The sequence below is a fragment of the Cottoperca gobio genome, chromosome 3, assembly GCF_900634415.1.
Source record: "Cottoperca gobio chromosome 3, fCotGob3.1, whole genome shotgun sequence".
Classification (NCBI taxonomy): domain Eukaryota; kingdom Metazoa; phylum Chordata; class Actinopteri; order Perciformes; family Bovichtidae; genus Cottoperca; species Cottoperca gobio.
In genome coordinates, this window is record NC_041357.1 from 1,010,546 (window position 1) to 1,154,724 (window position 144,179).

The 144,179-nt window shown below is 41.7% G+C and overlaps 5 protein-coding genes and 1 long non-coding RNA gene across 8 annotated transcripts in view; 4 read left to right on the plus strand and 2 right to left on the minus strand.

Moving 5' to 3' along the window:
- adamts17 (ADAM metallopeptidase with thrombospondin type 1 motif, 17) overlaps window positions 1-4,746 on the plus strand; it is a 108,464-nt gene extending 103,718 nt beyond the window's left edge. The window contains exons 17-18 of the mRNA XM_029462665.1: window positions 817-994; window positions 2,530-4,746. Of these exons, the coding sequence (XP_029318525.1) occupies window positions 817-994; window positions 2,530-2,681 (330 nt within the window). The 3' untranslated portion in view covers window positions 2,682-4,746. The remainder of the gene's footprint in view (window positions 1-816; window positions 995-2,529) is intronic.
- An 11,045-nt stretch (window positions 4,747-15,791) lies between these two features.
- Window positions 15,792-37,285, plus strand: LOC115004912 (uncharacterized). Of its 2 annotated transcripts, XR_003831895.1 has the most exons (4): window positions 15,792-15,932; window positions 16,015-16,089; window positions 36,578-36,631; window positions 37,099-37,285. It is a non-coding gene; the product is annotated as an uncharacterized LOC115004912 (long non-coding RNA). The 2 variants fall into 2 exon arrangements; XR_003831894.1 differs by lacking the exons at window positions 36,578-36,631; window positions 37,099-37,285 and adding an exon at window positions 16,359-16,535.
- Window positions 37,286-39,866: 2,581 nt separating this feature from the next.
- On the plus strand, window positions 39,867-68,919 carry minar1 (membrane integral NOTCH2 associated receptor 1). 2 transcript variants are annotated; one of them, XM_029428562.1, is made up of 5 exons: window positions 39,867-40,172; window positions 40,484-41,387; window positions 42,905-44,377; window positions 61,806-62,069; window positions 66,675-68,919. In XM_029428562.1, exons 2-5 carry the CDS (start codon window positions 40,545-40,547, stop codon window positions 66,870-66,872), a joined length of 2,778 nt encoding a protein of 925 aa, XP_029284422.1. In that variant the 5' UTR covers window positions 39,867-40,172; window positions 40,484-40,544; the 3' UTR covers window positions 66,873-68,919. The 2 variants fall into 2 exon arrangements, with proteins under 2 accessions (XP_029284422.1, XP_029284423.1); XM_029428563.1 differs by lacking the exons at window positions 61,806-62,069; window positions 66,675-68,919 and adding an exon at window positions 44,645-44,667.
- A 43,854-nt stretch (window positions 68,920-112,773) lies between these two features.
- LOC115024091 (general transcription factor II-I repeat domain-containing protein 2-like) lies at window positions 112,774-115,336 on the plus strand. The gene has a single exon (XM_029455477.1). The coding sequence runs from the start codon at window positions 113,022-113,024 to the stop codon at window positions 114,840-114,842; it is 1,821 nt and encodes a 606-aa protein (XP_029311337.1). The 5' UTR covers window positions 112,774-113,021; the 3' UTR covers window positions 114,843-115,336.
- Window positions 115,337-121,561: 6,225 nt separating this feature from the next.
- Window positions 121,562-130,503, minus strand: tollip (toll interacting protein). The gene is made up of 6 exons (XM_029462152.1): window positions 130,471-130,503; window positions 127,059-127,208; window positions 126,788-126,970; window positions 125,770-125,922; window positions 123,890-123,974; window positions 121,562-123,668 (listed from the first exon to the last, which is right to left on the minus strand). The coding sequence occupies exons 1-6, from the start codon at window positions 130,501-130,503 to the stop codon at window positions 123,445-123,447; spliced, it is 828 nt and encodes a 275-aa protein (XP_029318012.1). The 3' UTR covers window positions 121,562-123,444.
- Window positions 130,504-144,042: 13,539 nt separating this feature from the next.
- Window positions 144,043-144,179, minus strand: part of celf1 (cugbp, Elav-like family member 1) — a 40,341-nt gene continuing 40,204 nt past the window's right edge. The window contains exon 14 of the mRNA XM_029456744.1: window positions 144,043-144,179. This exon is cut by the window's right edge and continues 683 nt beyond it. The gene's annotated coding sequence lies outside the window, so the exon portion shown is untranslated.

Genomic DNA, 144,179 nt, shown 5'->3' on the forward strand with positions numbered 1-144,179 from the left:
ACATGCAGCTACTGGACAGAACCATGATCTGTTTGGACACCAATAACAAGTAAAACAGACGTGCACATTTAGATAAGAATCATTTATTATTATTGTCATTGCATAGTTCTAGTTGGACTTGCTATGCACACCCCATTAACTTCAATAGAAATGGCCCCAAAGTCTGGCACCAATGTAAAATTACAAATGCTTTTCGAGTGACAGTTTTAAGGCTCTTCTTATTCTAAAGTTCTAATCCAGTCCTCATTTCCCTTTCCGGGTTCCATATTTATGTTAATCTGTCAAAATATGTTTTTATGGACAATGTAATGTCATACAGCATATATATTTGTACAATATAAGGAGCTTTGTTGAGTGAATCTACATGCTAGTAGAGCAAAGGTCGGACAATCCACTAGCAAATTGTTTCTATAAACTGACAGTGTGTAGTCACACTGCTCAAATGTCCCAGAATGAACACCATAACCTTTTACTGGATCTATTCTGCTTTGAGGGATTCTGTATTTAATAACTGCCTGAAGGAATAGTTCAACATTGTAAATTATTGGGAAAGATGCTTATTCAGTGTCTTTCTGAGAGATGAATATTGATATTAATCTCATGCATGTGTCCTGAGTTCAGATCTGGAGGCAGGACATTGTTAGCTTACCTTAGCATAAAGACTGAAAGCAGGGTACAGCCAACCTGTACAGAAACAGAAATGTAAAAATGATTTGCATGATTTACAGGAATAAGCTAATTTGAAATGACTACAACTCCCAGCTCACAGTCACACAATGAGCAGTGAGAACTGACACCTTTAATTGGCTGTTTCAGTGCTCGTCATCCTGCGGGAAGGGCCTGCAGTCGCGAGTGGTCCAGTGTATGCACAAAGTTACTGGTCGTCACGGTAACGATTGCCCAGTGATGCTGAGACTGCCAACCTACCGACCCTGTCACCATGGTACCTGCAATGAAAAAGTCAATGTGAACACCATCACCTCCCCCAGGCTAGGTGAGACACAACTCTGTTCTACAGTGAGGCTGAAATGTTAAGGTCAAGAGTACAGATCAACTGAAGACCTCGGACCCAACAGACATGTTGTCATATTAACCAAACTAAGAAATGATCAAATTGAAAATGGTTTCAAAGGTGTGCCTTGAATGCTAATGAAACCTGTTGTTTCATCGGGGTTTATACTGTATGTTATCTTTCTTATACCTTAAAAGCAATGGGCCTCATGCAAACAGATTTTTTCTTAATTGACATACATGTACGAGTGATTTCAAATACTTTTCACTCATTTGAGAAAATTAATGCAATTATAAAAAAATGTTTACTTTAAATGCACAAACAAAATTCACAGGTGATTAGAAAATAGATATTTAAATTGAATCAAAATATAATGGAAATGTAAAGTTGTTCACTGTATGAGTAAAAACAACAACAACTAAACAGTTCAATGGACTGCATTGAGATAGTGCTTTTCCAATCTTTGCGACCACTCAAAGAGGCTACAATACAATGTAGTGCACTCTTCAGAGGTGATGAACATTCACACACACACACACACACACACACTCACTCACTCACTCACTCACTCACTCACTCACTCACTCACTCACTTACTCACTCACTCACTCACTCACTCACTCACTCACTCACTCACTCACTCACTCACTCACTCACTCACTCTCACACACACACACACTCACACACACACCAGTGGCCATGCCTGAAGATGGGGTTCAGTATCTTGCCAAGGACACTTGGACATGTTGGTCCTTGTGTCGACATGTTAACTGCCTCGACTCCTTTCTCCTGAGCTACAGCTGACTTAATTTAACTGAGGAAAACTCAACTCGTAGCAACATACCTTCATGTAATGTCACATGCACGTCGCTACACTGACATCTGTCTCTTAGCAACTGCCTAAATTAGGCCTTGACACCTATCTACAACAGACAGTCAAGGCTGAACCAAGTTTCTTTCAGGGGCATTCGAGACTCCTCTAGAAACAGGTAAGTTATATAAAGATCCCCTTTATCAGTAAACACACATTAAAACCAAGACTTCAAAATTCCTTACTATATTACACACAAACTATGTAACCATACACATCCCATTCAACATTATTCAACACGTTTTCCTCCATACTTAGTATATGATCTTGCTGAAGTCATAGAGGATGTGAGCAAGAGCATAAAAGCATGGTGAGTATAGTAACTCAGGATTAAAATAAAAAATAACTAAACTTAAACGGTACTTGTCTGTTTTTATTCAAAAGTGAAAATGTTGATGTTAACTGTAACAAAATATAATGCTAAACACAAACAAACATAGTGGGGAAGTGTACAGGTAGAAGACGAATACTGGCTAAAACAAACAATTAACAAACACGGTCAGAGCTTTGTAAGGTGCAAATCATCCAGCCTGTCACACAGTAGTAAACCGCTATTATTGGAATAAGATTTTGTCATTTAGTTTGGAGGACTTTGAAATTGTGTTGCAACACATTGACGTGCTGCCTCTCTCCTGTTACCCCCCAGCTGCTCTGACCTACAAATGCATGGGGGACCAGTGGACCGTGTACTGTCGTGTGATCCGAGAGAAGAACCTCTGTCAGGACATGAGGTGGTACCAGCGCTGCTGCGAAACCTGTAGGGACTTCTATGCAAAGAAAATACTGCACAAGAGCTAATGACCAAATGCACCTACTTTTCCTCCACATAATGCTCCTTTTGTAAATGTGTTTAATATTGGTAAGTGGTAAGAAAACAATTTCTATTAATGATGGAACTTTTTGGAATGGCATGTACATGTACATTTTATATGGGCCCATAAGCTTCTATATTTGATGAGACTTGAAAATGTCCAGTTTTTCTTTTGCTATACACCAAACAAAAACAACAGTGAGGAGCTTTTAAGATGACAATCCAGACGGCATAATTGCACAGAATGATTGAAAATAAGTGCTGGATTTTGAATAGACTGTGACAGGTCTTTCTGATAACATGGATTTATGAGTTAGCCAGAGCTTCCCCCTCATTACTTTTTTAATCATGCTGTTGTACTGTATTATAACTAATTGTTGCGATGATTGCAATGAAATGATTATACTTGAGTATTAATTAAGTATACTGTAATGTTTAAGTATTGATCAGGAACCATGGTAAAATACTGTAGGATTATTACATCATTTCTAATGACAGGAGACCCACTGATCCAGGTCTGTTCGAGGGCCGTGGATAGCTCATGTAGCAGAACATGGTGCAAGCATTAACATACACTCTATAATGTTTTCTTTCAGATGCAGTCGGGTTTAACATTTTCTTGCCAACTATATTATTGTCTATTCTAAGATGTATTTAAATTCACCCCTTAGATCAACTGTGCACCTCAGTGCAAAATCTTGTTTTACATTTGAGTTGTTAGACCTGTGAGTGGGCTCAGTATTCACTGCTCGTCATCACCCGTGGACGTGGTAGAGCTTGCTGTGTCGCCCCAAACCATTAGCAGGACCAACCACAACTGTTACACATTTCCATTTCATTTAAAGAATGGGCCTCAAAGTCCAGAGGGGGGTGGTAATGCAACTGAAGCTCATTGGTAACTGACAAGAACAGCAGAAGAAGAACTTCTGCACTTTAGTTACAACACTAACAGTTAAGCTAGCTAACAACTATCCATAAACTAACAAACACATGGATGAAATGTATTTATGAACTACAAGCAGCCTTCATTGACTCCACTCACCCATACAGATGCCGGTCATGATCTACATTTTCTCCCACAGTATACCTGCAGTATAACAGTTTTAGCACATACCACATGGGATATAGACAGTCACATTCCCTTTATTAAAGGTCAATGTGATTATTATGAAAATATTGTTTGTCATTGATTTCAAAGTACAATTAACAATTAATATGCACTGTGTACAGGCAGATTTAATATGCCTGTACATGTGTCCTATAGAGCCAAAGCTGATCAACACGGTGATGCACATAATACATCTATGTAATAACCACTATATACAATGTCATGCTTTTGAAATATTTCAAGAATAAAGCAATGGTATTGCTATCATTGGCTTGATCTTGTCAACCCTTTTCACATAGTCATAGAACTCACAGGCATCTGTGTGTGTTAAAGGTTTCAGTTTCTTCCAGGGGGTTGAATGGTGCTATCTTATGACCCGTTTCACTATTGTGGAATTCAGCTTATTGTCAGTGATGGTCTTATTGTCAATGTTAACAGTTATCTGTTTTAGTATGTTGTAAGATTATTTAATGACATTGCCTTTTATTGTCTGTTGAGTATTTTCTTGTCTTTATTCTGGCCGATGTAGTGCAAATATTAATTATTTCTGTACTGTACTTTCTTTTGTTGCACATACAGTAAGCTTAGTATGGACTGCCACGACATGTATTTTAAGGTGCCGGTCCCGGATAAGTGGATGAAATTGGATGGATGATTTGGAACAGAGTTAATCATTTGTTTTACAGGGATTTCACCATTTGTCTGCTGTCTGTGTAGTCCCACTATATTTGTACTGTCATTCACTTTGTTTCCAATATTCATCACACTATACTGAGCAAGAGCCTGAATGGTAGGATCAAATTGTAGTGTCAATTCAAGTCTACTGTAAACTGATTCTCTTATATTTTGTTACATAATATATGATGTGATTTTAAATGTAAAAAACAAACCTGTATGACACACTATTAAGATGTGGATTTACCATTAAACTACAATACAGACTGCTCTCTTCCTCTTCCTGTCCTTACAGCACACTGCCATACACTGTAGTGCATAGTGTAATGCATAACATTTATTTGCCCATATAAGAATTTTCTTTTATTGATTTCTTTCAATAATACAATAATTGATAATAAATAACTCAATAAATAATAATAATAAACCGTCCAGTGAAGCATCCAAAAATAATTGCAATCAAAATAGTTTATATTGATGAACAATTTATGAATGAAGGCAAAACAAGTGAAATCGGTAAAGGGTATCTTTGACGTTGACCAATACAATTTAATGAATGCATCGTTAAGCAGATGAGAATTTGAGAAGCACTCATTGCATCATTTTTCATCTGCAGTTATATAATGAAGAATGCCAGTTTAAGACGTAATGCTTAATTTAATTGTCGTACTTGTGGTTATGCAAATGTATCTTAACACATGCAAGCTCGTTTCAATAGCCAAAGCTGCCTAAACGATGTTAACACTTTGCAAGTTTTTGTCGCATTGAATAATAATAATAGACGTGCAATGCAATTCCACACGCCAAAGCGTCCGTTTGTTCCTTTATCCAACTTGTGCAATGAAAATTGAACTAAGAAGTCGAGAGCCGGACACAGCGAACGCTGGAATTATTATGTCAAACCTAAAGTGCTGTGATTCATGTATGTATGTCATGACATATTAGCAATTTATTTATTTTATTAGGCTACCTAATATGTTACTTTGGGTGAACATTAAAGTCTATATAGTGTTACGACCTATGATGAGTCTGACTGGTAGAAAGAGTTGATTTAAGTTGAACTTTGACTACATTGCTTCTGTCATGACTATCCGCTGTAAAAAATCTTCAAGTTTATTTAATGTTCTCTCTCTTAACTAGGCTACAAGCATTTAAAGTAAATAATTATATTTTTGGTGGACCTGCATAATAACTTGTAGGCTACTACTTTAAGATGGATGAATTTCATGCTCTGCCCCTGGGCTTCACAGTAGCCTACTTGACCGACTCGCTGGAGCTACATGTGTAAGAGGACAGTGTACAGGTCCTGTTCCGTTTTCTGGTCTCATAAAAAAAATGGAATTTGTTTAACCGCTTTATACACAGACCCTGAACGGACCCATCCATAAATGTACTTATTCATATTTATAACCATTTGTTTGTTATAAGCATAAGATAGAAACTACTACGATAAGACTGTAACTACATTGTGTATGTCCTGCAATACCTCAACACAAGTATGTATATGTACATATATACACATATATATATGTACATATATATATATATATATATATACACACACATATATATGTATATATATATATATACACACACATGTATATGTATATATGTATATATATATATACACACATGTATATGTATATATGTATATATATATATACACACACACATGTATATGTATATATGTATATATATATATATATACACACATGTATATGTATATATATATACACACACATGTATATGTATATATATATATATATATATACACACATGTATATGTATATATATATATATATACACACATGTATATTATATATATATATATATATATATATATATATACACACACACATGTATATGTATATATATATATACACACACATGGTAAGGGGGGAGGGTATATAATATAACACACATTAATAATATCTATATATAGATATATATATATTACACACATGTATATTATATATATATATATATATATATACACCACATGTATATGTATATATGTAATATATATAATATATATATACCCACACACATTATATGTATATATCATATAAACACAACATGTAATATTATATATAGTATACACACACATGGAATATATATATAGAAATAATATAATATTAATATATATAATATATATATATATATATATATATTATTATATATACCACACACATGTATATGTAGCATATATATATATATTATATATATGTACATATATATACATATATATATATATATATACATATATATATATATATATATATATGTATATATATACACACATATATAACACATATAATATACATACCTATATACAACACACATATATATATCATAATATATATAACACACATATATATATACACACATATATATATACACACACATATATATATATATATATATATATATATATATATATATATATATATATATATATATATATATACTATATCTCAAAAGTGAGTACACCCTTTAGATTTTTGCAAATATTCTGTTATATCCTTTCAGGGGATAACATTATCCTATTGAAACTTTGATATAACTTAAAGTAGTCAGTGTGCTGCTTGAATAACAGTATAGATTTATTGTCCTTTGAAAATTACTCAGTACACAGCTGTTAATGTCTAAACAGCTGGCAACAAAAGTGAGTACACCCCATAGTGAACATGTCTAAATTGTGCCCAAAGTGTCAATATTTTGTGTGACCACCATTGTTATCTAGCACTGCTTTAACCCTCCTGGGCATGGAATTCACCAGAGCTGCACAGGTTGCTTCTGGAATCTTCTTCCACTCCTCCACGACGACATCACGGAGCGCACGGATGTTGGACACCTTGCACTCCTCCACCTTCCTCTTGAGGATGCCCCACATGTGCTCAATTGGGTTTAGGTCTGGAGACATACTTGGCCAGTCCATCACCTTAACCTTCAGCTTCTTCAGCAAGGCCGTTGTCATCTTGGAGGTGTGTTTAGGGTCATTATCATGTTGGAAAACTGCCCTACGGCCCAGTTTCCGAAGAGAGGGGATCATGCTCTGCTGCAGGATGTCACAGTATATATTGGAATTCATGTGTCCCTCAATGAAATGCAGCTCCCCAGTGCCGGCAGCACTCATGCAGCCCCAGACCATGATGCTGCCACCACCATGCTTGACTGTAGGCAAAACACATTTGTCTTGGTACTCCTCACCAGGGTGCCGCCACACACGCCGGACACCATCTGACCCAAACAGGTTTATTTTGGTCTCATCAGACCACAGGACATGGTTCCAGTAACTCATGTTCTTGGATTCATTGTCTTCAGCAAACTGTTTGCGGGCTTTCTTATGCATCGGTTTCAGAAGGGGCTTCTGTCTGGGGCGACCGCCATACAAACCGATTTGATGCAGTGTGCGGCGTATGGTCTGGGCACTGACAGGCTGACATCCCACTTCTGCAACCTCTGCAGCAATGCTGGAAGCACTCGCACGTCTATTTTTGGAAACCAACCTCTGGATATGACGCTGAGCACGTGGACTCAACTTCTTTGGTCGACCCTGGCGAGGCCTGTTCCGAGTGGAACCTGTCCTGGAAAACCGCTGTATGATCTTAGCCACTGTGCTGCAACTCATTTTCATGGTGTTGGCAATCTTCTTATAGCCAAGGCCATCTTTGTGAAGCGCAATAATCCTTTTTTTCAGCCGCTCAGAGAGTTCCTTGCCATGAGGTGCCATGTTGTCCAGCATTCAGAGAGAATTGTGCCCAAAACACCAAATTTAACAGCCCTGCTTATCATTTACACCTGAATCCTTGTAACACTAACGAGTCACATGACACCAGGGCGGGAAAACAACATCATTGGGCACAATTAGGACATGTTCACTATGGGGTGTACTCACTTTTGTTGCCAGCTGTTTAGACATTAACAGCTGTGTACTGAGTAATTTTCAAAGGACAATAAATCTATACTGTTATTCAAGCAGCACACTGACTACTTTAAGTTATATCAAAGTTTCAGTAGGATAATGTTATCCCCTGAAAGGATATAACAGAATATTTGCAAAAATCTAAAGGGTGTACTCACTTTTGAGATATACTGTATATATATATATATATATCTATATCTATATATATATATATATATATCTATATATATATATATATATATATATATATATATATATATATATATATATATATATATATATCTACACTACGAATATGTTTCTCTGCAATTATGTATTTTCTGCACTGAGTGTATTACAAACATAATAGGGGCACTTCCCCTTTAAGAAAACGGGTCAACAAACCATTACTTCCTGACTGCTGACGGAGGATCGTGTTGGCGCCAAACTGGGACCAATGAGGAGAAGGTCAACGCCTACTCCATGTATTAGATGCGATGATTTCAAATGTTTCGGGACACACTGGAGCGGAGCCGTGAGACCGCAACGATGGGGCTCTTTGAGCCATGCGGTCTATGGAAACGGCGACGCAAAATGTGTCCTCAGCTGAGAATATTTTCTATGTTTGACTTATCACGTTAAATAAATATATCGATTGAACTAGAGGATTGCTGTTTTGATTCGACATTTAGGCTCCGAGTTCTTCAGCTTTGTCCCAACCCTTTAATTGGCGTCCCTGGGTGGGCTCTCGAAAGGAGAAGTGAAGAACGATCACCGAGTATCGTTGACTGGTATTCATTGCACGTGCAAAAGATCAGGTGAGAGTGAACACCGGTTAAAACAAATATTCACTCCAGGTAGACTGGGAAAACTTATTAATGAATGCCAGCAACAATGTTCGACGGTCATAGCTAATACAACTGCTGTTAAACGATAAAAAGCAATCCTGAATGTTGAAATACAAGTGATAAGAGCAAGCATCGAAAATATTAATTGTGTTAACGATATTTATTAAAAGCCTATGGAGGGTTCCAGCACAGTTCTGGTTAGGGCCTTGTGCTCATATTAATCAAACAAATCCCTGGGGGTGTCCGGTCTGGTACCGGATAAAGCTTATGGTAAGCTTGCATTGAATGTAGTTTAATACGAAAACACCTTTGGAAGGTAGCTAAGAAAGCTTAGTTAGTTTAATGTTAAAAAAGTCCTTTGGAAGGCCGATAGGAATAGTTTAATTGAAAGACTTCTGGGAAGCCTAGCATTAGAAGCTAGTGTTGTTTACCAAAGGAGGATAGTGATTATAATCCTGAATTACGTGAGAACCGATGACGATCGCCTCATAGTCTCAGATGTTGTATATCATCTTCTTTGCGGCAAGCATAGTGTAAAACATGTAAAGATTTGTTGTATTGTTGTGAGTAAAGTGTGTCTAAAGCAGGCCTAAGGCGAGGCTAAGCTAGCGTTGATATTTAGCTAATGCATTGGAGTTTGTAGAACGGGTGAAAACTGTTCAAACTGACTGGGGGACGGTTGTGAAATCAAAGAGAACCGTGGAGTGTATGTGAAGTAGTTTTAAGTTGATAAAACGTGAAAGAACTAGACGTTTTTGTGAAAGGCCTCAGAGATTAGGACCAGCTAACGGTGGCCACGTGATGCTGGGTCGCTAATTCCGCCTACTTGATGTTACGAGGCATGTGAGAGTAAATTGTGATAAACTAAACCTTGAGTCTTATGCTGGAGCATTTTGGGTGGAAATAAAATGCATAAGTGATGCAAAAATGCGAGTTTTCTCCAAACTGGAAGGAGAGAAAATTTAGAACAAAGAAACCTCCATTTTCTATCCTTCTTCATCCGGGGGGAATTTAAAAAACCCACATCCGGTTGATAGCTAAATGCCTCTGGTGGACAAAATTGAGACTACAACTAAAAGTTTATAGAAACTTTACAAAATTTAAACACCTCCACCTATAGGACGGCAATTAAAGCGCACCTAAATTTAAAACCGTGCACCAGCAGACAAATTGGTAAATTACAATTAAAATCCAATTGAATTGAGGAAAGCTAAAGAGAAGAAAAAGGGGAAACCAGAACCCCAGACTGTAGACCGGACGGGAGAAAAAGGACTGACAAGAGAACATGACTCCCCAGCAACGGGGATCCACACTTCCGGAACCAGGTCGTATATCTGCATTCACACACACTATCATAGTCAATTAAAGGAGGCTGAATTGTAAAGTGTAGAAAACTGTCTTATATGTTTTTGGGAAAACATGTTTAATAAGTGTGTGGATGACAGATATGTAGACTTTTTGTGTAATTCTGGAGCAGACAGAAATGATTAGAACAGAACAGAGCCGCAAAATACTCAGAATAAAGAGCGTAAAATAAAAACAATCAGCTAATGATAGATTAGGTTCAGAATAATAAATAATAATAAAAGACTTTAGTATCAGGCCATATTAGAGATGGTATCTGTCTAAGCAAGAAGTGTCAGCATAACCCATTTAACACACACGGTCACGGCTTCTTTGTATCCCTCTGTAAAAGGCCGGCGTGATTCCCTCTTGGATGGCTGTCCGTTCCCACCTCTCCCAAAAATATTAAGCAAACCTCATGACATTTTGTGAAAGACTATAATCGTCGACAGACGAATAGTAGGGAGATAGAATCTTCTGAGAGTTTAGTCTAAACAGTGTAGGGAGCTAGAAGCTCCTGAGGGTCCGATCGTAAATGTCATGAGGAAGAAATATGGTGAAGAGAGTTTGTAAGATAATAGGGAATGAAACAGCTGACAAATTATTTAAGAAAATAAAGTTTTGGTAAACTCATCTGTTTTAGAAATACCAGACTATAAGAAGCCTTTTATTTAAACAGCAGACTTCATGACATTAGTATTAACACAGAACCATGGAGATAAGAGTAGACCAGTGATTCACTACTCTTCACAACTAGACCCAGTAGATAAGGCAATGCCTGACCGCACATGAGCAGTAACTGCAGCTTCAATGGCAGGTCAGGCCTCTGCATCAAGTGTTATTCAGGCCATTGACTTTAACAGTGACACATGCAGTGTCAGTTTTGTTTTCACAACCGCATCTGACTATAGAATAATGTACAACTTTGATCCATCTACATTATTTCCAACAGCTGAGGACGGAGAACCACATGACTAAACGACAGAGACGGACAAGGAACTTCACCAAGACCAGACTTGACTGACGTTCCCTAAGAGGAACCAGAGATAGAAATGTTTGTTAACGGATCATGTAAAGTAACCTAGAGGATCCGAATGTGACAAGATTTCTGTAGTGACACAGACCGACGTATTAAAAGCAGAAGCTCTACCCAATCATCTGTCAGCAGAGCAGCAGAACTGATAGCATTGACAGAGACATGCAGATAAAAGAAAGACAAAGTTGTAAATATCTACACAGACAGTAACTATGCATGTTCAACATGTGTTTGCTCAACAAGTACAGCATAAAGGTATGGTAACATTGACTAACAAACATATTACTCACTCTAATAGAAGACTTATTGAAGGCAGTACAGCTACCAAAGTATATTGCTTTATATAAAGGCACAACACATATGATAAGAACTGATCCAGTTTCAGTAGACAACAATATGTAAATGAGAAGACAAACACGCCAGAACACAAGACAGATATTGAAAGAGATGCAGAATGCAGCTATAAAGTAAGAACAAGCCGTTTGGACTAAGAATAATTACATACAAGACAGAGACGACTGACGAAAGAACACTTGGCCAGAGAAGAACTCAGTACTACCAAGAACATATATAAATGTGTGTATTGAGACACGGTATTTGACTATGTCTCAAAAGGGGGAGTATTATATTGAGTATTATATTAATAGAGTATATTCATAGCATTTGATTCAAAGGCCGAATGCCGACTCCAATAAAATCCATGCAGATGTGCTGAAACGGATATTCTGAACTAAATAAATATGAAGGAAATAAATATAGTTTACGATTATAGACGTGTATAAAATGAGCTGAAGTATTTCCAACACATACAGTAGACGCTATGACAGTAGCTAAAGTGTTTACAGCTAAATGAACTGTAAAATAAGGTAATGTGTGTAAAGGATGATAATAATAATAATGATGATAATAAGCTTTATGTAAGAATTGCAGGTCAAAGTACTTGCACTGCAAAAACATAAAACATTAGACAGAATAAGAGAAAAATATATCCTGGTGACACATAAATATATCACCACTCCTGTGAGAGACACTGACTCCATAAAGCAGAAACTGGACCTCTTCGTGGTGAAGTCTGACTACACAGGGAGGTGGTACCCATAGGGGCGCTTGTCTCACCATCAGTGAAGATTCAACAACCCGAAGTTTTAGAAGGGGACTGTGACATGGGGGTCAGAGTCATCACAGGAGGGTGAGTATAGCCCTGTACACCTGAGACTGCACAACCACATCAAATTTGATTTCTGTGACGTAATAACCTGTCCCTCTTCTCTAACAATATGCAGAACAGATCAGGTGGGCAGAGGAGCACATCTGCCACGGAGAGGAGTGACATGTAAGAAAATAAATGATTGTGATCCATTATTCCTCACCATCGTTTCATCGCATCCCAGAGATTAGAGACTGTCTGTTTTAGGCAGCTGAGGTTTTAGGAGCAGGTCCACAAGGACACTTTAGGATAAAGGTAGAAAACAAGAAGACTGCAATCTCCAAGCAGTCAGTAGGAAAGGATATAAAGTTACTACAGTAAGAAATAGAATAGCAGGGAGACAGGATATGTGGAGAAGAATATGTGGCTGGACTGCAAACTGTATACCACTAGCTCAGTAAATATAGTGTGTGTGTGTGTGTGTGTGTGTGTGTGTGTGTGTGTGTGTGTGTGTGTGTGTGTGTGTGTGTGTGTGTGTGTGTGTGTGTGTGTGTACCAGTCAGGCCCCTCCTTGCTTTAAGCCCAGTCCCAGTACTACTCGGACCAATAACAGAGTAAACCTGTCTGTTAACAATGATGCACAGTGTAACAGAAACACTCAGCCCAATTTGCAAAAATCTCATTAAGAGATTCCCAACTCACAGAACCAATAGCACAAGACTGAAATATGTGCATTGATGACACTGGTCGAGTGTTTCTATGTTTGGCCCACAACAGGTCAAACTCTTGTGAGCTTGAACTCGGCTGAAGAGAAACACAGCACCTGGGGAGAGCTTCAGCTCCACAGCATACAAGAGATGCAGTAGGAGTCCCCCGGGGAGTGCCAGAGATCAAATTGGAGCAGGTTTTGACTCATTGTTTTTATGATGGGCAACTACTAATAAGAATGTGGACTAATTACATTCATTGCATCTAACAGAGGTTTATTAATTATTACAAGGGATGCCGTTAAGGGACAAGCTGAACAACAAGCAGCCACCAGCTTATTGACATGATAGAATGTCTTTAGACATTCTCCGAGCAGAGAAAGGAGGTGTGTGTGTGTGCCATGTTTGGATCATCCTGTTGCACAATTATATCAAATAATACTGTTTCAGAGAGATCAGTTACTATAGCCTTACAAAGATTGACAACATTATATAAAGAATCAGCAGAGAATTCAGGGGTAGAGAATTAGTCTGGTGATGCTATGGAAAGACGGTCCGGGAGATGGAGAGTTCTCATGTCACTGGTATCTTCAGTATTAGAAAGATTATTCTGATTCTGAATACTTACTGTATGTGGATGTTGCTATACCATAAATTAGAAGCCACATGACGAGATTGATTGATTCCACAATAACAAAACAAATGTACACGAGTATCAGCCCCTCGCCATAGATTTATGCAATTTGATAGAACTAGCCTGATTACAGAACGGAATTGCATTAGACATGGTGCTAGCTGAAAAAGGGGGTGTCTGCAAATTGTTTGGCTCTGTGTTGTACTTTCATCCCAAATAACACAGCCCCTGATGGATCCTTTACCAGAGCTTTGAAAGGACTTGACAGACTCAGCAAAGAGCTAGCATCAAACAGTGGGGTACTCATAGACTATGATATAGAGCAGGAACACGACAGCCAGGAGGAAGATGATTTCGTGTGAATAACTCTACAAAGTGTTCTTTGCTGCCATACCGAAGCCACTGACTTTATTGTAGTTAGTCTCTCAGTCGTATACAGATATTACAATCTTATACAGACATTAAAAGTTTACTAATATTTACTGTCTTTTACTGGAAGTGTTTTTTTTATTATACTGAAGCTAATTGTCTTTATGCTGGAATAACAAATGAAGTTCTTTGGTTTTATACAGAAGGTACTTTTTATGACTGGAATAAAAACAAGTGCACTATGAATGTATTCTTGTATACCATATGCTGAATTTGTACACCACTCGGTGCCTTATATTTACTGGAGATTATACACACCATAAATGGTGTGTAAAGGGGGAATTGTCAGGTAAATTAATCCACATTGGAAAGACTATCATATGTATTTGTTTACCTCAATCAATATATATATATATATATATATATATATATATATATATATATATCTACACTACGAATATGTTTCTCTGCAATTATGTATTTTCTGCACTGAGTGTATTACAAACATAATAGGGGCACTTCCCCTTTAAGAAAACGGGTCAACAAACCATTACTTCCTGACTGCTGACGGAGGATCGTGTTGGCGCCAAACTGGGACCAATGAGGAGAAGGTAAACGCCTACTCCATGTATTAGATGCGATGATTTCAAATGTTTCGGGACACACTGGAGCGGAGCCGTGAGACCGCAACGATGGGGCTCTTTGAGCCATGCGGTCTATGGAAACGGCGACGCAAAATGTGTCCTCAGCTGAGAATATTTTCTATAGTTTGACTTATCACGTTAAATAAATATATCGATTGAACTAGAGGATTGCTGTTTTGATTCGACATTTAGGCTCCGAGTTCTTCAGCTTTGTCCCAACCCTTTACTATGCAGGTTTGTGGTGGAACCTGCTCTTATAGTGACCTTCGTTTTGCAGTGAAGGCACTCTGCTTTGTTGTTCCCAATATCTTTAAACTGCAGCCAGATGCTGCTTCGCTTTCTAGTGTCACTCATAGTTAAACTACACGACAATGCAAGACGCACACACGCTCCTCAGTCCTCACCGCTCTGTTTCTCTCTTCACTTGCAGTGGCGTCAAGTGGTGTGTCTGCCCCGCCCCCTCTCTGTTTACACATCCTTAATTCTCACGTGAATGCCGCATGCTGGTCGCCATGCTGGCCAATCATAACAGACCTCTGTCATAACCAGAGCTGGGACTGAGCACTGAAAGTGAAACCTAAGCAGCGAATGGGCAAAAAACTGGGAGCCGGCTCTCACTCGATGCGAGCCGGCTCTTCTGATTCACTACAAAGAGCCGGCTCTCAGAGCCAATGCTTGTGCGCATGACCCATCACTAACGGACACACCCCTCTAAGATGTCACGGCATATTATTTGAGGATAAAAGGCATATTCTTCATCAGTAGATTAACACATTCTCCCTCTTTCTGCAGCCAAGCAAGAACAGACAAACAATACTCCTTGTCAGTAACCTGCTTTCTATTTCAACATACATTTGTTATTTTCAATGCTGTTCTGTGTTTTAGTTCTGTGAACTGTGTTTAGTTTCACAACAGGATGAGAGATCTTGGAGAACATTTGAAGATTTTCAGTTGATATTGGAAACTAGAAGAAAATGAGGTAGGTGATATTTAAAACTTCACACTATGGATCTTGTATAACTGCCGAGGTTACCTGGAGACAAGGACACTGACTTTGTTTTGCAAACCATACAAGAAACAAATAGAATGAGCTTGCCAGTAATAGACTTGTCAAAGTGCCATGAGGAAGTGTGTGTGTGTGTGCGTGCGTGCGTGCGTGCATAACAGAAGGTGAGAGAGGTAGGGAGACCGTTCTGATAACACAAACTAGATTAATGAATATTTTGTTTGTTTTTCCTCTTGCAACAGAAACTTGGTGTGCAATGTTCTCCTAGAAACCAGCTTGAACTGAGTTGTGCAATTAATCATTCCACCCAAACGGCGCAGGAAGGAGTCATTCAGCACTCTCACACAGTGAGCTCACTCCCCAGATGGCTCCTCACAAAATGTGTGTGTGCTTACATCCAAGCCTGTGTACATATTGTGCGTGACGCAAGGACATAAAGACAGATAGAAATCAGGTTGCTAAGGCCTTAATGGCTGCCAGAATGCTTCACTCCAAAAGAGCTTGTTATAATCACCCATACATGTGCTTGTTTACCTTCACCTTCTTAATGCCACTGGTCACACTTGAAACCCAGCTAGACTGCAGTGAGTCAGTGATGGCACCAGGTATGCCATCTTGTGGTCATTTTAAAAAATGCAGCTATTAAATAATCATTGCGATGTACTGTTAAACAGAAACTACGATTAAATAAATGTGCATAGAAGCACAGTACTAAAGTAGCAGGAGCAGATGAACCCAGATGCAGGAGACTGCAGGCTGCAGCAACAGGAAACAACTTTAATTTAACGTTCGGTGCAGGCAAGGCAGAACAGAACTTCACAAAACAAATACAAGGATCCAACAAAGACTAAACAGTAAACTGACTTAAATACAAACTAAACTGATGAGAGGATGAAGGGCAGGTGGAGAGGTCGAGTAGCTCAGGTGAGGGGAAAGAGGTGATTAAACAGGAGACAAGGTAGGGAGCTGATTATCAGGGGGAAACACACTGGGAAAAGGGAAATAGCTGATTGGCTGGGAAGACTAACGAGTCTCAGATGTGTAGATGGGCAAAGGAGGGAAAGGCAGCACAGGAACACAATTGGAAAAACCCAGCAAACAGAAAAAGTCCCCAGTATCAACAACTGTATTAAGTACTATTCAGATTTTTGTGAATGACTTAGTTTATGTACTTACTGTATTTTATTTAGTTAATTGTTTGTCTGCCTAGTAAGTTTAGTTAGAAAAATAATAATGTGTGTGCATAAATTATTGATTGTGCTCTAAAAAGGAATTCCCTTTTTCACCTTCACAGAGCTAGCCAACCACTGCATAAAGTGTTTGTGAATGTCAGAACATCTGTTTTCGGAAAGTTACAGAAATTGGCAGACACAGGACCCCATTTCTGACGTAGGAAGGGTGTGGAGGGAGAGGGTTTCCAAAACTGTTCAACAATCCCAAAAGCAGTTCTGGCAGTTTAGCCATAATCTTTCCCTAACCGTAATCTCACCGTAGTTTCCTTGCACAGAAAAAGGGAGTTTGTACATTGGTATTGGACATAAGCATGACACCTGCGGAGGACATTGAGGGGGTGTCACACTGCATCACTGACTACCTGGACTTCTGTATGGATGTTGTGGTTCCCATAAAAACTGTACGCTGCTTCCCTAACAATAAACCCTGGATTACCAGCAATGTCAAGGACATCCTTAACAGGAAGAAGAGGGCATTCAAGGAGGGAGACCGGGAAGAGCTGAAGCGCGTGCAGGGGGAGCTCAATGAGAGAGGCAAAGGAGGAATATACAAGGAAAGTAAAGCAGAAGCTGCGGGACAACATCATGAGGGAGGTCTGGGACGGCATGAAAACCATCACAGGCTGCAAGAAGAAGGGCAGCAACACAACAGAAGGGGACGCTGTGAGAGCAAATCAGCTCAACCTGTTCTATAACAGGTTTGATAGCCCAGCTGTTGCAGCCAGGAGCTGCCCACCCAGCACCTCCCTAAACGTCCCTACCCCTGTTCTCACTTCCCCCAACACCGACACCCAGGCTGCCTCCCCCCATCATCTCCATGGACAATGTAACACCCCTCCCCCCCACCATCACCAAAGATCAGGTGAGCAGAGAGCTGAAGAGACTGCATCCCAGTAAAGCAGTGTATGTTCAACCTGAGCCTGCGGCTGGGGAGGGTCCCAGTGCTCTGGAAGACTTCATGTCTCATCCCTGTCCCCAAAAAGAAACACCCTAAGGAGCCAGATGACTTTCGGCCGGTTGCACTGACTTCACACATGATGAAGACCATGGAGCGGCTGTTGCTCCATCACCTCAGACCCCAGGTCCACCATGCACAAGATCCTCTGTAGTTCGCATACCAGGCGAGGGTGGGCATGGATGACTCCATCCTCTATCTGCTACATAGGGCTTACTCTCATCTGGACAAGGGAAGTGGCATGGTGAGATTGATGTTTTTTGATTTCTTCATCGCCTTTAACACCAACCAGCCCCTACTCCTGAGAGATAAGCTGACAGAGATGAGGGTGGACTCACATCTTGTGAGATGGATCACAGACTACCTCACAGAGAGACCACAGTACGTCAGGTTGAAAGGCTGCACTCCGATGACACTGTGATCGTCGGCTGTATCAGGAATGGACAAGAGGGGGAGTACAGGAACCTGGTGGAGGACTTTGTGAGGTGGTCCAAGTCGAACCATCTGCAGCTGAACATCTCCAAGACCAAGGAGATGGTGGTGGATTTCCGAAGGATCAGGCCACACCTGCAACCTGTGTCCATTGGGGGGGTTCGACGTGGAGGTGCTCAGGTCCTACAAATATCTGGGCCTGCAGCTGGACGACAAGCTGGACTGGACGGCAAATAAGGACACTCTTCATAAGAAAGGGCAGAGTCGTCTGTACTTCCTGAGAAGGCTGGGGTCCTTCAAAATCTGCAAAAAACTACCATTCTGTGGTGGCCAGCGCTCTCTTCTATGCTGTGGTGTGTTGGGGAAATAGCAGCAAGAAGAGGGACGCTGGGCGGCTGGACAGACTGGTGAGGAGGGCTGGCTCTCTCCCTGCTGACAGTAGCAGAGAGAAGGACCCTTGATAAACTGTCATCCATCCTGGACAATACCCACCACCCTCTTCACAGCACATTCACCCGGCAGAGGAACGTGTTCAACGGCAGACTGCTGTCCCTGTCCTGCTCCACAGACAGGTTCAAGAACTCTTTTGTCCCCCTGGCCATAACAACACCTCTTGGCGATGGGAGGGGGATTCCAACATTCCAACAATTCAAACTTTCTAAACATTTCAAACACTTCTAATTAAACAAAAACAGTGGTCAGTGTTGTAAAATTACTTTTGTAATTATATATAACAGTCTGTATTTTTAGCTTTTGTATTTATAATGTACAGCCTTTATCGCTTATTTTAAATTTTGACTTACTTTTTAATGGAGGGAGGGGGGGGTATTTAATGTTAAAAATTGTATAATGTATAATATCTTTTAAGCTACTGGATGCCTAAATTTCCCTCGGGTTGAATAAAGCATCCATCTATCTATCTTAACCAAAGCAAAGTTATTAAATCAACTAATTTTACGAAATGGTGTATCATTTTGGTATCGTTACACTGCAAAAAAAACTTTAAAGTCACGCAGTCAGCGTGGCAAACAAAACAGGAGTAGGCAGAATTAGGTCACGGGATCAGGATCGACATACATTAGGGAAACCACTGGAACTCCACGGTACGAAGATGAACTGGAGACGAGGGGAACAAAACACACAGACTATATACACCAGGAAGTGGGCGGGGTAACGAGACACAGGTGGAAGCATGAGACAGGAAGTGGAGACACTGAAACTGATGCCAACAACCAATTTCTCACAATCATTCACATTCAAACATCCTTTAAAATCATACTGGCGAAACAACCTAAACTCAATACAACAGATTACACAATACAGCTCAGTCAATAAAAACCAGATCACATGTACATACATTTACAAAAATATAGGAGTTCTATGCTTAGCCGTGCAAAGTTAATGTATACTAAATAATATAGTGGAGGTTCATTTGGTTCATGAATGGAAAGGCTACTTCGCTCTCAGCTTTTAGCTTAGCTAGCAAATCATTTGAGAGTAGATTTTATTCTATTTTACTATTGTGTACTCGCCACTTTACTTCATATGTTCTTTTGCTGTAACAAGGTAAATATCCCCATTGTGGGACTAATAAAGGATTTCTGATTCTGATAAAGAAAAACAGGCTTTCTGTCTTTGTTGATGCGGTTTCAACTTGATCAGTTGTGTGCAGGAGACCGGTCGCTCTGTTATCTTGCACAATACAGCTAGCTCCTTGCTAACTTCTTGTTGCTTCTATTGTAAAGGCTATAGAGAGCCACTGCATGTACTAAACTTGTTTGCTTTGGACAGGTGCTCTCATCCTCTGCCATTAAGAAAATAATTCAGTGATCAGAGAGCTATCCAATGTGACACCAAGGATGTCCTTGGAGCAAGAGAGCGGAGCAGAAAGAGAGAAAACACTTCTATGAGCTTTGGTCTTCTCAGCTGAATTTCACACCTAGGTGCGACAGTTGATATCAGGTTGCAGGAAGTGAGGAAGGGTCTTGACACAAAGGATCATGGGAAGTTGAGTCCTATAGCTCAATATCCATACTGTAAGGGTGTGAGACATTGTGGAAACTCACATCATGGCGATTAAGCTATGGGACCCAATTTCCCAGAATCCTCTATGGGTGTGAAAACCCTACTTCACTTCCTGTGCCTATAATCGGAAGGGCCTTAAACTCTGGTTACTGTAGCCTGTGACCCATGAGGTACCCGGGTCAATAAAACTGCACAGCGATGTGTTTGGCCTCTTTTGCTTCCTGCCCTCTACATCATGCCCACAGCCGGCGGATCGTCAAAACGGTCTGATGGCTTAGACTAGGGATGGGTAACTGCATTTAATCTGCATTATCCCTGGTCCATCCCGGACCAGGGATAATTCTGTCGGAGCTCCGCGAGGGTTCTGTCAGAGCTCCGCGAGGGGGGTGCAAAGTGGGCAGTGAGGACACACTTTTTGTGGCCCTCCTTATCTTCAAAGTTGCCCATCCCTGGCTTAGACCATTGCCGCTCTCCATATCGGATGTGTCTCTTTCCCCTCAGCTCTGCCCTTGGTTCCACGGTCCTGATCCCAACAGCTGGCAGATAGCTGGCCGCGGCCTGGACTTGCTTCTTTGTCGCAGGAGGTTTAGCGATGGCTGGTCCTCGTATGGCAGCATAGGAAAACAGCCAGAGTCGACTTGAGTTGAAAAAGGTGGGGCGGGGAGTGGAATTCCGTGTCTTCCTTTTGTAGGTAGTAAGAAGACCGCTGTTTGCAAGGTCCAAAACAAAAAGGTTCAGTGAACAAAAAGATAAGAACAGTCTGAGTCAATCATCCAGCGAGTTTGGAGACTGTGTCTAGCTAGTTAAAGGTATTTTAAGTCGCGTCACCTCCTGTAGCAACCCCTGTGGTGGTCTCGTCTAATGGGAAACTAGAGTTTAGAGTCAAAACAAATCTCCCACCTAGGTGTGATATGCAGAACCTGGTGGGCTTTTTGGCTTTGTTCTTTTGTTTAAGGCTTTTCTTTCTGCAGTGGGGCTCAGGTCAGGCTTCTGTTTTTACATACAGGCCACTCAATTGTTTCACCACATGGTGAGATCTCCAACATTGCCAATAGAAAAGACACAGTGTCTCGGTGACATGGACATGAAGCATGTGGCAGTGGATCAGGAGTGGTCAATGTCGCTTAGCCTGTTGCCACCATGATCTGGCGCCAGGTAAGCAGTGTACAATTTAATGATTGTATTGACATTCAACACTTAACGCTCATCTATATTCAGTGTATGGTGTGAAGAAAACTGGGAGAACTAGGAAATGCTTTGTGACAAACATCTGACAGTGAGCCATGGTGAGTGCCACCATGCGAGCAGCCTGAGGCTGGCTGACAGTTACTAAGACTCTACACTGATTGTGTCTTTACTCATGTCAGCTTCCTTACTCTCAAACTCTAATTCTATATCTATATTTCCAACAAGATCAGTGTATAGCCATATTTAAAGACAAATCTAAAACTGCAGGATTTCAATATGTAGTTGCATTCATTTGAGTGTGTATCTGTATAAATCTATGTGTTTGCATTCACTCAGCAACAGGAGATTGAGAATCCATCTGGCAAGCTCAACATCCTGTCTTTGTCTGCCATCACAGTACTTCTACATGCTCCATACTGAATAGTGTACTTGCGTAAAGATATACATAAACATACACGCGCACTGTACATTGTGAGGAGATGTACAAGCCATAATTAATTCTGGCCCTCTCTCTTATATATATATTTCTACTTACTTAAAGATATGTATACACTTTACTTTACCACACATACATGTATTTTCACTGTCACTTACATATATTTACACTCACCTTACTTGTCTAGACAACAACAGAGCCTCAAGTGTTTTGACGCTATTCATTAACCCTCTGGAGTCCGGGGCTAATTTGACCATTTTCGCATACTTTTGATTCTGCCTTACTAAACCCCATTAAGAAATGTTTAGCATGTCAATATTTGGTATCGTTTTTCCAGCACAACCTCACCTATATAACCTGATAGTTATTGTTTTCATTTTGACATACTATATGAACATATTGGACCCAAAACCACACAAAAAATGTAAAAACAGATTTTGAAAATTATCTTATTTTTACTATGAGTAACACAAACATGCACAACGAAACATTTTGAAAGCTGGAAATATATACATGGGATGTCACTATGATAATGTGAAAGTTTGATTGAGGTAGCATGAACCTAAATACAAATGTTATGAACAAGTAGCAGGTGTATCCAGAGGCGTTTTCCCTCATTCCCTCAAGTTTTTCTGTTTTTGCTCCCATTTTTCATGAGCTTAAATCAAAGATCTAAGACTTTTTCTATGTACACAAAAGGCCTATTACTCTCAAATATTGGTCACAAATGTATTGAAATCTGTGTTAGTGAGCACTTCTCCTTTGCTGAGATAATCCATCCACCTCACAGGTGTGGCACATCAAGATGCTTATTAGACAGCATGATTATTGAATTACATATCTCCTTATCCTTAGGCTGGTCACAATAAAAGGCCACTCTAACATGTGCAGTTTTACCTTGTATTCGGACCAATACTAAATCTATCTAACTATCTCTCAAGTCTCAATTGTTTGTCTTTTCACATCGCCGTCTCCCGTCGTCTCCTTCCGTCTCTTTTTGTATCTCCTAGTTTCGCTTCATTTTGCTTCGCATCACTCCGTTTACTCGATTACCCCACCCCCTCCCTGGTAAATGCTACCTGTTGAACAGGATCCAGCATTATTTTCCGCTTCGTAAAATGACAAAATACGGCGAAGATTTAAAATGCGTAACGGCCGCCACGAAAAATATATTTTTGCATCAACTTTATATAATCGGATCTCCGTTTTTACTGGGTCGATTTGCATGAAACAAAGACTGGCAGAGAGTTTCAAGCCAGTACTTTCGACAGAAGCAATGTTGGCTGGACTGTTGATGTTATGCGGCGCTGGTTTGAACATCTGGATCTGATCACGCAGATGTGACTGTCGACTCCTAAGGGTTAATGGTGTTCAGAACTTAGAGACCGTCCAGGATGAGATGCAGTCATGAACTAGAAAAAACTAGTGTCATGATTTACAGGGGAGGATTAAACAGACATATTGTCAATACTGGCTTGTCAGTACATAATCAAAGAACTGAGAGATGAAGGGCAGGACTAAATTGAGTAGTGTCATTTCCTTTTGTTAATCTTTTCAACTTTATCTAGAAGAATGGTGTATTAGATTCACTTCCTGAGCTCCACTTATTTTGCGAGCCAGTCTGTTAATTATAAGTGTAAGTTCTGTGTCTCTAGAACTTATACTGTCTTTAAACGTTGAGAAAAGTCTTAATTATTGTGTGTGTGTGTGTGTGTGTGTGTGTGTGTGTGTGTGTGAGTGTGAGTGTGAGAGAGAGAGAGATAGAGAGATAAAGGAGGGGTACTGCCATATAGAATTGAGAGTCAGACACCAGAGACCATCCTTCATAAATGATCAACATTTGCTGGAGTTTCACTACTTAGAAGTTGAACTTAGAAGTTGTTCTGACTATGATCATCTTTGTGATCAAAAGCATAATCAATCATTGAGGGCAAAGGTCATCATACATCCAAAGGAAATTAGAAGCTAATCTGGAAAGGACGTCATACGGTTCACATGACCGCATCAAGGTCAAAGGTCACTATCAATCATTTCGACCATCAATCTGTTACAAATAAAAGTATTGCATTAAAATCTTACTTTGATCTTGTTAAACCTTATTCCTGCTCCACCCACCACTCCAGACCTGAACACAGAGCCTGTGAAGGCCATCTGCTCACAAGTTGAAAAGTGTCAAGCCATGGGCCAGAAGGACCAAACTTGTTGGCAGGTGTGAAACCTACTCCACATGGAAAAGAGGAGTATGACACCTTGGTGGAACAGACCACACACATGCTGGATGATGGGCAGTGTTCTGATATAGTTAAGAAACAGAGAGTATCTGAGAGCCTTAAAGGGCCAGCAGCAGAAATTGTCCAGAGGTTGAGACACACTAATCTCCATGCCACAGCAAATTATCATCTTAAAGCGCTTGAGATAATCAAGAAAAACAACTTTTGGAACCACAGATAATACAGCTCATCTCAAGGTGAGGTTCGGTAAGACATTCCAGCAAGGAGCTGAGAAACTGTCAGCATACTTACTCAGACTAGACAAGCTGTTGCATGCAGTCTATCGTTAAGGTGGAATTGAAGTGGTTGGCATGAACCAAGCACACATTGAACAAGTTGCAAGAGGCGCTCTGTCTCATGACCTTCGCATAAGAATCACTTCACTGAGCTGCTTCGTGATGTAAGAGGAGATGATCCTTAAAAGATTAAGTGTAAAGAATTATGCTTCTTCAGCAATTACTAAGCATGTAGAGTGTACTACAGCCTCTCTGGTGCCAGTACAGCCAGAGCCCACGTCAGTACCTGCTCAAGAACGATGTCAAGAATGATGGTGCATGAGAAAGTGCCCCACAGCTTGTAGCCCAGAAACAAAACCGGAAAGGTAATGGAAACTCATTTGCACATGGGAAGGAGAGAGCTCCCAAACCCCAGTACTGTGCTGATAACTTTTGCTATAGAATCAGAATCAGAATGAGAAATCGTTTATTTGTCCCACGACGGGGAAATTTACATTATTACAGCAAAGAGAGTAACAATTAAATAGAATAAAAATACAGTAACAGTAATACAAGTAATATAAGTAGTAATAATAATAATAATAATAATAATAATACATTTAATTTATATAGCGCTTTTCAAGACTGCAAAGCCGCTTTACAATAGTGGGGGGAGGGGTTAGGACAAGGGGGGAAAGAGAAAAGGAAAAAAGAAAATAATAATACGGTTAACAGTGGTCTAGCAAATGATAGTTGAGAAGAGGTGCATCCTGAGGCGGGACTGAAATATGGAGAGGGACTGAGAGTCACAGATGTCTTGGGGGAGGGAGTTCCAGAGCCTGGGTGCTGCCCTGGAGAAGGCTCTGTCTCCAAAACTGCGCAGCTTGGATTTGGGGGTGGAAAGGAGACCAGCTGAGGTGGATCTGAGGGACCGTGGGGGTTGGTAGGGGGAGATGAGGTCAGTGAGATAGGCGGGGGCTAGGTGGTGGAGGGTTTTGTAAGTGAGGACCAGGAGTTTGTAGTTGATTCGGAGGGAGACAGGTAGCCAGTGGAGTTCTTTGAGGACTGGGGTGATGTGGTGCCAAGATTTGGTGTGTGTGAGGAGTTGGGCGGCGGAGTTCTGGACCAGTTGGAGTCTGTTGATGGAGCTTGCGGTGATGCCATATAGAAGAGAGTTACAGTAGTCAAGGCGGGAGGAAATGAAGGCGTGAATCAGTCTTTCAGCTGCTGGGCGGGTGAGAGACGGTCTGATTTTTGCAATATTGCGGAGGTAGAAAAAGGAAGTTTTGACAATATGGCGGATATGGGGCTCAAGGGAGAGGGTGGGGTCGAAGATCACGCCAAGGTTGCGTGCCTGAGGAGAGGGGGAAACAGTGGTGCCGTCAATGGTGAGTGTAAGGTTAGAGGTTTGCTGAGTGTGGATTTGGAGCCGATGAGGAGGAGTTCAGTTTTGTTGCTGTTAAGTTTGAGGAAGTACATTGTCATTGGAGAAAAAAAAAAGTGTAGGAGTGAATATTGCACATGATAGTGTAATTGCAAAAGTTATAAAAAGTTAATATTGCACAAGGCATTGGTAATTGCACACCTTTTGTTGGTGTGGTGGTCTACCAGGGGCCGTGGTGATTGTACAGTCTGACCGCTGCAGGAAGAAAGGACCTACGGTATCTCTCCATGAGACACCGCGGGTGAAGCAGCCTGTCACTGAAGGAGCTGCACAGTGCGGACAAAGTGTCCCGGAGGGGGTGGGACATGTTGTCCAATAGAGATGACAGCTTGGCTGTCATTCTCCTGTCTCCCACCATCTCCACAGTGTCCAGTGGGCTCCCCAGGACAGAGCTGGCCTTCTTAACCAGTCCGTTCAGTCTCTTCCTGTCAGCAGCCGAGATGCTGCTGCCCCAGCAGAAAACTCCATGTTACGGCCACGGCCTTGTTTATCTGCGGGGGATTACTTTGTGGATGCATGCACCTTGTGTCCCTATTTAGGTATGCAGATTTGGATGTGTGACTGCCGCCCGCTTGATTGGCTGCGGCGACACCTCCTCCTCCCACCTTGATGAAGACCGGCTGTGATTGGTGTGCACCTATTCCGGCTCTCCAATCCGAGGCGCACTGGAGAGAGCGGTGACTACAAATGCCAAGCCAGCTCGACAGTCGGGGCTGCTGGTGTTGTCAGCCATATGCCTCGTACTTGTGTGTGTGGATACTAGAATCTGTATATCGTCGGTTGAAATTCTGTGTTCTGTATCCTAGGTGTTGGAACTAGGTTTATCTTTGGCGTTAATTGATGAGAAGTTTGTAGCGTTTTCTGTTAGACTTTAGGGTGCCCCGGCGCTGTTTTATGTGTTCTTCTGTTATCAAGTTTTCACCCCGAGTTTGTTTTGTTAGTTTGGCTTTGATGCCTTATTTGCTCTTGTGTTAAGAGCCCTCCTTTTGTTCTTTGTGGTGTCGTTAAAAGCAAGTGTAAACAATTTATAAAGAGGATGAATGGGTAGAGGTCTCCCGCCGATTAGCAGACCTTTATTGTCAAATATAGGAGAAAGCGTGTGCCACTCGCAGGAAATCTTACATTGTGATATGTGCTATGCGCCAGATCTGGATGACATGTGAAACTAAAGGGCCAAAGCGTAGTTGACATTGCTTATTTGTTAAATTGGCAAAAAGGATATCTTGCAGGTTCCACGGTCGTATGATATTTTCTTCCACATTAGGGTTACGCCAAAACAGTAACGGTCGAAGCACAAATGACCAAAAATACAACTTAAAATGAGACACTGCCAGACCACCACCCTCCCTCCTCCTCTGTATAGTGGATAATTTCAGTCGCGGATGCATTAAATACCAGATAAAGCGTGAAATATGAGAGTGAATTTTGTTCCAGTAGTCAATAGGGGGTGAGAGGGGGATCATCGAGCTGACAAAATTAATCCTGGGTAAAATGTTCAATTTGACTATAGAGATACGGGCCCGAAGAGAGTTCAGAAGACTAATCCATCTTTCCAGATCTATTTCAATTGTGTTCCATGCTTCTGAGTAATTGTATGTTACAATGTGATTTAAAGATGGGAAAATGTCTATCCCAAGATACTTAAAGTGCTGGACAACTGGGACATTGGGTGGAAATTGAAGCATTCTAGCCGTCTTGTTTAGGGGCAAGAGGGCAGATTTAGACTGATTAATAGCAAAGCCAGAGAGACAACCAAACTCCTCACAAATAGATAATAATTCAGATATAGATTGAGTCGGACTTTCCATGAAAACCAGAATATCATCTGCGCATAGCGCCACCTGGTGGTGAGTGTCATGAACAGAGATCGGATGTACATTAGGAGATTGCCGTATCATTTGGGCTAGAGGTTCAAGGGAGAGTGCAAAAAGTGCTGGGCTCAGTGGACATCCCTGGCGGGAAGATCTAGATACAGGGAATAGTGCGGAGGATAACTACCCAGTGAGCACCAGAGCTGAGGGATTAGAGTACAGCACCTTGACCATATGTATAAAGCCATTATCAAAACCCATTTTCTCCAGCACAGACCACAGAAAGGACCATTCTAGTCTGTCAAAGGCTTTCATTGCATCAAGAGACAGCACTGCTGTTGGGTCTTTTTTGTCTACTGAAGCATCTATTATATGGAGAAGGGTTAGGGTTAGGGTTATATAAATTGGAATAAAAGGTGTGAAAAGTCTCATTTATTTGCTTTGGCTCAGTTGTGACATTACCATTCAAAGATTTAATGGAGGGAATATCTGTGAAGTGCTCACTAGACCTGATTTTTGAAGCCAAGAGGTGATTGGGCCTAGACCCGTGGAAGTAATAACGCTGCCTAACCCTATGTATTAGAAATTCTGATCTTTGCTTCAAAATATCATTTATTTATTTTTTGACAAGTTCACGTTTAGATGCCATTTGTTTAGAGTAATTTTTTTGCAAAATAGAGTCTAGATTAGAAAACTCTGCTTCCAGAGCCCGTAATCTGGCGGATCTATCCTTACATACATTTGAAGAGAACAATATTGTGTTGCTCCTTATAAAGCCTTTGACTGCATCCCATAGTATTCTAGGGTCCTCAACTGAATCTATATTTATGTCAAGAAATTCTTCCAATTGCGTCAGGAATTGTTCTTTATATTTTTCATATCCTAGTAAAGGGAAGTTGAGGCGCCATCTAGTGGCGCGCTTTGATAAATTGCCCAGAGTGGCCTCCCTTCTGGGGAGGGTTGTTGTATTGTTCAGGAGAACGTTCCCTGAACAATACAAAGGCCTAGTTGCTTTCATCAGCAAAAGCCTGTCACCAGCAGAAAGAAACCATCTAACCCAGAAACTGGAATTTTTGGCTTAAATAGGGTTGTCATCGAAGGCTGCATGATTAACTCTATGGAGTCAAGTTTGAGGTCCAAACCGAGTCGTCTCATCCATAAACTGTTGACCATGCTTGGTATAAAGAAATCCAGAACAACCCTCTACTACCCTCAGAGCTATCCACAGCCTGAGCAGTTAAACAGAACTACACTGTGTGCACAATTATTAGTTGTAATTTTGAGGATTAATTTTATTATTGAACTACAGTGCTCTCACTCAATTCAAGATGTTAATAAACCTCAAACCTGAATATTTCTGAAAGTAAAAGTGAGATGTTGGCTTTCTTAGGAGAATATCTATGTGTGCACCATTATTGGGCAACTATTAGTGTGCAGAATTATAAAAGAAAACGAAAGTTGGCTGATCTGAAAATGAAGGAACAAAGCAACGGAGAGATTGTTTTTGTCCATTGGTCACTGGTGACAGGGTATTGATCTAAAACCTCGGACTACAAGGGAATAACAAGCTTGCTGACTACTCCTTAAATTGTGGAAACTGCATGGTTTGCCAGCATTCAAATTGAAGACAGAAAGTGGACATGGCCCTGAAAAAGTACTGCACCAAAATCACATTCTGCCTCTTGAAATGGTATGTGTTTATGAAAAAGGATGAATGGATAAATCAATAAAATGGCGTCTTCAATTTTTTTGTTCTATGTTCTCTCAGAAACAACCACCTAATTTCTTAAAACAATAAGTGAGAAAAGGAAAATAAATACTCTGCTTTAAGGCACACAATAGAGAAGCCATTTAACTATTAAAATTACTTTTAACCTCTTCTTGCAAAACATTGATTAATCACTCCAAGTGCTTCTGGCACTGAGTAATAGTGGTCTGACTATACTGAATTTTAAGAAAATATACTCCGCCTGAAGTTTGTTGTTGAAAAAGATGCCTGAAGACGGGTATAGCTGGTAGGTATGGACTGGAAAACACAATAAAAACATAGCACCAAGTGTTATGAAGTAAAACTTCCAATTTCAGATAAAAAGGGATAAAAACTTAATTTATTAGACATATTCTTCTAAGAATAACACCAGGCGTACACAAACTGTGCATATGTACATATTATAATATTTATTAATTCAATATTATTTGTATTGCTCATAAATAACTATTATGTACCCAATTATCCCTGCCAGTAGTAATGACACAAAGTAAGGTACAAATACATTTCTTGTAATATTTTTGTGTTTTTTTTGTATTTGTAATTAATAAATACAATTATGAAAAAGATTACAACATTTGAAAAAAAAGCATGAGTGTCAGATGTGTAAAGATCGAGCAGTTCATTGGCTACACAATAAAAGCTTCACTGGGAGGCTGAACTGCTGCAGGCTCCGTCAATAAACAGAAGAGGAGGGCTGGCACTTCCTTATCAGGTGGACACTGATTGGCCTTGATGGCTTTAGATATCGAAACGAAGCACCGATTGGCTCAGACCAAGTGTCAATCGAAGAGCTGACGCCCGCGCGCCACGCGGGTATCAGCTGTTCGGCGGCGCATGCAGACAGTCTGCTCCATGTGCTCCATGTGAAGAAAAACATCTCACAAATGATTAGCTGATTTCAAAGATTGCAACAGCTGTTCATGGGCTTTTATCAACGTGACTATGTTCAAGATGGAAATGTTTTGTACTGGAAACAATGTGTGGACATTGACAATATAACCGGAAGTGTTTTTTTTTTTTTATCATTACTGCCAGGACAATAATGATAGTAGAGCGGCTAAGCACCAGAATCGTTCAGTTCTTAAAGAAAGCATGAAACTTTGCACAATGGGTCTATGGTACCTAAGGATCATTAAAAAAAATGGACCCCAAAAATTCGCGCCCCCTAGTGGCCGCCATATTGAATTCAAATATGGCCGCCAAAATCACAATATTTTTGCCCATATCTCCTGTTCTATTGCACCTAAGACCAAAATTCAAGTGTCTATACCAGGGGTGGGCAAACCTTTTGACTTGTGGGCCACAATGGGTTCTAAAATTTGACAGAGGGGCCGGGCCAGGAGCATTTGGACACGCAATGTAATTTATCAAACCTGGAGATTGCGTCTGTTTTTTATACATTTCAATTGAAGGTGCAAAGTTAAAGAAATCAACATTTACTGGAAAAAGATCATGGAAAAAGATCACTTTCAACATTCAAAACATATTATTACCCAATGAAATACTCAAGCTCAATAATTTCTAATTGTTTTAAACCCCGCAAAATAATGGACGGATTGTCCTGAGAGATAGACTGTATTAAATATCCTGCCTGCAGCAGAAACTAGAAAGGGGTCTTTAAATTGAGAGCGATGTGCGGCGTGTTAATTAAGCTACTGTACCGCTGCTGTGCGTAAATGCGCACATTGCTCTTAATTAAAAGACGGTCCTCCAAACTTTCCATATGCATTTTTTTCATAACACAGTAGAGAAACTCACATTTCAGTGGGAACAGTGTTGTTGGTCTCCCTTTTTTGCCAGTGCATCAAAGTCTGGAGTTAGTTTTGTTGTGGCAATTCTCAGGATAGATCTGAGGTGTTGGTCAGTTAACCGGGATCTGTGACGAGCTTTGTTGATGTTCATGACGCTGAAAGTCTTCTCACACACGTAGGTCGAGCCAAACAATGCCAGCATCTTCTGTGCCGTCCTCCGGAGGTTTGGAAACGTGGCTTCGTTAAGTGAAGCGTAAAAGTCATTCAGTTTAAGAGACTTGAACTTCTCCTGTGAGACGGAGTCAGACTGAAGATCGATCAGCTCCAATTGCAGCTCATGCGGTGCTGTTTCGGGGTCTTGTGACAAGGGACAGGACACCAGCTGAAGTGACTTGTCAATTTTTTCAAAATCAGAGAACCGACGGCAGAATTCTCTGTGCATGTCATCCAGTGATTTGCAGTATTTCTTCACGTTTCGGATGGCCTCTTTCTACATGGCCAGTGTGGGAAAATGAGCGAAAGATTTGTTTGACATTTGCCTGGAGAATAAAATCAGCTTGGATTTGAAGGCTCTCACATTTGTGTACATGTTGTGCACAAACTGATCTTTCCCCTGCAGCTTAACGTTCAGCTCATTCATGTGTGACAATATGTCCACAGCAAACGCAAAGTCACAAAGCCAGTCCGTGTCGGTTAGCTCAGGGAATTCGTCGGATTTCCCCATTAGCTCCAAAAACGAGCGAATCTCCTCTTTGAGCTCCCACAATCGTTGACACACTTTCCCCCAAACTTAACCAGCGGACACGAGAGTGGTAAAGTAAGTCCTGGTTTCGGTTTCCTCTAGGAACGTAATGAACTGACGGTGATTAAGTCCCCTTGCTCATATGAAGTTAACGAGTTTTACAACTGGATCCACGACATGATTAAGCTGCAATACAGACTTACACAGAGATTCTTGATGAATGATGCAGTGAAGAAAAGTAACATCCTGGTCAGGGTTTTCTTCTTTCACTTTATCCTGGATTCTTTTCAGCAGCCCGACATTTTTTCCAGTTAAATTTGGCGATCCATCCGTGGTGACACTGGCAAGTTTACTCCAAGGCAGCTTCATTCTCTCGATGACAGCAGACACCTGTTCATATAAGTCCTCTCCTCGCGTTTTCCCCTTCAGCGATTCCATGCTCAAAAGCTCCTCCGTTATCTCAAAACTGTCATTAATCCCTCGGATAAAAATTAGGAGCTGAGCAGTGTCTTTTATGTCGTTACTTTCATCCAGTGCTAGTGAATATAACTTAAAGGACTTCGCCTTTTTGTTTAACTCGCTGACTATATCTTCGTCAAGCAGTTCCACACGGCGAGTCGGCGGGCCGGATTAAAAAGCCTAACGGGCCGTATATGGCCCGCGGGCCGTAGTTTGCCCATGTCTGGTCTATACCTATGTTTTCCATGTCTGGGGACATTTTAGCAGTGTCAGAATTTATGTCAGAGGCCAGCCATATTGGATTTCAAGATGGCCGCCATATGTTTTACACTACTTCGTATTTCACTTGCTATAGCACTTAGGAAGAAAAATAAACACTCTATAGTCTATACCCATGTTCTTGATACCTGGGAACATTTCTAATATGTGAACAGAGCACAACTAGGCAAAAAGCATTTGCCGATGATGTGCGTTCCCTCGTTGCAGTGATGGATGAGTTAGGGAATCCATTCATTGATCGCACTAAGGACTTGTTAACAATTGATTTGCAGGATATCATGCCACAGAGCGTGCTGGAAAGTCTGGAGCAAATTCACACTCTAGGAGAGAGCAAGTACCAAACCTTCATCAAGGAACGCCTTCTGAAAAACGATACACCAATCAGTGCAACGATTCCACGGAATTCACTTCCGCTTTTCAGGAAACCAAAGCATGTGGATCCATCCAAGGATAAGCAGAAAATCATGGATCTGAAGAGTGACTGTGCATTGTTTTCCAGACTCTACATTGCTAGCCAGATCAGAGAAGGTGACATCCAGGAGTTCTTCAAGCACGAAAACCAGAAATATCCTCCATCATTGTCTTCATCTGGAAAACTGAGACAGGGAAATAAATCAGATCTAGTTCGATGCCTCAAGACTAAGAATAATTCAGCTGTCGTGAATACCCCATCTGTAGAAGTAACAGTCCTGGATGGTGCAGCTCTTGTGCATTTTATTCCAATTGGGGAATCGAAGACCTTCGCCGAATATGCAAAGGACATATTCATCCCACGTGTGTTTTTGCAACTGGAAAAAACCCAACGCGTGGATCTCGTTTGGGATGTATACCTAAAGGACAGTCTGAAACTTTCAACGAGGGCAAACAGAGGGACAGGAACACCCAAGCGAGTGTCTAGCCATGCCAAGCTTCCAGGGAACTGGAAAAACTTCTTACGGAATGATGACAATAAGGATGAACTCTTCCAGTTCCTGGGGCAGGAGTGTGTTTCCAAGGACACAGGAGACAAGGTCATCATATCTACCCTATTGGACTTTGTCGTTAGCTCTAGAGATGATCAGAACACAGACGGACTTCAACCATGCTCACATGAAGAGGCAGTTACGCGGATGCTTCTTCATGTCAAAGACGCCATGAACTGCGGTTTCAAGTCGGTGATGATAAGAACAGTTGATACTGATGTCGTTATTCTGGCTGTTGCTCATTTCCAGAGTTTACCAAACATTTACCAACTCTGGATAGCATTCGGAACTGGTAAGGATTTCAGATAAGATCCCGATCCATGAGATTGCCTCTGCACTATGTCCTCGTGTGTGGACAATCACTAGAATTACAACCTGTAATTCCAGATGTTACTGATTGGGGATGGGAGTCAGCCCAAACTGCCGGTTATATTCCGAAGTGGACCATCTTGCCTATCGCTGAGGAAGTTTGCCTTGAACTGATATCATGCAAATGCGCTAAGTCTTGCAAGGGGAATTGCAAGTGCTTCAAGGCAACCCTGGACTGCACCCCACTTTGCAAATGTGGCGGGACCTGCTATAAGTAGGAGACGGGAACAATGATATGTGGACAGGTCTTATTGGTATGCTCATTGACACTTAAAAGGACTGTAATCATGGTAATGCAGCCGTCATCTTGAAATTGAATATGGCTGCCATCTGAACGAAATTGAGATGCTACTAATACATCTATATTGATATAACAACTTTCTCAGTGACATGGTACGCAACATCAGTCTATCATGGAAAAATGCATGTTTAATAATGTGGTGGCCATCTTGAATTCCAATATGGCGGGCCTCTAGTATAAATTCTGACACTGCCAAAATGTTCCCAGACATGGAAAACATAGGTATAGACACTTGAATTTTGGTCCTAGGTGCAATAGAACAGGAGCTATGGGCAAAAATATTGTGATTTTGGCGGCCATATTTGAATAAAAAATGGCGGCCACCAGGGGGCGCAAATTTTTGGGGTCCATTTTTTTTAATGATCCTTAGGTACCATAGACCCATTGTGCAAAGTTTCATGCTTTCTTCAAGAAGTGAACAATTCTGGTGAAAAATATACCTTAGCCGCTCTACTATGAGACCTAATATGTAAGTTATGGGTTTGACTGTGAGTGTGCTTGCTTATGTGATATGCCTACTATGCTTGCTGTTGTGATTTTGATCTCAAAACAGTTTATCTCACTAAATAGATGAGATTCGAAGCTTTCTAAAAATATGTGACATTGCACAATAACTACAGCTGACTGGCACAGCTGTAGTGCCTCTTAACGTGCGGCCGTCCACCTCTAACACATTAATACAGGGCTCTATGTGCCATATCAATCCTCAGGAGATACCAGAGCAGAACATTAACATTAGATACTAATTACTCAAAGTACAATGTGTGTGGTCTGACATACCACAAGTGAATTCAATAATAATAATAATAATACATTTTATTTCAAGGAAGCAAAAGGCCATTGGTCAGACCTGAACCTGTGGCAAGGACTGAGCCTTAGTACATGGGGTGCACGCTCCACCAGGTGAGCTACCAGGGCTCCCCACAGTGTGGGATTGTTAACAGAAAGTAGTGAACATGCCAACACTACATGTATTGTTACAGTGTAGGAATGTTAAGGCAACAAAGCATACATTTCACACTCAGAATTCAGACATTCAAACAATATGAATCATGAGAGGAAAAGGATAGGAACCTAGAATGAAACTAGGTCTAATGATTCTTAATTACAAACGGTAACAGGTTTGCCCTGGATCAGCCCCTAGTTATGCTGCTATAGGCTTAGACTGCCGGGGGACACCTCCCTGCTCTCTTCCTTCTCTCCCTCTCTCTTCTTCTCCCTCTCTTCTTCTCCCTCTCTATCTGTATGCATTTATGTAAATATATGTTACTAACTCACCATCCGGGGTATCATCCCCGGAGTGTCTGTCTCTCATGTGGCAGGTTGCCACTGATAAAGTTTACGTCAGGATCATGAATCGTGACAGCGCCTGCTGACCTGGTCCTGCTGGACACCGGGAAGCCTTATTGACATTTTCCTGGATTCATCCAAACTTTCTATTTCTTTTTTTTTTTTCCAACACAACATAATTTCTGTCAAATGTTGTATTTGTACTATGTTGTTTATCCTGTACACACGACATCTATTGCACGTCTGTCCGTCCTGGGAGAGGGATCCCTCCTCAGTTGCTCTCCCTGAGGTTTCTTCCATTTTTTCCCCTTTAATTTTGGGGTTTCTTTTAGGAAGTTTTTCCTTGTGCGATGCGAGGGTCTAAGGACAGAGGATGTTGTAACCTGTACAGTCTGTAAAGCACACTGAGACAAATGTATAATTTGTGATATTGGGCTATACAAATAAATTTGATTTGATTTGATTTGATTTGAAACGTTCTGATCAGTCAGGAATAGGTGAGGTTTTAAATATGTGTATCTTTTAACAGACTGTGTGGGCTGAAACACACAAGAAGCCTGATTCCCTACATGTTTACAGACAGGTAAGAAAATGTGTTAATGTATGCAAATACTGAGGTCAATGTATCTGATGGAACAGTAGCATTAGAATGTACCAGAGGCCACCAAATCCGGGCCTTATCTGCCAATATTCTTTTCTTCAGTCGAGAAAGTCTCCGGAACCCCCTCGCTGGTTACTTTTTCCCACTGGCTGGCTTTGTGGAAAGCCCTGCCACAGCCCGTCCCCTAGGCCCTGCTACTGCCAATCGACTTGCTACTTTCTCACTACAAAAAGGGCACAGTTACCGCTCAACAAAGTTGCGCAAAGAACTCATCTGCTCTGACTGCAACTTGGCTCATGACATGAAATAAACCATTATCTATCTCTATTTTGCTTAAATGTAGTTGTTCAGCATAGTATGGCCGCACATTTTGATGTAGCTCCCATGAACTTCCCTACATTTAGTTTGAATTGTTGTCTTTTCATCTCTTTTTGTCTTCTTTTATAAAGAGATCCACTCATCAACATCGGAGAAGGAAGCGTGGTGATTGGATTAAGTACAGCGGACGTTGACGCGGTCACCGCCCACGGCTTCTTCCGACCAGCCAGCCAGAAAGTCAGACCTGTCGGTCCAAACACCACTGAGAGTGACCGAATCTTTGGGGTAGAACCCACATGGTTGAATGCACTTATTGTAAGTCGCTTTGGATAAAAGCATCATCTAAGTAAATGTAATTCAACGTAATGCAAAAGACTTGGTGTATATAAGTTATTTCAGTAACTGTGATTATTATTATTATTATTATTATTATTATTAATAATTTATTTTATAATGTGGATGTGTTTCATTTTATTATTTCCATCCATCCATCCATCGTCTACCGCTTATCCGGGGTCGGGTCGCGGGGGTAGCTGGGCCACATCCGCCAGCTCCGACTGGGGGATCCCGAGGCGTTCCCAGGCCAGTGAGGAGATATAATCTCTCCACCGAGTCCTGGGTCTTCCCCGGGGTCTCCTCCCAGCTGGACGTGCCTGGAACACCTCCCTAGGGAGGCGCCCAGGTGGCATCCTTACTAGATGCCCGAACCACCTCAACTGGCTCCTTTCAACGTATAGTTGCTGATGAACTTGTTCGTCTTGAACTCGCTGAAGGGCCCTTGATGTCTGTGAAGTCCACTTCACAACCACTGCACTAGTGAGATTCCATAGATCCTGCACAATGTTAGTTCATGGATGTAGAGCACATACAGAGAGATGCCACAGGTTCACCCCATCATGTTAAATAATAAACTAAGTCTGTGTATTAGATGATTAATATTTCTAGTGTCCAACGGTAGTTGTAGTTACGTCATTCTGAGTGAAAACAAAGAACTGCATCGATCACACTGAATTAACTAGTCTATGACCGGAAGTAAGACGCGTTTCCTTCACAATAAAAGCGCAAACAATAATCGAACATGAATGCGCTTTTAAATGCATTATAACAAATGTTTTCAATATAATCTGTGCAATTATTATAAATGGGTCACTGTTGTGAAGTCAAAATAAATCCTAGTCCATCATTTTAATAATTAAATTCATATTCATAAATGCATATAGCCCCTACAGTGTTTGTATTTTTCTTTATGTCCAATTTCTCTCTCATATGCACTGCATCCATGCATATATTCTGAGTAAGTACTATTTTAGAATTTCTTACTGAATATATTCATGTATTTCATCCAAAGCTCACATGTAGCCTAATATTTCATTAGAAGGTGTATATCTCTTTAGAAATTATGAATAAGTTATGTAGCTAGCGCTATGTCTTTATATAGGGCTACTTTGCCAAGTCTCCCTTGAAAATGAGATCAAACGGCCTTTCTCATTTCCCAGTTTGTACCTCCTCGCCTCTTCTCTTCGCGTATTAGTCACGCTGATAGAGATAAGAGCGGAGAGGAGTCAAAGTAACAGGCTTTTAACATCCTTGCTCCGGAGCTGTTACTTTAAAGACGTCAATTAAATATGACGTTTGGCACAGTTGCATCAGCTGTCCATTGTTTTGTCTTTGTCACATGAGCAGAAAAGTGTTCATGACAAATTATATATTTACTTTTAATTCAATTCACAACACATCATGATGTGACAAGAATGTACGGATGTCATACTTTTTACTATTATTTAACACACACATAGTCTTTATATATTGTGTGAAACACTACACATTTTGTATGAAAAGTACTACACAAATAAAAAGTGACATGTGATTGAGTGATATATATTATACACACACATACACACACACAACATGTAATACAGCAAATTAGTGAGAAAATGTTCTTATTGATATAAGATTTGATGTTAGCAGATGTTTGCAAACATCATGTAATGATTATAATGAAGGCTTGGATTGAAGATGGATGTGATCTGAGCAAGGCCGCCAAAAGTACCAAGGTAAGAAGTGAGGAAAGAGCCATTGCCCCCCGCCACCCCCACTTTACACCCCTGGCCAGATTTGGTGTCGCGTTAATGTGATCCTGTCACAAGATGGTCTCTAGTTACAGCCTACTTCTAGTGAATTCCCTAAAAGAAATATAGTGTGAAAACAAGTGTTTTTTTCAACATTCTTAAAGTTGTTCTTCAAATCCAGTTAAAACAATCTTTAATAATTATCTGTATTTGAAAGATGTTTAACATTGCAGCATTTTGTTTTCATTTGTATTTATTTTAAATATAGATTGACCTAATGTTTGCCCAGAAGAGTGGCAGGTAAAAGAGCAGTAATACTGTAAGACACTAGTTTAGAAGCAGTAGTCTCAAGCAGTGCTGGAAGGTAACTAAGTAGCCTATGTTTAGTCTACAAGTAGTGTACTTACATTTTGAGCTATTTGTACTTAACAACATTATGGTTGTACTATAGTTACTTTACAGATTGATATTTTATACAAAATGTATTGGTCTTTTAGAAGATGTGACTACCAAACTGTATATAACATAGTTAAAATGACTTCAACCCAGACCAGGGACAACAATAAAATACTGTTGAGTACATACAAGGTGTAGGCTATACTTCTTCCACATCTGTAGCTGAAAAAAAATCTTGATTTTCTCTGAGGCTCTTATTTTGAAAAGCGGAAACCCTCAGTAGCCTAATGTGTTAATTGTTTTTAGTATGACACTGGTTATTTTTCAGCACAGCGTGCAGTTTCAATTCCCCTTCAGCACAGCATCGCTGCTGTGACTGAGTCCTGAAGGGAGAGGAAAACGTCGGAAAATGGAGACAGTGCAGCCTGCTGGGACTCATGGAGCTCGGGAGGAGGGCTCCGTGCTTATCATCGACACCAACCGGGACACTGAATGTTATTTTATCAGCATTTACGCGTGCATGTGAGCATACACTGTGCGTTTGGTTTGATTTAGATGTTGTTTCTTATTTAGACTGACGGATAATTGGATGGGTTAAAGTTCGTTTGCTTTTGTCGGAGATCGGGAGCCAGATGATGCTTGGTTACTCAGAGTTTATTTTCCCTTCTGTTAGCTCTATGAGAGACTGCTATGCTGCACCAAGCTCATCCGATGACTCTCTACGCTCCCAACTACTCAGGGTGAGTAATGGTATGCTGATGCCACTGAATTAAAGCATCTCCCTGTGTGGGCTACACACCTGCCCTACAGCTGCTGTTACTGTTGAAATGCAGGTGGATTTGATTATAATCCTCGTTTTGACAATGTGTAATAAATTCATCAAACTATGTTTAATTTTGAATTAGTCTTTATATACAGTGTAACTGCCCCCTCCGGGTCTTTTTAGGCCTAAGTGAGCATCTCTGATTTTGTGATGCTTTATTTGTCTCTTCTTATGGCGTAAAAGACAACCCATTAGCAATGAATGAACATTTAGATTTGTGGTTTCCAGGTGCCAAGCTTCTCCTGACGTAGGAGCTCCTCTGTAGGCCTGTTACTGCCACCCAGCAGCCATGGACCCCCTCCCGGAGTATTCTGTGTTCCTGGTGCGGATCCTGGATGAGCTGGACACCAAGCACAAGACCATGTCCTACCAGGACCTGTGTAAGTCCCTATGCGCTCGCTTCGACCTGGTTCAACTGGCCAAGCTCCGCAGCCTGCTCTTCTACACAGCCTGCCTGGACCCCGCCTTCCCAGCCACCCTCTTCAAGGACAAGATGCGCTGCTCTATGGAGGACCCGCAATCCAAGAAGCTCATAGTGGCGGCAGACATCGTCACCATGTTCAACTTGATCCAGATGAACGGAGGCATAGCGAAAGACAAGCTCCCTATAGTGCATAGACACAAGTTCCACAAAAACCAGTCGTTGGAGCTGTGCAGATCTGACGATGACTCCTATAAGTTTCAGAACTGTGACAGGGGGCTTGGTTATGAGCACATGGATCAACCCAGAGATGGACACCATCACCACCACCACCATCCCCGCCCCCAGCAGCACTCTGTGCCTCAGAGCGCCACTCCCTGTCCTAAATCATCTGAATGCAACAACTGCCAGCCGTTTATTCCCACCTCGGACCCTAATTTCCTTCTGGGTGTCAACAAGGACCTGAAATGTAGAGCAGCCTCTCTGGACAAGCTGCACCATTTGCCCCAGTACTCCAGCGGCAGTCCGCACTCCCCACCCTGTGAAATGCAGAGCACCTACTTTCCCATGGACATCGACAGTGAGTCGACCACCGACCAGGAGTCCCTGCAGCACATCGGCCACCCCGAGCCCTTCTCTGTTCACTCCTCCATCCAGAAGAGGAACGTCTTTAAGGAGGACTTCCACAACGTTGTGGCCTTCTCCCCACAGGTTTGTGTTTATATTTTTAGGATGTTGTTGAAGGACGTAAGAGATGGAGGGCAAATTTGATACAACGTTAATGTACCTCTGCTGTTGTCAGGGTTTGGAACACTACAACATCCACTATGACTAAAATAAATGTTTCATTAGTTTGTGTTGTGTTGAAAAGTAACTAAAATGTGTGTTGTCCTAAAAAAGACACTACACAATATTTTAAAGAATCAAAGAAATCTTTATTTATTTAAGAGTTTAAAAATGTGCAACCCAACAACATTTTTTTCAAATAAACTATTTTGTCTGAACATTCGGAAAACTAAACAAAAGTATTCAATATACAAACAAACAAAAGCCATTTGTGAAGCATGTTTACAAAACTGTAACCAACTAATATTTTTTATTTCTGCTTGAACAATTAATGCACAAAATAATCATCAATATTTTTTAATAGAATATTTTCAGCTCTATTTGTTTCACCAGTTTACCAGAATTACGTGTCATTGTTTATCTGTTTCCATTTAATGTTTTCAGTTTAGTAGTTGGCAGGTCCTAGTGATAACCCTAACAAATGAAAAAGTGGAAGTTAGCAAGAATTATAGTCATATAAATATTCAGTGTTCCTCTGATGCTGAGTACACAATGAAAAGAAATGTTGCATCACCTGATTTTATATTATGTATGATTATATTTTATATATGATTATATATTTTTTATTTAATAATCATGAAAAGTTGTCATTGTTTAACAAAGCATAATGATTATCAAATATCCAGCTGTACAAGTAATTATTACTGAACACATCAATGTTAACTTGGGTGGAAAAATGGACATCTGGTTTCAGAATAAAAGCACTTAATCACCATTTTGTTAAAAATAATTGTGAAGTAAAGGTCTACACTGTACTTTATCACTTTCCACCACTGCAGAAAAATAGGGAAAATATGCAAGATTCCATATACTGTACTTAATAGACATATAGAAAACAAAAGAGGTTGCAGCATTTTGGTTGTTAATGGAAGCGTTATAACTCAAAATACATCCCCTAACCCATATTTTATCCTTACATATAGATGTATGCATTAACTATCAAGTAGGACTCTCACAGTGCTCTTATTGGCTGATGGTCCAACTGTTATGTTCAGCACACATGGGAGGATGAATTATACTATTCTATTTTCTGACCTCCGTTATTCATTTCTGCTCTTGTTTAATGAGTATGAACGCTTAATTATTTTCTTATAGCAATATTTTACATACTAACACCAACCTCCCATCCCTTTTATTCTGAAGATCGGAGGTCCATAATGGAAGTCTTATTGTTCCTATAAACACAACTTTACTGAATACTCCTTGAAATAGTTTTACCTTTACAGTGTATACATGTTTTCACTCAGATAATTATCCATTTGCATTTGGTTTCTAAAATATAAACTTTTTTGATATTTTGTAATCTTACATTTAGTACACTGTATTTTCTGTGTTAGTGTCTTTTAAAGATCAATCAGTTCTTGTCTGGGTTACTTTTGTAGGTGATCACTGCTAAAGGCAAGCAGGGCAGTAAGGCCGCTGAAAGCTACCACCGGAAGGAGCTGCACAAGCCTACTACCTTCTTCAACCACAGCTTTGAACTGCCCTACAGTAACCCCTACTTTGAGCCGACACTCAACTCCCCTCTACAGGACAGGCGGAGGGTAAAGCATGAGAGCCTGGACGACTTACAGGCATCCACATACTTTGGTCCGACCACAGTCTCCGAGTGCGTCAGCAGCAGGAAGCACAATAACAAAGCAGGGAAGCATCCGCCATGGCCGGTGAAGAGCCTCAGTCTCAACACAGAAGAGAGGCCTCCAGAACTGGAGAGATCATTTCTGAACAGCAAACCACTCAAAGAAACCTTCCATCGCAATGTCCCCATCAGAAGAACTGACAACGAGCAGCATTTTCAGAGCCCAAAGGAAAAGGTTGTTGCTTCTCCCTCTGGCTTTGCAAAGAAAAGTGACGGAATAAAAAACAAGGATGTAGCCTTGATGGCAAGTGGGCTTTCGGGTTTAGAGAAAAGGGAAGCAGCCAAAAGGTTTAGGGACAAAAATATGAACAGTCCATCCTTTCAGGGAGGGGACAGCTCCTCTAGTGTTGGGACTCAAACAGAGCAGGCTGAGAAGAAGAAGGGGAAGGAATACCCAGCAAAGTACAGTGACAGAGAAAGGCACGCTTTCAAACACTGTGATGAGGACTCTGAGATCATTAGTGATGACATCAGTGACATTTTTCGTTTTCTGGATGATATGAGTGTTTGTGACTCTCTGGGCGTTGTCCAATCGTCATGCTACAACAGTAATGGCTCTCTCTCTCAGGTAACGCTGAAGTCTGAGGGCGACAGCTCCCCTGAACGCAACACGGTCAAACTAGCCAAGTCAAAGCTGGACCGCCTCTTCCATTCGCTGGAAAACACAGACGATGAGCTCAAATCAAGTGTGTGCAAGTTGGTTATGAGGATTGGTGAGATTGAGAAGAAGTTGGAGTCTCTGTCGGGGGTCCGCAGTGAGATCTCCCAGGTGCTTTCCAAACTCAACAAGCTGGACGAGAAGATCCAGGAGCCTGAGGCCAATGGGAAACGCGGGGAGACGGCGTCTGCATCCGGGTCCAATGCTACACCTGACGAGCCACACCCCCATCCTCATCCACATCTCCATACTGCCCTCTCACCCCATGTTTTCCAGTGCCACACCACCGGTCACAATGTAAAAATGGACAATGGCCCTTCAGAGGAGTGGTGCTGCTTAGATGGGAGTAACAGCGATAGCCTCAGGGTAAAAGCTCTGAGAAAGAGCATGTTCACCAGGAGGTCGTCCCGCTCGCTGAACGAGGAGAACAGTGCCACTGAGTCAAAGGTTGCCAGCATCACCTACTCTCCACGGGACTGGAGGACAGTCTCCTACTCCTGCCACCCTGGAGATGAGGGCAAGGACAAGGACAAGGACAGGCAGCGGAAAGCCAAAGAGGTAGAGACACAGTTTTTAAATTCACTTTTAAATGACACAGAAACACAAAATATTTGACATAAGTAGAACATCAGTAAATTGAATAATACAAGAGAGCAGATCCAGTACATCACATAATAAAGGCATCACATATACTCTAGATAAATAACTATGCTGTTAACCGTATTATTATTATTATTTTTATTATTATTTATTTATTTTTCCTTTTCTCTTTCCCTTTCTTCCCTCGTCCTAACCCCTCCCCCCACTTCCCCTACTATTGTAAAGCGGCTTTGAGGTCTCGAAAAGCGCTATATAAATTCAATTATTATTATTATTATTATTATTATTATTATTATTATTATTATTATTATTATTATTATTATTATTATGCTGTATGGAAACCCAAAGAAGAAGAAGAAAAGTGAAAAACACAGGACAGGAGATTATACAGGGTGCTGCTGTACTTTGTGCTGCATAAAAGGTTGTACAGAATATCAAATACTTTTTTTCAGGGAAGTCACAAAATAATTCCTTGACACAGAGTTTGTGTGAAGTCATATAATCTGAGATTTTATAGGATTCTAGAATTTAATATTACGTTTTAGAGTTGCCCCTCATAAAGAAATTATTGTTACATGTGGGGCCAGTTTAGATTCTAGGGTAGTAGGTTGACCATTATAAAGCTTTCAGTTTTGATCTCTTTGACAACATCATTTCCTCTGCTCTTGCAAGATAAATCATTTGAGTAACTTGTGATGGAAGAAATTCCACTCTGTAACACCGCTCGGAGGCACAGAGTGCTGGGGGTGGTGATGATGGGGGTGGTGATGGAGTCCATCTCTGGGTTGATCCATGTGATCATAACCAAGCCCTCTGTCACAGTCCTGAAACCTACAGAATAGGCGTCATCGTCAGAGTGTTCTCTAGTTAACGCATCAGCTGAGCGCATCACGTCAGCTTCAGGAGTCACATTCTTCTAGTTCAACTTTTATTCATAGTATATAACTAAATTTAACTAAATTTAATAGTAAGACCCTGATCGGGGCAAAACAATGATTGATCGGCACATTCCTAGTTTCAGGTCCATACTATGCAGCAGTGATTGTATTCAAAGACACTGGGCTCTGAGAATAGTGTTACTGTTTTTTGTTCTTGTTGTTGCATTATATGTCACTCATATTATTTCTTCTTATAGTATTTGTAAAGCCTCATTAACTGATGTGTTTTAGCACCCTAACACCCTAAGCACCCTAACATGCTTTAAACCCAACATTGACATATTATCACTTCTCACTTCCAACAGACACAACAACAACATTAGCATGTTAGAGTTGCGTTTGTGTCCACATGATGAATATAAATCCAATAAAATGCACTCTTTTAGCTCAGTTTTTGGTCTCCACCAACACATGAGAGAAATAACTGTGTGCACAAGTATGGATGCTAATGAATGACCTGCAATGTAATGAAGTTTTTTTTATCCTGATCGATAGCCAACCCTTGTTAACCTATCAACGATAACCGACAAGATTAGTGCCTTGCACTTGATTATGCCGGCGCATACGTCCAAATGCGTCCAACTTTTCATCGGATCGAAAAAGTGAACATATACAGATACGCATGTCTAACCTATTGATATCGTATCACTTATTTATACAAAATGTATCAGACGAATACCCAACAAATGCATAACGTATACAAAAATATGGCGTATAGAAAATATCGGCAATACGCTGGTTTACGTTGATATAAGGTAAGGTAAGGTATAAGTAGTATTCGTTAAGCGCAGACGGTGTTATGCTGGGGTGCGTTGTTGAACGCTGATGTTTTGAGCATGTTCAAAATTACCGGACGCACCCAACGTGTGCTTCATAAGATATGCAGACGTTACGTTACGTTAGACATGCGTGAATACGGAATACGTACGTGAATACTTACCTACGTAAATATAGTATGTAAATACCTACGTGACTACGTTAGAGGTACGTTAGATATAGGCTACGTCGGCTGACTGTGAATCCTACAGCCAATTTATTGATAATGAGTGGATAACCTATTCCTACCATATGTTAAGATTATGCCCGACGATGGAGTAACTTATTAAACGTGTTTCTACAGTACAGCTAGCGTTCAGCATTTTAGCCCTTCTCCAGCATCAGCATGACGTGAACCAAATGGCACTTTTCCAGCTCCGTTGGCCAGACGCTCTGATACGTTTTAAATAAGTAAGTGATACGCTATCAATGTTTGATACACGTATAATAATTTGTTATGTATACGTCAGCTACAACACCGCTGTGGAAAAGTTGGACGTATTTGGACTCTGACAAATTCTTAGCTAATTTTCATATACGCCGGCATATGTTTCTGCCAAACGGAACTGTGTGACAGGGAAAATATTGATAGAGTATAGTATTGCAATTGTGTTGTGATACTGTATTGATTTTCAAAAATACTATACATTTTTAATTAATAGTTTACATTCAGAGATTAACTCAGTCAATACTGTGTATATTATATTTGCAAAGATATGCTCCTTAAAGTAGTGCTGTGGATGTTGGATGTGACAGTGACTGGGATAAATGCAGATCACGATGTTCATAAAACATTTTTTTTTTAAATCACCCGCATTAATGTGATATGCCAACTTGGGATGTCTTGATACCAGAAATTTAGCAGTCGATACCAATACCAGTGAAATTCCACAATACTCGATACCACAGCTAAAAAAAACAATATTCAACATACACTCCCTTTTTTTTGTTTGAATACTGTTTTTTGTCAGGAAGTAAACGGATCATAACTCCCTCTCTAATATCTATTTTATATTGCTGTGAAACATCTCCTCCAAACAAATTAATTTATTCAAGTTTCTCACCAAAAACTAAATTTTACTAGACTGAATTGAACACATCATGATAATGTTATAATTTACCTTCGCCCAATATTAATTTTTACAGAATAACTTATTTGGCAGACTTTGTGCAGATTCTGAAGGAAAGCAGTTTCTGGTATTTGGTTTTATGACAGCTGCCTGGAACCAAGGAATTCTTTTGAAGCAGAACTCTTAATGTAAAAAGGATCAGAAATTAGGTTTGTGTGTGTTATTTGATGTTGTTTCATCTTTCACACACACCAACATCCTTTCGGTCTTAATGCATGAGGTAGATGAAGAGAGGGGGGGAAGCAGGGAGAAGATGGTCATTTAAATTGGCCCTGACCCTGAGTTGTCTGTATGCAGGACTAGCTGCTGACACAGTAGTGGTATTTTTATTGGTGCGTTGGACTCCCTAAGCACTTAGGTAATCATATGCAATTTAAAGGTAACATCTCTGGGAACCATCACCTTATCGTGGTGGAGAGGTTTGTGTGTCCCTATGAACCTGAGAGCTGTGTTGTCTGGAGCCTAGTGCTCCTGGTAGGGTCTCCCAAGGCAAATTGGTCTCAGATGAGGGGCCAGACTAAGAATGGTTCAAAAACGACTTCATGAAAGAAAGGGAAAGGAAAGGAGAGACCCTGCCCGGAGGAAGCCCGGGGCCCCCGTCTGGAGCCAGGCCCAGAGGGAGGGCCCGACAGCGAGCGCCTGGTGGCCGGGTTTGCCACGGAGCCCGGTCGGGCACAGCCCGAAGAAGCTACGTGGTGCCTCCCATCCATCCATCCTGTGGGCCCACCACTCATGGGAAAAACCGCTGGGGTCAGGTGCGCTGTCACACGGGTGGCAGTGATGGTCAGGGACCTCGACGGACCAGAGGCTGGCTCTGGGGACGTGGAACGTCACCTCTCTGTGGGGGAAGGAGCCGGAACTAGTGCGGGAGGTGGATCGCTACCAGTTGGATCTGGTGGGGCTTACCTCCACGCACAGTCTTGGCTCTGGAACCGTACTCCTGGATAGGGGTTGGACTCTATTCTTCTCCGGAGTTGCCCAAGGTGTGAGGCGTCGGGCCGGGGTGGGGATACTCACTAGCCCCCGGCTGAGCGCCGCTACGTTGGAGTTTATCCCGGTGGACGAGAGGGTCGCTTCCCTACGCCTTCGGGTTATGGGGGGAAAACTTTGACTGTTGTTTGTGCCTATGCCCCAAACCGCAGTTCTGAGTATTCGGCCTTCTTGGAGACCCTGAATGGAGCCCTGCAGGGGGCTCCAGTAGGGGACTCCGTAGTCTTGCTGGGAGACTTCAACGCACACGTGGGAAACGATGGAGACACCTGGAGAGGCGTGATTGGGAGGAAGGGCCTCCCTGATCTAAACCCGAACGGTCGTTTGTTGTTGGACTTCTGTGCTAGTCATGGAATGGCCATAACAAACACCATGTTCGAACATAAGGATGCTCATAAGTGTACGTGGTACCAGAGCACCCTAGGCCAAAGGTCAATGATCGATTTCGTAATCGTATCATCTGATCTGAGGCCGCATGTTTTGGACACTCGGGTGAAGAGAGGGGCGGAGCTGTCGACTGATCACCATCTGGTGGTGAGTAGGATCAAGGGGTGGGGGAAGACTCTGGACAGACCTGGTAAACCCAAACTGGGTAGTGCGGGTGAACTGGGAACGTCTGGAGCAAGCCCCTGTCCTGGGGATCTTTAACTCACACCTCCGGCGGAGCTTTTCAGCCATCCCTGTGGAGGTTGGGGGCATTGAACCTGAGTGGGCGATGTTCAAAACCTCTATTGCTGAAGCTGCGGTGATGAGCTGTGGTCTCAAGGTCTTAGGTACCTCAAGGGGCGGTATCCCTCGAACACCGTGGTGGACCCCGGTGGTCAGGGAAGCCGTCCGACTGAAGAAGGAGTCCTTCCGGGTTATGTTATCCGGTAGGACTCCGGAAACAGTTGCAGGGTATCAAAGGACTAGAAGGGCGGCAGCTTCTGCCGTGTCAGAGGCAAAGCAGCGGGTGTGGGAGAAGTTCGGAGAAGCTATGGAGAAGGACTTTCGGTTGGCACCAAGGTGCTTCTGGAAAACCATCCGGCACCTCAGGAGGGGGAAGCGAGGAACCATCCAAGCTGTGTACAGCAAGGGTGGGACCCTGCTGACTTCAACTGAGAAGGTTATCGGCCGGTGGAAGGAGCACTTTGAGGAACTCCTGAATCCGACTAACACGCCCTCTATGGTTGAGGCAGAGCTGGAAGCTGATGGGGGATCATCGTCAATTTCCCTGATGGAAGTCACTGAGGTAGTCAAACAACTCCACAGTGGCAAAGCCGCAGGGGTTGATGAGATCCGTCCAGAAATGCTGAAGGCTTTGGGTGTTGAGGGGCTGTCTTGGTTGACACGCCTCGTCAACATTGCATGGAAGTCTGGGACAGTGCCTAGGGGTTGGCAGACCGGGGTGGTGGTTCCCCTATTTAAAAAGGGGGACCAGAGAGTGTGTGCCAACTACAGGGGTATCACACTTCTCAGCCTCCCTGGTAAAGTCTACTCCAAGGTACTGGAAAGGAGGGTTCGGCCGGTAGTCGAACCTCTGATTGAAGAGGAACAATGCGGATTCCGTCCTGGTCGTGGAACAACAGACCAACTCTTTACTCTTGCAAGGATCCTGCAGGGGGCCTGGGAGTACGCCCATCCGGTCTACATGTGTTTTGTGGATCTGGAGAAGGCGTATGACCGGGTCCCCCGGGTGATACTGTGGGAGGTGCTGCGGGAGTATGGGGTGAGGGGGTCACTTTTGAGGGCCATCCAATCCCTGTACGCCAAAAGCGAGAGTTGTGTCCGGATACTCGGCAGTAAGTCGGACTCGTTTCCCGTGAATGTTGGCCTCCGCCAGGGCTGCGCTTTATCACCAATCCTGTTCGTGATTTTCATGGATAGGATATCGAGGCGTAGTCGTGGAGGAGAGGGGTTGCAGTTCGGTGACCTGAGGATCTCATCGCTGCTCTTTGCAGATGATGTGGTCCTTATGGCATCATCGGTACAAGCGGCCGAAATGGGTTTTCTCAGACGGGTGGCTGGCGTCTCCCTTAGAGATAGGGTGAGAAGCTCAACCATCCGTGAGAGACTCGGAGTAGAGCCGCTGCTCCTTTACGTTGAAAGGAGCCAGTTGAGGTGGTTCGGGCATCTAGTAAGGATGCCACCTGGGCGCCTCCCTAGGGAGGTGTTCCAGGCACATCCAGCTGGGAGGAGACCCCGGGGAAGACCCAGGACTCGGTGGAGAGATTATATCTCCTCACTGGCCTGGGAACGCCTCAGGATCCCCCAGTCGGAGCTGGAGGATGTGGCCCGGAGAAGGGAAGATTGGGGTTCCTTACTGGAGCTGCTGCCCCCGCGACCCGATCCCGGATAAGCGGTAGACGATGGATGGATGGATGGATGGATGTTATGCATAATACACTTTTTCTTTTTTCTTGCTATTTTATAACAGAAATATCACATTGTGACCTAGCAACTCTTGAGCTCTAATCCAATGAGTTAACAGTTCCATATCATATATTTCATTCCCAATTCTCATTAACCCATCTTGTGTTGTTGGTTCAAACCATCTCATTTTCGTTTGGGACAGTAAAGGATTTTAAAGCATCATAATGTCCTCAACCTTAATTAGTCATCAGTTCCTTTACATTAAACTCAGTTCCTTATTTTAATCCTCCCCACTGACAAGACTTTCTTTCTGCCTCTACATTTTAATTTCCATCTCCGTGATGAGAGCTACGTTGTCTATACACACAGCCATGCAACTTTTATTTTAGCCTGTGATTATTGTGCTCATACATTGGTCCTCCTGCAACTGGAAGTAAATATCCTTAAGCAGAGTTAGTGGTATTATGAACTTTGTTGATTTCTTTATGTTTACCTGCTTGAAAAAATACAGAACTATTGATAAAAACACAGCTTGTAACTGATGACAGTGGGTAGATATTTGTGGTCATAAATAATGTCAGTGTCCATATCATTGATCTGGGCATTGCCTTTTTGACCTGCCGTCCAAAGACTGCAGCCCCAGGATGTTGGCTAAGATAGACTTGTCAGAATTGCGAAATACAAGTTCACAGTAATTCTGTTCATCGTTATTGAACGCAAACACTTTTAAGATGCCTTTTAAATCCTACATCACCAAAGCAAAGCGGCCTTATATATGTGTGCGTAGGCTAACCTGCATTGTCGAGCATGACTTGCTTGATAAGCTGCTTCATCTGAATGCCATGGCACGCTCCATAGTCCAGCTGTCATCCCTGCTCAAGAACACAAACACTGTTAGAGTGGACTGGAAAGTTTGAATATTAATGTGGCTCATGTCTTTCTAGTGATGGAAAACTTTCTTGAAGCACTTTTCAGACAATTCTGGTTCATTTCTAAAAGGCAGCTACCTCAGTGTTCTCTGCTGGCAAAAAATAATTTACAGCAAGTGGTTTTTAGAGTAGAAAAGGGAAGTTTGGGGTTCCCTACTGGAGCTGCTGCCCCCGCCACCCAACCCGGATAAGCGGTAAACAATGGATGGTTTTTAGAGTGAAGTTGTGTTTTAGTACAGTTGTTAAAGCTGTGAGTTAAACTGTTGATCAAATAAGAATCTTCTTTTCGTCAGTGTAAACAGTGTAAACTGTTGCACTCTTCAATGATAAGAGTTAAAGTTAAGGCATTCATATAACACCATTAAATACAAATTAATGAAACAAACTGTAAGGCAAAACTAAATTGAAACAAAATGAAGGTAAAATGAACACAAGTTGATGTCAAATGATGATGAAACATAAAACAGTAAAATAGATAAACACAATTATTTAATACAAATAAACACATTAAAGCAAGTCTATAAACGTAGATTTTAAGAAGTGATTTAAAAGAGGTTACTGATTCTGCAAGCCTTTCCGCCTCAGGCAGGTCGGTCCAAAGCCGAGGAGCCATGATGCCACGAGCACGGTCCCCTTTAGATTCACGCCTCGACTTCAGAGCAGCCAGAAGGTTCTTACCTGAGGATCTAAGACTGCGAGCTGGCTCATAATGAGTCAACATTTCTGCTCTGAAGCTTGGGGGCAGATCCAGACGTTTAATTTTTTCAATTTATAAAAGGAGCAGCGAGCCAATAGAGAGTCAGTATTGTGGTGATGTACAGTGCCTATAGAAAGTCATCATACCCTGTAAAAATCTTTACCTTTTGTCACATTACACCCTGGAAATTAAAATACATTTTTGAGCTGCATGTGCACATTATAACCCCTCTTCATCAAAGCAAAAAATAACATAAAAAAATTCTGGACAATTATTCATAATTAATTAATTAAGTGAAATACCTGGTTTGGTTAAGTGATCAGCCCCTTTAGAGTATACCATTATAAACTTGCTCAGGTGCAACCAATCACCGGACATCCATTCAAGTGATTTGATTACTTCAGAATCAAACCAGCTGTTTCTTGAGGATTCCACTACTAGTAGTGCATGGTACTGCAAAGAATTCACCATGGTTGGAAAAGTGCTTTCAAAAGGCCTCCGGGATAAAGTTGTAGGAAGGCACAAGTTAGGTGAAGGCTACAAAAATATTTTGAAGGCTTTAGCTATCCCTCTGTTCAGATCATTATTAAGAAGTGGAAAGCGTATGGCACCACCAACACCTTGCCTAGATCAGGCCATCCGTCCAAACTGGATGACCGAACCACAAGGACATTGATCAGAGAAGCTACCAAGATGCCAAAGGCAACTTTGAAGGACTTACAAGTCTTTATGGCTGGGACTGGTCGGTCTGTGCATGTGAAGACAATCTCACAAGCTTTACACAAAGCTGGCCTGTATGGCAGGGTGGCAAGAAAGAAGCCTTTTCTGAAAAGGCGCCACACTCAGTCTTGTTTGTGCAAAAACACACCTGGAAGACCTTGCCTTCAGTGTGGCGTTACACTGTAGGTCAATCAGCTCCATTTGGATGTTCACATGTGCTGTTTCCACGTCAACTGCAAACGGATTGCTGAGCAGTTCATGCGCAGTCGGGAACACAGCGGTGGAGATGTTTGGAAAAACGTAGTGACCAAAGTTTCCTTAATGCATCCGAGTCTCCCACAGGCAGCGCGGCTTGGAACGCTCTCACTGCATCATACATGTCCGTGATCACACGGCCCTGAAGCTGGAGGTTTAACAGTGAGATGCTTCGTTATGTCGCACAAACAGGCCAGCTCACATCGTCCCAGAGATCTGTGGTGTGTTTCCCTTTGCTTCCAAAAACGGCCAGATTTCCTCACGCAACTCGAAAAATCTATTCAGCACTTTCCCTCGACTGAGCCATCGCACCGCCATGTTCAGAATGTATCTCCTCAGGTAAAGACTTACATTGACTTCTATAAAGTTTCCTGTCTGCGTTACTGTGCTTATTACATGTTCCATCTCCAGAGCTTTACAACACAGCGCTTCCTCAAAAATGTATTTTCCCGTGGTTGTGCCATGCATTGATTTAATTACCAAAACCGGCGGGCCAGTTATGATAGAAAAATTATATTTTCTCGTGGGCCGGATATAATTGTGGCCTTGATTTTGACACCAGTGCAGTAGACACAGAAACGTGCACATAAATTAGATAAATAACATAAGCATTTAGTTTATTTAATAAAAGAGCACCTGTTGAATGTAAAAATGAAAATGTAATGAATGTAAAAATAAAAATCAGGGGGGTGCGGGGTTCCGTTTGGGGGGAGGGGGTTACAGACAATGGTAGGGGAAACACTGATACAGCTTTTAGTACTCGGAGACGTGATATACTTAAAACTCAATTTTATTAAATATATGGCTCTCAAGGAAATACATTTAAAAATATTTTATGGCTCTCCCAGCCAAAAAGGTTCCCGACCCCTGTCCTAAATGAACAAAGTGATGGAGCTGGCAGCTTTCAGAAACTTTCATTTAGAAACTTTCAGAAAAGTTTCATTAGTAAAACCAGGTCATTAACTCAACATCTACTCATCATCAAAACGTCTGGTTCAGTTTAATGATTTCACAGAGCAGAAGAGAAGGTCAGCTTTGTAGATGAGCAGTCTTTGAAGCTCAGGCAGGCCTCTGCCTGACACATAGGTCCTATGTCCTATATATTACAGATATAGGGACATGTGATTCCTTATGATGGCTCATATGCTGCTTGTTTAGGATAATCTTTTTATTATTCTACACTGACCAAAAATATAAACGCAACATTTTTGTTTTTGCTCTCATTTTTCATCTGAAATCCAAGATCTAAGACTTTTTCTATGGGGTGGTGTTTAGGATGCGCCGATCCCAAACATGCTCAAAGGGTGACATGTCTGGTGAGTATGCAAGCCATGCAAGAACTGGGGTGTTTTCAGCTTCCAGGAATTGTGTACAGATCCTTGCAATATGGGGCCGTGCATCATCATGCTGCAACATGAGATGCGATGTGATGGTGGTGGATGAATGGCACAACAATGGGCCTCAGGATCTCGTAATGGTATCTCTGTGCATTCAAAATGCCATCAATAAAATGCACCTGTGTTCGTTGTCCATACCATATGCCTGCCCATACCATAACCCCACCGCCACCATGGGACACTCGATTCACAACATCAGAAAACCGCTCACCCACATGACGCCATACACGCTGCCATCTGCTCTGTACAGTGAAAACCGGGATTCATCCGTGAAGAGAACACCTCTCCAAAGTGCCAGACGCCATCGAAGGTGAGCATTTGCCCACTCAAGTCGGTTACGACGACAAACTGCAGTCAGGTCAAGACCCCGGTGAGGACGACGAGCATGAGCTTCCCTGAGATGGTTTCTGACAGTTTGTGCAGAAATTCTTTGGTTATGCAATCCGATTGTTGCATCAGCTGTCCGGGTGGCTGGTCTCAGACGATCTTGCAGGTGAAGATGCCGGATGTGGAGGTCCTGGGCTGGTGTGGGTACACGTGGTCTGCGGTTGTGAGGCCGGTTGGATGTACTGCCAAATTCTAAAAAACGCCTTTGGAGATGGCTTATGTCTAATAAAGAGCCTAATCGTTTTGTTTGAAATATAAGTGCAGGGCATCCCCGATGGCTCATTCTATTTTCAGAAATCATATGAATATGGGCGGATAAACAATGGTTATCTTGTGAGTATAACACAACTGTTATTCTGTATATTATATGAAGATCGTTTTTTGTATTTATATCTTTATACCAGGGGTCGTGGCGCGGATTGTTTTTTTTCTCTTCTCTCCTTTCCTCTGCTCTGTCTCTGACTGTAGGTGTGTGCGCATGTGTTTGTATGTCGGGAGCGGAGCTGAAAGTGTCACAGTGTGCTCCATTACTTCTTACCTCAGCCTGGTACTTTTCCACACCCCGCCTCCTCCTCCCCTCACCAGCCAGCCACTCCCACCTCATCACCCTACCTTGGGCTCAGGCTGCTGCCAATTTACAATCAAGCCCTTATTTAAGCCCTTCCAGTCACTCACTCAGTGCAAGATTGTTCTAAATTATGCCAGACTCTCCAGCTATTACCCCCAGACTAATTTCCTGTTACCAACCCTGCCTGTCTCCGACCTACCCGCCTTGTCGCATCCCCGGAATACTCACCAGCCTTCTGTCCCCGGCCTTGAGTTTGGCTTCTATATCCCCGACTTCGGGTTACCTGTGTCTGAGTGAGATCCTCTGCTGTGTGAGATTATTGTTTTGGATTATATCTCTGCCTGTGTCCTGTGATTTCCTGTACCTGCCAGTTCTGGTGAATAAACCTTTGTGTCCACTATCCCTGGTTTCCTGTGTGCTGCATTTGGGTCAGTACACCCCCCGTGATAGAACATGTGCATTGCTGACTGAAAGATAACGTCTTCTGCCTCCATTTATCTGTTCACTACTATATGTTGGCTTCATGTTAATGTGTATTTAAATGCATTTAAATTTGTGCAAAATAAATTGGTTATAAAAAATTGTCTAATCAACCCCGTTGAAGACCTCTGCTTTATACCGTATACCGTGTTTCCTTGTAAACAGTGTTCAGAGTGGCAGGCAAATAAATAATGAATAATAAAAGGTTTGACTTGATATGAATGGTGATGACACGGTAAAAGGTTACACCCACAAAGCATGGTAAACTAGACTGGTTAGTGTTTCAAGACGGGTCGGGTTGGTTGCCAACATCGCCGCAGACCACTGACACATTCACTTGGTTGACTGCAGCCCTAGAAATGGGATTGGAACCTGCCTCAATAATGAATTGCTTGCCGAACTCATTTGGTGGTTTAGCATTTCAGTTTGTAGGAAGTTCAATATCAGACTTGGGTCTGAGTTTACTCTTTCACTCAATCACTGAGGAGGCTGAAGAGCACTCTGCACTCTTGTTTTATCAGTGTGTTGCCAGTTGGCAATGAGAGGCTACAAATCAGTGTAGCAATGATGGTATCAAGGCTGAACCCAAAACAGATGCGTGAGCCACGTACACTCCGGGCTTTTCCCAGCCAACCTAGAGCCTGTTGAGGCAAGTCCGATCGAGGACCAGACAGCACCGGGGTCTCACGATTAAGGAGAGGACCCAATTGCAGGACGCATTGCAGAGAGCTTTAATTTATAAAAAGCTATCAAAAATACAAAGTAACAAATAAAACTGAAAACACAAACCGACACGAGGTAGACACGAGGAATCACGACGAAGCACACCAGGTAATAACAATGTAACATGAATGACAAACCAACAAGGAACAATGAGACAGACCAGGATATATACACACAGACACTAAACGAGGGAACGAGACACAGTTGGGGAAGAAAGGCAAAAACACAAGGGCAGGGTGAGTGGACACAGGAGGATCAAATTAACAATCAGACACAAGGGGAAGTGAACATTTCAAATAAAAAAAGAACCACGAAAACCAGATCGTGACACGGGGTGTACATGTGACAATTCAAGTTTATTTGAATCCTTCATTAACATTTTTTTTTGCATATACAATATGTTTACATTATCATTTTTGACATACTGATTGTCTATGTTGTAATTTAATAAAATTCATCTATTGCACATCTGTACCTCCTCAGTTACTCTTCCTGAAGTCTTCAATTATTTCCCCCTTTTTAATTACGTTTTTTGGGGAACTATAGGCCAGAGAGAGTCTTATGCTGTACAGCAGGGGTGGGGAACCTCCGGCCTCCGGGCCGTACACGTCCCGTGAGACCATTTGATCCGGCCCTCGAGGTAATTCATAAACACACGCAAAAAAATCCACTAGAAAAAACCCCCAACAAATCTAGACCGCAATAGACGGGCGATTGACTGTTTTTCCTGGCCAAGGTCAGGGTCCTTGAACACAACACGAGTGAAGCGTGTCATCACGTGGTCACATCATGGAAAAAAAACTTCAATATTAAACGAGACTGTCATTGACATCAGTGAACGCAGCATGGCGAGTGTAAAAAAGAGAAAGGTGGATGCGGAATGTTCCAGGAGAAATGGACGAACGATTATTTCTTTGTGGAAGTAATTCCCTTATAATTGGACGTCAGGACTACAAGACCAAAACAATTTTTTTTAGGCCAAAAAACCCTATATTCATTCTGCAGCGAAGCACTGCTGTGAGTCCATGAACGAGGTGAGTGTCTGTACATTCACATGTCTGTAATAACAGGCTTGTTAGTGAAGGACACGTGCTTTTGTGTTTTTATCTGAGTTAGACCAGATAATATTTGGTTAAAACAGATTGGTGATGTTTTGCCATCATTCTTCTCTGTGAAATTTGCTGGATGTTTTCTGCAGCCCCTGTCAGCACTCCGCCGCACTCCGTTTAAGAAATGGCCTTATAAATGCTACATTGCTTGTCAGCAAGCAGTCATATGGTAGCTGTTAGGAGGCAGTTTGGTCCTCTGATTAATTTGGCATGCATCAATTTGTTTGAATGAAAACTCAACTTCTGGCATTTGCTTCTGGTGATCTTCAGGAAGGACTAGTCATTGAGAAGTATACCAAGGTACTATAGGACCCACAATCCTATCTTTTGAAAGATAATGGCAAAAAAAGATCCACACATGATTTAAAGCTAATGCAGGTGTAGTGCTAACAGCATGCTGTGTGTAGTCTTCTGTTGATGCTAGGCTTGCCGCAGTAGTCTGGGATACCGGTGTTACACGGTTTTCAGGCATACACCGAATACATTACAATAGGAATACAAAGTATTTTGGAACTAAACCCAAAGTTAATAGAGAATCCAATCTAAAGTTAATGAGGCATGGGTACTGAACGTTGGCATTGGATGTCAATAGTGTGGAATTATTCAATATGAACATCGATCAAATGGACTGCAATATTCAACAGTATATCGGCAAAGCACATAAGTGGTTTATCCTGTGATACCGAACTCATCTTACTGGCTCATATCTGTAATGTTCCTTGTTGCCTCACCTTTTCAGTCCTCTCACCTATAATAATAATAATAATAATAATAATAATAATAATAATAATAATAATAAATAAAAAAAAGTAAAAGCTTAGATAACGACTGTTGCCACAATCAGCTCCTCTGCCAATGTACTGCATGGGCAAGCCCACCAGCTGTGACTCCAAGCAAAGCCTCAAGCTGTTCTCTTTGGTCTGAATCTAAATTTAAATATATATCAAGATAAGGGGCCAACATTTTTGAGCAGAGCTGAGAAATGTAGTTTGTAGTCTTTTATCATTTGCCATGCGCTCACTCCATCCATGCACTTTTTATTTTGCCTGCAAATACAGTGGTTTAGATAATGACTGTTGGTTTGTTTACTACCTGTCTGATCGTCTGACTACTTTTGTTAGTTTGCAGTGCAATATGAGCATTGAAATAAAAGGCATATTTTGGACATCAAGGAGTTTTAAAAATAGATAGGTGTCTTAAGTTATAGGATAATATTACTCTTCCTCCTCTGTGGGCACCCTGTATGTCCTATTTGCTTTTTATTTTTTTAATGAAAGAATTGTTCTGAATGTGTCCAGATTGTTGCTGACTACACAGATGGATAAGGTTAACTGTTGTGAGAATGGTTAATGAGCTGAGGATAGTTTCCATGGTGAAGTGATGACTGTTAATGAGTCATGTATGTTGTGCTTTGTCGAGGTACTGTATGACACTAGTTTCTCTAAAGATTCCTCTACACAGCCGTTCAAATAACACAGGCTGCTGACTGCAACCTGAGAGCCACTTTAGCTTTCTTGTTTAATAAACACATTTGTATCAGCTTCATTGACCCTGGAGACAGATGCTTTTCACTGAGGTTAGTATTGATAGCTGGTGCTGGTGCTATGGGATCAATGCAATAAGTACTCAGTCTTCAGGAATGCTTTGTTCTTCAATTTGTGTTTGCAGATCAGACAAGGGAATAATAATTAATTAAAGGGAATGTGCTATTAAAAGAAAATTGCTCCCCCGAAATGAATTAAATCTGTGTTGGATAAGTAATGTTCTTAATATTGGACAGGGTATATTGAATTTTAAACTCTATGAGAATGCAATGGAGTATTAGAATGTTTTATTTAATTTAAAACAAGAACAAATTGAATTGACTGTGTTTTATTGTATACATAAACAACCTATTTACATCATAAATATATGTTCATACTGATCCATCGAAATGCACAAATGTGAACATGGCCTCCTGCATACAATATCTAACTCATATACTCATAAACACAGATAGTACATAATAATAATAATAATAATAATAATAATAATAATAATAATAATAATAATAATAATAATAAGCTTTATTTGTATAGCACCTTTCATACAAGAATTGCAGCCCAAAGTGCTTCAGAGAAAAAACATAGTACATTTACAGTACAGTAATCACAGTGTTGATGTAAATGAGTGTGAAGTAGCTTTAAAAATAGTATAATATTGAATAATTAAAATAGTTTAAAATAGCAGAATTATAATAGTAATTAAAATAGTATAACATAGCAGAATTAAAATAGTATAAAATAGAATAATTAAAATAGTATAAAATAGCATTGGAAATCATGCCTAGTTTCCGCTAAAGTAAAGAGATATGTGTTAAGTTTACTTTTGAAGATACTGAGAGAGCTTGCCTCCCTAATGTTTACAGGTAAAGTGTTCCATAGCTTTGGTGCATAATTGCAAAAGGCTGCATCCCCGATTTTCTTCTGGATGTTTCTGGGAGCATTTAATAAACCAGTAGTGGATGATCGTAATGTTCTTACACTGCCAACTCTCTAATCAACTGATTAGAGAGTTGGCAGTGTAACTTGGTAACAGTCTGGTGTGTGTGTGTAAAGTCTGTGGTTATGCTGTAACAGTCTGGTGTGTGTAAGGTCTGTAGTCATACTGTAACAGTCTGGTGTGTGTGTGTGTGTAAGATCTGTAGTTATACTGTAACAGTCTGGTGTGTGTAAGGTCTGTGGTTATGCTGTAACAGTCTGGTGTGTGTAAGGTCTGTGGTTATGCTGTAAAAGTCTGGTGTGTGTAAGGTCTGTGGTTATGCTGTAACAGTCTGGTGTGTGTAAGGTCTGTGGTTATACTGTAACAGTCTGGTGTGTGTAAGGTCTGTGGTTATACTGTAACAGTCTGGTGTGTGTAAGGTCTGTAGTCATACTGTAACAGTCTGATGTGTGTAAGGCCTGTGGTTTTCACACGATTTAATGAAGGTAAACACAGTGAATGCTGGTTCAATCTCAAGTTTTTCTTCAAAAAGGCAGAGTTTAAAATTTGTACTGTAGAAGATAATCCACATCCACAAAAAAATACTAACATCTGAGCCAACTATGAGCAAATTATGAAAACAGTACTAGGCAGATAGCCAATCAAATTGCAGTCAGCCCAACTTGGCAAATTGGTACCATATATTTATTCATTGACAAAGCCATGTGTATTGTTGTTTCCCACCCTGGCACTTCACATTGCAGCGTGGGGCTATCCCCACACACCGCCATCTAGAACTAGAAGTGCAATTAAAACACAATTTTAAAACACAATTTTAAAACATTCTATCACCCACCCACCTTAAATTGTATACTAATGTAAATAAAATTAAAAAAATTGTGTTATCCATTAATCTAGAATTTATTTGCTGCTCTGTTCTGATATTACTGCTTTATTCAAGTTCTGAATGGCTGCATTGAAATAAGATATCTATCTATGTCGACAGATACTGGAACAATATTTAGAGAATTAATGCAGCCAATGGTCTTGAAAATCTAAAATGATGGTATTTGTTAGTGCACACATCATATGTTCATCATAGCAGGCAGGTTTGGAAAGCAGACTGCCTCGATGTTTCTAAAAGTCTGTACATTAGCATTTTACTGTCTCTCCCCAGGCATTTACATCAGCGGTGATGATATTAAACATTTAAAAATAAACCCTCTTCTCTAATACATCCTATGCTCATTGTTTTACAGTTTACCTGTTGTACTAGCTGAGAAGTTGAAAAGTTAAATGCTCAGACAAAGGCCCTGGTTGATCTACAATGAGTAACTTAATGGTTGGTCTAAACAGAGGCTCAGAAGGTTGAGGGAGTGCAGTGGTGGAAACTTCTCTGATGACCTTTCTCTTCTCTAATCTTCTCCATTTCCAGGTAGAACGAGAGCATCAATACGAGCTCCCCCAAACCCATCGTCCACCTAAACCGCAGAAGGAGTCTTACCTGAGCGAGCAGGTTTTCTCACCGCATCCCTTCACCCCCTCCATTAAGGCCCATGTGAAAGGCAGCCCCCTGTACACAGACTTGAGGCTCACCAGCCTGTCAGATGGCAAGCACAACCAGGCGTCCTGGACTATCGAGGAGTATAAACGCAACTCAGGAGAGAAGGGAAAACAGCTCACAGCTCTGGACCTGCAGGTACTGGACTCTGCAGACTCCTAGCATAATTACGGGGGAGTAAACTAAGCTTAGCGTGCCTGTTACTTTGTAGGTATTCAACACCATTTTACACCATTTACCTGTGACTGTTATGTGCATTCCTATTGCCTTCTCTTCTCATAATGGGATTGATAATTAAAGGCTTTTCCAAGTCCATAGGAACATGAAACCGGTTTTGATGTAATTGTTCCATTCATACTGGCCAGGAAGGTTAAAGGTAAATTTTTTGTCATAGTACAACAAAGGGTTGCACAACACAAATGCTGTTGTTGTCCCTTTATGCTACTGAAGGAAAACAAAACAACAAATACTAAATTTAGAAAGCATTGTAATGTCTCCAATAAGTGATGAAACATCCTCAAGACTCAAACATCCCACCCAGCTGCCTTTGGCTCATTGTACTTATAGATTCTTTGAGCAACAACAAAGCAAATTGGGACTGGAGAATAACTGCAGGACTGCATTTCTGCTGTAAAGCAAGGAAACAACTAGTAAACAAGTAGTGTCAATGGCAGCAAGACTTCATCCGGGGTGGTGATGGCCTAGTGGTGTAATGGTACGGCTTCCAAATACAACACCAGTGAGTTGTGAGTTCAATACCAGGGCTGCCACAATTGTGCCCCAGAGCAAGGTAATTAACCCCAAATTGCTCCAGGCCATTCTATCTGCCACTGGAATTCTCGCATTTTATTGCGATAGCGGCATATATTCCATCTCTGCTAGCGCCGATGTGGCTTGTGACGTCATCAACTCCACTGTAAGCAGGCTGCAGACACAGCAGGTGACTTTAATCATGCCTCTCTGCCCACATTCAAACAGTATGTCATATGCCCCACCAGAGACAATATAACACTGGACTTACTGTATGCCAACACCAAGAAGGCATACAGCTCATCACCTCTTCCTCCACTAGGTCGATCAGACCACAACCTGGTACACCTCCTGCCTGTGTACAAACCCCTTGTATGCAGACAGCCAGTGACCACACGCACGGTGAAGAGATGGTCTGCAGAGTCTGTGGAGGCCCTGAAAGACTGTTTCGACATAACTGCGTGGGATGTGCTCACAGACTCTCATGGGGTGGACATTAAGAGCCTTAGAGACTGTATCACGGACTACATATACATTTCGTACCCACCAGGACTGTACAATGTTTCCCAAACAACAAACCTATATAGCGATGAATCCTCTGAGCCCATGTTTTGTTGCACTGTAAACAGATACTCCAGTTGTTCTATCGTATTTAGCCACTCAAGCCACATTTGCTGCCCCCAATGGTTCATGCACATACACTGCCAGTATCATTGATGAGTCTAGTTCACTTGTGTCACACTGCTCTATAGCCTAGTATTAAGTTACTCTTTGAGGTTAGGCAACAAAAATAATTAGACCTCAGTCACATTTTTGGTCACACGTTGGGTTTAGACTGGTTCTGAACTCAGTTTAGAAATCAGACATGCCACATTAAAACCACACTACTATATTGAGTCTGTGCATTGACGTGATCATGGTATACAGTATATCTCAAAAGTGAGTACACCCTTTAGATTTTTGTAAATATTCTGTTATATCCTTTCAGGGGATAACATTATCCTACTGAAACTTTGATATAACTTAAAGTAGTCAGTGTGCTGCTTGAATAACAGTATAGATTTATTGTCCTTTGAAAATTACTCAGTACACAGCTGTTAATGTCTAAACAGCTGGCAACAAAAGTGAGTACACCCCATAGTGAACATGTCCTAATTGTGCCCAATGATGTTGTTTTCCCGCCCTGGTGTCATGTGACTCGTTAGTGTTACAAGGATTCAGGTGTAAATGATAAGCAGGGCTGTTAAATTTGGTGTTTTGGGCACAATTCTCTCTGAATGCTGGACAACATGGCACCTCATGGCAAGGAACTCTCTGAGCGGCTGAAAAAAAGGATTATTGCGCTTCACAAAGATGGCCTTGGCTATAAGAAGATTGCCAACACCATGAAAATGAGTTGCAGCACAGTGGCTAAGATCATACAGCGGTTTTCCAGGACAGGTTCCACTCGGAACAGGCCTCGCCAGGGTCGACCAAAGAAGTTGAGTCCACGTGCTCAGCGTCATATCCAGAGGTTGGTTTCCAAAAATAGACGTGCGAGTGCTTCCAGCATTGCTGCAGAGGTTGCAGAAGTGGGATGTCAGCCTGTCAGTGCCCAGACCATACGCCGCACACTGCATCAAATCGGTTTGTATGGCCGTCGCCCCAGACAGAAGCCCCTTCTGAAACCGATGCATAAGAAAGCCCGCAAACAGTTTGCTGAAGACAATGAATCCAAGAACATGAGTTACTGGAACCATGTCCTGTGGTCTGATGAGACCAAAATAAACCTGTTTGGGTCAGATGGTGTCCGGCGTGTGTGGCGGCACCCTGGTGAGGAGTACCAAGACAAATGTGTTTTGCCTACAGTCAAGCATGGTGGTGGCAGCATCATGGTCTGGGGCTGCATGAGTGCTGCCGGCACTGGGGAGCTGCATTTCATTGAGGGACACATGAATTCCAATATATACTGTGACATCCTGCAGCAGAGCATGATCCCCTCTCTTCGGAAACTGGGCCGTAGGGCAGTTTTCCAACATGATAATGACCCTAAACACACCTCCAAGATGACAACGGCCTTGCTGAAGAAGCTGAAGGTTAAGGTGATGGACTGGCCAAGTATGTCTCCAGACCTAAACCCAATTGAGCACATGTGGGGCATCCTCAAGAGGAAGGTGGAGGAGTGCAAGGTGTCCAACATCCGTGCGCTCCGTGATGTCGTCGTGGAGGAGTGGAAGAAGATTCCAGAAGCAACCTGTGCAGCTCTGGTGAATTCCATGCCCAGGAGGGTTAAAGCAGTGCTAGATAACAATGGTGGTCACACAAAATATTGACACTTTGGGCACAATTTAGACATGTTCACTATGGGGTGTACTCACTTTTGTTGCCAGCTGTTTAGACATTAACAGCTGTGTACTGAGTAATTTTCAAAGGACAATAAATCTATACTGTTATTCAAGCAGCACACTGACTACTTTAAGTTATATCAAAGTTTCAGTAGGATAATGTTATCCCCTGAAAGGATATAACAGAATATTTGCAAAAATCTAAAGGGTGTACTCACTTTTGAGATATACTGTATATTGTGTTACAGTACTGTACAGTATGTATTATTCCTCAGGATACTGGCCCAACAAAGGCTGTTTTGACTGCCTGTGTGGACACATTGGACCACATGGCCCTCACTGAGTGTAAATAAAGCTTAGCAACCAAATCCATTGGCCTTAGGCAAGACCAGCATCTAAAGACACACACTGTGTTATAGAAACATGCCAAGTCCTGCTTGCCTAGTGTTGACAACAAACTGGCAATGAATTAGAATCAAAGACAGAATGGACAATACCTCGATGAAATTAGAAAGCAAATATACAAAAATGAAAGCTGTGCCAGGCAATATTTACGCAAGCTTTCCAGATGGTTTCCTACGATGTTTTATACAGTGACAGGAAGGTTTGGATAGGATTACGACAGCCTTACTAGCATGAACATAATAAAGTTAATACTAAAGTGCAGCTTCCAACCAGGAGCAGCACTTAAAAAGTGTGTCTCTCTCGACAACTCTGTGCAGCCAGTGTAGTTATATTGATGACTAAAGTACATTTCTTAACAATACTGTCTCTGGTTTAATGCCCACACTACATTTCATGGATACTCTTCTCTGTGTCATGCTACATCTTACCATCAGAGACCTGAACTCATTCACTTGGGATGAATCATCAATCTTTTGTTGTGTGCATCCTGACAAGGCTATTGGAAAATACAGTCTTGCAGAGTACTTAGTTCTATCTACCTATTTATAATCTACCATATTAATATGGAACATGTTTCAAGTTTCTTCTGCTCTCTCATCTGTAGTATATAAAATAATCAGTTAAAATAATAATATGCTCTTAGTTGGAAGCCTTAAAATTGTGAATGTCACTCCTGCAGTGAATTCAGAAAATCCATTACAGAGAAGATTGGAAAGATCTCTCTGTTGCAGAGCCAGGTATTTTTGTGGGTATAGAGTTCTCATCACATCCAGGCTCCAGAGAATGTTTCTATACTCTCCACCTAAAAAATATAATGGTAGCTACATTTTATTGATTTGGAGATGGTTAAGCTTAACTAACTGAAACTGTATACTTCAGTCAGCCTTAACTGTAGTCCCCTTGGGTGTCTTGCTGGCCTGTCAGTTCCCTCTGGGCACATTTGTTGTATGTTTTCCCTCACCTCTCTCCTCATTTCCTCTCAGCTCTTTACTGTCCCTGTCTACTTAAGGCAAAAATGCACATGGAACTCATGCAATTTTCACACTCAACAAAACTCTGATACTTCAATACATACATGCATGAAGGGATGCAGAGAAGACATGAGATGGAACTCCTGACTCTAAAGTAGAACATTGGCAAAGTCCTTACATTCCTGAAAAAACTATCAGGGAAATCAGGGAGTGCATACTGTATGTTTAGAAAATGTGCAACTTTTCTCAGATCTGTGCATCCTCTTACTTATTGCCTCTGTTCGTTTCACCAGACACAGGAGACCCTAAACCCCAATAACCTGGAGTACTGGATGGAGGATATCTACACACCAGGCTATGACTCGCTGCTCAAGAGGAAAGAGGCAGAGTTCAGGAGGGCTAAGGTGTGTAAGATCGGAGCGCTGATTGCAGCAGCTACCTGCACTGTGATCCTGGTCATCGTTGTTCCAATTTGCACCATGAAAACATGAGACTACGAGGATGCAGTGGCCCTGCCTAATGGATGATAAACTTTTACTGCTGTCCTTTTCTGTTTGTGGACTGGGTAAGTGTGCAGCAGATTTACCGTCAAAATGAACATGTTAGGATATGACGATGTCAGTTGGAGTTTTGTTTTTGTAATTCATTATTTATTTCTGGTGGTCATTTTTGCAAATATAAAAATAATTAAGACAGCTATTGCATAATATAAATGAATTCAGCAAGTGCATAATATATATACTGTATATATATTGGTCAGTTGTAGTCTATTGCATTGTTATAAACTGTGCAGGTGCAGTTTGAAGGTCATTGATTTCATTTTTAAACATCTTTGCAGCAAACTAAATTGGATTTGTTATTGTAGCCAGCATATATTTTTTATTTTCGTATAATTACTGTATTTTGATCAAAGTTATTTTTGATGAATTATCTGGTTGAATGTGAGAATTTATCATTATTTTATTATTTCTCTTCAATAACAGCAAGCATTTGACATTTGTGCAACACATCTTTCTACTTAAATAATATATACTGAAGTACTTTAGTTGAAATATATAATATATAAATATAATAGGTATACTTGTACATAAAACTACACAACCGAACTGAATGTATTGATAACAATAGCCTATTCACTTGGAAAGGAATGACTTATGAAGTAACTTGAATGTTGCAGCCATCTCTAAATTATAACCAGCCAACAGCACATACCTGCTTCTTGTCCTGAGTGGATTTGTTCTTTTCTTTGCAAGTGTTAGCTTGCATACCGTCAGAAATCTATAACTTAATTATAACTCACCCCTTTTGATTTGAACACATTTTTTCCTTCATATTAGCCTACAGTATATGAGAGAGTGTTAGAATGTGGTTTGATTAACCATAATGACCAACCTTTCAGGATACAGGGGCCCCCAAAGTTAATCCCCACCCATCCTAAAGACACAGATGTCTTCTTCAAGAAAAAAAACATAACACTATTGGGCACAGATTATCAAATGAGCAACTTAGGTAATTTTTTGTCCTTAAATCTTAATTTGCAGAAAAACATGTACACTTATTTTTGTAACATATTAGAAGGTAGACACTTGAAACTCATTTTGAACATAGAAAATGTGGTGGCAATTCAAAAATTAATCACCTTCCGGTAAGAAATGAACAAATATAGAAGTTAGAGCTTTGTTGTTATTTAATGAAGAGACAGAAGTGTTCAACAGAACACAAAGTTTCTGTGAAAGAAATATGCTTAAATTAGGGTTATGCATTTTTTTGCAAATTAAGATTTAAGGATGAAATAATCAACTAATTTGCATTTTTCTTTTGGACCAAAAGTATTGAAATGGTGGATAACCTTGTTTGTTAGCTTTCTGATGATCAGAGAACCGTACTGTTTATTTTTGAAGACCATATCTGTGTCTTAAGGATGAGTGGTAGAGGTACATTTTGAGGGCCCCAGTCTCCCGAATGCTTGGTCATTCTGGTTCATCAAACCACATTCTAACACTCTCTCATAGAAGTTGACATGTAGGGAAAAAAAGATTCAAATTGAAAGGGATGAGGTCAGAATGTGATTGATCGCTGACGGAATGCCCTCTCATTGAATACTTGGGGTTCTGCTTTACTGCTAACTAGTGAGGCTCACCTGGGAGGATTGTATGGGCTCAGCACTATTGATTGTGTGAGCTTCCCACATTGGCACACACTATACAGAACAACCTCCCTATCACAGCAGGTCTGTTTATCCATTCACTGCTGCAGTCTCCTTAAATGCCTTAAAGTACAAACACCAGCCCACCCAGTACCAGGCCCATTTAATAGCCTTGCAACCCTTAATTTAGCCTAAATGTAGAGTAGTAGCCCTTATTTGAACTTAAATATAACCAAATGCACGTTAGATTAAAGAATGAGGCTGCAATTTTGTTTTATATTTTTAATTTTTAATCCACATTTAGTGCTAGTGAGTATTTGTGGCAGCAGGACAGTGTATGTGGGATTGAGTGAAAATAAACTACAGTGTGTGTGTTGATGGTAATAAAGGAACATGACACCCAGTGCAACAGTGTGGCTCAGTCATGTGTTTTTAATAGTTTCTGGACAACAATGGAGCTCTGTGGCAGCGAGGAAGAAGATATATCAGGTTTTGATTCACACACTATACTTGTTAATGCATACATTCACTATTGGTTTCTGTTTGCACATGGGATTTATTGACAATAAGGAAGATATAGCCTTATAATGTAACCTCCACTTAACTGAAAACTAATCATTTATCCTCCATATGGCCCAGTAAATATTAGTATGGCCTCTTTACATTGTTCATTTAGTACATCTCTATGATATACTGCAAGTCAACACAGCAGCCCTGCAATAAATCCTTAATTTATTAATCTTATAATGTTCACCAGAGAGGAGTTTATTCACCTCTGTGGTGTTAGGTAGTGGTGCTGCTTTATTGGACCGCATTTTGTTGAAACATGCTTTGATATTCTCTTTCCATTAGTATGTAAATGGCTCTGACAAAGTTTTAAATAAACATTTCAGTACACTCCTATGATCTTGATCTTTATAATAATGAAAACAGAAATGTACGCAAACAAGCTTGAATCAATATCTAACAAGATTATTCTGGACCCCTGAATCACCACGTCTCAGCCCTTTAAGTCTTGTGTTGTGGTCATTGCTGGCTGTTTCAACCAACCAATCACAGCTTTGTAAGAGGGCTCAAACGTATAAGAAGGCTCTCCGTAATGCCAGAGCAGCTTATTACTCTTCATTAATAGAAGAAAATAAGAACAACCCCAGGTTTCTTTTCAGCACTGTAGCCAGGCTGACAGAAAGTCACAGCTCTACAGAGCCTTCTATTCCTATATCTCTCAGTAGTGACGACTTCATGAGCTTCTTCAACGATAAAATTATAATTATTAGAGACAAAATTAATCTCCTCCTGACCTCAATTGGTAATGACTTAACTTCAACTGTTGGAATTTTAAAAACATCTGTAACTCCTGAAATATATCTAGACTGTTTTACTCCAATCAACCTTAACCAACTAACTTCAACAATCTCATCGTCTAAGCCATCAACCTGTCTTTTAGACCTGATTCCAACTAAACTGTTTAAAGAAGTTTTACCCTTAATTAACATCTCGTTATTAAATATGATCAACCTGTCTCTATTATCTGGCTACGTATCAAAATCCTTTAAAGTAGCTGTAATAAAACCACTTCTTAAAAAGCCTAGTCTTGATCCAGAGGTTTTAGCCAACTATAGGCCGATATCTAACCTTCCCTTTCTCGCTAAAATCCTTGAGAAAGCAGTCGTAAAACAGTTATGTGATTTTTTACATAATAATAGTTTATTTGAGGTTTTTCAATCTGGATTTAGAGTTCATCATAGCACAGAGACGGCACTGGTGAAAGTTACCAATGACCTTCTATTGGCATCAGACAAAGGACTTGTCTCTGTTCTTGTCTTGTTAGACCTCAGTGCTGCTTTCGACACTGTTGATCATGACATTCTACTACAGAGACTGGAACATTGTGTTGGCATAAAAGGAACCGCACTAAGCTGGTTCAAGTCCTATTTATCTAAGTGATCTCAATTTGTACTTGTTAACGATAAATCCTCCATGACAGCCAAAGTCAGTCTTGGAGTTCCGCAGGGTTCTGTACTTGGACCGATTCTATTCACCTTATATATGCTTCCTTTGGGCAATATTATAAGGAACCACTCTATAAACTTTCATTGTTATGCGGATGATACCCAATTATATCTATCAATTAAACCAGATGAAACCAATCAATTGGCTAAACTTCAAGCATGCCTTAAGGACATAAAAACTTGGATGTCTAGCAACTTTTTGATGTTAAACACAGACAAAACTGAAGTTATTATACTTGGCCCTAAACGCCTCCGAAACGCATTTTCTAATGACATAGAAGCTCTGGATGGCATTAACTGCCTCCAGCACCACTGTAAGGAATCTTGGCGTCATCTTTGATCAAGATCTGTCGTTTAACTCCCACATAAAACAAATCTCAAGGACTGCCTTCTTTCATCTACGTAACATTGCAAAAATAAGACACATCCTGTCTCAAAATTATGCAGAAAAAGTAGTCCATGCATTTGTTACTTCAAGGCTGGATTACTGCAACTCATTGTTATCAGGTTGTCCCAAAAAGTCGCTTAAGACTCTTCAGTTGATCCAAAATGCAGCGTGTATTGACAAGAACAAGGAAACGGGATCATATTACTCCTGTATTAGCTGCTCTGCACTGGCTCCCGGTAAAATACAGAATAGAATTCAAAATCCTTCTCCTGACTTACAAATCAATTAATGGTCAGGCTCCAGCATATCTTAAAGATCTTATAGTACCTTATAAACCAACTAGAGCATTACGCTCCCAGACTGCAGGGTTACTTGTGGTTCCTAGAGTCTCTAAGAGTACAATGGGAGCCAGAGCCTTCAGCTATCAAGCTCCTCTCCAGTGGAACCAGCTTCCAGTTTGTGTTCGGGAGGCAGACACACTCTCCACATTTAAGAGTAGGCTTATAGTTAGGGCTGGCTCAGGTTTGCCCTGGATCAGCCCCTAGTTATGCTGCTATAGGCTTAGACTGCCGGGGGACACCTCCGTGCTCTCTTCCTTCTCTTCCTCTCTCCTCCCCTCCCCTCTCTTCTTCTCCCTCTCTATCTGTTTGCATTTATGTAAATGTATGTTACTAACTCACCATCCGGGGTATCATCCCCGGAGTGTCTGTCTCTCATGTGGCAGGTTGCCACTGATAAAGTTTACGTCAGGATCATGAATCGTGACAGCGCCTGCTGACCTGCTGACACCGGGAAGCCTTATTGACATTTTCCTGGATTCATCCATACTTTCTCTTTTTTTTTCCAACACAACATCATTTCTGTCAAATGTTGTATTTGTACTATGTTGTTTATCCTGTACACACGACATCTATTGCACGTCTGTCCGTCCTGGGAGAGGGATCCCTCCTCAGTTGCTCTCCCTGAGGTTTCTTCCATTTTTCCTCCTTTAATTTTGGGGTTTCTTTTAGGAAGTTTTTCCTTGTGCGATGCGAGGGTCTAAGGACAGAGGGTGTCGTAACCTGTACAGTCTGTAAAGCACACTGAGACAAACGTATAATTTGTGATATTGGGCTATACAAATAAATTTCATTTGACAGAAACCTGTCTGTGTTCTGTTGTCGCACAGGATCTCTGCCAAATCCAGATTCACCGTCACGTTCATCCGCATGTTCGCTCCCGTCTGTGTCTCCATCTTGAATACTGTGTCTCGCGCTGCTCTGTTTCCACCACGTTAAACTTGCCCGTATGATCTAAATCCACGACACCAGCATCCTCTTCAATAAACTCCTCTTCTTGAAGGTGCAACGAGTCTATTGACGACTCACTGTCACTCGATTCTGTCCGACATCGCCACGTCTGCCGCTTCTGCCTGTGTATGTCTGTGTATTCAACTGGTGAACTGTTTTCTACTTGTGATGTCAGAACACGGCGGCAATGTAAACATATAAATCATGATTTATTAAATACTGCGATCATTGTGTCATAAATAACACATAATTTTACAACACAAATAGCATTTACTATCATCAGTAGAAATTCATGTTTATCATTTCGTAGGCCCTTTAAACTTTCTAGGCCAGCTGCTTCCACATTTGGCTCGCTAAATTCTCTTGATAGCCTAAATACTGACACATAAAGTGGGACACAGACTCCAAACAGAGAGATACTGAGGACAGCTGAATGTGGGATTTGCCCTTCTTTCTGTATTGTATTATATTTGCATAATAATCAGAGAAATCTATAGAAAAAGATTAAAAAACACAGTGGTACATGATCAAAAGACTTAGGAGAAGACAATAGGAGAGTCAACAATATAATAGAAACCTTGAAAAAAAGGTCAAGTTCACAGAAAAGGTATGTTGTAAAATATGAAAGGCTACTGAAATCACATTGCCTGAACATGAGATGGGTTCATCAGGAAACAAGTTATTTTCAGTGATAGATTGCCCATCAATTATGCATTTCAGTTTGACTGACAGAACTGTTCAGCTGCCAAAATGGAAAATTATAAAAATATCACGTCCAGAAAGTGTGTTTTCTTCTCTGACAGCCCATTCTACTTTTATTCCTGACTGTCAACCCCACTGCGGTAAACACAATCAGTGTAGCTTTTTGATTCTGTGGCTACGAGCAGCAGGGGAGGCTAGACAGTCCTGCAATCTGCTTCAGAAAGTTACACCCTCACAACCTCAACACAATTACTGCAAGCTTGGTAGAAAGGGGAGGGCACACTGTTGCTGAAACACCTGCCACTACCAGTGGATTCATGTCCATATCACATAGCTGTAGAGCAGCGGTCACTAACAGGCGGACCGCGGTTTTCAATTTTGACTGGGCGCTTCTATTTTAACCAGCGCAGCTTTTTTCGTTTTTACGACACTGGTTTAGCGGTTCAGGAAACTCACAGACCAATTACATGCGAGTTAAGCCATCCCACGTGATGCTACTCAGCCAATCAAATCTGTGCATTCCAACCGGCGAACATTGCGACTTACATTACAGACATACAGACAGATGAGAGGCGAGAGGCGAGTGATAGATGGAAAGACGAGTTAGCGATACAGGGAGAGAAGACGGAGAAAGGGAGAGAAACACAGACGAAGAGACGAGTCATCATCAGCCACAGAGAACAGTTTAACCCAGGATGTGCTAGCCTGGGTTAAACTGTTCAATTGTTAAGATGTGTTGAGACTGATTTATTCTAACATTGGTTGAGAGTTAAATCAAGATGTGAAACAGTTAAAGAAAAAGGGAAACTCAAGCTGCTGCTACACTGTATTTAATTTTTCTAAGATTAAGCACTTTATTTTAAGATGCACAATTTTTCAAAAGCTATTTTATTTATTTTCTCAATTTTATTTTTAATTGCAGCCCGAGAAGAACATTATACATATCTACAGTATTATATATATATCTGTATAGTTCAATGTTAAGTAACAATACATATTGTCTAAATGTTTTTAAATTGTACTTTCTTTATTAGATTTGACAGTCAGTTGTTGATTACGTGCAGACGTTGATACAGCTACTAGGCTACTTCAATATATATATCACACTAATTCATAATGCAAGTTAGACATTATGATGCTCCGGACCTTTGCTTGTGGAAATTTTCTTTAACTGGACCCACCTGCTACTGTTGCACAATACATCACAGTTGCATTATAGATGCCATCATTGTGAATGTCATCATGACCTGTAATAATCATGCGGAATATTGCAGGGTCCTTCACAAAAGAAGCTGGTAGCTGTTAATATTATGTTTAGTCAAACTAAATATTTTCATTCTGGGAATTTCATGCTGAAACGTACAAAATCGGAAAGAATTACTAATTATTGTGCTGAGTTTAGCTCTATTGTCGGTGGAAAACGTCCACGGCCAAAGAAGATTCAGGACTTCTCTTCCAAACACCATAACTTCAGTACAGTTGTGAAACCATTAGAGTCTTAGCAGGAAAGAGTTAAGCCCAGGAAAGGAGCCGGCACAAGACCGACAAGTGGACAACAAAACACTTGATTTATGCTTCCCATACTCTGGTCCTCTTTGGTGTAGATTGGGGGAAGGACATGGGGGAAGGACGATATTCCTCCTCCCATTTCCCTTATATACCACTCTAACATACAGAGTTAAATAGGAATGGCATTCAGTGTATAGCATATCACAACATCCAGTGTGTAGTATAGCATGACACTCAGTGCATGGTATAATATAATACTCAGTGGGTGGCAGAATCGCCACAGACTCCACAGCTGTGAGTTTGGTTGGCAAGAAGGGCGTTTCATTTTGCTCTAGATGCACGGGTGATTGGACCCTACACTCTTCCATAAGTGGGTCGAAAATTACCTATATTAGAAACATGTGTTTTTATGTCATTTTGGTTAAGAATATTCACTTGTATAATATTTTGTATTATATATTGGTCCACACAAGCATGATTTCATATTTGAAATACTTTTATTTTTCACAATTTAACATTTTGAAAAAACTTTGAAAAAGTGTTTTGAACATATTGATGATTGAAAAAGAAGAAAATTAGCCAGAACAGCAATAAAAAAATGTGAACATCCATCTGACACTGCATACATCCTAATTAAATTATTCACAGTGCTGGATGTACAGCATATGGCCAGTACAGACAATGTTTTTCCCACCATCCCTCTGTTCTATTTTCCATGTTGGTCACATTTCTTCATGTGTGCTGGTAATTGAAAAAATTACGTGTGTGTGTGTGTGTGTGTGTGTGTGTGTGTGTGTGTGTGTGTGTGTGTGTGTGTGTGTGTGTGTGTGTGTGTGTAACAGTCATCCAGTCATTGACAGTTCCTCCTTTCTGGCTGTGATCATTGCACACAGATACATTGCATTTCATACACCTATTGTTGACTTTGCGATCATTGTTACTTGGGCAGATCTGACACCTCTTTCTCTTTGGTTGGCCCTGTCTGCTTCTTTCCTGTGGCTGGGTTGTGGCTTTTGTCACCCCACACCTTCCCATTGCTTCAATGATTGGGGTTTTCAGTTGGAGGCAGCCTTCCAGTCGACTCCTCATGTGTGGTGTGACAAGCTCCTTTGACAGCTCATTGAGGAAGAGCCATCGTGCATTTATGATGCCATTCTTAAATTCAGAGTGCTGAGCCGTGAAAAAGGTGTAAGTATTCAGGGTGGCAATGTCAAGCATGTTGTACCACAACACCTTCTGTTTTTTTCTTTCTGCTATTTTCATCCACTACTTTGTTGTGGTGCATCAAGCTCAGGAGCACAACAGCTATTCCTTTCTTTCTGACATAGCTGACCATGGTAAGGCTGCCATTGAATCCAAACTCTGTGCTGTGAACCACCCTGGACTTGGAAGGCATCATCAGAGGAGGGAAGTCTGGCTTGTTCTCCTTCTCCAGGAGATGCTGCGCAAGAGGCACACTGGTGAAAAGGTTATCTGTGGTGATGTTGCGACCTGTGTTTCTAAATCTACTACACAACTGCTAGACAATGTTTTCCCCCAGATTCTTCTGAACTTCTTCCACTGGTTTTCTCCCAAAGTAAACTATACCATCTATTGCGTGGGGGATGCGTGCATCACAAACCCAGAAGATCTTTAGGCCGTACTTGGCGGGTTTGTTTGGCATGTACTGTCGAAACTTGCAGCTCCCCTTGAATTGAACGGAATCTCTTGCCAGAGGGCAGCAGGGAGAACAGGCCGTGGTGGGGGTGAGTGGGGTCTTTTATAATGTTCTGGGCTCTGATGAGGCAGCGTTTATTAGCAGTATCTCTGATGAAAGGAAGAGACGTCCCGATGATCATCTCCGCTGTCCTCACCACTCTCTGCAGAGACTTCCAGTCTGAGGTGTTGCAATTTCCAGATCAAGTAGAGATTCAACTGGTCAGTTTGCTCTCTATGGTGCCTCTGTAGAACGTGGTGAGGATGGGAGGGGGGAGCTGTGCTTTTTTCAACCTGCGCAGAAAGTGCAGGCGCTGCTGTGCCTTTTTCACCAGTGAGGAGGTGTGAAGGGACCAGGTCAGACTATTTGTGAGTTGCAACCCCATGAACTTTGTGCTGTCTGTAGTCTTCACTGCTGTGCCGTTGAGGAGGAGTGGTGTGTGCCAGTGCTGTTTTTTCCTGAAGTCAACAATGATTTCTTTTGTTTTGTCAACATTCAGGATCAGGTTGTTGGTGTGACACCAGTCTGTCAGATGTTTCACCTCCTCCCTGTAGGCCAGTTCGTTGTTGTCCCTGATGAGTCCCACCACAGTTGTGTCGTCCGCGTACTTCAGGATGTGGTTCGTACTGAACCTGGCACAACAGTCGTGGGTCATCAGGGTGAACAGCAGTGGACTTGAGCCGAGGGGTCCCAGTTTGCTTACTAGATGCTGGGGGATGATTATGTTGAATGCCGAGCTGAAATCCAGAAACGGCATTCGCACATGGATGTTCTTATCCTCCAGGTGGGCTAGGCTCAGGTGGAGTGCAGAGGAGATGGCGTCCTCTATGGAGTGGTTTGGGCGGTAAGCAAACTGGCACTGGTCGAGATTGGGGGGAAGTATGGAGATGATATGGTCCTTGACCAGCCTCTCAAAGCACTTCATCATGATGGGGGTGAGTGCTTTTTTAGGCACTGGAACAATGGCTGCTTACTTGAAACATGATGGAACAATAGCCTGGTCCAGCGAGGTGTTGAAGATGTCCGTGAGGACATGGTCCAGCTGGTCGGCACAGTTCCTGAGCAGCCGTCCTGGAATACTGTCCGGGCCCGCCGCCTTCCGGTTAACTTTCTTCAGCGTACTCCGGACATCAGCTGTGTCGAGGATCAGTGATTGTTCATCATGCTGGGGGACAGCTTTCATTGCAGTTGTGTTGTTTAGTGCCTCAAAGCGTCCAAAGTGATTATTGAGGTTGTTGAGAAAGATTGTGTTGTCCTCACAGGGTGGAGCAGCCTTGTGATGGTCTGAATTCCCTGCCACATGCGCCTGGTATTCATGGCGTCATTAAAAAAACTCTGGATTTTTTGACCATGGGTGTGCTTAGCTTCTCTGATGGCACGGTCCAGGTTGGCTCTTGCTGATCTCAGAGCCACCACGTCACCAGATTTGTAAGCGGCGTTCCGTGCCTTCAGCAAGTCACGCACCTCCGTAGTCATCCAGGGTTTCTCATTGGCACGTGTAGTGATGTATTTGGTGACAGAGACATCTTCCATGCACTTCTGGATGTATGCAGATACAGTTACAGCATACTCCTCCACATTAATTTGGTGGTTTTCAGTTGCGGCCTCTTTAAACATGTCCCAGTCTGTGCATTCAAAGCAATCCTGCAATGCTGACATGGCTCCTTCAGGCCAGATCCTCACCTGCTTCACCGTGGGCTTTTCTCTGATGAGCAGGGGCCTGTATGCAGGAATTAGCATAACAGAGAGATGGTCTGAGGAGATGGTCTGTGGAGCCGGGGTGGGGGCGGGGTGCTGACTTGAATGCCTTCTTAATGTTTGTGTAGGCCAGATCCAGTGTGTTTAAGCCTCTGGTTGCAAAATCCACATGCTGATGGAGAACGGTTTGCCTGGTTAAAGTCCCCTGCTACAATAAAAACGCCCTCTGAATGTACAGATTGCAACTCACTGATGTTCTGATAGAGAAAGTCATTGCCTCTTTAACGTTTGCACTGGGGAGAATATACACTGCAGTGATAATGACTGTGGTGAATTCCCTGGGCAGATAAAACGGTCTGCATTTTATTGTTAAAAATTCAATGTCAGGAGAGCAGTGGCTAGAGAGCATTGTGACATTTGTACTCCACTTGTTACTCACGTAGATACACACGCCACCCCCGCGGGATTTTCCGCTGAGATCGGACTTCCTGTACGACCGGAAAGTGTTAGCTCTTCCATGCTAATGGCAACATCAGGGACGGATGAATTTAGCCATGTTTCCGTCAGAATTATGGCGCAGCATTCCTTCATCTCCCGATATGCCGCTAGATCCAGCTTCAGGTAGTCCAGTTTGTTTTCCAGGGAGCATACAATGGCAAGTAAGTTGGAAGGTAGTGACATTCTGTAGGGGTTAGCCTTTAGCTTAGCCGATAGCCCTCCCCGACTACCCCGCTTACGTTTCCTATCGCACCGCCTCCGCTTCCTCCTGGTGCGGCCCGTGCTGGTGGGAGGCTCCGCTGCTGCAGAGGCCGCTGGGTCTTGCTAGCATAGTAGCCAGAGTCGGCGCAGGCTATCCAGGGTGGTTGTGTGTATGCTTCCTAAACTGCAGATCTAGCATAACTTGGCGTTCATATACTAGTCTTGCATCTAACTTAAGTAATTTATTTGCAGCTAGAAGTGGTTTATTTGCAATTAGATGTCCGGTGTTGTCGTAAGCCAGTACAGCTGCAGCCACTCTGAGCGCCTGAGTATTCAATTTAGATGCAACATGCTGTGTAAATTTGTGCTCTGCTGGCATTCATATTCATTGTCTCAACCCTACAGCAGACAGTGTATGACAGTTCTTCATCTTTTCATGTGTCTTGTTTCTAATTTGGCCCTCCTACTGAGCTACCACGCAGCCTCTCCTCCCACCGCCTGTTATAAGGTTTTGACCTTTCTAAATCATCAAGACTTCCTATAAGCCTGTTTTATGGCTCCTCAGACTGTAATACAGTGATCACTCACCCTCTCACCACCCTTGTGTTTCTCGCAAGTGGCTGCACTGATTGATGTCAAAATAAAGATTTGTCCTTGAGATGCTATAATTCCTCAAAGACATTTTCCTTCCAGAGATAATTAATGGAGCATGTTCGTGAACAAAGTGCTACTGTTGCTTCATTAACCTTTTCAGGCTTTATTGATGTACAGTAAATCATCATAATAACACCAGGCAGTGTTCTGTGTGCACCACCAATGTTTTTCTGATTCTGATAATGTATGCTCTTATTCATAAGGAAACTTGTCTTTGCCTACATTGTGCTGTAGATCATGTATAATTATAAAAAGCTATGTGAATGAATATGAAATGCTTGTGTTGTATATTTATAATTATATTAACAATAAATATGATCCAAGCCACTGTTCCAAAGCGCAAACACTAGCATTAAAAACATATTGCACAACCCCTGTGGCTGTGTTAAAACCTCTTACCATGTGGATGGCCCGCCCACGGTCCCACCAGGAGTTTTATTTTGCCATGTGTTGTGTACAGTCCACCATGCTGGATGTGATACCTATGCCACATCTTTTTAGAAAGCTTAGAATATCATCTATTTAGATTTTGAGATCACAATCACAACAGCAGGTACAATCAGCTCCTCAAAATAGCAATTAAACTCAAAAATCTAAATCATAACTTTGAGCCAACTCACCTATGAAGCCTCATAATAATCCTGTATTCAGTAATAATCCCAAAAAACCACTCCTGTGTCATGTCCATAAACGCCCATAAACAGCTGTTGCAATCTTTGAAATCAGCTGATCGATGCGTGAGATATTTTGTTTATACTCGGTAAAAACGTTACTCCTGCAGCGCCGAATGTAGAGTGGACTCTAAGCGTTCGATTGACACCTCATTTGAGCCAATCGGATCTTCCATGCGTTATCTACAGCCATCAATAGCCAATCAGTGTCAACTTGATAAGGAAGTGCCAGCCCCTCTTCTTTTGTTTACAGACCGAGACTATAGCAACCGAATCTCCCGATGACTGGCAAATCGTGTAGCCAATGAAACGCTGAGAAATTAGATGTGCTACTTCGATGGTTTATTTTTTATAAATGTTATTTATTTTTGCTAAATTATATTTATTATATTCAAGTTCATAACAAAATACACAAAAAACACAAAAAATAAATAAAAAAAATGTGTTTATACTTCACTTACTCTGTGTCATCACTACTGACAGGGAAAAAATAGTATATAATAGTTATTTGTGAGCAATAAAAATAATATTTTATCAATAAATATTATAATATCTCCAAATTGCACAGTTTGGTGTTACTCTTAGAAAATCCTGTCTAATATGTTATGCTTTTGTGGTTTTGTTCTGAAATTTGAACCTGAACTTGGTAATACTTGATGCTATGTTCCTATTGTGTTTTCCAGCTCTTACCTATCATCTGTCTGATGCTTCAACTCACTGTTATCCTTTTTCAAAAATATCTTTCTTTAACCTTAACCAAGAAGTTCTAACTGTCTAAATCAGAACTTGTTACCCTGCTTTAGGATAGTTGCTGCAATCGGATTTTGTGTAAAAGGTGAATAAAATACGTTGTCAATGAACATTGTGTAGATTTGTTCAGTGTGGACATTTTGCAATTTTGCAGATATGTTAATGAAAGTTTTCTTATTTTATTTTGCTAAAACAGGTCTTCAGGTGGCATGAAATTCTTTTTGTAAAATAGTTGTGTTTTCAACAACCCTGAAATTGACACCTTGAAATTGTATTTAAACACATCAATGAGCCATAATGGACCAGGTGACGCAATCCCTTCTTATTTAAGATGAGTATGGGCTTGGTAGTGTAAAAACACATAACTATAACTACTAATTTAAAGCAACATATGCAACTTTTTAACCTGAAAATAACAGTTTCAAAATCATATTGATGGTACATTGAGAATGGCACCTCTATCATTCCTCCTCTGCTCCCCAAATGCCTGTTCTTGTACTATGTAACTTTGGTGAGCGGGTACAATCTCTTGTCACAGAACTAACATGATGTCATCCCTACCCGTCATATTTTGTCGCCCCTATTTATTTGCGTAGTATCGTGACACAGAAGGTTGGCATATAGACTTCAATGTCATACATTTGGATTTTCCTGTAGAAATTTGGATTGAGAGTAACAACAAGGAGGCCAACTAGATCCGACAATCGCCATCAATCTATCTAGATTAGAAACTATTACAACATTCAAGTCCCAACTCAAAACTCACCTGTTCAAACTGGCCTAATCTCTGTAGTCTCCATCATCCTGTGTCCTCCCCCCTCTTCTCTTTATTGCTTTCTTCCAGTATCTCCACCATATCTCTGGTATTGTTTGTCTGCTCTCCCTTCCAATGTCCTGCTGTTTTTGTCTCTTGTATTTTGTACGGTATCCTTGGGTGTCTTGAAAGGCGCCTCCAAATAAAATGTATTATTATTTATTATTAGATGTATTGCATTTTTACTTTCCTTGTAGCTTTATTTATGCCTTTCTTTTCTTAGAAGCCTCAGGCTGTGGTTGCTGCTACTCACAACAAACTAAAACTAAATAACCACCAGAAGCACAATTATTTTGGTCTTCATGTTGTCTCCTGCCCTCCCTTTTTGTGGTCAGGTTTACATTTAACCTTTATGACATTTTAAAGTAAAAAGTAACTCAAAACGTTTTTTATAATTAAACTTATTTTAACTTACTGTCAAAAGTCAATATTACTAAAACCAGACGGAAGAGGGCATGTTTCTTCAATTTCTTTAGACCATGACCAACACCTAGAGCAGTGATCTTCACTATTCTTTACATGGGAGCCACATTGATAATGATGTGGGCTTCGTAGACAATTGGCGGACTTTCTGGGGAAGACCTGGTCTGATTAGGAGTGACGGCATCCATCCTACTTTGGATGGAGCAGATCTCATATCCAATAATATTACAAAGTTTATTAGTGGACCTAATCCATGACAACCCACAGTTGAGACCAGGACAAAGAGTTGCAGTCTTACACACTTCTCTGTGCTTCTTTCTGGGCAGTCACCCACTCAAATCCCCATAGTGACTGTGTCTGCCCCACGACCACTGAAATGAATAAAATCTATGGTTAACAGAAGAGGAGTTATACATGAAAACCTAATTAAAATAAACACCACCGCTGCAAAAGTGCAACTAAATCGAAAAATTAAATGTGGGCTCTTAAACATCAGATCTTTATCAACGAAAGCTGGATTGGTAAATGATTTAATATCAGATAATAAGATTGATTTATTTTGTCTCACTGAAACCTGGCTGAGACATGAAGAATATGTCAGTCTAAATGAATCCACTCCACCTGGTCATATTAATACTCACATTCCTCGAGGTACTGGCCGAGGAGGTGGAGTTGCGTCCATATTTGACTCAAACTTCTTGATCAATCCTAAACCTAAACTAAACTATAACTCTTTTGAAAGCCTTGTTCTTACGCTCTCAAACCCAACATGGAAAACAATAAAGCCAATTTGATTTGTTACTGTGTACCGCCCTCCTGATCCATATTCTGAATTTCTATCTGAATTCTCAGAATTTTTATCAATTTTAGTCCTTAAAACAGATAAAGTAATTATTGTAGGTGACTTTAATATTCATGTGGATGTTGATAGTGACAGCCTTAATAATGCGTTTATCTCAATATTAGATTCAATTGGGTTCAGTCAAAATGTACATGAACCAACTCACTGTTTAAACCACACTCTGGACCTTGTTCTGGGATATGGTGTTGAAATTGAAAGTTTATCAGTGTGTCCACATAACCCTCTTTTATCAGACCATATTTTAATAACTTTTGAAGTCCTGTTACTGGACTACAAGCCAGTAGACAAAATATCCTACGCTCGATGTCTTATCTGAAAGTGCTGTGACTAAATTTAAGGAAGTGATTCCATCAGCACTTAATTCAATACCAGGACTCAATATCAATATAACAGAGGACTCCAATGCTAACTTTAGTCCCTCCCAAATGAATCATCTTGTTGATAGTGCTGCAGCCTCACTGCGGATAACACTTGACTCTGTTGCTCCTCTACAGAAGAAGATCATAAAACAGAAAAAGAAAGCTCCATGGCTTAATTTACAAATCCACAAACTAAAACAAAAGTCGAGAAATCTTGAAAGTAAATGGCGTTCCACTAAATTGGAAGAATCTCGTTTAGTCTGGTTAGATCATCTTAAAACGTATAAGAAGGCTCTCCGTGATGCCAGAGCAGCTTATTACTAGTGATGGCGAGATGAAGCTTCATGAAGCATTGAAGCTTTCCATCCAATTGGTTCACTCATGGGCCGAAGCTTCATGGTGCTTCATTTGCTCTATTGCGCCATCAAGTGGACAATAAATGTCAAACCGGCAGAGTGATTACAGCTTTGGTGTGTGAAGCTTTGAATTTAATAAATGAATGAATGATGTTTGTGATGCCAATACATAAATGATGGACTTATTAATATGGTGTCTGTTAATGTCTGGCAAAAAGGAAAGTGGAGACAAATTGTGGAAAGGGTTGTGATGTGAATGTGCTTGTGTTACGTCAGCATAGATGAGGTTTTATTGTTGTTGTATCCACGTTCTTTTGAACACTAAGGACACTTCACCTTTTAAAATACAAGAAATGAGAAGAAAGACATTAGAACAAGGGATGCGCTGTGTTGTCACATTTATTTACAGTATATCACGCTAGTTATTATTACTATGTGCATACCTTGTAAGGAGAGATCAACTCAAAATGTTCCCAGATATGGGGAAATCTCCTCTTTCTTGCTGGTTCCATCCCAAAAGAAAGAAGCTCGAATAGATTGCAGACAAACGTGCAATAAAGTCCACAACTTGTGAGGGGGATCAATTGCGGTTCGCTCCCGTTATATTTTGAATGGCACGCCAAACCCGCGAACCAGTTCCTGAATTAGTCACGTGGTACGGCAGGTTCGCAAGGCTTCGAACGTCATCACATACGTCATCAACACAAGCCTCGATACGCGCTTCACAAAAATCTTCCGGGATTACTTGACACACGCTTCGATGCCTCGACACGAAAGGACACATCACTACTTATTACTCTTCCTTCATAGAAGAAAATAAGAACAACCCCAGGTTTCTTTTCAGCACTGTAGCCAGGCTGACAGAGAGCCACAGCTCTACAGAGCCTTCTATTCCTATATCTCTCAGTAGTGACGACTTCATGAGTTTCTTTAACGATAAAATTATAATTATTAGAGACAAAATTAATCTCCTCCTGACCTCAATTGGTAATGACTTAACTTCAACCTCCGGAATTTCAAAAACATCTGTAACTCCTGAAATATATCTAGACTGTTTTACTCCAATCAACCTTAACCAACTAACTTCAACAATGTCATCGTCTAAACCATCAACCTGTCTTTTAGACCCGATTCCAACTAAACTGTTTAAAGAAGTTTTACCCTTAATTAACACCTCGTTATCAAATATGATCAACCTGTCTCTATTATCTGGCTACGTACCACAATCCTTTAAAGTAGCTGTAATAAAACCATTTCTTAAAAAACCTAGTCTTGATCCAGAGGTTTTAGCCAACTATAGGCCGATATCTAACCTTCCCTTTCTCGCTAAAATCCTTGAGAAAGCAGTCGCAAAACATTTGTGTGATTTTTTACATAATAATAGTTTATTTGAGGTTTTTCAATCTGGATTTAGAGTTCATCATAGCACAGAGACGGCACTGGTGAAAGTGAAGTGACCTTCTATTGGCATCAGACAAAGGACTTGTCTCTGTTCTTGTCTTGTTAGACCTCAGTGCTGCTTTCGACACTGTTAATCATAACATTCTACTACAGAGACTGGAACATTGTGTTAAAACAAAAAAACATGGATGTCTAACAACTTTTTGATGTTAAACACAGACAAAACTGAAGTTATTATACTTGGCCCTAAACGCCTCCGAAACGCATTTTCTAATGACATAGAAGCACTGGATGGCATTAATTTGGCCTCCAGCACCACCATAAGAAATCTTGCCGTTATCTTTGATCGGGATCTGTCTTTTAACTCCCACATAAAACAAATCTCAAGGACTGCCTTCTTTCATCTACGTAACATTGCAAACATAAGACACATCCTGTCTCAAAATGATGCAGAAAAACTAGTCCATGCATTTGTTACTTCAAGGCTGGATTACTGCAACTCATTGTTATCAGGTTGTCCCAAAAAGTCGCTTAAGACTCTTCAGTTGATCCAAAATGCAGCGGCACGTGTATTGACAAGAACAAGGAAACGGGATCATATTACTCCTGTATTAGCTGCTCTGCACTGGCTCCCGGTAAAATACAGAATAGAATTCAAAATCCTTCTCCTGACTTACAAAGCAATTAATGGTCAGGCTCCAGCATATCTTAAAGATCTCATAGTACCTTATAAACCAACTAGAGCATTACGCTCCCAGACTGCAGGGTTACTTGTGGTTCCTAGAGTCTCTAAGAGTACAATGGGAGCCAGAGCCTTCAGCTATCAAGCTCCTCTCCAGTGGAACCAGCTTCCAGTTTGTGTTCGGGAGGCAGACACACTCTCCACATTTAAGAGCAGGCAAAAGACTTTCCTTTTTTGATAAAGCTTATAGTTAGGGCTGGCTCAGGTTTGCCCTGGATCAGCCCCTAGTTATGCTGCTATAGGCTTAGACTGCCGGGGGACACCTCCCTGCTCTCTTCCTTCTCTTCCTCTCTCCTCCCCTCCCTCTCTCTTCTTTTCCCTCTCTATCTGTATACATTTATGTAAATGTATGTTACTAACTCATCATCCGGGGTATCATCCCCGGAGTTTCTGTGTCTCATGTGGCAGGTTGCCACTGATAAAGTTTAAGTCAAGATCAGGAATCGTGGCTGCGCCTGCTGCCCTGGTCCTGCTGGACACCGGGAAGCCTTTTTGACATTTTCCTGGATTCATCCATCCTTTCTCTTTTTTCAAACACAACATAATGTTGTATTTGTACTATGTTGTTTATCCTGTACACACGACATCTATTGCACGTCTGTTCGTCCTGGGAGAGGGATCCCTCCTCAGTTGCTCTCCCTGAGGTTTCTTCCATTTCTTCAAGTTTCTTTTAGGAAGTTTTTCCTTGTGCAATGCGAGGGTTTAAGGACAGAGGGTGTCATATCCTGTACAGTCTGTAAAGCACACTGAGACAAATGTGTAATTTGTGATTTTGGGCTATATAAATACATTTGATTTGAATTGATTTGATAGTACAAAGTCAATAGGAGAGCCACTTTCTTTTCCAGTCATAAAAAGCATATCTGCTTATTAATCTGTCATCCCACCCAACACATACAATATGCAATGTAGTCAACCAATACATTAATTAAAAGCAGGATTACCTTAATAATAATAATAATAATAATAATAATAATAATAATAATAATAATAATAATAATAATAATAATTACTTTACTTACCTTAAAGCTATATTTCTGCTGAAGCCAAAAATCAGTCTGAGAAGGTTTTTTTTGCCCTAGCCAAAATCCATGCGATCTCAAAAGATGCCTGAGTAAATCGTTCAGCTGTATTAGTTGTCGTGTATGAGCCTTTGTTGTCCAGAAAGAGAAGAAGAAAGCTGCTCTATTTTGGTTTTTCCTAATTTCTTTTCCATGTGCATAAGTTTCGTTGAATTTTGGATGCGTTGTGTGGAAATGTCGCTCCAAATGTCTTCGCTTGAAACCAGAGCAGGTTTGTTTGCATATTAAGCACAAAGGGTTCGACTCGTGGAGGACAAATAAAAACTCCTCTGTCCATTTTTCTTGAATTTTCCTTTGCTCATCTTGTATGGCTCGTACCTTTCTTTTTTAACGGGAGTAGCCAAGCTAACGCAAGTATGAAGAGCCAGGTTGGTCGTAGTATTCTCCAATTTAAATGCTCCAATTTAGCGATATAATTTTTATTAGCAAATGTCCATATTCATAAGCATGCTTATGATAACATATTTTTAATGACTGTAAGTTTTTTTTTGTTCTATACTAGCCTACCATGTATCTACCCGTCCAAGAGCACATTCACCATTGTAGCGCTGGATAGACTGCCAAAACTGGCAACTCCACAGTGAGTCAATGTCGGGCTAATTAAGTTTAAATACCTTGTTTCAAGTCTATATTTGATTTGGCCTATTTGCTCGCAGAAAAACGTTTTTAAGTTTTGCTGTGGACATCTTCAGTGACATGATGCATGACACACACAAACTACTGTGTAACTGTTATAGTTCTATAGTTATTGTTCTATTGTTATAGTTCTATAGTTATTGTTCTATTGTTATAGTTCTATAGTTATTGCACTGCTACTTGGTTTTATTGAAAATATGGCTGGAAACAACACACAACGTACATTTTCTCTGTTGATTCATTGTTTTATTTATTATTTTAATGTACAATGATTTGCGAGAAAGCATAAATAGTTATTTTTAATGTTTCTATCTGCTTCAGAGGCTGAGAAATAAAGGTTTTTAAAAAAGAGAGAGAGAGAGATTTTTCAAAAACACTTTATTTACATATTCTTAAAACAATAAACAGTTTCCTAATAAAGTGTAACGAAAAATCATATTAACGTATCAAAAATATATTTATAAATACCAATTCTATAAAAATATATAAAAATTATCCAATAAAACACTGTGCAATCTCTTACACTAAAAACATGGAATACAGTCTCACCTAAATTTCAAAATGGTCCACTTCCTCCACCCAGTCTGTTACTCCACACAGTGGAGGGTCTGCCGCACAGGCCTTTCTTGTGGATGCTTTTCACACAGTTCGTATATAGAATCTTTTTGTCGGTTCTGTGCAGCGTCAGTCCTGCCGGGTTAGTGACCTTGAGCAGGGGACCGGTCAGTTCTCCCAGTCCTGGGCTCAGGTTGATCTCCAGAAAAGGGTCTGCTGGGTCTGGAGATACCTTCCCGTCACTGTAGTCTTATATTTGACTCTTCTTCCCAGATAGCCTCTGGCTCCACAGCTCCAGAATCCTCTTGGCCACTCGAGCGGAGGTTAGACCCAGCAGAAAGCCCAGGGATTGGGCATCGCTCAGTGCCGGCCCCACTGCATCCACCAGTTGCTGCAGGCACAGGGTTTTGGACCTGCACTGCGCCACCATCAGGCCGGGTGTGCTGCTGCTGCTGACGTCCAGCCTGGCACTGTAAATTAAAGGCTACTTCAACAACCAGTGCAGAGACACCTTTTATGATTAAAAAGGGCCCAAGACCCTGATAAAACGGAGGCAGCCCATTTTAAAAAATTAGAATCAGAGCAGCATCCAACCCCAGGTTATTTACACGTCTGTGAATGCAGCTGGTCACATCTCTCCACACCAAATCAGCAGTATACATTTTTTTTCTTAAATTAAAACCAGGGATGTCGCCGCTGTCTGAGATACACTCCTCTTCACTTGTACTTTCATCTGCCTGCCCCTGCTTTCTTAATGCCTGTCCCGCATCCCCAACTTTGCAAAAAAAAAAGTTATTACTTAAAGCATTATTTGTTTTTCTCCTGCGTTTTGAAGCAGCCTTTGTTTTACCTCTAATGTTATCACATCTTTTTAACTCTCCCGTGGATCCATCTTTTTCATATATGATCACATTATCAAATTTTGTCACATGGATTGTCTCTGTTGTTGTTTATCCTGTACACACGACATCTATTACAGTCTGTGCTTCCTGGGAGAGGGATCCCTCCTCAGTCTCTCCCGGAGGTTTAGAACATTTTCCCCCTATAATTGTGGGGTTTCTTTTAGGAAGTTTTCCCTTGTGTGGTGCGAGGGTCTAAGGACAGAAGGTGTTGTATGCTGTACAGTCTGTAAAGCACACTGAGACAAATGTGTCATTTGTAATATTGGGCTTTATAAATACATCTGATTGATTGATTGATTGATTCCAGTAAGCAGCGGTCTGAACAAGTCAACATTATTGACTGGGAGATCCTGGAGTAGAGGGAGTTGCAGATAGTCGATCTGTGAAGATATGAAAACATGGAGGACTATTTCCAGGTCTGAGCAGGAGAGGAAAGGTTTTAATTTGGCTATGGAGCAGAGCTGAAAGAATCTGAACTCGACAATTGAATTTATTTGCCTATCACATTTCAGGGCAGAGTGAAAGATAAAAGATGAAACCAAAGGTGGTAGCATAGGGCTTGAGGTAAGAGGATAGTTGGGCTTGATTATTGGAGAGTAATTTAAGGGAGATGGGGCAAATAGCATAGCTTCTGATTTGTTGTCATTGAGCTGCAAAGAAATTGAGGGCCATCCCTTGCAAACTAGGTTGAGCACATGCATTTGGCGCGTTGCTTGTTACTATCTCTCTGTATGTCGCCAATATAATGTTTACACACTTTTATTATGGCCAAAAATGGAAGATTTTACAAGTAAAGGTAAGACCACAATTGTATTGAAAATGTGATCTGACTAAGAGAAAACAATCCAATATTTAAATAAAAAACTACATTTTGACTTTAAAGGGCCTACGAAATGATAAACATGAATTTCTACTGATGATAGTAAATGCTATTTTTGGTGTAAAATGATGTGTTATTAATGACTGTCACGTCTGTGCCTGAACTCGCACCTGCCACGCCCCCCTCTGTCTCCACTCACTCACCTGCACTGCATCCACAATCACCGGAATACTGATTGCCAGCACCTGTGTTCACAGCATAAAGTCTCCTCACTCCCTTCACTCCGCATCTGGCCTCGTACAAAGTGGACTAAACCCCATGGACTTCCTTCCCAGATTCTGCAACGCGATTTTCCTGCCTTTTGCCTTTTTGCCCGTCTGTCCGCCTGATCCCGGTATCGTACCGTTTTCTGTTTGCTCCGTTGGTTCTCGTTTGTTCCGAGTTCGACTCGTGTACCTTGTTTTGACGCTCCCTGTTTTGTACTTTTTAGTTCACTGTGCTTTTACGCCAGTCTCCTTATTTTCCAGTGCTTAGAGCCTGAGTATTCCTGAGTTCCTGATCCTTGTGTTCACCCCTCCCCTGTCTGTATGGTGTTTCCATCTGCTCGCTGGCTGAGCCTAATAAACTATTGTCAATTCCATCTCTGAGTCCTGACGTCCGTGACAATGACACAATGATCGCAGTATTTAATAAATCACGATTTAGTATGTCGACCACCGATGTTTACATCGCCGCTACCGGAAAACACCCGACGCCGTGTTCTGACGTCACAAGTAGAACAGTCCACCAGTATACACAGACAGCACGGCAGATGACTGCAGACATTTAATATTATTTACAGCCATGACGATAACATGCAATACTTTATTTTATCGGCCCCATGGTGTCCTAAAGAATTCCCAGCAAAGAACTGATATTTCACTGTAAATTCATAGAAAGGTTCCTCCATGTGTATTACTGAACAAAACAGTGTCGCAGTCGGACCCGGTGGAATCTCTGTGTGAGTGAATCCGTGTACTGCCTGCAGCTGACAATGTAATACGATAGAGGCTTCTTTTGGGAGGACAGGAGGAACTTCAACCCACGGATTCATATTATTTTGTACTGTCTTATGTTCAACGGAAAATTAAGCAGTAAAATAATAGCTTACAAGATTTTATAAAAACAACCGACAGACACATGCAAAACATGCAGTTTAGAATTGACAAATTGTTGTGTCAAAGGAATGCACATCTGATTTATTTGAAACTAAAACATGCTAATTATAAAACTCATTGATTATTTCTCTCAGTTTGCTACATTAACTGTTACTCTGTTTAAACAAGTATAACGGCGATTAATTTGGTGATGGGACTGATTTAAGACTCAAAACACTGGTCGTAAACTAGAACGTGACCAACTCTGCTATCAGCTTTATTTATTTACAATTACAGTGACAGTATATAAGCTTACAGTAATGCTAGTAGCCACGCTAACTGCTACCTACAGTGCAAGAAAGAAATGCATATTATTTACAACTATGTACAATGCAAAGTTTATTTAGGAACACAGACTGAATAGTTTTTATTTACAGTTTTCACCAGTATGTTAATGAGGAAGTGTGACAATAAATGATCAAACTTATTGCGATTGGCTGCAGTTTAACTTGGTGTTTAATCAGAGTTTTGATACACTGCCTGAGAACACTACAAGCACCTTTTTAACACAGGTTACAAAGGTATTTACACAACATACATACATATAACATATCAGTACAGAAAAAACAATACCCTAAAATACATACAAACACAATGTACGTACGAACAAAGAAAGTATACAGAAACCAGTTACCAGCCAGATGAACCTCTGAACTTCAATAAAAAGATTATAGAAATGAAGGAAAAGCCACATTTTGAAATGATAGAAAAGGCAACTTAATTTGTTTGATACAGTCAACAGACTCAGCTGACCTAATAAGTATAATATTTAAGGTGTGTATTAACTGCTGCCCTTTTTGTCTTGTTCTGTTTACATTACAGGTCATTTAGCAGACTCTCTTATCCAGAGTGATTTACAGTGAACTAACTACAGGGACAGTCTCCCTGGAACAACTCAGGGTTAAGTACTTGCTCAGTGGCACAATGGTGGCAGCCCTGGTATTGAACTCCCAACCTTCTGTTATTGTATTTGGAAGCTGTACCACTAGACCAGTAGGCCATCACCACCACTTAAATGGCGAGTATGGTGTTGCTGTAGTAAGAGGGCACAGTCTTTTCATTACAGCGCACATGTGTCTACATTTTACTCAGAGTCAACTGATAAACTGAGAATTGGTCAGATTTTGGATAGAATTATTTTTGAAAGACTGTTCCCCCAAAAATAAAACACAGCATCAGTTGTTTGTTCAAATGCCCAAAATACAACATATATTCAACTAACATATCTAACAAGGACCTCTAGAAGCTGTGTGAATTATGTACTCAAGAATAAAGGCTGTGAACAAGCGTGATGTTGTTTTAGAGCCACAAAACTTCTTGGAGAGGAGGTTGAGGTGGATGAATGGTTCAAAGAATTGGACTTTAACATGAGAGGCACTTAATTTCTCATATCCTACAACATTTGTTACTTACTGCAATCTTTCCCCTAACCTTAACTATGTAACATGTGCCCACACCTAACCAACTTCAGTGGGAGCAGATCAGAATGAATCTATATGTAAAAGACTTTGAAGGTTTTTACTTTTTAGTTTGGGGAACCTTTTTTAAAAGGGTGCATCGCTATGGATAATGATATATTAATAACATGGGTGTTGAAATGCTTTGTTTGTTTCTTTTCCAACATCTCAACATACAAAGAGCTCTAATCATATTACTATACTTTCCATACTGTACCCTAATAACTGTTTATCCTCTTAGCCCAGAGACCGGCTACCTTTACTATCAAAAGAACCATTTTTCCCCCTCTTCCACCAAATAAGATTTGTCTGGAGCCCCAAAACATATTTGATAACACAGCTTATAAGTTTTATATACTGTACAGAATGACAATAAAGGAAACTGTTGAGATAATATTGCTATGTTTACCCGTTTTAACAAAGGAAAACACCAAACTCTTTAAAAAAGAAGGAATAAATACAGTGGAATGTTTAGGCCTACTTTGAAATAAATTAAACACAGAACTTTAAAGCTATTTGAGTCCTCCCCATATTTGTTGAATAATATACAATAAAATATAATATAAAAATACACAAAACAGGGGGGACACGAACGGCACCAAGGATGTAAGACGTGTTTCCCCGCTGCTCCTGAAAATGTGACTTAATTTAATCAATCACGGCACGATTCTGGTTATTTATTGTTGGTAAACATAGAACATATACTTAAGATTACTCAAATTACTCTATCAACAAAAACCTCAAGAAAGCAGTCACTCCAAGTGTGTGAAGTGACATGGATGAGCTAGCAGTGCTGGCTCCTTGTCTACACTCGATTGTTTACCTTTACTTGGACTGCATTTTCCAGTAAGTCATTGTTGCTTTCCATTCATACATGTTTGACACTATCACTATTCTCTATTGGGTAGCTGTAGGTCGTAGTGATGATGACATTATGATGATAATGATGATGATGATGGCTACGATGGAGCATTTAGCACGTTCAATAAGGTTTGATCGGCGTGTCTTGTTTGGGGAGACAGTTCTGCTAAGGTGGGAGGGGGGTAACGTGGTCCGTTTGCCACAAATGGTTGTTCTATTTTGTGTGGATTTTTTTTGTGTTTTTTCTACGTGTCTGCTTGCTCTATCGACATTGCGTTCACTCCTAACATATTTTTATTCACTATGTCTCATTTTGCTTATATGTAATATGTCATTATGCTTCATCCCTTGCCTCTTAAGATGTCGTTATGGCTCCACCTAAATTAGCACAGCAGGATGGGGGTGGACTCACATTTTGTAGCTGGAATTGTAGAGGCCTTAATAACCCCGTTAAACGCAGCAAAGTATTGCACCATCTCCAACACTTGGCGGCCCAGATAATCTATTTACAAGAAACCCATCTCCGAGTTTCTGATCAGACCAGATTAAAAGGCAGTTGGATAGGTCATATTTACCACTATGCTATATCTGACCCCTGGCGTTCTTTCAATCCCACGGGAAAGGAATATTCATTTTTTTCAAATGTAAATCACACTTTTAGTCGTATAGATTACTTTCTTATAGATAATAGAATTCTTCCATCTGTAAAATCAATTTCACATAATGCAATAGTTATTTCTGACCATGTCCCGGTCATTATGAATATACATTTTACAGGACCTGATAACAACCGTGCTCCATGGAGTTTCAATAACCGTTTACTTTCGAATAAGTACTTTGTGGAATTTATTTCCGCGCAGGTAGATCTTTTTCTTAGTGTACATAAGAGTCCCGATTTATCCGCATCGATGCTATGGGACACCCTGAAGGTGTATATCAGAGCTGAAATAATCTCTTACAGCGGTTATGAGAGGAAAACTAAGAGGGAAAAACTTATAAAATTAACAAAACACATTGCACAGCTGGACACAATTTATGCCACCTCACCTTCTCCAGATTTATATAAGGAACGCCTCTCCTTACAGACTGAGTTTGAGGTTTTAGCTATGGATCATACAACTGAAATGCTACTGAAATCCAGATATACTTATTATGAACATGGGGACAAAGGCCAACAGGTCGATAGCCTATCAACTGCGACAGGCATCATCATCCCACCAAATTCCCCAAATTTGAACAGCTTCAGGTTTAACGATTGATCCTAAGTAAATTAATGATGAGTTCAAAGATTTTTTACACATCACTGTATACTTCTGAAAGCACAGCTGACTCCTCACACTTGGGTAGTTTCTTTAACTCTCTTAATATTCCCACCGTTCACTCTGACGATGATTTGGAAAGGAATATTTCTGTTGAAGAACTCACTACAGCAGCTAAATCCATGCAATGTGGCAAATGTCCAGGACAAGATGGCTATACTGCTGAATTTTATAAGACGTTTTTACACAAATTAGCCCCCAATTAACATGTTTAATGAATCATTTGACTCACTTAAATTGCCCCAGACCCTCACTCAGGCCTCAATCTGTGGGGAAAAGGTGAGGACCCAAATGCAGTACACTGGACGAGGTTTTAACAAAAAGAGAGCTTTATTTTATAAAAGCTAGCAAAAATACAAAGTAACAAATAAAACTGAAAACACAAACCAGGATTACACGACGAGCATGAGGAGCCATCAACAACAGGGGTGACACTTCGATGACGAACAGACAACAAACACTGGGACAGACAGGGATATATACACACAAACATTAAACGAGGGAACGATACACAGCTGGGAGAGAAAGGCGCGCAGGAGGCGGGGCAGGAGGCCACTCTGGAGGACGGTGAGGCTGACGGGACCGTTCTAGAGGCCGTGCTGCACGTCTCCAGGCGTAGAGGCTGGGCTGGATGCGACCAGAGCCACTCAGGAGGCCGGCAGAGAGGCCGAACTGGAGGCAGCCAGAGCCACTCAGGAGGTCAGCGAGGCCGCTCTGGAGGGCGGTGAGGCGGACGGAACCTCTCAGGAGGCCGGACTGGATGAGGGCGGAGAGGCTAGGCAGGATGCGGGCGGAGCCGCTCAGGAGGCCGGCGGAGAAGCCGGGCTGGATACGGGCGGAGCCGCTCAGGAGGCTGGCACGGGCTGGGGTCTCGAGGGACAAAGGAAGCACAGGGGCTGGGGTCTCGAGGGGCAAAGGGAGCACAGGGCCTGGGGTCTCAAGGGGCAAAGGGAGAGCTGGAGTTGGAGTTGGGGTCTCGAGGGGCAAAGGGAGAGCTGGGGTTGGGGTCTCGAGGGGCAAAGGGAGAGCTGGGGTTGGGGTCTCGAGGGGCAAAGGGAGAGCTGGGGTCTCGAGGGGCAAATCCTGGAGCCTTTCAGGTAAAAGGCTCTTCTCTGGCTTCTTAGCCATCTCTTTTCTCGCCAATCCAGGCGCAGCCTGTCGCATACACAGTGAGGTGTTTAATCCCAGGTCCTTAAGGTTCAATGTGTAGTCCTGAGCCACCTGCTCCAAAGAAATAGGGCGCAGTATTGTCATATTTTAAAGTTTTTCAAAAACTGAACCAAATATAGAAACAATTATATTTATTAATCAAAACAATCTAGCAAAACGTGCAGGGATCATGGATGTTGACCCTAAATCTGCTGAGTCAGACAGCTGTACATCTTCTCCCTGTACTGAGGCAGACTGGAGCTACAGTGACTCACTATCACCTCTAGAGGAAGTGGTATTACAGATGGGACAGAGCGCAGCTAGCTGTTAGCATGTTAACTTCAGTAGATATCTCTGCAACACAACACATAACGTCAACACTGTTACCTCTTCACACTCTGTTGATAATGTTAGTTTATTGTTTTAATGTTTAAGTTTAAATACACAATGAACATTTCAGCTTTGTGATGAGCCTGGAAGATACTATGGCGGTAAACACTGAACTCTAGTCAATAAACAACAATCTCATATAGCTCCCTTTCTGGTCCAAATGAGATAGTGTGGTGCGTTGTCACTTTCCCTTTCAAAAATGTCCTATTTTTTCTATAGTTTTATTTACCACTTATTATTAATTATTTTACTTTCTCTATTTATCTGTAGCCTACTATGTTTGTCTTTGTGTTGCTGAAAAACAAATGTTCTAGCTGGTGATAAATTAAGGTTTATCTCATTCATTTAAAAATAAAACCCTAAGGTGCTCATCATAAAACACTTGACAGGATTGACCTTTTTTTCTAATCCTTGCTACAAGGACAGACATGTTTCCAGAAATCGCTCCTTCCTGTGTCTGCCTGCCTGCCCACTAGCTAAAGTAATTACATAGAGCCACAGCAAACTCAGAGGGAATCTTGGCTCAGAAGAGAAGAAGCTGTTTGAGTTTTCCATTTCAAGGTCAGCCAGTAAGGTCTAAGTGAAAATCGAGGCAGTCTTGCAGAGAAGTAGTATGGAGGAAAGAGAGAAGACAACTACTACTGAGTTATTACTTTATAATAACAAACTATGTGCCTTTGAAGCCTGTTTCAGCTGGGAGACAGCCAAGCTTAGCAGCAGAGGTGTTACATTGAAGGATTTCACGCATAACTGTCTGTATTCTTATTTGAAACCGATCCACTGAAGGTGTGGGTGTACAGCAGTATGCATTTCTGCTACTTTAAATGTGAGTGATGGCCGTGTGACTGCCAAGGCCACCCAGGCGTTATCATATCAGGTGCTTTATGGACTGCCACATGTGAAAAAGTGCCCTCAGCCATGCATGAAATGGAGAGTCCACTGACAGCTGCTGACAAAGCAGAACGAGTGAAAGATGGTTCCTTTTGAAATGTTCTTACTGAAATATTTAGTAGAGAAAAGAATTTGAGGTTTTTTTCTTTTTTAAGAAGTGAGGATGAAACACTGTGTTCAGCTGTGGACAAGCACAAAAAAGTAATTTAGTTTGAATATTAAGTCCCAGGCTTTGTCAGAGTGCAGATGTTAGTTTGCAGGCGGCAGTTCTCTGACACATTGAACATCTATTTCATGAGAAAAGTGCGTAGAAGAGGGACATGTAGATCAAAAGTTGCAAACTAATTCCTGCAAACCGTCTAACTAAAGTGACTGTAAGTCTACAATCACTCACACAATACATTCCCCACGTTCAGTATGAAGGCATAGATGCCGAATAGCAATTTACTCTATGACAATCACCAATATCATTTATGGAGCTTGAAAAATAGAAAAAGAAAAAGACTCAATAATTACAATAACCATTAAAAAATATGCCCAGAAATGCTTACATTAAATGGGTAGATTCCTAAGAAATGAATGCTCAAAAAAATACCTTCCCGGATATTGCAGGTTCCATATGTAGATGAACCTGTAGGGGTAAATGTACATGTTAACTGAAAAATCGTCATCAATACATAAATACAACAATCCCTTACAAAATACCAATAGGCAAACATTTCATCAATGCATATGCTAAAAGTTGTCAATTTGAAATTCAGAGCAGGAGGATTGCAGAAGGACATCCCTAACTCCATTAACAGGGCTAAACATCCAGTATGAATTTCACCAAAACATTCCCTCTTTTTCCATACATGTTTTGAATCTGTGTCACGTGCATTCCTGGAGCCAGAGCGGGCGACATAGAAGCACATTTAAAACTTCTGGCTAAGGTTTTTATTTAGTTCTCCCCTCTCCTTTCTTCCGCTCTGTAGGTGTGTGCCCACGTGTAGGTATGTGCGGGCGCGTGTGTGTGTGTGTGTCAGCTGAGAAGCCCCGCCCTTGGTAAATTGTTTAAATGGTAAATTGGTAAATGATTTAATGTCAGATGTATTTATTTTGTCTCACTGAAACCTGGCTGAGACATTAAGAATATGTCAGTCTAAATCAGTTTTATTCATTGCGTGACTCGTGAGCCTCCTGCGGCTCGCCAAGCTTTAATTAGTGGCTCACATTTAGCAGTAGGCTAAATAAAGGGGTGCTTTTCGTCACAACGGTGCGGTAAAGCGACTGCAGTACTGCCCCCGCTGCTCCAATTCTCCAATCTCTCATCTCCATTGTCTCCTCACTCGCAAACAAGACCCCTAGGTACTTGAACTCCTTCAATTGGGGTAAGGGCTCATTCCCTACCCGGAGTAGGCAAACCACCGGTTTCCTGCTGAGAGCCGTGGCCTCAGATTTTGAGGTGCTGATCCTCATCCCAACCGCTTCACACTCGGCTGCGAACCAATCCAGTGACTGTTGAAGGTCACAGACCGATGATGCCATAAGGACCACATCATCTGCAAAGAGCAGTGATGAGATCCTCAGGCCACCAAACTGCAAACAACTAGTCAAACAACTCCACAGTGGAAAAGCTGCAGGGGTTGATGAGATCCGTCCAGAAATGCTGAAGGCTTTGGGTGTTGAGGGGCTGTCTTTTTTGACACGCCTCATCATTGCGTGGAAGTCTGGGACAGTGCCTAGGGGTTGGCAGACCGGGGTGGTGGTTCCCCTATTTAAAAAGGGGGACCAGAGAGTGTGTGCCAACTACAGGGGTATCACACTTCTCAGCCTCCCTGGTAAAGTCTACTCCAAGGTACTGGAAAGGAGGGTTCGGCCGGTAGTCGAACCTTTGATTGAAGAGGAACAATGCGGATTCCGTCCTGGTCGTGGAACAACAGACCAACTCTTTACTCTTGCAAGGATCCTGGAGGGGGCCTGGGAGTACGCCCATCCGGTCTACATGTGTTTTGTGGATCTGGAGAAGGCGTATGACCGGGTCCCCCGGGTGATACTGTGGGAGGTGCTGCGGGAGTATGGGGTGAGGGGGTCACTTTTGAGGGCCATCCAATCCCTGTATGCCCAAAGCGAGAGTTGTGTCCGGATACTCGGCAGTAAGTTGGACTCGTTTCCAGTGAATGTTGGCCTCCGCCAGGGCTGTGCTTTATCACCAATCCTGTTCGTGATTTTCACGGATAGGATATCGAGGCGTAGTCGTGGAGGAGAGGGGTTGCAGTTCGGTGACCTGAGGATCTCATCGCTGCTCTTTGCAGATGATGTGGTCCTTATGGCATCATCGGTCTGTGACCTTCAACAGTCACTGGATCGGTTCGCAGCCGAGTGTGCAGCGGTTGGGATGAGGATCAGCACCTCCAAATCTGAGGCCATGGCTCTCAGCAGGAAACCGGTGGATTGCCTACTCCGGGTAGGGAATGAGCCATTACCCCAAGTGAAGGAGTTCAAGTACCTCGGGGTCTTGTTCGCGAGTGAGGGGACAATGGAGTGAGAGATTGGCCGGAGAATCGGAGCAGCGGGGGCGGTATTACAGTCACTTTACTGCACCGTTGTGACGAAAAGAGAGCTGAGCCAGAAGGCAAAGCTCTCAATATACCGGTCGATCTTTGTTCCTACCCTTACCTATGGTCATGAAGGCTGGGTCATGACCGAAAGAACGAGATCACGGGTACAAGCGGCCAAAATGGGTTTTCTCAGACGGGTGGCTGGCGTCTCCCTTAGAGATAGGGTGAGAAGCTCAGCCATCCGTGAGAGACTCGGAGTAGAGCCGCTGCTCCTTTACGTTGAAAGGAGCCAGTTGAGGTGGTTCGGGCATCTAGTAAGGATGCCACCTGGGCGCCTCCCTAGGGAGGTGTTCCAGGCACGTCCAGCTGGGAGGAGACCCCGGGGAAGACCCAGGACTCGGTGGAGAGATTATATCTCCTCATTGGCCTGGGAACGCCTCAGGATCCCCCAGTCGGAGCTGGAGGATGTGGCCCGGAGAAGGGAAGATTGGGGTTCCTTACTGGAGCTGCTGCCCCCGCGACCCGATCCCGGATAAGCGGTAGACGATGGATGGATGGATGGATCATGAACATCGTCACATCGTCAAAAACCCATGAACAGCTGTTGCAATCTTTGAAATCAGCTTATCGATGTGTACAATTTTGTGACCATACACGCTAAAAACGGGATATTTCGAGCATTCAGCTCTGTTTCAACGCTTCTAAGACAGATACCGAACTCTGACCTTTCGATTGACACTTCATTTTAGGCAATCAGAGCTTCCATGCGTTATCTACAGCCATCAAGAGCCAATGAGTGTCAACTTCATAAGGAAGTGCCAGCCCTCTTCTTTTGTTTACAGACTGAGCCAGCAGCAGCCGAGTCTCCCGTTGACTGGCGTATCGTGTAGCCCAGTGGTTCCCAAATGGTGTGCCGACAAATCTCGGTGTGCCCTGGGATTTTGAAACAATTAGGCCTATTGCATTTAACTGTACACAAGGTTATGAATGATTTTATATTTACTTCAGTGATTCCTCTAGGTTTACTGCTCTGCGGGGTGCTGCCTGGGCTGGATGAGGTCCGTGCGTGGCGCAGATTTTCTCTCCTTACTTTTTCTCTGCTCGGTCTCTGGCTGTAAGCATGCGTGTGTGTGTGGGTTCGGAAGTGGAGCTCCGCCCTTCACAAAGCAGAACAGAGCAGAGGAGAGAATGTAAATACGCAAAGCAACTGAAACGTGCACATAAATGAGATAAATTACATAAGCATTTAGTTTATTTAATAAAAGAGCACCTATTCAATGTGAAAAGTGAGTTGTGAATATATATAAAAAGAAAAAAATAACTCTTGAATTTCAGGAGGGAGGGGTGGGGGGGCCCAGCGCAGGGAAACACTATACTTTATCGGTACTTTGTCCTACACACTTATTTCACAATATAGAAACAATAGGTCTTATATGCTTTGGCCTAAATATAAATAAAACAATCATTAAAAAAAAAAAAATCCGTCAAAGCGAACCCGTTTTAGCCATTTGCGCATGGTGGGAAATATTAGAGTGTGACACATCAAAGGCTCTTTGCTAGTGTGAAGGGAAATAGCTTCTTACAAGGACTAGGCTAAATAAATGTTCACAGAGTGATAACAGTGATACTATGTGTTATAGAGGGGATTTTGAACACAGGTGCGCCTTGAGATGTTGGCTTGGTCTTTGGTGTGCCTTGGCCACAGAAAGTTTGGGAACCATTGAACCATTGAAAATTTAGACATACGTCATCAATGTTTGTTTTTTTAACAAATATTATTTTATTTCAATCAATCAAAAATCAAAAGATCAAAAAACACAAACATTTTACGGAAAATGTGTTTGTACTTACTTACTTTGTGTCATTACTACTAACAGGGAATATTGGGTATATAATAGTTATTTATGATAGTTATTTATGGCCTTTTTATCAATAAATCTTATAATATCTCCAAATGCACAGCTTGTTAACTCTTAGAAAAAACGGTCTAATAAGTTAAGTTTTTGTGCCTTTGTTCTGAAATTTTAATCTGAATTTGTTAATTCTTGATTATGTGTTCTTACCTACCAGGATGCATCTTCAGGCATCTTTTTCAACAAAATTATAGATAAAAAGAGTGTATTTAGCAATAAACCATGGTATGTATAGTTATACTGACGTTACACAAACAGGATGCATCATTTAGTATTTAGAAAATTAAGATATTTGAACTGAACAAAAATATTGCAAAATGTTTTATGCAAACTCCATTTTAATTCATTTATTAATTAGAATCCCCATTAGCTAGAGTTGAAGAAGCTGGGGTCCACAACTTCCCCACATAGCAGCGGGCAAGACCATCACATGGATGAGCAAAAGAGGGACGACCACAGGGAAACGGACAGGAAAAGTGAGTGGGATCGGAAGAGCAAGCAGGTGCGGATAAGACCCGTGGATAGAGGAAAAAGGGATGACAAAAAACTTAATGCGCCGGAGCCAGTCCTGAAGTCCTGAGTCAGTCCTGAATCAAATATCAGAAATATTTTCATAATGTAGAGTTGCAGTCACCAATCCATGCTACAATCATTTTAGTTTCTGAATCAAATTAAAAATCTTTTTATAGTATGCTTCTGTGGGATTCTGTGAAGTGTGAACATTTACTAAATCTCTATATTTAATGTTTCAATTGCCTCATTTCCTTTTTCTTTATCCAAGATTAAAATGCAATTATTTCCCCCCTCATTGCTTTGGATGTTTCCCATAGTGGTATTTAGTGATGGGAAGTTCGGCTCTTTTCTGAGAGCCGGCTCTTTTGACTCGGCTCCCAAAGAAGAGCCGGCTCTTTCGACTCCCGAACGGCTCTTTATTTAGGATCTTTTGTAGCCTATATTTTACCTTAACTTTGAAAAAAAATCATGGTTTATGTGTTGAAAACCCTTTTGCTTTCAGTGTTTTTATGAGAGACCTTATAATTGCCTAATTCTGTGCATTTATTCTGTGACAAAACCACTGTGCTTTTGTGGAAAAACTCCACAACAGCCTTTACCTTATCCACGGTTGTTTTGATCACCTTCAGAGCATCTCTAACCACCAGGTTTAGTGTATGCGCCAGACATGGGTGATGGGTCCACTTCAAAATTTTTATGGCTTTGGTGATGTTTGCAGCATTATCACTCACACAGCACACCACTTTGTCCTCTACTTGCCACTCTTTTGCCACTCTTAGTAGCTCCTCTGCCAAGTTTTCTGCAGTGTGTCTGTCGGTGAACTCGAAGCAGTCCAGAAGGCAAGATGTCATCTTGTAATCTTCAATAAAGTGGCAAGTGACAGACATGAAAGAGCAGGTTGTTCTGGAGGTCCAGCAGTCAGTCGTCAGGCAAACTGATGGAGCTTTTTTCACCCTTTCTTGCCATAATGCACGTTCTGTGTCATATAGTTTGGGATCATTGTTTGGGAAAGTGTTTTTCTACTGGGTAGAGTGTATGTGGGATTTAGGGCTTTGACAAAGTTTTTCATTCCTTTGTCCTCCACAATGGAAAAGGGTTGAAAATCAGAAGCTACCATTTTAGCCAACTCATCATCAATACTGTGCTGTTTGGTTGGGGTCATCAGTTTAGGTAAAAACTGACTTATTTTGCTTTGAGTTGCAGTAGGAGAGGTTATACTTGCACGCATGGGGATGGCAGTAGACGTTACAGCAGCTGTTGTTCTGGTATGAGACACACCAGGATCAGTAGATGGTGAGCTGGCTTGCCCTCTCTCCTCTAACTGCACTGTAGGATGGACAGTTCTGATATGTCTATGCAGGTTTGTGGTGGAACCTGCTCTTATAGTGACCTTCGTTTTGCAATGAAGGCACTCTGCTTTGTTGTTCCCAATATCTTTAAACTGCAGCCAGATGCTGCTTCGCTTTCTAGTGTCACTCATAGTTAAACTACACGACAATGCAAGACGCACACACGCTCCTCAGTCCTCACCGCTCTGTCTCTCTCTTCACTTGCAGTGGAGTCAAGTGGTGTGTCTGCCCCGCCCCCTCTCTGTTTACACATCCTTAATTCTCACGTGAATGCCGCATGCTGGTCGCCATGCTGGCCAATCATAACAGACCTCTGTCATAACCAGAGCTGGGACTGAGCACTGAAAGTGAAACCTAAGCAGCGAATGGGCAAAAAACTGGGAGCCGGCTCTCACTCGATGCGAGCCGGCTCTTCTGATTCACTACAAAGAGCCGGCTCTCAGAGCCAATGCTTGTGCGCATGACCCATCACTAGTGGTGTTGTTATATTAATGAAAGTTTTTGAATCACCATCTGAGTAATGTGTGATGTTACTGTTAAGCTTACCTGGGGCATGGAGTTTCTCTTGTACGCAGAATTCTTGAAGAGAGTAAGAGATGATAGTTTCAGAGGGGTGTAATAAAACAGAAAGCTGTCAACCCAGGGACATGGTGAACAATGACGTAACACAAGTCTGACCGTTAAGAACGTATATCTGAACAGGATATTAGTTGAATACATTAGAATTGATAGAGACATTGTTTCTTGGAGGCTCAGGTGGAAATGCTCTGTTTAGCTCTAGTTGTTTTTGGATTGGACCCCGGAGAATTTTTTCCCCTGCTGATCTTGCAGAGATTTGATTACATTCAGACTTTCTTCATCCTTAAATTGATGATCTTTCCTGGCCCACCTAAGACAGCTATGGTGCCATGTACTATTAGTTATTATGATGGCATTTTGTGAGCTGATTTTCAGAAATAACCACTCAACAACATTAATTAAATGAATGACTGTTCTCACAAGATAATGAGACTTTGATGATTGCTGAGGGAAATGGGGAAAAATCGGCATGTTTTAACTGATTGGTATCAGATATTGAGCTATATTGGACCTTACAACAAAACTTACAACATAAACGACAGCAAAACACAATATGAGACTGTTAATGTTATTTATCTCATGCATGTGCACTTTTAATCTCAGCTCAGTGAGAGTGTCTCTTGAGTATTGCTGTCATCTAAGCAGGCAGGGCAGTGACGTGCGGTGAGGTTCATGGCTGGGGAGGCACTGACTCTTTCAGAGTCAGACTTACAAATATTTGAACTCAACTGAGTAGCTTATTCACCATTTTCTTGGCAGCATGAACATTGACTACTGGTTATTTTTCATACCTCATACCAACATTCTTTATACACACACAGGTAAGGTACATATTTGGCCATAAAAGAACGTTGCATTTAGAGCGGCTCAGAGAGGTACATGTATTGGGCTCACGTGCGCCCTCTTCGGTACGGCAGAGTACTGTCTTCCTCACCTGGTGTTTTTTCACTGTGGTTTTATGTCACATCAGCAAGACTAAATATGTTACACACATACATTACATACATTAACTGGAAAGTCAGAACGCATAATAAAAGTGTCTGTAAACATTATATTGGCGGCATACAGAGAGATAGCAACAGGCACACGGCAAATGCATGCGCTCAACCTAGTTTGCGAGGGATTGCGCAATCCGAGGGGAGGCTCAACTCGTCGCTGTCTCAGCTCGCATCTCTCCTGTATCTGAACAGAAAATACGCAAATTCAGCAATTTTGACTATAAAAAGGATCAAAATTATTGGAATCATACAGAAAATGCAGTTATAGCACAGACCAGTGGACAAATATACATTTATATTCATTTTATTGTTATTTGTTTTTTGACTTTTCATGATGAGTGACCACATGTCCCTGAGGCAGGGTGATACTTCAATTTGTGTGCTTTGACCTCTGAGCCACTCAGTTTTGCAAGGAGTTTTCAATCACTGTGTGTTCGTGTACATAAATGTATTCTCGTATTCAATGTTATCGTCATTGCTTCACTTAGCTAACCTACTGTAATTTTACATAGAAAACACTCTTGTGTTTTTTTTGTCTTTGACTTTTTGTGGGATTCTGCTTCTACTGCCCTCATCCCTCATCTCCAGTAGCTGCTGGTGTTAAGATTTGTACAACTCTGTGTAACTTTGTGATGTTGGTAGTGGTATTTTGTAGTGCATGATCCATCCATCCATCCATTGTCTACCACTTATCCGGGGTCGGGTGCATGATGTTGAACTTAAATGTACTTGAAGTGTGTAGTGTGCAGCTATATGTTCTAGGAAAATGAAAGTATCGGATTGGCACTCGGTATCGATACTCTATATTACATTACTTGGATCTGGATTGCGGCAAAAAAACTTGATTCTTAGTAATAATAAGATACAGCAAATTTTAATATAGATGAACAGTTCCATTGAGGTGTGGGGACTAGCCATGGTTACTAAGGCCCATTATTTCGGAAACCCCAATAGACAGTTTGCCCCTTACAGGGTAAGCCCCTTACTCTGAAAACAAATGCCCATTGTATCGTAGGCCCATAGCTCTAATAATAAATGCTCTCCCTGCGACAAATAATGCACATATGGCCAATTATTCTCCTCATCTACTCTGCCACTTGACATATTCACTTTTATTTGGGAGGGGGGAGGACACCCTACCTGCAGGCAATTGTCATACCAGCCACTCAACAACAAGTGTGGGCTTGACAGGAAAATAAAGACATTTACTGTACATTATGGTGAAGTGACTATAGTATTCACAGCATACAAATGAAGTTAGTATTTTACAACAGATGCACATGCATATCTTGCACCAGTATAAAGTGAACTTACATTGAAAAATTGTAATACTGGTATGAAGATACTTGTCATTAAGCAAAGTGTAGCGTTACATACTGTATATGAGAGTCAGTATTAAGGTGAACTTGGTGCTTAAAACAGTAATGTGGTAAATCAAGTAACAAATATGCAAGTCAGCATTTTCCATATAGAACATTTGGAACACTGGAAAGGAAAAGGGCTGGATTTTCTTTTAAAATGACAAATGACAAATTGCTTAACGCAACACCCATATCAACTGCATTTAACTGGCCAGCAATCTCATTTCAAAGCAATTTGCGCCACTGGCGTTTAGCCTCCTTGTATGCAGTGAAAATACTCGAGCTGTAGTGGCTATCTGTTCGGACGGAGTATTGAACAGATAGCCCACTGCACTGTAGCCCCGCCCCCTTACATAACTCATGAACTGTGTATCGTAGTCTCTTCTGGGAGGCCTCACTGCACTCTGCAGAGAGTTTCAGTTGTTATAGTGACACCATTGTCAGAATCAGAATTCAGAGGCCAGTTATTATCAACAATGAACATTGTGTGCACTCTCACACACAAACTCTCAGTAAAAAAAATGTGAAAAAGTGTTTTATCTTCCTATGCATGTTGTTTCTTTAAATTAGTGGGACTTCTGACATTCCTTGCCTTGTACAATCCTCAAATCTGGCTTGTATTCCGTTATGGTCACTCAAAGCAATTCTTGCACATGTGTGTCAGTCAGAACAGATCGATACTTTGATGCACGTGTTTCAGGGTAGATAACACACAGACGTATGTTGACCCAAACATTGATAGTAGCTTGAGTGCAGCCCGTTTGACATTGGGATATTTTTTCCATTGGCACAGTTTTCTAAAACTCAAGGATCCCATCCCTCAGAACAGGTTTCAGTCGGTCTTCCTCAGAAAGTCTCCAACTGGGCCACCGCCTCGTCCAGTGACTAGCGCATACCTGTCAACCCTCTCGTTTTCCCCGGGATTATCCCGTATTTTTACTTCTATCCCGATTTTCTCCTGTTTAAATATTTTCCCGTAATTATCCCGTATTTTTAACCTTTCAGAAAAAATATAGGCCTAATTAAAAAAAAGTGTAAAGTGGCCTCCGGTAAAGCAGATGGCAGTATTATGTTTAACTTTAGCTGAAAAACGTTATCCGCCAGTAAACACACAGAAGAAGAAAACAGGAACAATAATACAGAAGAAGACGAAAACATATGGATGAGAGTCACAGTGAACGGGAGATAGATGGAGTTGTACCTGCCAAACAAGTTCAAACTTTATACAAGTACCTGGCCAAATGAGAGGAGACCTTCCCTTATTTATTAAAAGCAGAGTCAGGCAAACTCGTGCTTTTTGTAAAGTGTGCCATTCAGATGTTAGCTTTGCACACGGCGGAATAAGCGATGTTCGCCAGCAAGAAAAATCGTCCAAGCACAAGCACGCCAAGAGGCACAAAACATACACTGTCAATGACTTCATGTGTGACAAGAACTGTGTCGGAGGCAGACCAAGTGACCAAAGCTGAGGGAAAGATGTCGATGCTTTGCGCTAAAAACAATGTAGCCTTCAGCTTCTGCGTTGATTTCAGTCGCAGTGTAGCTGACATGTTTCCCGACTCTGCCATCGCAAGGAAGTCCTCGTCGGGGAAAACAAAAGCCACACAACTTCATCCATCATCAAATAAATTGATGATAATAACTCATCAAATAAAATACATAAATCTTATAAACATGTCTGTACAAGTAATACATACTTTAAATAAACATAAATTTCCTGAAGGTATATACCCGTCCCTTATGTGTTTACGTTTACATTGGTGACTGAGAGCTGTTAAAATATGGGCAGAGTCCGGCAAAAAAAACTTAAGTAACTTGAAGAGCCACATGAAACTGGGCAAAGAGCCGCATGCGGCTCGAGAGCCGTAGATTGGCCACCTCTGCACTAGATGAATGAAAGTCCATTCACCATGTCCATTAAAATGAAATGCTTCTCCATCCATTTATCTCAAAGAAACACAGCTGCTAGCGTGGCTTTCGATTCTTGGTCTTGTTATTATTTAATTCATATTTAATTACTAATGCAGTATAGCTCTCTAGATATTTGTATGTAGTCCTCACTCTATGTCTGATAATATTGCAATTTTTGTAGAATAAAGGTAAAGTCAAGTGTCTTTTCCCAACACAGAGTTTCTTGTGGCTCCTGTTAATCCCATCTGCGCTATATTTACGCTTACTTTACGTCATCTTCAGAAACTCAGAGTCTCTCTGGGGTTCCTTAAGACCCTCCACTCTGATGCTGTGGAAAGCATCAAAAACTGTTCTGGCGAGCATACTATCAGATCTCCCTACTCTGCCTACAAAGGGGAAGTGGACATTTTATATTTTACCTATAGGCCTACTGAAAATATGCACTTTAATGGTACAATTAAATTAAAACATTGAACTAACATTATGCACAGAGTGTGAAGAAGTAACAGTGTTGACGTTATGTCAAAGACGTCTCTGTGTTGTGTTGCAGAGATATCTACTGAAGTTAGCATGCTAACAGCTAGCTGCGCTCTGTGCCTGCCCCACACCTCCTGACTGTAAATGGAGCAAGAACAGAGGCTACAATCGACGTCCACACAGGGTCAGACTACAATTTCAACCTCAACATGGTATCTGGAAGAGTCCCTCCAAATGCAAGTGTCATGACATGTTTAGCTTGTTACCCCCCTTGTCGTAAGTGATGAATTTTCTTCCAATTAAAGGATTGGCGTTGCCAGAATGTGTGCAGGTCTTCAGACAATGGGAACTTGAGAAACTCTGCTGAGCTACGGCATTAGATATGGGCACAGTGAGGTAGAGATACAGTAGCTTGTCTACCTCACTAGAAACACCTGCCGCATCTCTCACTGCTGCTAGAACAAGGGTGTCAAACTCAATCACTGAGAGGGCCAAAATTCAAAACTGGGACACATTTATTGAACAGGATAGACATATTGGATAAAGTGCAAAAAGATATGGAACATATTAAGGTAGGCTACATTCTCCTAGTATGCAGTCAGAGCCTATTGTTTGGAATCTTTTCTTAGCTGCCAGTAATATTTGGGGTTCTGTGGAAACCCTCAGTAAGTGAAGGTGTGCATCAGTGAGATGACTACTGTGTGGGTTTTTGTTCATCTTCATCACAGAGAAAAGCTGCTCACACAGGTATGTGCTTCTAAACATGCAAAGCACCTGAGCACCTAATTTCGGAGCTGCAAAGTCGGCAAATGCGCTCAGTTGATCAGCAGAATGCTGTCGGGAACACAAATCAAATCAAATCAAATTTATTTGTATAGCCCAATATCACAAATTATACATTTGTCTCAGTGTGCTTTACAGACTGTACAGGTTACGACACCCTCTGTCCTTAGACCCTCGCATCGCACAAGGAAAAACTTCCTAAAAGAAACCCCAAAATTAAAGGGGGAAAAATGGAAGAAACCTCAGGGAGAGCAACTGAGGAGGGATCCCTCTCCCAGGACGGACAGACGTGCAATAGATGTCGTGTGTACAGGATAAACAACATAGTACAAATACAACATTTGACAGAAATTATGTTGTGTTGGAAAAAAAAGAGAAAGTATGGATGAATCCAGGAAAATGTCAAATGTCACTTCCCGGTGTCCAGCAGGACCAGGTCAGCAGGCGCTGTCACGATTCATGATCCTGACGTAAACTTTATCAGTGGCAACCTGCCACATGAGAGACAGACACTCCGGGGTTGATACCCCGGATGGTGAGTTAGTAACATACATTTATATAAATGCATACAGATAGAGAGGGAGAAGAAGGGAGAAGAAGAGAGGGGAGGGAGGGGAGGAGAGAGGAAGAGAAGGAAGAGAGCAGGGAGGTGTCCCCCGGCAGTCTAAGCCTATAGCAGCATAACTAGGGGCTGATCCAGGGCAAACCTGAGCCAGCCCTAACTATAAGCTTTATCAAAAAGGAAAGTCTTTAGCCTACTCTTAAATGTGGAGAGTGTGTCTGCCTCCCGAACACAAACTGGAAGCTGGTTCCACTGGAGAGGAGCTTGATAGCTGAAGGCTCTGGCTCCCATTGTACTCTTAGAGACTCTAGGAACCACAAGTAACCCTGCAGTCTGGGAGCGTAATGCTCTAGTTTATAAGGTACTATGAGATCTTTAAGATATGCTGGAGCCTGACCATTAATTGCTTTGTAAGTCAGGAGAAGGATTTTGAATTCTATTCTGTATTTTACCGGGAGCCAGTGCAGAGCAGCTAATACAGGAGTAATATGATCCCGTTTCCTTGTTCTTGTCAATACATGTGCCGCTGCATTTTGGATCAACTGAAGAGTCTTAAGCGACTTTTTGGGACAACCTGATAACAATGACTTGCAGTAATCCAGCCTTGAAGTAACAAATGCATGGACTAGTTTTTCTGCATCATTTTGAGACAGGATGTGTCTTATTTTTGCAATGTTACGTAGATGAAAGAAGGCAGTCCTTGAGATTTGTTTTATGTGGGAGTTAAATGACAGATCTTGATCAAAGATGACGCCAAGATTCCTTACAGTGGTGCTGGAGGCCAAGTTAATGCCATCCAGAGCTTCTATGTCATTAGAAAATGCGTTTCAGAGGCGTTTAGGGCCAAGTATAATAACTTCAGTTTTGTCTGTGTTTAACATCAAAAAGTTGCTAGACATCCAAGTTTTTATGTCCTTAAGGCAGGGGTCGGGAACCTATGGCTCTTTCGATGACGAGATATGGCTCGCAGACAATTTTGAGCTGACATTTTTAAACATGATTAACAAGTAATATATAATTATACTGTGTCATTTAGAGTAAAACATTTAGCAGCGGATTTTGTTTTAGTTCTCCCCTCTCCTTTCCTCCACTCCGTCTCTGACTGTAACTGTGTGCGTGTGTGTATGTGTCTGTGCGTTTTGTGTGCGTGTCAGTGTGTGTAGGGGGCGGAGCCCTGCACTTTTCGAAACAGCAGAGGAGAAACTGCGCAAAGCAAGCAGTAGACCAGGGGTGTCAAACTCAATCACAGAGAGGGCCAACATTAAGGCATCGTTTCGGGGGTGAAGCTTGGAAACTGCAGCGCCCATAGAGTCACACTTTGCTTTGAGTGTGTCATTACACTGGAGGTCAACCAGCTCCATTTGGATGTTCACATGTGCTGTTTCCACGTCAACTGCAAACGGATTGCTGAGCAGTTCATGCGCAGTCGGGAACATAGCGGTGGAGATGGTTTGTCAGTGTTTGGAAACACGTAGTGACCAAAGTTTCCTGCTGCATCAGAGTCTCCCACAGGCAGCTTGGCTTGGAAAGCTCTCACTGCATCATACATGTCTGTGATCACACGGCCCTGAAGCTGCAGGTTTAACAGTGAGATGCTTCGTTATGTCGCACAAACAGGCCAGCTCACATCCACACTTTTCGTCCCAGAGATCTGTGGTGAGCCATCGCACCGCCATGTTCAGAATGTATCTCCTCAGGAAAAGACTTACATTGACTCTTAGAAAGTTTCCTGTCTGTGTTACGGTGCTTATTACATGTTCCATCTCCAGAGCATACTGGTGCTCTTTTCATCACATCGCAGGCTCTGTCTGTCGTCAGTCCCGTCAGTTTGTCCCGGGACAGTTTCATTTTTCACACATTTAGCTACTTCCTCAAATACGTATTTTCCCGTGGTTGTGCCATGCATTGATTTAATTACCAAAACCAGCGGGCCAGTTATGATAGACATGATATTTTCTCGCGGCTGGATATAATTGTGGCCTTGAGTTTGACACCCGTGCAGTAGACACAGAAACGTGCACATAAATTAGATAAATAACATAAGCGGGGTTCCGTTAGGGGGGGGGCACAGACAATGGTAGGGGAAACACTGATAGCGCTTTTAGTACTCGGAGACGTGATATACTTAAAACTCAATTTTATTAAAAATATGGCTCTCAAGGAAATACATTTAAAAATATTTGAAAAAAAACATGCCAAAAAGGTTCCCGACCCCTGCCTTAAGGCATGCTTGAAATTTAACCAATTGATTGGTTTCATCTGGTTTAATTGATAGATATAATTGGGTATCATCCGCATAACAATGAAAGTTTATAGAGTGGTTCCTTATAATATTGCCCAAAGGAAGCATATATAAGGTGAATAGAATCGGTCCAAGTACAGAACCCTGCGGAACTCCAAGACTGACTTTGGCTGTCATGGAGGATTTATCGTTAACAAGTACAAATTGAGATCACTCAGATAAATAGGACTTGAACCAGCTTAGTGCGGTTCCTTTTATGCCAACACAATGTTCCAGTCTCTGAAGTAGAATGTCATGATCAACAGTGTCAAAAGCAGCACTGAGGTCTAACAAGACAAGAACAGAGACAAGTCCTTTGTTTGATGCCAATAGAAGGTCATTGGTAACTTTCACCAGTGCCGTCTCTATGCTATGATGAACTCTAAATCCAGATTGAAAAACCTCAAATAAACTATTATTATGTAAAATATCACACAACTGTTTTGCAACTTCTTTCTCAAGGATTTTAACGAGAAAGGGTAGGTTAGATATCGGCCTATAGTTGGCTAAAACCTCTGGATCAAGACTAGGCTTTTTAAGAAGTGGTTTTATTACAGCTACTTTAAAGGATTGTGGTACGTAGCCAGATAATAGAGACAGGTTGATCATATTTAATAACGAGGTGTTAATTAAGGGTAAAACTTCTTTAAACAGTTTAGTTGGATTTGGGTCGAAAAGACAGGTTGATGGCTTAGACCACATATGTCAGAGTCAAGGCCCGCGGGCCACATCCGGCCCGCGAGAAGGTTTTTTACGGCCCCTGGGATGATCTTGATTTATTATTAGAACCGGCCCGCAGCCCGCAGATCTTTTACACGCACCAATACTACATTTCCCACAATGCAACGGTGACGCACCGAGCAGTAGGCTGCTTCATTTCAATATTTATTGGCACAGCAGTCGTCAGCATCACAGTAAAATTAACTTTCAGATACCCATCAAAAATGGCAAAACGGAAGGTGGACACTGAGAACCGGGGGTTTCAAACAAGGTGGGAGTCGGAGTATATGTTCACGGAGGTAGCTGGAAAACCTGTGTGTCTTCTGTGTGGAGAAAGTGTGGCGGTACTGAAAGAGTATAATCTGAGACGACATTATGAAACGAAACACGCGGACAAAAACAAGAATATGGACATGGAACAAAGGCTACAAAAGGCAGAGGAATTAAAACGAGGCCTCAAATCTCGACAGGCTCTGTTCAAAAAAGCCAAATCACAAGGCCAGGCTGCTGTCAAGGCCAGTTTTATTTTGGCAGAAGAGATCGCTAAATCAGCCCGGCCATTTACGGAGGGGGATTTCATCAAAAACTGCATGATTAAAGTTTGTGACGAAGTTTGCCCAGAAAAAAGGCAACTCTTTTTAAATGTGAGTCTGAGCAGAAACACCATTGCCGAGAGAGTAGACCAGTTGTCCATCAATCTAAAAGAGCAGCTTGTGAAAAAGGGAAAATATTTCATTGCATATTCCTTGGCTGTGGATGAGAGCACCGACATTTCTGACATTGCCCAGTTGTCAATTTTCATCCGCGGAGTGGACTCCAGCCTAAGCGTGACAGAGGAGTTTTTGGCTTTACGTCCTATGCATGGCACAACTACGGGGCATGATTTATATGAAGAGGTGTCAAGATGTGTAAATGAGATGGAGCTGCCTTGGGAAAAACTCGTGGGTTTGACAACCGACGGAGCACCTGCGATGTGTGGACACAGGAGCGGACTGGTGGCGAAGATACGGGAAAAGATGCAAGAGGAAAACGCGACAGGTGAGCTGACAGCTTATCATTGTATCATACACCAGGAAGCGTTGTGCGGTAAAGCCTTGAAAATGGAGCATGTAATGAGCATCATCACGCGCACAGTTAACTTTATCAGAGCCAAAGGTTTGAATCACCGCCAGTTCAAGGCATTTCTGACGGAGTTAGAAACGGAGCATGGTGATTTGCCTTATCACACAGAGGTGCGATGGCTAAGCCAGGGAAAGGTGCTTCAAAGATGTTTCGAGCTTCGTGAGGAGATTTGTCTGTTCTTGGACAGCAAAGGGAAAGACACAACACAACTCCGAGACGAAATGTTTCTGTGTGAAATGGCTTTTCTGTGTGACATTACGAGTCATCTGAATGCAATGAACTTGCAGCTGCAGGGTCGGGATCATGTCATCTCTGATATGTACAGTACAGTGAAGGCATTTAAAACCAAACTGACTCTGTGGGAGACGCAGATGCGGAAAGAAAATTTGAGCCACTTTCCCAGCTGCCAGACCATGAAAGAGAAGCTCTCTACCAGTGCGTTCCCGAGCGCACAGTTGGCTGATAAAATAGGTATGCTTGCCGCTGACTTTCGACGCCGATTTGCTGACTTTGAAGCACAAAAAAGCAGGTTGGAACTGCTCGGTAACCCATTTGCTGTTGACGTGGAAAGCTCACCACCAAACCTCCAAATGGAGTTGATTGACCTCCAATGCAATGATGCACTGAGGGCAAAATATGCGGCAGTGGGTGCTGCGGAGTTCGCCCGTTTCCTCCCCGACACAATGCCCCAGCTGCGCATCCAGGCTGCTCAAACGTTGTCTATGTTTGGCAGCACATACCTGTGTGAACAACTGTTTTCTTTGATGAACCTGAACAAAACATCACACAGAAGTCGACTTACTGCTGAACACCTCCACTCAATTCTGAGGATTTCCTCAGCTCAGAGCCTTACCCCGAACATTGATGAACTTGTGGAAAAGATGGGACACCACCAAGTATCACCCTCAACCTCAAACAAGTGAACATTACTGTGCAATCACATATTTAGAGTTTTTACTCAGTTCAAGTTTAAAAGTTAAAGTTTAATATTTGTTTTCACTGCATGTTACTTCTCCTTAAACAAAGTGTTGTTTTTGATTAATAGATTTTTGCACTTTATTTTATTGTATTTCAATCCAATTATATTTTAAAAATATTTCAGTTGAGTGGATGATAGAAAATTGCTATTATTGTTTTTTTCTTTGAAGTAAATTTAGCCCACTTTTGCTAAAATAGAAAATATAGGCTACTGATGGTGCCTTGAATACCGGTTTCTTTCATTTAATGTTCATGTTATGGGGATTTTTATATAAAGGAAATTTGTCTTTTGTGTCTGTTGAAAATTAAAGATTACTGACAGAGCCATAAGAAAATATTGCTTTATTTATCTGATCATATTGGAATATATTTGTTAGGTTTTCAGTAGGTTCAATTAGGTTCACTAGACTATATGCGTCATTTAAAAAATTTTCAATGAACATTCGAACAGTCCGGCCCTCGGCTTGTAGCAAAATTTTTATTTGGCCCTCCGTCCATTTGACTTTGACACCCCTGGCTTAGACGATGAGATTATTGAAGTTAGTTGGTTAAGGTTGATTGGAGTAAAACAGTCTAGATATATTTCAGGAGTTACTAATGTTTTTGAAATTCCGGAGGTTGAAGTTAAGTCATTACCAATTGAGTGCAGGAGGAGATTAATTTAGTCTCTAATAATTATAATTTTATCGTTAAAAAAGCTCATGAAGTCGTCACTACTGAGAGATATAGGAATAGAAGGCTCTGTCAGCCTGGCTACATTGCTGAAAGGAAACCTGGGGTTGTTCTTATTTTTCTTCTATTAAGGGAGTAATAAGCTGCTCTAGCATTACAGAGTGCCTTCTTATACGTTTTAAGATGATCTAACCAGACTAATCGAGATTCTTCCAATTTAGTGTAACGCCATTTACTTTCAAGATTTCTTGACTTTTGTTTTAGTTTGTGGATTTGTAAATTTAGCCATGGAGCTTTCTTTATGTTTTATGATCTTCTTCTTTAGAGGAGCGACAGAGATGAGTGTTATTCGCAGTGAGGCTGCAGCGCTATTAACAAGATGATTAATTTGGGAGGGACTAAAGTTAGCATTGGAGTCCTCCATTATATTGGTATTGAATTAAGTGCTGATGGAATCACTTCCTTGAATTTAGTCACAGCACTTTCAGATAGACATCGAGCGTATGATATTTTGCCTACTGGCTTGTAGTCCAGTAACAGGACTTCAAAAGTTATTAAAAAATGGTCTGATAAAAGAGGATTATGTGGACACACTTTCAATTTCAACACCATATCCCAGAACTTGGTCCAGAGTGTGGTTTAAACAGTGAGTTGGTTCATTTACATTTTGACTGAACCCAATTGAATCTAATATTGAGATAAACGCATTATTAAGGCTGTCACTATCAACATCCACATGAATATTAAAGTCACCTACAATAATTACTTTATCTGTTTTAAGGACTAAACTTGATAAAAATTCTGAGAATTCAGATAGAAATTCAGAATACGGACCAGGAGGGCGGTACACAGTAACAAATAAAACTGGCTTTATTGTTTTCCATGTTGGGTTTGAGAGCGTAAGAACAAGGCTTTCAAAAGAGTTATAGTTTAGTTTAGGTTTAGGATTGATCAAGAGGTTTTCGTCAAATATGGCCGCAACTCCACCTCCTCGGCCATTACCTCGAGGAATGCGAGTATTAATATGACCAGGAGGAGTGGATTCATTTAGACTGACATATTCTTCATGTCTCAGCCAGGTTTCAGTGAGACAAAATAAATCAATCTTATTATCTGATATTAAATAATTTACCAATCCAGCTTTCGATGATAAAGATCTGATGTTTAAGAGCCCACATTAAAATTTTCGATTTCGTTGCACTTTTGCAGCGGTGGTGTTTATTTTAATTAGGTTTTCATGTATAACTCCTCTTTTGTTAACCATAGATTTGATTAATTTCAGTGGTCGTGGGGCAGACACAGTCACTATGGGGATTTGAGTGGGTGACTGCCCAGAAAGAAGCACAGAGAAGTGTGGAAAACTGCAACTCTGTCTCCTGGGTTGTCATGGATTAGGTCCACTAATAAACTTTGTAATATTATTGGATATGAGATCTAGTCCATCCAAAGTAGGATGGATGCCGTCACTCCTAATCAGACCAGGTTTTTCCCCAGAAAGTCCGCTAATTGTCTACGAAGCCCACATCATTATCTGGACAACACCATGAGAGCCAGCGACGGAATGATGTCATGCGGCTAAACATGTCATCATTCAAAAGATTTGACCAGAGAAAACTACGGAGTCCGACATTGTTTTAGCAAATGTACACACCGACTCCACATTAACTTTAGTACACTCCGATTGACGCAATCGTGTGTCATTACCGCCGATGTGAATAACAGTTTCAAATGTGCTTCTATGTCGCCCGCTCTGGCCCCAGGAATCATCATTATCATCATCATCATCATCATCATCATCATCATCATCATCATCATCATCATCATCATCATCATCATGGTTACAGTAGTGTGAAGGCAATATGCCTATGTATACTACTGATCTTAACATAGATTTTTGGGTGTATGCTAGTAGTTGTAGAGATAGTCCCTCCAGTGTTTTCTCCAGTCTAGTCTAGATTTAAAAGTGTCAGGGGACGGGGCTGTCACAACGTGGTTTGGTAGAGAGTTCCAGTCGTTTATGATTCGGTCACTAAAGAACTGTTGTCTTATCTGTCTGTTCGCTCTGGGTTTGATCAACTTCAGAGAGTGTCCTCGAGTCATGTCTGCTGTGTCTGGGGAGTAACGTATACATGTCCACCTTGTATTTGTTGTTCAGGAGTTGATACGTGACAATCATGTCTCCTCTGCGGCGTCTGTATTTTAGTGATGGCAAGCCTAGCAACTTCAATCGAAACGAATAGTCCTTGTCTGCGAGTTCAGGTATCAGTCGTGTGGCTCTACGTTGGATGTGTTCCAAGGCGTTTATCTGGTACTGCTTGCTTGGATTCCAAACTGGTTCCGCATACTCCAAAATTGGACGGACAAGGCTCTTGTATAGCAATACGAGGGTTTTTCTTTCCAGATGCGTAAAAGATCATCGAATTATCCCAAGGACTTTGTTAGCCTTCTGTGCAATATTGTCGACGTGTGCCTTGAAGTTGAGTTTTTTGTCAATAATGACACCGAGGACTCGTTCTCCGTCCTTTCGAGTAGGTTGACTATACTGCCAGTGTTGTCTGTCATATGATAGGTGAAGTCTGGATGTCCTGTACCTATCCGGATGAGTATACATTTCTGCGGGTGAAATTTCATTTACCACCGGTGGGCCCACTTGTCCAGGTTGTCGAGGTCATTCTGTAGCTCTCTGCAGTCGTTCATCGATACAATCTTTCTGTAGATGATGGTGTCGTCCGCGTATATCAGGATCTGTCTTTTTAGAGCAAGTGGTAGGTCGTTTATGAAGATCACAAACAATAGCGGACCGATGACACTGCCCTGAGGCACACCGCAAGTCACCTCTACCCAGTTTGAGAGAGTACCATTTACAGAAACTCTCTGTTTCCTATCTCTCAGGAATGATGTCACCCACGGTCCTGTAATACCATAACTTTCCATTTTCTTGACTAGACGCTGATGCGGCACTTTGTCGAAGGCCTTTTGAAAGTCTAGTAAAATTGCATCAATACGTGATCCCTGGTCTATGATGTCAGTCCATGCATTTAATGTCTCCAGTTGGTGTGTCGATGTTGAGCGTCCCGGTACAAAACCAAGTTGGTGTGGTGTTATTATATCATACTGGGAGAGGTGAGAAATGATGTGGTCACCGATAATAGTCTCCAGGATCTTGCATGCCACAGATGTGAGGCTTACTGGTCGGTAGTTCAGTGGTTCAGATTTGGCGGCCTTCTTGTAGATAGGACTGATCCAACAGTTCCAACTTTTCAGTCTTCGGGAACTTCACCATTGTCAACCGACTTTTGGTATATCATATGTAGTGGTGTTGCGAGTTCATTGCAGAGTTCCTTTAGTATTCTCTGGTGTATCCCGTCCGGACCTTGCGATTTGTTGGGCTGCGTATTCTTCAACAATTTCAGCACCGTCTCTCTGTCTATCTTCAGTGGTTGCATGTCAGGCACATTATCTAGTTGGGGAATGTCAGGAATATTGTCCTTTTCCACGGTGGAAACATCTCCAAATCTGGCATGGTGTTCCCTTTGTCCTTGTCTGTCTTTGCCGCAATAGTTGTGCCGTCTGGAAGACGAGTCTCTAAATCTGGTATATGGTTAGAACATGGCTTTGTCTTAGTCTTGGTGTACCTTCAGAAAGCTTTAGGGTTCACTACCGTTTCTTGGGCTAGGTTCCTCTCAAAGTCCCGAACAGCTTTTCTAGTGGCCCATTTTGCTTGGTTTCTAGCTTTGACAATTTTTTCATAATCAGCTCCCTGTCTTCCTGTCGTTTTCAGATACCTTTGCCATGCACGATGTTTCTTTTTAACTTTTTGTAGGGCTTGCTGATTCATCCACAAAGGTTTCAGCCTCTTTTGAAGGCCGGATTTACTCAGAGGTATGTTTCTTTGGACGGTCGAAATTATGTGATTCCTTAGTGTCGTCCAAAACTTGCCAATCGATTTGTCATTGAAGATCAATGTCCAGTCCAAGTCAACGTCATCTCTCATTTGATCATAGTCTCCTCTATTATATTGTCTCTTCTGTGTCGGTATGTCATACCTTTTATCGTTGTGTAGGTTAACGTCGTAGATGATAACTGCTTGGTCACTCTTGCCCAGTGATGACAGAATATGTATATTTTCTACCTCAGAGTCGTCGTCAGTCAAAATTAGGTTGAATTCTCCTTTTGTCCTTGACGATGTCGAGTTGGTTCCGTAACATACTGTTTCAAAAAAGGGTCATTCACGCTTTGCAGGAAACGGGCCGGGGTGCCTTCAATATCGCCTGTGCATGTGTTCTATACACACACACACACACACACACACACACACACTCTCTCTCTCTCTCACTCTCTCTCTCTCTCTCTCTCACACACACACACACACACACACACACACACACACACACACACACACACACACACACACACACACTCTCTCTCTCTCTCTCCCTCTCTCTCTCTCTCTCTCTCTCTCACAGACACACACACTCTCTCTCACTCTCTCTCACACACACACACACACACACACACTCTCTCTCTCTCTTTCTCTCTCTCTCTCTCACAGACACACACACTCTCTCTCACTCTCACACACACACACACACACACACACACACACACACAACACACACACACACACACTCTCTCTCTCTCTCTCTCTCTCTCACACACAGACACACACACACTATCTTTCTCTCACGCACACACAAATACACAATATATAGGCCTACTGTATATTGTGATGTCATGAGAGGGAGGGTCATAGATGGGAGATGCATTCCCTCCCGGTGGATGCAGCAGGGATTACAAGCCACCAGACTGCAAAACCAATAGTCATCAGGACAGTCAGGTCAAGGTTTGCTGCCCAGCTGTACCATATCAGCTGATTGCCGGCAGCTAAAAGGGGGAGGGAGACAGTGGAGCGAGGACAGACAGTGTCTGAGGTGAAGAGAAGACAACTAGAGGTTTTGATTTGAATACCTGATTTGTTTTGTTTGTCTGTAGAGAAATAAGTTAAACTGTATAAGAAAACAAAATACACCAGATTTAAGTTTGACAACTACGTGTTGGCTGTCTTCATTTCCTGCACCCACACCCCCAGAGCTCCCAGAGGCCAACCTCTCAAGACGTCACAATGGTATATATACATGCATGTATAATTATATACATACTGTATATAAGTATATATACATGCATGTATATAAGTATATATACATGCATGTATATAAGTATATATACATGCATGTATATAAGTATATATACATGCATGTATATAAGTATATATACATACTCTATATGGGTATATATCGTCATTTTTGTGTCCCTGGCAGAAAACACATTTTTGTGACACTCACTTAACCCCAAAAGGAACATACAAAAATTAATTCATAGACCAGTCATTATTTTTATTACATAAAAAGTGGCCTTTTATGTGTTGTTTTTGCTGTTTATCACTTGTCCCTGGGCCTGATTCTGGATATTCAAACCTGCTAAGTTTTTTATTTAATATTGATCTAATATCAATTTTATGTGAAAAATTGACACATAAATGGCCATTTTAATGAAATGTATCATGTGTTGTAAGATATATTAGTATTTCATGTCTTTTTTTTTATAAAAAGAACACCTGTCCCTTGGGATCCTTGTCATTTCCATCACACCATGCAAAATGTGAATTTGGTGAGTTTTTTAAAAAATGTTTAAACTTGGTGATCACAGCCATAGTCATGTGACAGGAGAGCACATGGCTGCAGCACAAAGACAGATCCATGAAGGGAGCTGATATATGATAAAATCAAGGTCAATATTTGGTAAATGGAAAATATGTTTATTGGCTATCATTTCCAAATAGCTCATATATCCTTTAAATTTAGAAATAATAAGAAAATAATGTATGTTAAATTAAATGTCAGTGGGGTAGCTGTTTTTAGGCTCCACAATTGAATTGTGTCATTGTGTGAATTTAAGGTGAGACAACATTCAACACGACACCTTGCAGCAGCAGCAGTGGTGACATGAGTGTTTATTATACCTCTGATGGCTAAGGGGTTACCGGCAAACCTGCAACCTCCTGACAAAGTATATACACAACACTTGGCTGGATAAATGAAAATAAAAAAATATTATGAAACATTTCTACAAGCATCTATATCTTGTAACACTTCTTTCTGTAACAGTCTTCCATTTAATCAGCTGTTCCTTTTGGCATTGGCAATTGTTTGTAGCTGAAGAGCTCAAGTGGCCCTCAATGAAGCTCTTGCTAACATTGGACGCAGGTGTGTGAGGTCATGTTGCATCACCAGAAGTGCTCTAAACCTGAAGACGTCTCATGAAGTTCATGCCAGAAATCTCTATAATTTAACATTTAAAATGTTTTAATTATTGATTTAAAAATGTAATTGCAAGTGCATGGATTTCCAGATGTTGTGCAGCAGTGAATTGAAAATAACAAAATCACATTACAGAATAAAATGACTGACATTTTAAGAATGAATAATAAAGAGCAATAGATTTGGAATCACAAGCGTAAAGTCCCAACTATCATCTCTTAGATGAAACCTTTGGCAGACAGCACTTCAGAATCAAGACCTTGTAACCTACAAGTGTCAGTGGAAAGCTTTAGGAACTACTTGAAAAACAAGAAGACTGTGTTAGAAGCTGCAGTTCATTACAGCAAACTATGAAAACATCTGTTTTGGTCCTTATGGTATAAGCTTTAACCTGATGGTGGCGCTATAGCAAAGGTAAGGAGGTCCCCAAAAACATTAGGGTTACATTCCAAATCGCATACTTTTTCTTTTGTCTTTTAGTATGTACTGCAACGCACGTATTGTAGCATGCAGTATGCAATAGGGAAATATTACTTCATAACATTGCATCTGGAACTTTGACCCTCTTGCTCATTTATCCCCTGTGCAGAGGATTGTGGGTCTGAATACCCAGAGAAGCATGCTGGCTTGCATACTGCAAAATGTGACCGGATGCAGGAGGACATCCTGGTATTTTTGGCGTACTGCATTGACATACTATGTATTGGGACATACTAAATATTTTTCTGCCGTACTAAACACTACGGTAGTGTGGGTATAAGAACGCACCATAGGAGTCCGTTTTCTAGGACCATGTACATCCAGTCAGGTCACTGTCTCAGGGGGAAAACACTCAATAAAATTCATTAGACTAAATGACTCTGTTCAGGTCTTCACTCGACCGACGTCAATGTGTAGACTTTAAAAGCTGTACAGACAACATCCTGGTGAGCTTCAAAACCATCTGATTTCATCATGAAAAGGACATCTTGATTCTCATCGCGCTCACACTGCGTCTTTATCAAAACTCTAGTTATTTACACAGGATATTACTTTATAACACTTTTCACATCCTTACTCCACTGATTGAAAAATGGGTTTCATCAAAACTTTGCAAATAAATCATTTTTAAATCGCTATAAAAGATTACCTCAGTCCCTCAGGTCATTTGTTCATTCTCAATCCTCATCACCATATAGAATTCTATATAATTTAATACATCCATAATAATTTACCAGATTTTGAACTTTGCACTAAACAGTCTACAGCTACATATGAAACAATAGTCCACTGCAGGTTACTACAGACATGTTCTACACAGAATATTAGCAAAGCATGACTCACTACAGCTCAAACAGTGCATATCAAACCCTGGGATGAGCAGAGTGAACATAGACTGTGAGACAAACCTTAATGATCCTCACATGAATGTCCCAAACACATCTTAAACCAGGAATCAATAAAGGGAGAGGAAACACATCTGTGGCCTGGCTGCTGTGTGTGTGTGTGTGTGTGTGTGTGTGTGTGTGTGTGTGTGTGTGTTGTGTTTGTATGTCCACTATGAGCTGGTGTTCTGCAGTTAGAGCTCCTCAGCCATCTGCAGCAGCGAGTTGATGGCAGCGTCCTTGTTGCCCTGCTGTGCGTCTAGCACAGTGCGAACCACTTCTGAATCCAGGTTGGGGAACATGTCCTGCAGAGCCTTCAGGTCCTCCTCACTGCACGCCGGACCCTGGCCCACAACAGCAGGCACGGCTGCTGGCATCCCCATGGGCACCATGCCCTGGTTGTAGACTGCAGGCACTCCTAGCAACACAGGACACACACTGCTGATGTAAGAGCCAGACACAAGGTTTGGAAATGAACATGGAAAAATGCATCAGTGTCCAAGTATTGTGACATTGTGTCAGTATGACATCATAAAAATGATTTTCTCAAACTGGACAAAGCTCCTCCAGAGCCACAGAAGACATGGGTGGTAAACAAAAAGAACAGAAATGTAGAGTGTGTGTGTGTGTGTGTCTGACCTGCAATGGGCACATATCCTACTCCCTGCTGATAGACAGAGGGCATGAGGACCACAGGCTGAGTCATCATCCCTGCTGGTAAGGACTGTCACAGACAGAGACGAGATTAAGAGCTTCACTGCTTGTACTGAATATGTTTTACATCATCATATCTCAAGGGTAAAGCTTTGTTTCAACATGGGGGGGGAGACACACATTTTGGTCTTCAATCACTTCATTTCCTGCATTCTGGTCATTTTGTTCTGCATCGATCTATAGTAGAAATGTAAATGTGATGTAAAAAGGAAAACAAAATTCAAGTGCAGGTGACAACTCAAAGTGTAAAAATTTAATGGAATATAATTCGTAAGGCTCTCCGGCATTCTATAATGCTTTCAAATATTTATTCTCCTGTCGATAAACTCTTGTCATGTAATGTTATCTCTGCTGAGTCAGCACACATTGATGACATGATTTACTCTTCTGTCCTCTTTTCTCTTTTTTTAGGGAAGTAACCTCTTTAAATGTGGCACTTAATCACCTCAATGATACATGTATTCACTATATTTATTTATAAATCCTGTGACTTTAATAGCTTGTATGTGTTTCAGCAAGATTTCTGCTCATGTTCAAAACTTTTGAAGATTTTGAGAATAACATTGCAATATTTTGAAACAAAAGTTGTAACATTACAAGAATAAAGTCGTGGAAAGAAGTTGAGATTTTAATACTGTTGTAGTAAACAGATGAGAGCAGTCATGTGACCAATGAGTGTTGATCACCTGAAGTCAAAGGTTTCCCCAATAAACACCTGATCTTATGATCAGTGAAAACACAGTTACATGATGTGTGAGGGGATATGAAGCAGCAGCTGGAGAACATCTCCAGACTAACAATCTAACAGAGCAAAGATGTCCGTCTGAATAACGGTCACAGGAGCCTAAGGACTAAGAGCAACCTATTGTATTATATTACTTTATTCGTCCAAAGATTATGACTTTATCCTCAGAATATTATGACTTAACTCTCGATATTTCAGGTCATAATTTGACAGTGGTCCTAATACAATTCTCTGGTTGGGAAGTTCCCCTGCAAAAAAACCTACGCCTACCATACGTGATATCTAACCACTAATAGTATCACATCCCTGCAACCTCAGCGCTCTACGACCAGGACACGTCGGAGGTCATCTCCACACCAGCAGAGGGCAGCAAAGCCAACAGTGAGCAGAGGACGCACCGGCACAAACAAAGTAGGCTGAAGGTGCTTTTGGCCACAGGAAAGTTGTGAGAGAAAAGTGGAGAAATCTTATGCTCCAATTTCATGAAATACTATTAATATTGGTTTATTAGTTGGGATAAATTGCAGCCAATGTTAATAAATGTAATGTTTATACAGACAGACAGACACTTTATTAATCCTGAGGGAAATGTATATCTGCTTCCAAACCAGATAAGGTCAGCTGGTTTGTCAATAACTTGATAACCCCAGTTGTAAAACAGTCGAGAATGTAAATAACCAAAGATGGTCTTTTTAATATCTGTGTAGGTCGGTCACATGTGCTCCTAACTGAGAAATGTAGAGGGATGTGTGTTGCCTTTTGTTTACTACAGTCAACAATACGAAAGAACATGAAGGATGCACGAGGTGCATAGAGCTTCCTGTTTAAAGGAAGTCAACATCACCTCAGCACACCCAGCCGACTACATCTCAATCCACAAAGCAAAGCTTTTCCTCCAGACAACATCAAGTGTAGACTTGCATATTAATGTCTTTACGATCCCAGGAGTAATGTACAATGTGCATCCCTACTGACAACAGAGAGAACCTACAACAGTCACCGTGTGTCAGTCTAAGGAAGATGAGCACTTTTCAGTCTGTTCAACAGTAAATCTACTTACAGCAAAAGACATGACCAGGTTGATCATGCCCTCCTTGTCGTCGCCCTGCCGGCCACTGAGGCTGAACCACTCATCCACCACACTGCCCTCCCTCAGGCTTTCAGGGATGGTGACATGAGTCCATGCTATCCTGTCGTCCATGGAGAACGCTCTCTGGATGGCACATCAGCAAAACATATGGAAACAAACTAAATGCTCATAAGGTCATTTACTCAACACGTGCAAAAAAGAAGAAACAAAACAGATTTTTCATGTTTTTTCACTGAAACCTTACCATTTCAAAATGTTCATCTTACGAAGTGTTTTAAAAAGCAGGAATTCAAAGGTAACACAGGGTGGGTAATTGATGATAAATGATAATTTTTTTGGGGTGAAGTATTCCTTTACACCGTGTCCTCGCAGAGTAGATGTGGTTTAGTTTAAACGCAGTTACTGAGGTCACTGTCCCTACAGGTTAACTAAACGCATGCATTGCAACATCTGCTGCAGCTGTTCTATTGTCACACATCAAGTCTTTTTCATGTGACATTTGTTCCAACTCCGTCACGGAGGCGACTTGAATTAAAGCAGTACAATACTTGAGATAAAGTCAAAGTCAAATCACACAAAAATAAGTTCTTGTTACGGTAACGAGAATAAATGTAATTTGTTACTTCCGCCCCTGCATTTAACCGTGTGGTGTTAAGAAGACAACTGTCATCTGAGAGTGAACTAAATCTAAATTGTGTAAATATTCTTTTACAGGGTACTGTCTTCAACCACCACAGTTATCAATGATCTGACAAACCTGAGGTCATGAATTCCATAAATCCATTACATGAAAAGGAGAACAGTGGTTTCCTCTTTTGTCAAAATTGTCACAATCTCCGCAATTGTTCTTTTTTCGAAACCACTACACCCCTTTGTATCTGTGAATGTGAACGTTAGCATCAGTACAGCCAAATCTGGAAGACCAACAATCCCCACACTGCAGGCTACATTTTTAGCAGGTCCTCTGCAACCTCTTCCACCTGCTCACCTCATCAAAGATCTCCAGGTAAAAGGAGTCCACCCCAGGAGGCACCGTGCACTGGATCACCTTGTTCCAGCGTGGGTTCTTGGCTCCGTTGTGAGCAGTTGGGGTCTCGTAGACGGCATAGCCCAGTCGGACCCGACAGTACGGATCCATCCGAGTCATACCATAGTTTTTAGCCAGCTTGGCCTTTACAGCAAAACAAACAAGTCTTGTATCATATGATCCGTATTGGTACAAATATTCAAATGAGACGCAGCTGTATTTCTGTGTTTACCTGGACCACCGTAATGCTGAGTCGCCCTACGGTGCCTATTGAGCCTCCAAACTGAAGCTGCCTGGCAGCCTGGGCGTCCAGCTGGACCTGCTGCTGCTGCTGGGTGGGAGCGATCCGCAAGAAGTCCTGGGGAAGCTCCCCAATATACACCTGAATACACATATACATACATACATACAGGAAATCAGACTGACAATGCAAAGACAAAAAACACAGCTGAGACAGATGAAAACTTGATGTACCTTGATAATGCAAATATTATTATCGGATTGAATACATCACACTATAACTGATAAGAGTTTCAACTAAGAGTAAAACGCACTACAATGTGTTCAATGCTTTCATTTGAGATTCATGAACTAGTGTAATGTTGACTATCATGGGAGCACGAGGTATAGTTGGAATGTGATTTTGTTTTTTTGTTTTAGAGAGATTACCTCAAAAAAGGCTGAATTAGACGAATACTTCCAAAGATAATTGTATCATTTTGGAGGGACTACACTTACACAAGGTGATGAGGAGTCCTCCCTGTCAGATGGACCAGAAAATTCAACTTATTGAAGATTCACTTGAGTATGAAAGAGGAATCCATCCTCACATCGATGTGAAGGTTCTTTAATCAGACGCAGCATTGATCAGAAAAGTGTGTCTGCACCTGGAAGTCTGGTATTTTCCAAGAACGAGCGCACACGACCCCAACAGGAAGTTCATAGTGAGAGATTCTGTATTCTTAAGAGAAAGAACTCCTTCCGGTTGAATCTACGAACGTTTCCACTACAGTCCAGTACACTGCAAAGAAATTGCCATCTTACTAACCCTCAAGACATAAACGTACTGCTTCTTGAGTACAGATCCAAACATGGTGTCAAAACAAAAGCTGTACAGTGCCTCACTGTTTAGTTTGTGTCGACGCCTCGAGAAGACCCTTTAATACCCCTAAAATGTCTTCATGGATAGTGAAGAAGTTACATGCTTTATTTTAATATAATGCAATTTACCAGTTTCCTTCTTAATTTCCTTTATTAATTTGTTGTTGTTGATGTTAGCCTGTGGCATCTATGATTGTGTTTTCAATGTGTATGTTTAAGCCTTTGTGTAAGTATAATAAAACAATTTAAAAAAAATTAAATTAAACAAATAACTAATGATAATTTATCGGAAGACTTCTGAACATCAAGTGAGTCTAAAACGAGTCCTCCTAATAATGATATGTTCAATAGTTGCTTTCTTGTGCAAGTCATGTGCATATGAACATGTGGTGAACACAATGTAACAGGAGATTTCCACTGTTCAGCTCTCTGAAGTCCTCGCTCACAAATTCATATACAACTCTTTGAAACAGTTTTGGACTAGAATGTGTGCACTAAACTCGGGTTCAGTGGCTACTTTGAAAGTGCTGAAGTACTACAGAGTGTGTGCTACCTAAACTAATGCAGTGTAATACAACAGACCTGCAATAAATCCTCCCTCCATGAAGGTTCTAATGTTCAGTTTGAAATAATTTCTGAAACAATATTTTACTTCTCTCTCAGCTGCACATAGAATTATTTGAAATAGCTTTAAAAAGTGTTGTGGAGGGAGGCCGACCTAATTTAATGAAAAACTGGTTTCTTAACCAAGACTTAATTAATTAATGCAGGTCCCGTCCCACCTTCAAGTGTGGCAGTTCAGAGCGGCTAGAAACACGTTTCAGAGGACACTTCGTAAAAATCTTTTTTTTCAAACGTGCCTCAGCTCTCACCTGGCTGGATTGTCAGAACATCTAGTCAGAGAGTCCATATCAAACAATTCAACACCTCAACATCTCTGCTGGTGCTCCCTACAGACAGGACATGTGACAGCTGTGGGGAACACTACGTCAGTGAAACAGCCAGGACCCTGAACAAGAGACAACATACAACCCACAGCACAGTGGGAAGAAGTCAAAGGTCATGGATCAGGAGTTTGTGGACAGCCAGAGACCATCTTTGAACAGGAGTTACCATACCCCATATACAATTAGCAGTTATCATGCCACTCAAGTTTAATACTAACATTGCATCCGCTGATGAAGACCGTGAGGTCAACCTAAACTTTATTATCCCCAAGGAAAAATCTCTAATGCAGCCAAGTGAAACAAAAAAGACTTGATCAATAAAACATCATTCATGTGATGTGGTTGGTTGCTTTGAGTTGTGATTATTTTATCACATGAGAAAAAGTCTGATATCAGGATGTGGTTAGTATGGAGGCACACAAAGGCTCAGCTCAATGTAAGGTCTGCTAGCTTAAATGAGTCATCTGATATTGACAATTTTAGTAAGACTGATTGGGCTCCTTCTGAATGTCTTCATGTGATTGGATCTGATCTGAGGCTGTATGCCAATATTATTCAGTTTTGACAAGAAAACTGATATCAGTTTGCTGTTTACATCATCACAGATCATATGAAAACGTTTCCACAACCCGAGAGACATAAACCAGAAAGGTGTAAAAGTGGCCAACGAATACAATGTGCCATATAGGGATGGGGTTTCTGCACGTTGTTTAAGATGTAAGGTTTAAGAGCTTTTTAAAAACCTAAAAAAATACTGCAGCAAAGGAAATCGACAAACTAGTACTACAGTAGAGGCCTACAGCGTCACTAGGGATGCACTGATGTGAAATTCTGGGCCGATACCGATGTTTTTGTTGTTGCTATTTATTTAGTTTGTGTTGTTAATATCAGAATGTAGTAGCATTTCTGGAAGGAAACATGTCTTACAAACTGCATGTCACCCATCTTTGTCAGTGTAATACTGCCACATGACAGACATCTTCTTTAATTTCCATTTGTAAGCAAACCACACATCTTTGCCCTAATCGGAGGAACACATCTGTGGTCGTAATGTCAGACATATCCACATGTAATAAGAGAAGTGGGCGGAAGGCAGTAATGTGCAGGTATTTTTTAATAAATACTTAATAAATGGCTCACTACTCAAGTCACTCTTTCAACTCAACAAGTCATGTATGTATTTTTGATGAGTACCAGTACTAAATTACCCACCTCTGGGGATAGACTACTCCTAACGTTACTAACAGGCAACGGTCACAGTAGTTTGCTAACTTTTATCGAGGTTATTCCTTGTTGTCTTTATAGCCAACACGGTGCTATAAAGACAACACTATGTGTTATCAGTGCACGAGCTGCTGGAGCTGATAGAGACTGTTGTGCTAGCTAACCTAGCATTAGCTCGTTCTATTGCATCTTGGCCCGCTGGTGGTAGGTGATAGAGTCAGTGTTGTACACGGCTGCGTGCTCTTTAATAACTGATGTTTGTTAACTATCAGAGATGGTGATACACTGCTGTCGAGGCTAGTTCCGCCTAGCGGTCTGTCTCCGATTATTTCAGCTGAAACACAGTAACACAGAGCCCGCTGTAATTTGTACCTGTCCCCGCTGAGTGCTGATGGTGGTCGCCATGTTGTCTCTTCGTGTCTGGGGGATTAGATTAGATGATCGATTCTTCTTTAATCGCCAGACGGTTATAGCAAATTAAATCACAATTTTAGACCCGTCAGTGCTCGAATCTAGCTCGGATTTGTTAGACTTGACCCGGAAGTGTTTTTTTTTTTAATCTTTATTTACAACCAAGATCCACATTCGGCATACAAATGCAGTTTTTATCCAACAAAAAAGTGATTCAACCTACTGAATCTCAACCTGAATAATCATGTTCGTGAGGAAAAGATTTAAAGAACAAAATTATTTGTCTAAGAATACATAAAATAGAAACACAATTATTATTTTTTAATTCTCTACAATAACCTCATATTGAATATTTTCACGTTTCAAAATGTTTCACGTTTATTTAGACTGAAGCTAGTTTTGGACATCCGACCACATATTCTTGATAAATATAGCAGCAGTAGAACAAGTGGAATTAATATAACTGTTAGTCAATTATGGGTTTAATATATCCCTTAGATAAATATATTTCTCAATTGTAAGTACAAAGGTACTGTGACACTTTCTGGCATTTAGGGAATTGAACTCAATGAAACTTGCGTGTTCATTTAAAAGATGTGTGTCAATCTATTTGCATATCAAATGCCAGGTTGAGGAGGGGCCCCTGGCCCCAAAGACATGTAACTGTCAACATTTCTTTAGGGGGACGGCCAGGGCCAACAGGGCAAATCACCAATCCCCTTGTGTTTCCTTATCTATAATACAGTATGGATTGTGTCGATTATTTGTACGGTGAAAATACCTATCTTCCAGAAATACAATGGAATCACACTTTTTTTTCCCTCAAACATTTAATTTGTACAGAAACCCAACAACCAACACAGATATCATACAGCTGGACATACTGCAGCTTCATGTGGAGCAGGAAGCAAAGAGAAGACCGAGAGAAAAGAAACACTAACAGGTCAATGCCTCACAATGAAATCCCAACAATGTAACACTCCGCAGAAAGAACAAACATTGCATGTACACTACTTCAATGCAATGGAGCAAATTCACAGAAGTACTTCAAAAGGCTTTATCAGTTGGTGTTCCGCCCATATGAGCAAGGAGCATTTACCTTCAAAGAGTTTCAGTCCCAGTGTGCAGTGATAGTTGTCGAAATCAAAAATATGTCATTCAAATGGCACCAGGAAGAAATACTGTACCCACACCCTTCAGATGACAGAACAACCCACTTAAAAGAAGCAGGCACCAAGCGTCCGAGTGCTGACAGACGTTACTCCAGTTTTTCATGTAATCACAAAAACCCATCAGTCATTGCAGACATGCCTTCTGATTCATTTGGTTTGTGAAAGCAGAGCTTAACCTTGTATTAGCAATTTATCTTTAATGACATATTAGCAGTTCTGCCGGTTTTAACTAATTTATTACAAATCAGGCCCACTTTATTAGAGCTAATCATTTTAAATATCTGCATCTGAATTCTATCTCAAGATTGGACACAAAGATCAATGTACCAGGTTACCTGGGAAACAGTATGGTGTGCTTCATAAGGTAATGCATTCCGCCTTCAACAGTAAGAACTTAGGTATACGTCTAAGGCCTTCACAATTATTATTACAGGTCATTTAGCAAATACTATTATACAGAGCGACTTACATTGAACTAAGTACAGGGACAGTTTCCCTGGGGCCCTTGCTCAGGGGTTTGCTCAATCCCGCAAAATAAAAGCACAGGCTATCAAAATACCACAATATGCATAATAATAACAACTGTGGAGGCTATTATTGTCTGACTATATCTATTTGGAGCATTATCTAATTTGGCTCGGTTCTTCTTTAATGGTTGATGCACAAATCATGTGGCTCCTGTAGCTGTGTAAGACAAACTCATCTGTGAAATGCATCTGATAAAAAGTATCCGCACATATTCATTCATGTTCTAATATAATCACATAACATAAACAAACATTTATGATAAGGATAACTTAAATTTGGTTGTTAAAGAATTGTGACCAAAACATGTCCGGAGTGGACGAGCTGGACATTAGAAAGCGTCAGAGCTCTCCGGTGGACAAACTGGAGTTTGTGATGGAGACAAAACACATGTTCACACTGCTCACTGAAATACACACTGATAATGACACTGACATGTCTGTCATCAACTCAAATATTACATATATATATATATATATAAAAAATCATTAAAAAAAGGTAAATTGATCATTTTAATTTTAATTATAATTATTAATTATGTTCTACTAGTTATTAGTAAGGTTATTTGTTATTTTTTCATTAGTTTGTGTAATATGATGTAATTTGTTAATAAACTATATGCTGTATCGATGCTGATAAGAGATGACAATTATATTCTGATTCCATTGGTAAACCATTTATTCACAGTTTATAATTGCACACATATACACGTATTTGTTAATCATTACCAAATTATTTGTAAAACTTTAAGAAATCCTTTGTAAAACATCTATAAACATTAGCTGAATATTTGTAACACTGATTATAAAGTGATGACCAGCCCGATAATGTTTATTGGCAGTTTATTTTGATTTATAATGTGTGCAGTTCTTGTGCCAAGTTGTTTTTTATTCAGTTAGCAGTTGATGGCTTTTCTTGCTGTTTTGCCGCCCGATAACCTTCTCAGTCAAAGTCAGCAGGGTCCCACCCTTGCTGTACACAGCTTGGATGGTTCCCCGCTTCCCCCTCCTGAGGTACCGGATGGTTTACCAGAAGCACCTTGGTGCCGACCGAAAGTCCTTCTTCATAGCTTCTCCGAACTTCTCCCACACCCGCTGCTTTGCCTCTGACACGGCAGAGGCTGCCACCCTTCTAGTCCTTCGGTACCCTGCAACTGTTTCCGGCGTCCTCCCCGATAACATAACCCGGAAGGACTCCTTCTTCAGTCGGACGGCTTCCCTGACCACTGGGGTTCAAGGGTTATGGCCCCTTGAGGCACCTAAGACCTTGAGACCACAGCTCATCACCGCAGCTTCAGCAATAGAGGTTTTGAACATTGCCCACTCAGGTTCAATGCCCCCAACCTCCACAGGGATGTCTGAAAAGCTCCGCTGGAGGTGTGAGTTGAAGATCTCCAGGACAGGGGCTTCCTCCAGACGTTCCCAGTTTTCCCGCACTACACGTTTGGGTTTACCAGGTCTGTCCAGAGTCTTCCCCCACCCCTTGACCCAACTCACCACCAGATGGTGATCAGTTGACAGCTCCGCCCCTCTCTTCACCCGAGTATCCAAAACATGCGGCCTCAGATCAGATTGACATTGACCTTTGGCCTAGGGTGCTCTGGTACCACATACACTTATGAGCATCCTTATGTTCAAACACGACTGTTTGAGTTTAGATCAGGGAGGCCGTTCCTCCCAATCACGCCTCTCCAGGTGTCTCCATCGTTTCCCACGTGTGAGTTGAAGTCTCCCAGCAAGACTACGGAGTCCCCTACTGGAGCTCCCTGCAGGGCTCCATTCAGGGTCTCCAAGAAGGCCGAATACTCAGAACTGCGGTTTGGGGCATAGGCACAAACAACAGTCAGAGTTTTCCCCCCATAACCCGAAGGCGTAGGGAGGCAACCCTCTTGTCCACCGGGGTGAACTCCAACCTAGCGGCGCTCAACCGGACTCTTGTGAGTATCCCCACACCCGCTGACGCCTCACACCTTGGGCAACTCCGGAGAAGAATAGAGTCCAACCCCTATCCAGGAGTACGGTTCCAGAGCCAAGACTGTGCGTAGATGTAAGCCCCACTAGATCCAACTGGTAGCGCTCCACCTCCCGCACTAGTTCCGGCTCCTTCCCCCACAGAGAGGTGACGTTCCACGTCCCCAGAGCCAGCCTCTGCTGCCCGGGTCTGGTCCGTCGAGGTCCCTGACCATCACTGCCACCCGTGTGACAGTGCACCCGACCCCAGCGGTTTATCCCATGAGTGGTGGGCCCACAGGATGGATGGATGGGAGGCATCACGTAGCTTTGTCGGGCTGTGCCCGACCGGGCTCTGTGGCAAACCCGGCCACCAGGCGCTCGCTGTCGGGTCTTCCCTCTGGGCCTGGTTCCAGACAGGGGCCCCGGGCTTCCTCCGGGCAGGGTCTCTCCTTTCCTTTCCCTTTTTTTCATGAAGTCGTTTTGAACCATTCTTAGTCTGGCCCCTCGCCTGAGACCAATTTACCTTGGGAGACCCTACCAGGAGCACAAGGCTCCAGACAACACAGCTCTCAGATTCATAGGGACACACAAACCTCTCCACCACGATAAGGTGATGGTTACCAGAGAGGGTGTCTGCCCCACGACCACTGAAATTAATAAAATCTATGGTTAACAGAAGAGGAGTTATACATGAAAACCTGATAAGAATTAACACCACCGCTGCAAAAGTGCAACTAAATCGAAAAGGTAATTGTGACCTCTTAAAAATCAGATCTTTATCAATGAAAACTGGATTGGTAAATGATTTAATATCAGATCATAAGATTTATTTATTTTGTCTCACTGAAACCTGGCTGAGACATGAAGAATATGTCAGTCTAAAATGAATCCACTCCTCCTGGTCATATTAATACTGACATTCCTCGAGGCATTGGCCGAAGAGATGGTGCTGCAGCCATATTCTACCGCTTATCCAGGATCGGGTCGCGGGGGCAGCAGCTCCAGTAAGGAACCCCAATCTTCCCTTCTCCGGGCCACATCCTCCAGCTCCGACTGGGGGATCCTGAGGCGTTCCCAGGCCAGTGAGGAGATATAATCTCTCCACCGAGTCCTGGGTCTTCCCCGGGGTCTCCTCCCAGCTGGACGTGCCTGGAACACCTCCCTAGGGAGGCGTCCAGGTGGCATCCTTACTAGATGCCCAAACCACCTCAACTGGCTCCTTTCAACGTAAAGGAGCAGCGGCTCTACTCCGAGTCTCTCACGGATGGCTGAGCTTCTCACCCTATCTCTAAGGGAGACGCCAGCCACCCGTCTGAAAAAAACCCATTTCGGCCGCTTGTACCCGTGATCTCGTTCTTTCGGTCATGGCCCAGCCTTCATGACCATAGGTGAGGGTAGGAACGAAGATCGACCGGTATATTGAGAGCTTTGCCTTCTGGCTCAGCTCTCTTTTCGTCACAACGGTGCGGTAAAGTGACTATAATACCGCCCCCGCTGCTCCGATTCTCCGGCCAATCTCTCGCTCCATTGTCCCCTCACTCGCGAACAAGAACCCGAGGTACTTGAACTCCTTCACTTGGGGTAATGGCTCATTCCCTACCCGGAGTAGGCAATCCACCGGTTTCCTGCTGAGAGCCATGGCCTCAGATTTGGAGGTGCTGATCCTCATCCCAACCGCTGCACACTCGGCTGCGAACCGATCCAGTGACTGTTGAAGGTCACAGACCGATGATGCCATAAGGACCACATCATCTGCAAAGAGCAGCGATGAGATCCTCAGGTCACCGAACTGCAACCCCTCTCCTCCACGACTACGCCTAGATATCCTATCCATGAAAATCACGAACAGGATTGGTGATAAAGCGCAGCCCTGGCGGAGGCCAACATTCACGGGAAAAGAGTCCGACTTACTGCCGAGTATCCGAACACAACTCTCGCTTTGGGCGTACAGGGATTGGATGGCCCTCAAAAGTGACCCCCTCACCCCATACTCCCGCAGCACCTCCCACAGTATCACGCCTTCTCCAGATCCACAAAACACATGTAGACCGGATGGGCGTACTCCCAGGCCCCCTCCAGGATCCTTGCAAGAGTAAAGAGTTGGTCTGTTGTTCCACGACCAGGACGGAATCCGCATTGTTTCCTCTTCAATCAGAGGTTCGACTACCGGCCGAACCCTCCTTTCCAGTACCTTGGAGTAGACTTTACCAGGGAGGCTGAGAAGTGTGATACCCCTGTAGTTGGCACACACTCTCTGGTCCCCCTTTTTAAATAGGGGAACCACCACCCCGGTCTGCCAACCCCTAGGCAATGTCCCAGACTTCCACGCAATGTTGACGAGGCGTGTCAACCAAGACAGCCCCTCAACACCCAAAGCCTTCAGAATTTCTGGACGGATCTCATCAACCCCTGCGGCTTTGCCACTGTGGAGTTGTTTGACTACCTCAGTGACTTCCATCAGGGAAATTGACGATGATCCCCCATCAGCTTCCAGCTCTGCCTCAACCATAGTCGTGTTAGTCGGATTCAGGAGTTCCTCAAAGTGCTCCTTCCAGCAGCCGATAACCTTCTCAGTTGAAGTCCCTTACCCTTGCTGTACACAGCTTGGATGGTTCCTCACTTCCCCCTCCTGAGGTGCCGGATGGTTTTCCAGAAACACCTTGGTGCCGACCGAAAGTCCTTCTCCATAGCTTCTCCATAGCTTCTCCGAACTTCTCCCACACCCGCTGCTTTGCCTCTGACACGGCAGAAGCTGCCGCCCTTCTAGTCCTTCGATACCCTGCAACTGTTTCCGGAGTCCTCTCGGATAACATAACCCGGAAGGACTCCTTCTTCAGTCGGACGGCTTCCCTGACCACCGGGGTCCACCACGGTGTTCGAGGGTTACCGCCCCTTGAGGCACCTAAGACCTTGAGACCACAGCTCATCACCGCAGCTTCAGCAATAGAGGTTTTGAACATCGCCCACTCAGGTTCAATGCCCCCAACCTCCACAGGGATGGTTGAAAAGCTCCGCCGGAGGTGTGAGTTAAAGATCCCCAGGACAGGGGCTTCCTCCAGACGTTCCAGTTCACCCGCACTACCCGTTTGGGTTTACCAGAGTCTTCCCCCACCCCTTGATCCAACTCACCACCAGATGGTGATCAGTCGACAGCTCCGCCCCTCTCTTCACCTGAGTGTCCAAAACATGCGGCCTCAGATCAGATGATACGATTACGAAATCGATCATTGACCTTTGACCTAGGGTGCTCTGGTACCACGTGCACTTATGAGCATCCTTATGTTCGAACATGGTGTTTGTTATGGCCATTCCATGACTAGCACAGAAGTCCAACAACAAACGACCGTTCGGGTTTAGATCAGGGAGGCCCTTCCTCCCAATCACGCCTCTCCAGGTGTCTCCATCGTTTCCCACGTGTGCGTTGAAGTCTCCCAGCAAGACTACGGAGTCCCCTACTGGAGCCCCCTGCAAAGCTCCATTCAGGGTCTCCAAGAAGGCCGAATACTCAACTGCGGTTTGGGGCATAGGCACAAACAACAGTCAGAGTTTTCCCTCCTATAACCCGAAGGCGTAGGGAGGCGACCCTCTCGTCCACCGGGATAAACTCCAACGTAGCGTCCAATCCCTATCCAGGAGTACGGTTCCAGAGCCAAGACTGTGCGTGGAGGTAAGCCCCACCAGATCTAACTGGTAGCGATCCACCTCCCGCACTAGTTCCGGCTCCTTCCCCCACAGAGAGGTGACCTTCCATGTCCCCAGAGCCAGCCTCTGCTGCCCGGGTCTGGTCCGTCGAGGTCCCTGACCATCACTGCCACCCGTGTGACAGCGCACCCGACCCCAGCGGTTTTTCCCATGAGTGGTGGGCCCACAGGATGGATGGATGAGAGGCACCACGTAGCTTCTTCGGGCAGTGCCCGACCGGGCTCCGTGGCAAACCCGGCCACCAGGCGCTCGCTGTCGGGCCCTCCCTCTGGGCCTGGCTCCAGACGAGGGCCCCGGGCTTCCTCCGGGCAGGGTCTCTCCTTTCCTTTCCCTTTCTTTCATGAAGTCGTTTTTGAACCATTCTTAGTCTGGCCCCTCACCTGAGACCAATTTGCCTTGGGAGACCCTACCAGGAGCACTAGGCTCCAGACAACACAGCTCTCAGGTTCATAGGGACACACAAACCTCTCCACCACGATAAGGTGATGGTTCCCAGAGAGTAGTAAACGGCGTTCCACTAAATTGGAAGAATCTCGATTAGTCTGGTTAGATCATCTTAAAACGTATAAGAAGGCTCTCCGTAATGCCAGAGCAGCTTATTACTCTTCATTAATAGAAGAAAACAACTCCAGGTTTCTTTTCAGCACTGTAGCCAGGCTGACAGAGAGCCACAGCTCTACTGAGCCTTCTATTTCTATATCTCTCATTAGTGACGAGTTCATGAGCTTCTTTAACGATAAAATTATAATTATTAGAGACAAAATGAATTTCCTCCTGCCCTCAATTGGTAATGACTTAACTTCAACCTCCGAAATTTCAAAAACATCTGTAACCTCGTGAAATATATCTAGACTGTTTTACTCCAATCAACCTTAACCAACTAACTTCAACAATCTCATCGTCTAAGCCAGGGGTTCCCAAAGTGGGGGTAGCGAGATGATTTTCAGAATCCTGTCGATGTGACCCCTGAGGTGATTACAACAGATTAACGACAGGATCATTTGCAGGTGACAGGCCACAGTAGACATCACAGACGTCACACACACATGTCAGTGTGCAGATTTCTTCCGAACAGCCCAAATCAATACACTAGCCTTTAAGCCTATAGGACATTATTTTTCAAAATGAAACCAACCAAAGACAAGGCAGAGAGGCCAGCGGAGAAGGCAGCAGAGTAGAGCGGAGAACCGCAGTCAGAAAGGCCATCGACTTCTGGCTCAAAAGGCATCATATGAGGTGACGTATTTAATTGCACAGGCAAAAAAGCCACACACAATCGGGGAAACCCTAATAAAACCTGCTGCTATCGCTATGAGTCGGACAATGCATGGGGATAAACAGGCACGGGAGCTAGAAGCAGTGCCGCTGTCTGGCCATATCCCGCCGCATCCCGGACATGGCCTAGGACATAAAGTGTCAGCTGATTGACAGATGGAAGAAAGGGAAATATGCTTTGCAGTTAGATGAATCCACAGATGTATCAAACTCTGCCCAGCTGCTTATTTTCGTCAGATACAGTTTTGAGGGAAAACTCAACGAGGACATGCTGATTTGCACCCTGCTGGAGGTTAAGTGCACAGACGAGGAAATGTTCACAAAGCTTGACAACAAACTAAAAGAAGAGGGACTGTCTTGGGATGAGTGCATCTGTGTGTGTACATACGGTGCTGCAGCAATGCTGGGGGAAAATAAAGGACTAAAAGCAAGAGTCTTACAAGCGGTGCCAAAGGACCGGCAAAAGGACCGGATGTGGCCCGCGGGCCGTACAATGCCCAGGTCTGTTATATATGCTTCCTTTGGGCAATATTATAAGAAACCACTCTATAAACTTTCATTGTTATGCGGATGATACCCAATTATATCTATCAATTAACCCAGACGAAACCAATCAATTGGCTAAACTTCAAGCATGCCTTAAGGACATAAAAACTTGGATGTCTAGCAACTTTTTGATGTTAAGCACAGACAAAACTGAAGTTATTATACTAGGCCCTAAATGCCTCCGAAACGCATTTTCTAATGACATGGAAGCTCTGGATGGCATTAATTTGGCCTCCAGCACCACTGTAAGGAATCTTGGCGTCATCTTTGATCAGGATCTGTTTTTTAACTCCCACATAAAACAAATCTCAAGGACTGCCTTCTTTCATCTACGTAACATTGCAAAAATAAGACACATCCTGTCTTAAAATGATGCAGAAAAACTAGTCCATGCATTTGTTACTTCAAGGCTGGATTACTGCAACTCATTTTTATCAGATTGTCCCAAAAAGTTGCTTAAGACTCTTCAGTTGATCCAAAATGCAGCGGCACGTGTATTGACAAGAACTAGGAAACGGGATCATATTACTCCTGTATTAGCTGCTCTGCACTGGGAGTTAACCGGGAGTAAAATACAGAATAGAATTCAAAATACTTCTCCTGACTTACAAAGCAATTAATGGTCAGGCTCCAGCATATTTTAAAGATCTCATAGTACCTGTGGCAGTGGGGTGTGGTTAGGGTGCCGGCTGCTGGGGAGAGACAGGAGTGTCCCAGCTGGAGGCCAGACAGCTGAACGGAATCAGGTAATCAGTCACAAAATAAATGCATGGTGATGGCCTGGTTCTGTGCTCTTGCAGTAGGCTGGGTTCCAGAGGAGACGGAGACGCTTCTTCAGCCACGAAGCAGCGCAGTCTGGAGAGCAGCGGACAGGAGAGCGAAGGACAGGAGAGCGACCTGTCAGCGGTGCCTGTAATATCAACTTACCTGTGTGCGAATAAAGCTGTGTGTGTGACACTATACTCTCTCTCTGTCATCCCTGTAACGGACTGTGGACAAGAGGCTCCACAGTACCTTATAAACCAACTAGAGCATTGCGCTCCCAGACTGCAGGGTTACTTGTGGTTCCTAGAGTCTCTAAGAGCACAATGGGAGCCAGAGCCTTCAGCTATCAAGCTCCTCTCCAGTGGAACCAGCTTCCAGTTTGTGTTCGGGAGGCAGACACACTCTCCACATTTCAGAGGAGGCTAAAGACTTTCCTTTTTGATAAAGCTTATAGTTAGGGCTGGCTCAGGTTTGCCTTGGATCAGCCCTTAGTTATGCTGCTATAGGCTTAGACTGCCGGGGGACACCTCCCTGCTCTCCTCCTTCTCTTCCTCTCTCCTCCCCTCCCTCGCTCTTCTTCTCCCTCTCTATCTGTATGCATATATGTAAATGTAGTTACTAACACAGCATCCGGGGCATCATCCGCGGAGTTTCTGTGTCTTTCATGTGGCAGGTTGCCACTGATAAAGTTTACGTCAGGATCAGGAATCGTAGCTGCGCCTGCTGCCCTGGTCCTGCTGGACACCGGAAAGCCTTTTTGACATTTTCCTGAATTCATCCATACTTTCTCTTTTCTCAACACAACATAATTTCTGTTAAATGTTGTATTTGTACTATGTTGTTTATCCTGTACACACGACATCTATTGCACGTCTGTCCGTCCTGGGATGCTGTACAGTCTGTAAAGCACACTGAGACAAATGTATAATTTGTGATATTGGGCTATATAAATTTGATTTGATTCACAGGAACAGCAGAAGCAAAGAGTGTCTTCACAGAGGAGGTAGAGAAGGGTCTTGCAGACCACATCAAAAAGTTAGCTGAGCAGTTCCATGGCCTTACTGCAAAAAATGCTGTGAGCTGGCATTAGAACTGGCAGAAAGAAATAACATCATTGTCCCTAACAAAAGAAGGGTTTAGCAGGTAGGGTGTGCATTTGACCACCTTTGCATTCGAGGAAGGTGATGAGGGGTGTTTTCCTCGCCGAAAAAGCTACCTCAACCCCAAAAGGTTGGAGGAACTGCGAGGAGAGAGCAACAACTCATATTTCCATGCAATCTTGACGAGTGGAAAATGTAATAACAATAACAATTTAATAAGTAACAATTTCATTGTGCAGTGTTCTTAAAAGCTCTAACTGATGTTTTGTTCTCACAAAACTGTGAACTGTTTAACGAAATGTATAATTACAAGAGAAACTACTGGAGGAAATAACTTATATTTTCTTATTTCATTTTATTATACAAGAATTGATGCCAGCAGATTTGAACTCCTTCATTTAAATAATTTTGTTAAAGCTATGCTGGCTGTCCTTTTGTTTAATTTAACAGAAATGTTTCAAACAATGGCAAACAATAAAATGTTTTTAAATTAAACTTTATGTTTATGTTGTTTATGGTATTTTTAAGTAAGGAAGAGGAACATTTGTATAATTACATTTTAAAAGAGGCTATTTGTTTTTAAAATGATGATCAGATTTAAATTTAAAAGTCAGATGTTTAATTTACCCCAAGATGGCTCAACTTACCCTCTGGAACACTTTTTTTTCTCATGGTCATATTTTCCGGGCCCTTTGCCAAAGACGCATTCTTATAATTGAATCTGATTGTAGACCCCTGAAATATGGGTAGATGTTTTTCATTGAACTTAATATAATTTTCCCTTGCCTTGAGTGCAACTTAAGTAAAAATTGAATCATCTTACCCCACTCTCCCCTACACACAATCAAAGTATTAATTACTGAGGGGAGTTATGATGTTAGATATTTGGGCTCAGACAACATGCATGTTTTAAATTTAGACACCAAAACATTTGGTCACATCAAAGATGTTCACTGACAGATAGGCTATGAACCAATAAAACAATTAAAGTTTTACTAGCAATGCAATTTAAAACAAACACCATTCACTTGCTAATGTTCTCTCACTTGTTCTGCATATTTTTTGTATGCTTCTGTTCCTGCGCTGCTCTCTATTCTGTCCCTAAATGAGACAAGCTGCAGCAGCAAGAAGCAAACAGAAGCAAACCAGTGAGAAGCATGGCAGAGTTAGCATGGCAGAGTTAGTGGCAGAGTTAACATGGCAGAGTTAGTGGCAGAGTTAGCATGGCAGAGTTAGTGGCAGAGGTAGCATGGCAGAGTTAGTGGCAGAGTTAGCATGGCAGAGTTAGTGGCAGAGTTAGCATGGCAGAGTTAGCATGGCAGAGTTAGTGGAAGAGTTAGCATGGCAGAGTTAGTGGCAGAGTTAGTGGCAGAGTTAGCATGGCAGAGTTAGCATGGCAGAGTTAGTGGCAGAGTTAGTGGCAGACTTTGCATGGCAGAGCTAGCATCAGATCAAAAATGATCAGCAAGTAGTAACTAGTGTTGTGTAAATTAATCTTCAACTGGGCCAGACGGTTTCAGATTCGTTACCAAAACATTCCCGCACACTCTAAGAGGTTAAGAGGTTTAACTCAAATGAGACAGACTTCAGAATTCAATGAGTAGTTTTTCTGTAAATCTAACAGAGTAGGCCTACAATACACAAACATAAAAATCATCTCATTCTAATCCCTCACCCTTTTTTTTATCACCTTGTTCATTTTATACACAGTTGTCAGTAATTATTTAACTTACTCACATATTGATAATAATATTCAAGATTTTTTTTTCCACACTAGAAACATTTACCTCAGAATCCTACATTTGAAAATGTGGGATTCTTTTGCGATTTAGTGACTAATAGTAACATTAAGTCTTGCTAACACAGTAGGATCTGTGTTATTTACATTAGCAAGCTATCTAGCATGCCAGCTCAAGCTTACAACAGGTTCAAACAACTCTCAGCTTGGTATGTGTCATTTAGTGTCAGTCCTAATGTCTTCCATAAAATCATCAATCAGGAGGTTTCAAAAATTTAGATTGAACAATATTTTATGATATTTTCATCTTTTTTAAGCTCAGTCACATGCAAAGAGGCGGAGCCTGGTTGGTTCTCCTGAACATTTAGGGAGCTGGTTGGTGCTTTGCAGGTAGAAGCAAATTAGAGATTGATTTTACAAAGACCGTCCTGATCCTGTTACATTTTAATCTAGGAAACTGTGGTGAACTATAAAATAAAGTATTAATGAATATTCAAGCAGGATGAGATCATGAACGCTGGAATACACTCAGTAAGTCTGCTCAGAGAGACAGACGGTGTGGGTCTGTGGGCTCAATGAATACACACACACAGTATACACACCAGTCGGCCACTTGTGTTTGATATTGATCTGTGAGCACCACACATAACTAATGTAATGTTGCAACCAGTCGGTTCTTCAGTAAAACCTTCTACACATGATGTCACCTGCCACACATCAACCTCTGCTTCTACAACTCCAATAAAAGAGGAAAATACTGATTGTGCAAAACATTTGGCACCAGTTTATTCATCATTTAATTTAACACAAGTTAGATCACATTTTGCCAAGAATTTCAGTGCAGATAATAAAAAAACATGCATACTAAATACACTGTGACAAAAGTCTCTCCTCT

Coding starts and splice junctions, on each gene's coding strand:
- minar1 (XM_029428562.1), top strand. CDS start 40,545: ATGGACCCCCTCCCGGAGTATTCTGTGTTCCTGGTGCGGATCCTGGAT. Junction 41,388..42,904: donor TTGTGGCCTTCTCCCCACAG/GTTTGTGTTTAT, acceptor TTACTTTTGTAG/GTGATCACTGCTAAAGGCAA. Junction 62,070..66,674: donor TCACAGCTCTGGACCTGCAG/GTACTGGACTCT, acceptor TCGTTTCACCAG/ACACAGGAGACCCTAAACCC.
- LOC115024091 (XM_029455477.1), top strand. CDS start 113,022: ATGGCAAAACGGAAGGTGGACACTGAGAACCGGGGGTTTCAAACAAGG.
- tollip (XM_029462152.1), bottom strand. CDS start 130,503: ATGGCGACCACCATCAGCACTCAGCGGGGACAG. Junction 125,923..126,787: donor ACCTGGAGATCTTTGATGAG/GTGAGCAGGTGG, acceptor TGTGCCATCCAG/AGAGCGTTCTCCATGGACGA. Junction 123,669..123,889: donor AGGATATGTGCCCATTGCAG/GTCAGACACACA, acceptor CTGTGTTGCTAG/GAGTGCCTGCAGTCTACAAC.